The sequence below is a fragment of the Crinia signifera genome, chromosome 1 (genome assembly GCF_055691185.1).
Source record: "Crinia signifera chromosome 1, ASM5569118v1, whole genome shotgun sequence".
NCBI lineage: Eukaryota > Metazoa > Chordata > Amphibia > Anura > Myobatrachidae > Crinia > Crinia signifera.
The window spans coordinates 253553610-253697788 of NC_139217.1; the positions used below are offsets into that span (position 1 = coordinate 253553610).

The 144179-nt window shown below is 43.5% G+C and overlaps 3 protein-coding genes across 10 annotated transcripts in view; 1 reads left to right on the plus strand and 2 right to left on the minus strand.

Moving 5' to 3' along the window:
* Nucleotides 1-252: 252 nt before the first annotated feature.
* Nucleotides 253-68469, minus strand: GATAD2A (GATA zinc finger domain containing 2A). 5 transcript variants are annotated; one of them, XM_083180235.1, is made up of 11 exons: nt 68033-68469; nt 23729-23985; nt 11337-11463; nt 11006-11161; nt 10296-10412; nt 9131-9319; nt 7775-8042; nt 5433-5722; nt 5096-5279; nt 3398-3466; nt 253-2370 (listed from the first exon to the last, which is right to left on the minus strand). In XM_083180235.1, the coding sequence occupies exons 2-11, from the start codon at nt 23974-23976 to the stop codon at nt 2243-2245; spliced, it is 1776 nt and encodes a 591-aa protein (XP_083036361.1). In that variant the 5' UTR covers nt 23977-23985; nt 68033-68469; the 3' UTR covers nt 253-2242. The 5 variants fall into 5 exon arrangements, with proteins under 5 accessions (XP_083036361.1, XP_083036351.1, XP_083036355.1 ...); XM_083180225.1 differs by lacking the exon at nt 68033-68469 and adding an exon at nt 57655-57899; XM_083180229.1 differs by lacking the exon at nt 68033-68469 and adding an exon at nt 57655-57898 and having other exon boundaries at nt 11021-11161.
* Nucleotides 68470-68472: 3 nt separating this feature from the next.
* LOC146073062 (uncharacterized) lies at nt 68473-80736 on the plus strand. Of its 3 annotated transcripts, XM_083180255.1 has the most exons (3): nt 68473-68799; nt 72812-72949; nt 77495-80736. In XM_083180255.1, the coding sequence occupies exons 1-3, from the start codon at nt 68751-68753 to the stop codon at nt 77680-77682; spliced, it is 375 nt and encodes a 124-aa protein (XP_083036381.1). In that variant the 5' UTR covers nt 68473-68750; the 3' UTR covers nt 77683-80736. The 3 variants fall into 3 exon arrangements, with proteins under 3 accessions (XP_083036381.1, XP_083036368.1, XP_083036374.1); XM_083180242.1 differs by having other exon boundaries at nt 68577-72949; XM_083180248.1 differs by lacking the exon at nt 77495-80736 and having other exon boundaries at nt 68668-68799; nt 72812-74001.
* A 35641-nt stretch (nt 80737-116377) lies between these two features.
* MAU2 (MAU2 sister chromatid cohesion factor) overlaps nt 116378-144179 on the minus strand; it is a 52246-nt gene continuing 24444 nt past the window's right edge. For both annotated transcript variants that reach the window (XM_083180273.1, XM_083180266.1), the window contains 5 exons: nt 143472-143549; nt 121659-121770; nt 120194-120284; nt 119208-119335; nt 116378-117610 (listed from right to left, as the gene is read on the minus strand). In XM_083180273.1, coding sequence (XP_083036399.1) covers nt 117536-117610; nt 119208-119335; nt 120194-120284; nt 121659-121770; nt 143472-143549 — 484 coding nt within the window. In that variant the 3' untranslated portion in view covers nt 116378-117535. The remainder of the gene's footprint in view (nt 117611-119207; nt 119336-120193; nt 120285-121658; nt 121771-143471; nt 143550-144179) is intronic.

Consider the following 144179-nt stretch of genomic DNA (forward strand, 5'->3'; position numbering starts at 1 on the left):
TTCTATTTCAAATATACTAGAGAAACCGGCACTTGGAAGTCAATCAGGTGCCGTACTTGTAAACATTGGATGATCGCAAAATGCTCAAAAGTAAACAAAAATGCTAAACTACCTTTAATTTCAAATGAAGCATCTGCTGCTGTATTACTTAAACTCCCAATACTACAAAATAACAGCTAGTGAGTTAAGCAAATTAAAGTCACCAATAGCCGACTTATCGTCCTAAACAAAAAAAAAACCTCACAAAGAACATAGTTGGCTTAGTTATTTATTAATATTATTCAGAAATACGGTTCTGGCCAGTGTGATTAAATAGAAACAGCTAGTTCTCTATTAGTGATGGGGCACCTCCTATTGCACGCATTCTGGCAGGCACGCGCAAACACACACTATGCTTATCCCACAGAGTCAAAATATTTGCACCTCTAAAATCAAGTGTTTGAAGAAAAAAAAATTGCAAAAAAAACATTCTGGTAAAGTGTGTTCTTGATAGAGGAGATGGTAGCCATGCTGAAACACTGAAAATGAAACAGGATTATGACCATAAGTACTATACTATCAATGATCAAAAGGAAGCTCTCCTCTGGATAACGTAATGTATTGCTAAAAGACAATGGTACAGCAGTAGGCATAAATATCAGTACAGACAAGGGAATAAAAAATATCTGGTGACCTGTGCATATGGTGGGGTTTGGGACACAGTAATAAGGTACCCAGAAATTGTAGGTCATGTGACATACAGAATATTGCCTAAATAGGCTTCAACACCTGAGTGCCTTATTGCTAAATATGGGAAATCTGAGGTTTCTTAAGGAAAATTTGATGAAGACCATGACTGCTTTCAGCCATAAAGGAAAGGAAATAAAAATTCATCCTTCAGCTTAAAACAAACCTCCATTTTGGAATGGAAAAAATAGATATATATTTATAATATTCTCTCAGCCGGCTAAGTTATCATACACACAGATAGTCAAGTTTAAATTCTAAGGTTTTCCTTTTTGTACAGAGAAATTCTCCCTTCCCACCCAAAAGGTAAGACAGACCAAAAAAAAAAAAAACACCCCACACTAATCCCTAAGCAAACTGCATATATCAAAAAGTTAGTTAACATTTATGTCCACAAAACAGAAAGTGGATAAAACAAACATTTGCTTCCCCCCAGAGGACATAAGGATTTAAACGATCATCATTTTTCTGCCAAATCAATGCTTCCAATGGCATTTTCAAGAGCATGATTTACACTGAAAATAAAGGGTCATCCGTTAATTATGAGGGTGCGGTGGACAGACGAAGAGTGTATGACTGTCCCCATTAAGCTTTGCTTTTTATTGTTGCAACAATATTTGCACAGTCAGTAGAGTGGACTAAGGGAAGCCACTGACATAGCCTGAAAAAATAATAATGGAATATTGCAGCATTTTATCTAAACAGGAGGTGTAGTCAGACCTCACCTTAGCTTCCATGTCCTTTGCCCCTTCAGAAGCTTGTGTCCAGTGAAAAATAAAACTGGATTAAATAGCAAAAGGCTGTACAGAAAAAGCCTTTGTCAGATAATAAAATCCAAGTGAATGGACCACCCACAGCAGGGAACTTTGTGGGCATAAACTTTTATTTTGTCATAGATCTATTTAAATATAACTATATTTGTTGCATTTAACAAATGAATTTGTTCTGACTGGATATGTTCTGCTCCAGAAATCAGAAGTGGACCTGATAAATTCAACCATGCGAAAAAACCAATCCGCTCCCTCCTCCTTTAAAACAAGAAAAAAAAAATAATAATAATAATTATATATATATAATAATCCAGTTACACTTTCAAATCCCACGATGGCAAATTCGGTGATGCCTCTGTAAAAGTTGGAACAGGGAAGATACTATTGTTTTTTAGTTAAATTAGACCTGAAGCCAGAAAGTAGTATGAATTTGGTGCATGGCAAAGGGTAGTACACTGATTCATCTCATCTGCCAGTCTACACCAAGATCTGAAGAGACAAAAAAAATATATATATATGTTCTTTCCTCAGCACTCCTCTTTCTGGACAAAAAGCACACCCAACACCTCATCTGCAGGTTGCTACCAAGCTTCGCATGTGGAAACGTGTTGGGAGAGGATAACTCTTCCAAACATGATGGGAGGAAAAGGACAATGTGGGGAAAAAGAAAAAGTCCTTTCTTGCTTTTTTGATGTTCTTGAACTGTTATTTGTCTTTAGGTCTGTCACTATCGAAGGATGCATTCATTATTTCCACGTAGAGGATTGGGTGATTGAGCGGGAAGGAATCATATCTAGGAGGTATTCCCGTTGGCGGTCCACAGATGCAGTTTTATGCACAGCTAGGCCAGGGTTCACGAAAGCTAATGTCCCTCCTGGAAAGAGAACACACACACAAAAAAAGAAAAACCACATGAGTAGTGTTGAATTGCAATATTTGCACAAAATGAAACCTGTGTTCCAGAGCAACAAGTAGTGCCGTTTCATCAGTATACATACGGATGACCAGCGGTGGTGATACTAACAGTATTCAAATGCCGGTATCCCGAAAGAATGTCGAGAGGTCAGGTAAGTAAGCATAATTACCTTACTCCCCCCAATGTCCCCTATCCTTAATCACCGTACCCTGCCACTTAAACTTCCTCCAACCCGTTGACAGCCCAAAAGTCATAATATTCGACGTTGTGGCTTCACATTCCAAATCCCAACCTTGCTGTATTGCCAGCCAACTGCCATTTAGGTAGCACAGTTTTCACATGTGGTCATGTCTAAGGGCATTGCTGCATGTGAAAGTGCATTCAAATTTGTATTAAAAAATATAATTGTTTAACTATAAATAAACATTGACTATATGTTTATCATCACTAAATAAGTGAAGGAAGTTTTTGGAGCAGATTGAAACTGTAAAATGATTAGTTCTGCAATTTTAAGTTTGAGGTGCCTAGATGGGAATTTGGATTTTAATGATACTTTTTACACATTTTCGTTAAAATCCAACGGATACAATATACTATATATTCCATTAAATGGTCCATATTTCGGATAGATCAGTAATTTTCATAAAAATGTTGCCATAAATACCACTTCCAATTGCGTTTGGACTTTAATTCAAAAGGAACGACCAGGTTATTTGTGCAATATGAAAGGGCTATAAGACACATACATTTAGGTTTCTGACCAACAAGCAAGAGGGTGTTGACATTTGCAGCACAGATAATTATAAACAACTCAGCAGTGCATGTTGATTCCCAGAAGAAGAAAACAAATCATAACTAATGGATCACCAATTACACCTGTTTTAGACTATACAATTTTAAAACCATTATTCTACCAAACACTTAAATGCTGCACGATATGTTCAGGCAACTTTGTTGCAGCAACAGAGTTACCAGTTTTGCTTACCCCTGTGCATCTCCACCGATTGTTTCTTTGATTGTTGTGTCGCTATGACTCTTTGACTAGCAGTTTGCCCTATAGAAAACAATTATACCCATTTGATTCAATTAAATAATGCAATGGCCCAGAATTTTTATAAAATATATATATATATATATCATGTAATGCAGCAGTTTAAGCTATTTCTTTATGGGACAGACAAATGGCAGAATTCAGGAGCCCATATTTTAAGCACTATTTAAGATGTGTATCTATTGACCAATAACAGAAACTGCTAAACTTTGGGTACCAGAAACTCACTTTTTTTTTGGTGCACAGATTTTGCTCCTGATATTGGTTGTGCCCTTAGATAATTCTGGAAACAATAATACATAACTGCCAATACCAAATTCAATACTATTTCCTTAAATAAAACCTATATCTAGATGTAGTCATCAACAACAGCAAATTAATTCATTCCTCCCCAGTAATTAGACTAGGCCGTCCAGCTGTTGTGTAACTACACATCCCGGCATGCCTGGTTACAGTTTTGCAATGTGGCCATGCTACGATTGATGCGGGGCATGCTGGGATGAGTTATTCCACAACAGCTGGAGGGCCAAAGGTTCCCCATCCCTGAATTAGACGTTGGTTATAATCCTTTCAGACATGTGAACCGGCAATTACCCGGGATTTTGAGTGCCGGGTCATTTTACCGGGTGCAGTCTGACCCCCTTTCACCCATAGCAGCAAATTACTGGGTTAAAAAGGGTCAACACTGTAATTTGCTGAAAACACGAGTAATTTGTGTTGTGTGTGAAAGGATCTACCCGGATGACAAATCCCAGGTCATTAACCCGGCTTTAAGACCCAGGATGACCCTTTCACACTACACAAACTACCTGTTAGAACTGCTTCACCCAGTAATATCTGAAAGGGGTATAATAACATTACTATTTTAAAGATGGGAACTGCTAAAGAACTAGCATGAGATTGCCTCACTGTGATCCTCTCAAATAGGAGAGTCATCTTGCAGCTACATCTACACCATGGGGTACTGCGCTTTTTGGTCATATACCAGGGCAAGACATAACAAAATCGGACATAGAACTCTCTGGATGTGGATTGCTCTAATAAGGTCACATCATGGCTAGGTGCGCATCATATATATCTTGATTATAAAACAGTTTCATTTAAACCTTAAAGAGGACTGAAAATGTATTTAATTCTACTTCATTTTCTTTGTATTTGTAAATTTTCAACTATGGAGTAAAATCATAAACAGCATCTGACTTGTGGTGCTAGTAAATTGCCTTGCAGAGCTCTCCATTTTGCATAAAGCCTATGGTTTCACTTTTTTCGCCTGCCCATACTGTAGGGTGAAAGCCCTCTCAATAGAGGTGTGGACTACTGGCAAGGAAAGGGTGCCATAAGTATGACATCATTGGGCAGAACACCAAGTAAATGCTAAATCCCCTTAAAAAGCAGATTATCCTTGAGTTTGCTCAGAGTTATAATTAAAGCAACACTATTATGGTTTTTAAAATCAGTTTATGCAGGTGTAAGATCCACACTGACTCCTAGCTATGCAGGCTACATTCATTTCTAAATGAGTGAATTTGGGGTATCATATCTGTACTGGAAAAGTTTTTTTCCCCTAAATATTTATGGGTATTTATTACGGATAGGCAAACTGTAACCAAAAGCCTCTCCATGTTTTTTCACCTGCATTAATTGGGCTTTTCTTCCAGTTTCCAGGTGCCAAATTAATTTTGTTCAAAGGACGCTCTCCGGGTTTCACCGATCTATTGGCAATGGTGGCTGCACCGGGCAGCTTGGTCGAAGATGGGAACGTATGCAGAACGCCTCGCGTTGTCCCTGACAATCCACGGGATATAGGCGTGGGGCTCTGCTCTCAGCAAAAAAAAAAAAAGTGGAAAAATTGTTAATTGTCAAGACTAAACAACCCAACGCTCCCCTTACATCGGCGCCCAACAGTCACAGTTTACATGAACATCAATGTTGTACCAACTACCCATAACATGAGAAGCCAGCAACTCACCTGTTTCAGAGAATGGTGCTGCACAGGATGCTCTGCCTTAATCTGTGCAGGGGAAGAACTTTGCTGCAGTATCCTCTGCTCAATTTCCTGCTCCTGCTGCAAAGCTTTCACAAAGGCAGCTTTCAGTCGGTTAGTGTGCTCCGCTTTCAGGGTCTTCTTCTGATTAGAGGTCATGCACACATCACACATGATGGTCCCATTCTTCTCATGCCTCCAGCGGCTGGTGAAGTCGGTCTTGCATTGGGCACAACTATAAGGCTCATTAGAAGAGGGTGGCGGCACAGTTTTACCTGTAGGGTGAAGGTTGCATAACAATATTGACACTTGCATTTGTTAGGTCTTTAAGAATGACAGTTGTAATGCTGAAAACATTGTATAGACCAGGAAAGAAAAAAAAAAAAAAAAAACCCCAGCCCCACAAAATAACATATTACACATTGGATGTACTCCTTTTTTTTTTTTTTTTCAAGTTATTTCTTATAAAAGGAGATCAGGGTATAACCAAGGAATTCTATATGGCACACCATGACTCACAGGGTGCATGTCGTGATTAAACAAATCATAATTTCTTAATGAAAATGAATGATTGGCGTACCCGTACTCACAATAGCAAAGCAAATGTAAAAGTAAATGCAGCAACTTCAACTGGGCTGATTAGTTGCCACTGCAGTCAAAGACAAGGTCAGCAATCCGGATTGACCTTGCAAATAGACTGCTGGTGGGCTTACCTTTCTCCCAACAGTGCTTGTGTACATAAGACTGTACCTCTCCTCGGGTCAATGTGTTTTGCTATAAAAACACTTCCTCAGGGCTGAGGAGTGGTGCTTAGTGGATGCAGTATATGTAGGCAAAGGGCTCCCCGTAAGGTCACTTCCGGTTGCCGTGACCCAAAGTGCTGTTTTCCATTAAAGAAAACAAAATTTTCCTCTTTTTCCATTTTGTGATGTTGTCATTGGTTGGATGGCCAACCAACGACAGTAGAACGATATCGTGAACGAACACACTATTTCTAGTCTCATGCGATCGAATGTGCACCTTGTGAGGTATAGCAGTACGATGTACAGTCCCGAAGGTCAAGGGTTTGCACCACTGATCATACATGTTGCAAACATGTCCGCATTGATAGTGATGGTAAGTGTTTTATAGCACACATGATCACTCGGTTGATCATACAACCTGAATACGATCCGCGTCGTATTCAGGTCATTCTAATATATGGCCAGCTGCAGACCCTGATCTCCTTTACAGGAACCAATTTACTATAGATTCTACTACACATTGGGTGTACTTTTTTTTTTTTTCTGGGCTTCTCATAGGAGAAGGAACCAGGATTTGAACACTGCCCACCACATTTAATAGATTTAAAAAAAAAAAAAAATCATCATCCTGGTCACCAGGAGCCAAAAGTTACACAACACCCTCAATTTTTGTATACCATTTGGGGTCCACATAGGGTAGACCCCCAGTGTGGTACCACAGGCAGATACTCCATTTAAAACACATTATATATATATATATATATATATATACATATACATACACACACATATATACACACACACACACATATACATACATACATACAATGCTAAAGCATAGATCAGGGCTGGGCAATTGCGGCCCTCCAGATGTTGATGGACTACACATCCCAGCATGCCTTGCATCAGTTTCAGCATGGCCACATAGCAAAACTAATGCAAAGCATCCTGGGATGTGTAGTTCATCAACATCTGGAGGGCCGCAATTGCCCAGCCCTGGCATAGATCATAAAAAGGTGTTGTGGGCACCCACTGGTGTTTCTTCCCACATGTGTGCACATTCTTTAGTACAGGGACTAAAGTTCTTGTCAGGGTTGTCAAACATATGAGGCTGTAAACTGAAATGTGTATCCCTGCTGCATGTGCACCTGAACAGAGCAGGAATTGGGGGCGGGGGCATCGCAATCTCAAAGAACTGGACTGTCTGCTGCTGCCCAGTGTGCAATGCAACATGGATATTTATAAGCAAAACAATGGACAGTTGTTTTTAATATAAAGGCACTAAATACTTAAAATATAATGTACAAGCTCTTAATCATAAACATTTAGAGATATTTAGAGATATATATATATATATATATATATATATATATATATATATATATATATATATATATATATATATATATATATATATATATATATATATATATATATATATATATATATATATATATATATATATATATAGATATATATATATTCTCAAATGGAAATGTATTCTCATTGACATAATTCACCAATATGATAAAAGCAATGGTTTCCGCCTTTGTTGTATAATCCCCTCTACACATTTAGGTTTACCTTGCGTCTCCAGCAAGTTCTGTACCACCTCCTCTAGTCCTACCAGATAGATGAACTCATTATTGGCTGCACTTGGAAGGAAGTTGAGCTCTGGGGCAGGTGGTTTGGGGGGAGGAATCTCCAGCAAGGTCTTTTCCAACTGCTTGCGTAGAGCAAGCTTGGCAGCAGCTTGTCGGCTAGCAGGGGAGTCGTTCACATTAGTGCTTGACGAGATGCTTGTGGTACTGCCTGTGGTTCCAGCTGAACTCTTCAATGAAGTTGGGGATGCCTAAGAAAAGTTCAAAAGATATGTGAATATCAAGTGACATCACAATTAAATGCAAAACATGTACTCGCAAGAAGCGTAAAAATGCACAACACAATGTGACCCATCCCTTATTAGCAGAAACATCATGTTTTGAGTGGCAGTTTAAAAAATAAATAAAAAAGGTACAAAATAAATTTACTAGGTGCCCTGCTCAAATTTATTTTTAATGAAGCCTAACTTTCATGAAATACTGATACATAATTACTGTGGAAACTCCCATGATGTGAAGTATTGCACACACAAAAAAAAAATAAAAAAAGTTTGCATAGAACCTGAAGGGCTTGTTTTTGAAAAACATCACATACTTGGGGGATAGTGAGTCAATTGTTGGGCAGGACACTAAAAAACAAAACCACAGAGTAGGTTTTTGGTATTTAATTGCAGGACTGGGAGATGGAACACAATGATAGAAACCAAGTATTTTCTCGCACCTAAAGTGCATGCCAGATTTTTGCTAAAATAATTTCAGAACCCCCCCCCCCCCCCGGGTAGCATGAAAGTCGTCTCTATTTCCCAGCAGTCATTGCACCTCACAGTACAGTAGCTATGCAGTGTTTTTTTTTTTTTTATAATGGGGTTATACTTGAGGGGAGGAGCAGCGTTAGTATAAACATGGAACTGCGTTAAATAAATAAATAAATAAAAGAGCCATTAGCCTAATTAGAAGGACTGCTTATTTAGAGTCATTGACAGGACATTGGCATTTCTGTCAAATTCCAAAAGGAAAAACAGCTAGATGGTCCACTCCAGAAGCACAGCAGACCGACTGGACAGCTCCTCTTCCTGGTATTCTGCCGCCTGGCATGCACAGACACAGGGGCATAGTGCATTGCAGCATTTATTGTTCTGTGCAATTAGGCCGGTTCAGATTTTTTTTGTGCATATGCAACAAAACACCCTTTTCGCAGCAGTCATTTGGGGGGGGGGTCAACTACTTGAATGTAGGTGGTCTTTAATTTTTTATTTATTTAAATGGAGCATAATAAAAAAGATGGTACACAACATGTAGAATTAAATGGTGAAAAGGAATAAGTAAAATTTGCCCCAACCTGTGGTATGTTGACCAGCAAACTTGTGTTTGCCACATTGGCCACACGTATCAACCCCTGCTGGATGATCCTCTGACCTTGCATCTGCACAGTGGGCACGGATGCACGAGGTGCTAGAAGTAAAGGAGGCGGACCAGTGCTTGGGTGCTGCCTGATATTGTGCATCTGTTGAGGAGAGACAGAAATGGGCTGTGGGAGGGAGGGAGGGACAAGGAAGAGGCAATGGGAGATGAGTGTGAAAAACTCTAAAAAGGAGCAGCAGCAGAAATAGAAAAATAAAAAATACAAACAAACGGACTTCTATAACCCTAATGGCCTAAACGTAAAGTTAGCAGTTCAACTTAAGTGAATACGCCTTTGCAAATTAAACCCCAAACCAGATTTATGCATTAAAATAGCTTTCTGTTATTGTGTATTTTGTGCACTTACAGCTAAAAGATACTAGGTGTGCTGGTTCTACAAAACCATTTTTTGGTACTTATGTAGTAACTGGGCTGCCGATTTTGAAATCGGGTCCATCGCATCGCATCGCACCCGACCAAATCGCATGCGATGCGATGCGATGGACCCGATTTTTCCATAGGATTCAATGTTAAAATGGACTGAGTCCATTTTAACATGGAATTCAATGGGAAAAAGGGGTCCTTTTCATACCCCTACTATCCAAGTGGGCATGGAGTTGGATATAAACCTGTGGCGAGCGTAGCGAGCCACCGAGCCCGAAGCGTGGCGAGCGTAGCGAGCCCCGCGAGGGGACACAGAATACCGTCCCCTCGCGGGGCTCGCTTCGCTCGCCACGCTTCGGGCTCGGTGGCTCGCTACGCTCGCCACAGGTTTATATCCAACTCCATGCCCACTTGGATAGTAGGGGTATGAAAAGGACCCCTTTTTCCCATTGAATTCCATGTTAAAATGGACTCAGTCCATTTTAACATTGAATCCTATGGAAAAATCGGGTCATCGCATCGCATCGCATCGTATGCGATGCGATATCGCATCGCATCGCATCTGATTGTATGCCTTAACTTAAGGCATACAATCAAAAAATCGGCAGCCCAGATACTACATAAGTACCCATTTTTTTTTTTTAATCTACTTGAAAGTAATTACAGTACATTACTAGCTACAAAAATAATAAAACAGACAAACAATATTAGATGCTCACCTGTGCTCCTCTCACAAGAGGTGGCATAACTATTTGTGTAGTTTGCTTGGCCGGTGTCTGTTGACCACCTCGTACCAATGGAGGAGGGATAACCGCGCCAGATATACGTGACGTTACCTGTGAATAAAAGGACGCAACATTAAAAAGTGATCACAATTATAAAACAAACAAAAACAGCGGTCTTCATCATTACCGCAACTATTGTTGTAATAAGCCATACCAAGTAAGCAGCTACTCTGAGCTGGCAAATGAGTGTACTCAGTCAGTATCAAATAAAATTAATTTTGCAAAGCTGCAAGCGGAAGACTGCTTAGCTGAAATAAATCGTGAATGACAGACATGGTGGCCAGCAGATGAGGGGAACGGTTCATTTTTCAATGTATCCACTTTCCACTGACTATCCTCATGCCAATGGTACCGTACACACCAATGGCAGATCACTAAATCGTATTTCAGCCATATAATAGCCTCGCACTCACCTATCAGCAACTACAATGTTATTCCACTTGATCATGTTTTTAAAACTCTTAAGAGGTTAAGCTCATTGTGACAGGTCCATCTTTACTCATTTATTTCAACATGGGGATCACATTTTACAGAGCTACATAAAACATATAAATACCATACCACTATTGATGCATAGTTTTTATTATTTATAGTCAAATTTGCTGTGCTACATAAAACACTGGAAAAACAAAACCCAAACATACAATGTCACCACTAACTTTCTGTGGGGCAGTTTCCTTCTGGATTTGGCTCTGGCGGAGCTTTTTAAGTAGCACCAGTTTAGCTTCTTCTAACCGTAACTCTTCTTTTAGTTGCTTGATCATTCGCTCTCGCTCTTCAGGGCTGCTTTTCTGCATTAGCTGTGAATAAATAACATGAAACAAAGCCAATGAGGCCAGGAGATCTGCAGGTGAAGAAAGAAGGCTTAGGAGTGCTTACTGTACCCATTTTTTCTTAAAAATAGACCCAACTCCTGAACATACATTGAAAACCCAATTAGGAAGCGCTGGAGGAGAAAAGAGGCCTGGTACTCACCAAAAAAGTTTCAGAATTTGGTTCCTTTGGTTGCCTGCTTAAACCATTCATCCGTGGACTGGAAGGCTCGTTATCAGATAAAACAATGACATCTGGGGAAGGAACCCTCTTCTCTCTCTTTATTTCACTGAGCCAACAAGAAATTGAAAAAATTAAATTAACATTTAACAGCTCAATCACTGCTTATTCTGTTTAGTGTAAGCTAGACGATTGGTCACAAGTTCCACCTGCCAGCTGATTAGCATCACTGTGCATTATATTGATCCTTGTGTTTCTGGGAGAGTTTGGGCCTGTCAGCGATGCCCTGAGCGAAGCAAGTTGTGCAGCATAATACACATTCTGAACACACTGCCTGACAACTTTTGTAAACTCACTTTTAGACCAGCACACTGTTACGATCTTCCGTTGTTTAGCCGAGGCAGTGATTGAGATGCAATATGGTCAGAAAATGTAAATACAACTAGAATTGTGCAATGTAATGGTATCACACAATCTCAAGGGTATTATGAACTCACAAACTGCAGTAGATATGAGTGTTGTAAACTTAGCTGAAACCAGCATTAAAAATGTTGAGGTTGCACCACCCTACTGCTCATGTTGACTAAAAAGGTTTACCAGCAGTAAAAATGTTAAACAGGTGGAACAAAAAATTATATAGTTTGCTGTATTTACCTTTTTTTTTGTATATTGGAATCACCCGCACTGAAAATCCCCCAAAGACCTTCCACCTGCTGTATCCTCTCTTCTCTGTATGCTAAATAGATAAGCCTGTCAATCATTTGGTGGGAGTATCCAAAACCTTCAGAGCCGCAAGCTACAGCCATTCCGAGCATCTGATTAAGAGGGGCAGACGGGGCACCTTGCTTGGCTCTGAATTAACCTCTAAGTGGCTAGATCAGCTATTCGCTGAAGGATACTTTTTACTGTTGACTGCATAAATTCCCACCAATTAGAATATTGGAAAAAAATAAAAAAATAAAAACACATAGTCTTGCCCATATGAGAGAGCTTTTGCAATCAACTCTTAGTAAGGCCCCCTATGTGTATTGCAGGTGGGGCAGATGTAACATGTGCAGAAAGTGTGTTCGAGTTGGGTGAGGCATGGTCAAACAAATCGAAATTGCAGTGTAAACATAAAGAAAACAGTATTTACAGTGCTCACAAACAATGTAACTCACTCAAATCTAACTCTCTGCACATGTTACATCTGCCCCACCTGCAGTGCACATGATTTTGCCCATTTGAATAAAGATTTTTGCATGTGTGATGAACTCTATATCAGGCACCATATTTAAACTATACAACAACATGCCCGATGCTACTGTAGGTCACTCATGGCACAAAAAGGCCCATGATGAGCATGTCCCTCACAGCTTATACAAGGAATGATTGGGGGACAGTGCCAAACAGTTACCATTTTTGGTCCTATCATACTGAAAGGAATGCCTGACATTTTATAGACTAAACACAAAACCACCGCTACTTTTCCCACAAGCAAGCCATGTCTTGGTGTATTTCTACTCTGATTGTCTTAAAATGCAATAATCAAATCACTGATCAGGATTATTAACAATGACAAAAAAACAAAACACCACATTCTCACTATCTGTACAACAAGCTCAAATTGGGAGGTTTAAACAAGGTGTGCATTAAGTTTCAGAAGCACACTCCTCTTGTTATTTTTTTTTTTTTTTTTTTAGAAGTGACCACCACTCTCTCCCCCCCCCCCCCCCCCCCCCCTTAAACTAAACTAAAGAGGAGTCTATGAAGAGTTGCATTCATGCAAAAGACCTGGTGAAGCAACTGGACCAGTATAAAAGCAGGTATGCCTTCTACATGCTAAAAGGTCTCCACTGCAACTTTAGGGCACTCCAAACGTATGCGCCACATCTAGGGAACACAAAGATATTACAGTGGACGACCAAACTCAGAATGTCCACCCCTTTCGTGGATTTGCAGGCAGATGCATTGTCAGGATGGAGAAGAGTACCATGAGCACAATTTCATGGAAATGGCTTCCAGCAGTTGTGGCAGGCACTGGTTAGCATACCGGTCCTCGGTGACCATGCACTGCTTCACAAGTGTTATGGTAGCCACATAACCAGTCTTGGCCACAATTTATTCATGTTGTAACTTCTTCGGTGCTGCACAGTCAACTGGGGCCCACTGGGACGACTAGTACCCAAACTGGGAAATAATCAGTGGTGGATTTGTGGATCTACAGACTCATTTGGGCAACTGCCACCAAAACTTGCTAGCATGTTGCAGCACCAAGTCACCAGCACATCAATCTGCTCTTTAGCCAGCTGATGGAAACTTTGAATAAAAAAAACCTTGCTCAGGCCAAGATTCTTGTGGCTATCAAGCAGTTAGATCCCAAAAAACTGTCCTTTAACTGGGTCACAGTCACTCTGGCATAGACTACAACTATAGCCTACATGGCAGCAATGTTGTACCAGTGGTCTCTGGTAATATCCATAATGAGTTTGTGTAGGAAGTGAACATGTCCACTTCTGTGTGTAGTGCCACTTATATACATTTCTGTGAATCAACATTCACAAGAATGAGTCAGTTCACAACCATACATATTGTGTTTACTCGACCTATGCACTGCTCATCCAGAAATCTACTACACACTAACCACATGCATACATAGTGAAAATGTAAAAAAAAAATGATTTTTCAACATCAAAAAACAAACACGGACAGTACCAAATCAAACATACAGAGGGGGATCTCATGATGCTTTTTATTTTTTTTTAAATGGCTGCAAGAGCTTATAAATACCACTAGATGGCAGACAAACCTTAGACATGTGTTAATTTCCAAATGACCAGAACAAAAAGTGTTTAGAATTGTATATGGTTTCTAAAGACCCACACACACTAGCAGATCCCAGCCAAAAATCAACCCACGACAGGAGGGGTGGTTAATGATGTGCAGAAATCACGCATAGTTAATATTTTGATTGCACACACAAGACAATGAGGGGTATTCAATGCCGCAGCGAGCGGCCGGCGAGGGGGTTAAACAGCGAGGATTGCTGAAAACCAGCGATCCTCGCTGTTTAACCCCCGCGCCGGCCGCTCGCTCTATTCAACGTTGTGTGGAAATCCTTGCCGTCACAGGATGGCGAGAATTCCCCAAAACAGCGAGACCCGCGGCTGCTGCAGAAAACTCACAGTTTTTAGCCGCGGGTCTCACTGATTCTGGAGCCGCATCTGCCAATTCCCCCTCGCTCAAAAAACTGATCGAGGGGGAATTGGCGGATGCGGAGGCTGTGTTGAATGCTGTCAGGGTGAGTGGTGACAGCGAGCAGCAAGCCCTGCTCGCTGTCACCACTCTCAAACAGCATTGAATACCTGCCAATATTATAAGATCTCACTCAGATGGCCCTTTGAGCCATATCTTAAGTGTTTATGGGGCCATTTTGTTAATTGTATCAAATTTACAGTAAGCATATTAAATAAAGTCGCTTTGAAGTTAATCTGCACAAAACACAGAAAGAAAAAAAACTGGTGATAGAGGATAAATAAAAACCCACATACACAATACTATTACTGGATAACATCTCTAGCAGACAAACAATTGAAACTATATACAGTACTGGCCACTGAAAGGTCAATGCAGTTTTAAGTTTGTACATTTAGACCTGGGATATAATGTAGTTCTTTAAGTATAGTCTACGACCATAAAAAGGTATTAACCCCTTCACGACATTTGACGTATATATACGTCATGGCCGGGAAGTACTTCCCGACACATGACGTATATATACGTCATGACTTTAAACTGTCACTGCGTCTAGAGACGCAGTGACAGAGGGACGATGTCTGCTGTCCCTGACAGCAGACATGTCCCTGCATGCCCAGGGGGGGCTGCGATGCCGCCCCCCCGTCGGCGATCGCTGTGATTGGCTGTTCAGTGTGAACAGCCATTCACAGCGTTTTCCTGTGTTACCAGCGAATCAGACGCTCGGTAACACAGGTGTCAATCACCGCCGGGCGTCAGGGGGCATGAGGGGGTCATCGGTGACGATGACACCTCACCCCACCCTCACCCCACCTGCCCCCAAGGCTGTGATTGGTCCGTGGGACCCACGGACCAATCACAGCCAAGGTGCGACATTTAAACTAACGGTGACTGCGCTGCAGACGCCATTCCGGTCTGGAGTAGCGTGCAGAGCGGTCACCGTGCCTATCTGCCGTGATACTGACCTGATCCTTGCTAATACTTACCTGATCCTTGCAAATACCTTACCTGATCACTTGATCACTGCTTGTAGCGTGCTGGACGCTTCCTGGATCTGACTTCTTGGGACTTCCTGCTGCTGCTGCAGTGTGATAGAGAGATAGAGAGAGAGATAGAGAGAGATAGAGAGATAGTGACAGAGAGAGCTATATTTTGTGTCTGCTACCCCCCTTTTTGGTTTTTTTTTATATATAAATAACTGTCAGTGCTGCTGCTGCAGTGTCATAGAGTGATAGATAGTGATAGATAGTGAGAGATAGAGAGATAGTGACAGAGAGTGATAGAGAGTGTATATTTTGTGTCTGCTACCCCCCCTTTTTGGGGGTGCAGGGTCAGTGCTGCTGCTGCAGTGTCATAGAGTGATAGATAGTGATAGTGAGAGATAGAGAGATAGAGAGAGATAGTGACAGAGAGTGATAGAGAGTGTATATTTTGTGTCTGCTACCCCCCCTTTTTGGGGGTGCAGGATTTTTTTTTATACATATAACTGTCAGTGCTGCTGCTGCAGTGTCCTAGAGTGATAGATAGTGATAGATAGTGACAGAGAGTGATAGAGAGTGTATATTTTGTGTCTGCTACCCCCGCCTTTTGTGCTGATCACTATATCTGAGGTGATCAGCAACTTTTTGGGGGCGCAGAGGTTTTTTTTTTTTATATATATACCTGTCAGTTGCTGCCAGTTGCACTGTCAGTTGCACCAAAGGTTGTGCACCTGCTGCCCCTCACTGGTAATCAGTGTCGCATCACTGATCACCTTTTTTTTTTTTGTGGGTGCTGTGTGGTCTTTTTTTAATTTTTTTTTTTTTTACACACACTGTGATTTTGTGGGTGTCCTGTGGCCACTGTGCGCTGATCAGTGACGTACATCACTGATCAGCTTTTTCGGCACAGGGTTGATCTATTTTTTTTTTTTTTTTGATCAAATTCCTGTTGCCTTTGAGCGCTGTTCAGTGACGGACGTTACTGACCAACATCTGTGCTCAATTTTTGGCGCAGGACCTTTTTTTTTTGTTTTTTTAACCCCTTCAATTTTTTTTTTTTTTAACCCCTTCAATTTTTTTTTTTCTGCACTACATACACACTACACACTACATACCCCCCGGGTTGAAATAAAGTTTGTACCCCCCCCCCCTACACTATACACGTGTTGAAACATTTCACTACCAGTAACACAAAAATAAAAATGGCATCCCAAATGTCATCCCAAATGTCATCCCAGTCATCCAGAAGAATGTATTCAGTGGAGGAGGCATATGCCATGCTTGCCTCTGATTCTGACACAGCCAGTGAGGCAAGCGGGGAATTTGAAGGATTCGTCTTAAGCTCCTCTTCCTCCTCTGGTGATGAGGGACCCCCTCAAAGACGCCCCCGTAGAGCAGCTGAGACCCCCCCCCCCCCCAATAATTGATCTCGTATGGACCCCACCACCAGACAATTTTGAGCCCCAGGTTCCTGAGTTTTTGGCCATGCCAGGAATCCAATTTGATTCCACAGGTCTCAGAGAAATTGACTTTTTCAAATTATTTTTCTCTGATGATTTTATAAATTTAATGGTGGACCAAACTAATTTATATGCCCAGCAGTTTATTGCTCAAAACCCCACGTCATCATTTGCTAGGTGGACCCCTGTAGATGCAGTAGAGATGATGACGTTTTGGGGTCTGGTGTTACATATGGGCATAGTAAAAAAGCCACAAATTAGGCAATATTGGAGTACAGATGTTCTGTACAGCACCCCATTTTACCGTATGGCCATGACTCGGACTCGTTTTGAGACAATCCATAAATTTATACATTACACCGATAATGCACAGTGCCCACCCAGAGATGATCCCACCTTTGACAGGCTATTCAAAGTCAGGCCGGTCATTGATCATTTCAGTGCCAAATTTGCAGAGCTATACATCCCTGATAAATGTATTAGTATCGACGAGTCCCTTATACATTTTAAAGGAAGGGTTAAATTCCGCCAGTACCTTCCCAGTAAGAGGGCAAGGTATGGCATAAAAATGTATAAGCTGTGTGAAAGCACCACAGGGTACACCCACAAGTTTAGGGTATATGAAGGGAAGGATTCAAGAATTGAACCGCCAGAATGCCCCCCCTCCCTCGTAGGTGTTAGTGGAAAAATTGTCTGGGATTTAATGCACCCCTTCCTGGATAAGGGTTATCACCTCTATGTGGATAACTTTTACACTAGCATCCCCCTGTTTAAGGCCCTTGGTTCAAGAGGTACAGCAGCTTGCGGTACTGTGCGCAAGAACCAAAGAGGCCTCCCCAAAACGCACATTGCCCAAGTACTAAGAAGGGGTGAAAGCAGGGGAATATGCACCGAAAATATGTTGTTGGTCAAATATAAGGACAAGAGGGATGTCCTTATACTGACAACAATTCATGGAGACAGTACCACCTCCATCCCTGTACGAGGTACCAGTACCCACACCTCAAAACCAAATTGTATCCTAGATTACAATAAGTACATGGGCGGAGTGGATCTTTCAGATCAGGTACTGAAGCCGTACAGTGCCCTGCGGAAAACAAATATCTGGTATAAGAAGCTGGCCGTGTATATCATCCAGATGGCACTGTATAACGCTTACGTGCTATTCCGTTCTACCGGCCAGAGGGGGACATTTATGCACTTTCAAGAGGAAGTCATAAAGGGCCTAATATTTGGGAACCAGCAGGCAGAGGGCCCCAGTACTTCTAGTACTGGCCCCCGTATTGTACCAGGGCAGCATTTTCCCAACGAAATCCCCTCCACTGCAAGAAAGGGCAGGACACAAAAAAGGTGCAAAGTTTGCTATAAAAAGGGAATAAGAAAGGAAACTATTTTCCACTGTGAAACTTGCCCCGACAAACCCGGCCTATGTATAAAGGAGTGTTTCAAAATATACCACACATCTATGGATTATTAGGTTCATCATTTCACCGTGCTTCGGGGGTCTTGCTAATGCCACATAGCACCCACCATTCATTCCACCAGAATCTGAGCTGCAAAATCCAAAAATCACTCCTTCCCTTCTGAGTCCTGCCATGCACCCAACTGGTATTTTTTGGTCACATGTGAGGCATTGCCATACTCTGGAGAAATGGGGGCACAGATTTTGGGGTGCTTTGTCTCCTTCATTCCTTGTGAAAATGACAAATTTTGAGCCAGAACTGCATTTTTGTGTAAAAAAATGTAATTTTTCATTTTCACTGCCCAGTTGTATCAAAATTGGTGAAACCCCTGGGGGTTTGAAATGTACACTATACCCCTAGATGAATTCCCTGAGGGGTGTAGTTTGCAAAATGGGGTCACTTGTGGGGGGGTTCCACTGTATTGGTAATGCAACATAGCACCCACCATTCATTCCACCAAAATCTGTGCTCCAAAATCCAAAAATCACTCCTTCCCTTCTGAGTCCTGCCATGCACCGAACTGGTATTTTTGGTCACATGTGAGGCATTGCCGTACTCTGGAGAAATGGGGGCACAGATTTTGGGGTGCTTTGTCTCCTTCATTCCTTGTGAAAATGAAAAATTTTGAGCCAGAACCGAAAAAAATGTAATTTTTCATTTTCACAGCCCAGTTGTACCACAATTGGTGAAACCCCTGGGGGTTTGAAATGTACACTATACCCCTAGATGAATTCCCTGAGGGGTGTACTTTGCAAAATGGGGTGACTTGTGGGGGGGTTCCACTGTATTGGTGCTTTGGGAGTCTTGCTAATGCAACATAGCACCCACCATTCATTCCACCAAAATCTGTGCTGCAAAATCCAAAAATCACTCCTTCCCTTCTGAGTCCTGCCATGCGCCCAACTGGTATTTTTTGGTCACATGTGAGGCATTGCCGTACTCGGGAGAAATTGGGGCACAGACTTTGGGGTGCTTTGTCTCCTTCATTCCTTGTGAAAATGAAAAATCTTGAGCCAGAAGTGCACGTTTGTGTAAAAAAAATGTAATTTTTCATTTTCACAGCCCAGTTGTAACAAAATTGGTGAAACCCCTGGGGGTTTGAAATGTACACTATACCCCTAGATGAATTCCCTGAGGGGTGTAGATTGCAAAATGGGGTGACTTGTGGGGGAGGTTCCTAACTTTTAGCACTTATGGTGCCTAGAAACCTACATGGTGCCTAAAAAAAAATCTCATAAAAAGGAGGCTCCAAAATCAAGTAGGTGCTCCTTCTATTATGAAGCCTGTGGTTTGGTCAACGTGCACACTAGGGCCACATATAGGATATTTTTGAAAACAAAAGAATTGGGGGAATCAATTTTTAGTCACATTTCTCTAGTAAAATCTACTGTATTCGTTAGAAAAATGTATTAAAATTGAAACTGCAAAAAAAAAGAAATTTTGAAATTTCACCTACACTTTGTTTTAATTCCTGTGAAACACCTAAAGGGTTAACAAACTTCCAAAATGCTGTTTTGAATACTGTGAGGGGTGCAGTTTTTGAAATGGCATCATTTATGGGGGTGTCTCACATACAAGTCCCTCAAAGTCACATCAGAACTGAACTGGTCCCTAAAAAAATCAGTGTTTGAAATTTTCTTGAAAATTTGAGAATTTGCTATTCATATTGTAAGCCTCCTAGTGTCCAAAAAAATTAAAAGGAAGTTGAAATAATGATGGAAACATAAAGTAGACATATGGTCTATGTTAGTTATTAACTATTTTGAGTGGTATGATTATTTGTCTCACAAGCAGATAATTTAACATTTTGCAAATTGCTAAATTTTCCATTTTTTCACGATATTTTGGTATTTTTCACAAAAAAACACAGACTGTATCGACCCAAATTTACCACTAACTTGAAGTACAATGTGTCACGAGAAAACAATCTCAAAATCACTGGGATAAGTAAAAGCAAAAAAAAGTTATCACCACTTAAGTGGTGTCAGATTTGAAAAAAAGGGCTCTGTCATGAAGGCACAAACTGGCTCTGTCATGAAGGGGTTAAAAAAAAAACAAAAAAAAAACAAAAAAAAAAGGTCAGTTTGGGCAAAATGCTACTTAAGGCAGGGCTCGACAAATACCGGTCGCCAGGTCGCCACGGCGACCAGATTCTGCTTCCTGGCGACCAGATTTTTTGCAGGGAGGGAGGAAGCAGAATCTGGTCGTCAGCAGCCCGACCACCCGTCTTCCCCTCCTTTCAGGCCAGCGGCAGCGTGGTCCCCGACCCCCGCCCAGCCTGTCAGGCGCAGGCTGGTATATTCTAAATTAAGTGCAGCGGCACCTATCAGGGAGGTTCTGCTTACCGCCAGCAGCTCCGTCCCTGCCTCTGCCCGGCTGCAGGAGATCTGTGACCGCCCCCCCTGTGCCCGGCTGCAGGAGTTCCGTCCCCCTTCCGACCAGCTGCGGGAGATCCATGGACATCCCCCTCCGCCCTGGCTGCTGAAGCTCCGTCCCCCTTCCACGTGTTTGCAGCCTGCAGGAGCTCCGTGACAGCCCCCCCCCCCATGTGAGCTCCGCGACATAACTCACTCCCCTCCGCCCAGCCACGGGAGCCCAGTCCCCCCTTTGCCCAGCCACTACAGGAGGCATCATGGATGTGTCACTACTGGGGGGAATTGGGGATGTGGCACTGTGGAGGGGCATTACCTGGGGCATGTGTGTGGCAAGGAAAGGTAAGGGTGCTTTGTGTCTTATTAGGAGGACTAAATGAGTTTTCACCAGCTGTACCTGCCTGTTATCATTTGAACCTTGAAACCCTATTTAGTGGGTGCTATGGTGTGTGGCATGGTGTAATGGGCATTTGTGTGGCTTAATGTGTAATGGGCATGGCGGTGTTTGGTAGAATGTGTAATGGGCATTACGGTATGTTGCATAACGTGTAATGGGCATTATGGCATGTGGAATAACATGTAATGGGTGTGTGGCATGTGTAATAGGCATTGCGTTGTAAATTTTTTCCACACCTTCGGCGTGCACTGTCCCTATTTTTAGTTTGTCTGGCTCCTACACATTCATCCTGGCTCCCAGATTTTAAAAACATTTGTCAAGCCCTGACTTAAGGGTTAGTCATAGTTATGTTTTACTGCACCTCATTGGCCATTGCTATTAGTGGGGGGCTATTCAGCTGTTCTATTGGCACTGGGCAAACAGTATGCCTAAATGGATGCGGTCATCTATTAGAATTAACTTAGGTCTACAGTCATTAGGTCGACCCCACTAGGTCGACTGGCAGGAAGGTCGACCTGACTTAAGGTCGACATGGGCCAAGGTCGACATGGGCCAAGGTCGACATGGGCCAAGGTCGACATGACTTAAGGTCGAATTTGCATAAAGGTCGACATGAGGAAGGTCGACTGGTCGTAAGGTCGACATGGGTTTTTCACTGTTTTTTGAGCCGACATGTGCCGACAGGCGGTATTTCATGCCCTACCATCCACTAGGGCGTGGTGGGAGAATAAAATAGTGTGCCCGAAGCATTGCGAGCGAAGCGAGCGATGCGAGGGTCCGATTCTCATTGCCAACTGTGTCCATGTCGACTGTGTCGACATTCGGATAAAAAAAAAACAGTGAAAAACCCATGTCGACCTTATGACCAGTCGACCTTCCTCATGTCAACCTTTATGCAAATTCGACCTTAAGTCATGTCGACCTTGGCCCATGTCGACCTTAAGTCAGGTCGACCTTCCTGCCAGTCGACCTAGTGGGGTCGACCTAATGACTGTAGACCTAAATGCAGTCTGACGAATGATCCCATTCCGCCTAAATAAAGCTGATAAAAGCTCTACTACAGCATAGACCAGCGGTTCTCAAACTGTGGTTCCTGACCCCCAAGAGGGTCCCAACCTTCTCAGTATGGGGTTGCAACTATTCAAAAATCTGTTGAATTGTTTATTTTAGACTCTTCCCATCATGTTATGCCTCCACAATGCTGCCATGCAGGTGCTCTCTGATGACTACACATGTTATGTGATCTTCTGCAGTAACTTTCTGGGGTCCCGTAATTATTTTTATTGTCTGATGGGGTCCCAGAGCAAAATAGTTTGAGGACCCCTGGCATAGACTCATGGTGCCCACACACGCACCGATTTCAGTGCTATGCGTTTTTGGCTGTACAATGGTTCTTTACAATTTTTCTGCCAGAATTAAGCATGACCCGATGTGATGGTTATTTTGCTGTCTGCGATGCGATGCTGTGCGATTTAAGCACATTTTTTCACTGGCTTTTTCTGACCTTTATTTTGTTCGAGTTCACATGTTTCAAACCTGCAATAAAGTTGTTGATACCAATTTGTATGTAATTATTTCCAAAAAAAAAACAAAAAACCCATCGTATAGCATCGGCTCGTATGCCTGTATAATGCTGAGCCCGATGCTATGCGATAATGTCCTAAAAAGTACCTGCTGCACATACTTTTTGGGACATCTAAAATCGGCCCCCGGGAACGCGCATAGCACAGCATCGCGTCGCACACGCCGCGCTAATACAACACGATAATCGTACGCGCGATGCGTTTTGTACTTTAAAAGTACAAAACGCATTCTTAAATCGATGCATGTGTGGGCTGCATCACTTGCCCGATGCAATTAAGGAGTGTCCAGCTGTAACAGGGAATCCCTGCAACTAAAGGGCATCTAAATGGTGCAAAAAAGGAACTGCTCCATTATACGGCCCTTGGTGATAGATAGATTTGAGACAATAGCCTATTTCACGTGTAGAAGCTGAGACTTTCCCCATTTTGTTGACCATCATGACTGTCATCCTTTTAGTGTTACTACAAGTCTTAGGCCAAAGTAACAGACATTAAAAAGTGGACAAGAAACCACCCACACAAGGACGATTTCTGAATATGTGTCAAGTAAAAACCAACAGAAATGAATGTTGAGGCATGTCTGAGGCACTGTAATCATGCAAAAGTTACTACGCCTGTGTACAAAATATATGAAGGCACTTTTATTTATTATTTCTCACTTTTTTCAAGTATAATCCAGTAAATAAGTGAGACAAAGTTAACTAATTACATATACAACTCCATAAACAGAAATATACAAGTACTTTTTTGTGAGCCATATAAAATGATGCCACCTCACCAGTCTCCCACCACTTTGTCCACACCCAGATCTGAAACAAGAATTTCCACTACTTTCCTTTTTGACGTGTGGATACAAACAATGATTGCCACACATTTATTACTCACTTTTTTGATGTGCTCATATCCATTGGTTCATCTCCAGTTGGTACCTCCACTTTGATGGTTGCTTTCACCTCCTCACCGCCCTTCAGAAGACCAGGCACTTTCCCTGTCCCAGGCTCATCCTTTATGAGGTGTTCTCCATCTAACAGCTCTTTCTCCAGTTTCAACTTTTTATTGTCTATATCATTCGGCGTCACGTCTCGCTCAAGTGCCCTTTTTTGGCTTCGTGTCCGACATGCTTCATCTGCCATAGTGCTGTCCTAATATATAGAAGAGACATACAAATATTTAGTTTTATAACTCATACCATTCATAAACAGCAAAAATACAGATTTCAATTAAGATAAGAAAAGGTGTACACTTATATGGCTGGTCCCTATGTGCATTTCCTAACATTCTGGTAAATGGAGCAGCAACATGTAAAATAAATAAGTGGTTATAGACTGCAACCACAGTATGCTTTGGGAAAATAGGTGAAATAAATTCATACTAAGGATGAGTCCACACTAGGTTACATTTTTAATGGTTTTGCCAATTCAGATGGGTCGGAACATGAAAATAGAATATATATATATATATATATATATATATATATATATATATATATATATATATATATATATATATATATATATATATATATATATATATATATGTATCCTTTATGTTACTATGTACTCTCCATTGTCAGATACATCCTGTGTCATCTCTACATGCATTATGACTGGACATCGCTAGACCAGGTAATACTGGGGAATGCAGTATGGCTCCTGCTATAACAAAGTATGTATGTACTTGCCAATGACTGATCCCCCCAACATAAGAGATTTAAGGTCCGTACAAAAAAAGTCTTGACAAAATAGAGACAGATTCCCAATTGGTAATACGGTCCTAGAAAATGGGTAGTTAGAAACTGAATGGTTGGTACTAATCTCTCCAAGATTTTTAGTAAAGTTTCCACAAACTCTGAGGAAAGCAGAAATATGAAAAAAAAAAAAAAATGTTTGTAGCTCTAATAACTTAGTTTCAGGAGTTGGTTCTCAAACATTCAACAAAATCTATCTTTGAAGCCATCATATTCACTTACGTAAGTAACGGAGGCTAATTATCGGAATATGATCAGGTCAGGCAGATATGGGGAATTAAAAGCCTGTACGCTACAGGCTATGCTATTCAATAAAGTGTGCTAATGGGTGCGAATGCCATATGCACCCATTATTTCTGCTTGCACCCTCCGAATGAGGAGAGTAGAATATCGTTCTACCCTTTAGTTTTTAGGGCAGCCAAAAACGCAGCACGCCTGGTGGTTCGCACATGTTAAGTTAATTTATTCCTCTAAACGAGGGGTGGCCAAACCGGTCCTCAAGGTCTACAGTGCATGTTTTCCAGGCAACCTGTGGATCTATAGTAGGAATGAATGCAGCAGGTTTAAAAATGTGACAGCTAGTAATGACAACAGCTGTGCTCCAGCTAGGTAACTTGGAAAACATGGACCGTTGGTAGATCTAGAGGACCGGTTTGGCCAACCCTGCTCTAAACCCACTACAGTTGGGTATAACAAACGGTACTTGTTTCCTAGCACGGCGCCCGCGATTTTGATTGTATTGATCGGGTCGGAAAAATTGCGTCGATCGCATGCCAACCAAATCGCATGCGATGAACGAGATTTTTTCATTGGAATCAATGTAAAATGGTCCCTGAGACCCCATTTTACATTGATTTTAATGTAAAAAGCCCCAAAACCCCCCATTTTCATGGCTACCCCCCCCCCTCCTGATGGGTGAAATGGCCCTCCATTGTTAACGCCACCCCACTATTGACTCCAACCTGAAGCATGGCGAGCGCAGCGAGCCCGCGAGGGGTAGCGGTACGCGTCATCCGACCTTTTCATACCCCCATTATCCACGTCGGAAGTGAAGTTGATTTTATAAAGTGTGGCGAGCGCAGCGAGCCTCGCGAGGGGACGCGCATAACTTCACAGGTATACGCGTCTCCTCGCGGAGCTCTTCGGGCTCGGTGGCTCGCCACACTTTATAAAATCACCTCCACGCCGACATGGATAGTGGGGGTATGAAAAGGTCGGAGGACGCGGGCTCGCTGCGTTTGCCACGCTTCAGGTTGGCGTCAATAGTGGGGTGGCGTTAACAATGGGGGGGCATTAACCCTATACAATGAGAAATGGGCCATATTGGCCCATTTCCCATTGTTCCCTATGTAAAATCGTGTTGATCGCCATTATAATGGCCCACAACCGACGCGATTTTAACTTTAAAAATTATTTAACATTATTCTCTATGGGAAAATCGCATTGATTGTGTCGGTCGCATCACGGCCCATTATAATGGCCGCGATTTTCTCTTTTGCCGGCAAATAAACTGGCGATTGACAGAAAATCGGGTCCATCGCATGCCTTAAGTACCTTAAACTTAAGGCATGCGATCAACCCGACGGGCGCCGTGCTAGGAAACAAGTAATGGGCTTCCCAATAAATCAAGATCAGCAGCACAAACAATTTAATATCACTTAACACAGATAGGAGCTGCAGGAAAAAAGGTGGAATTGGAATAATAATAATAAAATATATATATATATATATATAACTAAACAAAAGAAGTGCACAAATGCAAATAAAAAAATCCAAATGTAGGGCTTTGAGTACCTCACTGCAATCAAGAGTAATTAACCTCCATTACCACAAAGGGTAATGAAGTTATGTAGCCCATACACTGAGATATTGAATGCAATCTTTAAATTTCGAACACATCTGTTCGATAAATCGAATGGCTGTACGGACTTTTTAGGGACCATGCGATGCGCAGGCCCACCGGTCGAATGTCGCCTTGATATAGACAGTATGTGCTGCACATAGTATCTACCAAATTGCAGTACAGATTGCATGAGGGAACGCTTTCAGCATCGTCTGGTTTGGGGAGAGGGGGCAGGAGGGACCATTGGCTGCATCCATCTGGGTAGTGTAGCTCTATGAAGGAGTGGCGGGGGTCAGTGGTGGCAGCAGAATTTGAAGAAAAAAAACGGTTTAACACTGGGCGGCCCTCTGATTGGCTGAGCTCAGCCAGAGGGCCACCCAGTGTTTTATTTTATTTTTTTCAAATCCGTCCACCGCACTGACCCTCGCTAGCGCTCCTTCACAGATCTAGATGTGTCATCCCAAAGATGGCATGCGACATCGGGTGCTGAAATGGGGCATTTTTGCACCATAAAATGCGATGGACATAACACTATGATATTGCATCCGATCGCATAAGTGTATGGGCAGCATTACACTACTGTATGTATGTATGTATGTATGTATGTATGTATGTATGTATGTAAAACAAATGCAATCTACCAAATTTATGAATTCACTTTCCATCCCAGGGCCCATACAGAGGATAGATGTGTTGTGAATCAGGAATTAAGAACGCATACGTGGGAATATTCACAGTAAGCAATTTTCAAAAATGGTCTGGATAGCTGTAAAAAAATAAAGTCCCTATTGTAGTATAGACTATAAATTAGCAGTTCGGTATTTGCCATTTTGGGGGTAGCGTAAAATAGAGAGGAAGGTGATCCTGCACAACGGGTGGTTAGATAAGAATTCTTCTATTAAGAACTGGTAGTGATCTAAAGAAGGCATCCTATATATTAATAGATGGTGCTCCTAAAAAAAACGCACGCACACACACACACACACTTCAATATATGTGCGTATATTTTCAGGCTAAGGAATGAATGATTATTTTCTATCCTATGTAACTTTAAATCGGAAATTTCCCTAAGGATTTTATTTGGTCTTCTGTACATTAACACAATTAGAATTTCTTATAGCAATACATTTGATATATCAGTGTTCTAACCCTCTTAAACATACATCTAGGCCACATATCTACCTTTGTCTTCAGCACTAACTGGGCTTTATATGCCTCATTCCAGCACAGACTTTGCTTTAATACAGTTCATAAAAGGGGACGGCAGACCCAGGTGGTATGCCGTTGTGACATCAAGTCCCCACGTGACCTCTTCATTTTCCCAGGATGCTACTGGAGACACAAAAGCACTTTCTGGAAAACCAGCCTGAACTGGTTCCAGACAACAAGAGCTGCGAGTGGCGTTAACCCTTTACAGTGACATGGACACCCGCCTTCCCCTTCACACACCCCCCCCCCCCCCCCCTACAAGGCTGGCCTGCTGCTTCTGGCATTCCTGTACAGAGTCCAAGAGAGCATCACTCTTAAAGGGACAGAATACCTTATTGATGGCAGTCTCTTCTGATTAGAGAATGAAGCAATTAAAACAAGTGATGACTTCACCGTTTACTGCTCGTATTGTAAAAAACTTGGAAGTAAACCATTACCATACTAGCGTAGCAAGCACAATATGGATACATGTAAGGGGGAGTGCAGAGCACAGAATGCTGCACAGCAACATTTTGGGTTTCCTCAATAAAACAAAGTGACCACGTTGCCACCACCTACTCCAAACTACTCCCCTTCTATGTGCCATGGTACACTTTCTGCAAGATATCACTTAACTACCGAAACCGCACACAGGATCAGAAGCCAACTTCAGGGGTGTACACACGGGGAGATTTTGACTAATGGACAATTTTGACTAAGCAATTTTGGGAGAGATTTTGGCTAGATGCATTGGAGATTTTGACTAAGCGATTTTGTCTAATAGTGTGTACACATAGTAAGATATGGCTTCCGATGTTCCCGATATAGTGAACATCAGAAACCATATCGCATGCAAATTGCATGCTTTTTTAGGGCAATGCGCTGCCAATGTGCGCTCCCGTGTGAGCGCAAATCGGCAGCCAGATAAGAGAGGACAGGCAAGACTATACAGTGCATATCTGCACTTTATAGTCTAAATTGTGCCCCTCTGGCATGCCGTGAGAACACACCTTAAGCAATGATAGTCTATAACAGGGCTGGGCAACACAGGCCCTCCAGATGTTAATGAACTACACATCCCAGGATGCTTTGCATTAGTTTTGCTATGTGCTATGCTGAAACTGATGCAAGGCATGCTGGGATGTGTAGTTCATCAACATCTGGAGGGCCAGTGTTGCCCAGCCCTGGTCTATGATCTAGTCAAAATTGCCTTGCCTGCAAAGTCAATCTATGCTAAGCAATTTCTGCTAGACAATATTGACTAAGCAGGAGAAAAATAGGGAGATTTTGGCTAACCTTCTAGGAGATTTTAACTATCTAGTCAAAATCTTCTGTTAAAAGTTCTCAGTGTGTACACCCCTATAGACTGTGCAGGCAAGGCAATTTTGACTAGATCATAGACTATCATTACTTAAGACAAAATTGCTTAGTCAAAATTGCTTAGTCACAATTGCCCATTAGTCAATATCTCACCATGTGTACAGGGCTTTAAGGACAGACAATATATGTGGCCTTGATCGACTTTTACAAGAGGAAACTTCACTGTCCTAGCTAAACAAGGGGCAAATATTATCACCACATAATCTACTGGACATCTGCGTGGTCATTTAGAAATAAATATAAAAAAATGTATTGACTTAAGGACATCGCACATGCAGAAGTCAAGTTGATAAAAAGTCAATTCTAAAAGTCAGATTCTCTGCTGTAGTATCATACCCTCACTGGGAGGTTTAGGACTACAGCAATGAAGAAGTTAACCATGGATCATATGACTGTTAGGGGTGTGGCATGGATTGCTAATACAGCTCTTCTATATATAGGTAAAAGGTGAATAAAAGGCTGCCATGAGTTTACCACCATACACTATATTGATATTCTATCAATACATAGATGTGGGCATCGGATTCCATAGTATCACCAAGTTCTGAGTACGGTGCTGGTTCTTACAGGATTGGTCAGATATTACAAGGTATGCCCACTGCATATTCCACATATCCCTTTACATTGAAGGATTTAATTCTCATACAAGACTTCTAGCAGCAGTCAATGGGTTACCACTAGGTCAGTGACCTGAACAGCTTGCCCTTAATTCCCTGTAATACAGCACACTTCCCAATGTGTCTTTAACCCTCCTACTCAGCTTTCATTGCAATAATCTCTTACATATTGAATCATTGTAACAATTCTGTAGAAATGTATTCCGTCTCTGCACAATATCCCGGCACCCAATGAATAGGCAATGTGGTGCGGTGCACTTTCACTATCAATAGCATAGACCAGTGGTTCCCAAACTTTTTTGAAACACAGCACCCTGGAGTATCAGGTTTTCTTTCACGGAATCCCTAGCATTAAAGTTTGATTTAGAAAAAAAAATATTAAATTAAGAAAATGATGTTTATATGTCACTCTTACGTCCAATTATGTGGGAAGGGACAAGATTCACTTCTGTTCTTCCACATAGTTTATGATTTTCAGCTACCAGCGCTGGTTTTGCCTATTACAATGACGAAAAATAATCTGATTTGGTCTTGGTCCACCAACCTGGGGCACCCCTGCAAGGGTCCCGAGGCACCCCAGGGTGCCACGGCAGACAGTTTGTGAACCACTGGCATAGACTCCATACAGTACATTGTGGCTAAGGATAAGCCGTGTGAAGTTCAGGAAATAATAATACATAATTTACACTTAGAAAAGGTTAATTATTTTTATCCCCTTTCCTTTATTTACTATATAAAACCTGCTAAAAATAGAAATGCAACAAACCTAAAATAATGCAAATACAGACAGCAGCAGAAAAAGGAAAACTCTACACAGTACACTGGAAGTAAAAAGGAATTTGCAGTGTGAAGCCAGCAGCGGGAGCAGTGAGACGAAAAGGGACGTAGTAAACACACCAGCTCCTGAGGATCGGCCAGCTTACAGCTGTCTGACAGAGAACAATGGGTTAAGCTCTGCCATTTTGGTGTCATTCACTGATATGTCCATTAACAATGTTACAGAGTAAAATGGAAGTCGTTAACCCTTCCCCTGCAGCAATCAGTGGGAGAAGGAAGTGTGCTGCTTTACTTTAAAAGTTCCTGCATATTTCACACCTAGAAAGAAATCTTGCATTTTAAAAGGCCTCCCAAAAAAAAAAAAAAAAAAAGCTTGATTGAGACATTAAGATTTAGTTACAGTCAAAAGTACAATATGTGACTTCTGCCTTAAAACTGTACTTAAGCATACTACTGTAGTCACTGCATGAAGGACAAAGTGAAAAGGCAACACCCCCCCCCCCCCCCTTTCAAAAATAGACCAATAATAAACAAAAAATTCCTTATGTTTTTCAGAGTCTATGATTAAGGATTTTTTAATATATAATTTATAGCAATACCAGTCACTGCCTGGCTTGTCCATCCCGCTGATCACCGCCTGCTTTTGCTCAGCACCTGCTGTCCGTCCTACTGCTCCTCACCACCCGCTGCAGCTCCCCGTTTACATGTGATAAATTGCATGCAATTTATCACACGTAAAAAATGGCAGTAAGTACCAAATCGTATGTGAGCCTCCTGGGTGGCTCACAGGCGAATTGGGTCCGACTTGTCTTTAGGACAAGTCGGCCTAATGTAAGGGGGGGCCTTCACAAGCCAGGCTTGGAGCCAAGTCTAAAATCATGGGTGCAGCCTGGCTTGCTGATGTAAAAGTGGTATTTAGTACTATATATGGATGTTAAATGTAGGAGGACACCTTTGTTTTGAAAGCTCCTAAAAACAGGCTTTCAACACTTCAGTAACTGCACTCATTATGGCGGTACATAGCTAAGCCTTTGAGTGCCAAGTGAATTTATCAAAATAGGTGTGAAAATTGGCAAGCAAACATTTTTATTCATCGGAATGATCTGTAATGCTTACTTCATATAGAAAAAAAAAAATTATATATATTTTTTTTACATATGTTTTGTTTAATTTATGTAACAAATATGAGTGACTTTTAGTGGATATTTTGTGCACCTCATAAGGCCCCCATACTACATTAAGCTGTGTACACACGGGGGAGATCTATTGCTCAGTGTCCCCTTTTCATCAGCGACCAGAGATGGTCGCTGATGAAAAGGAACCTCAGCTGGCGGTGCCGCAGAGGTAATCAGCGATTAGAATGGGGCAGAAAACGGGAGCGTGCACCCGGCGATTTATCGCCGGGGCACACTCCCATCACTGGCAATATGGTCGTCAGCGACCATATTTCCAGCCCCCATCGCCCCCATGTGCACACAGCATTCGTCCGACTTTTCCTTAAGGATAAGTCGGACCTGATTGTCCTGGCAGCTCCACAGGAGGGGTCACACGCGATTAGGCACTTCATGTGCCAAGTTTTGCATGTGTTGAAACGCATGCGATCACATGCAACTCCAGGGGTGCAGGATGCGGAGGGAGTATGGGGGCAGTGGTAGATGGTAGAGGGAGGGGTTGCCCGCGACCAGAGTGCTGGGCGGAGGGAGCAGGCAGGGAGGTGGAGGGAACCAATGAGCGCCAGCGGGTGCACTTAAAGAAAAAAATAAAGAAGAAATGCCCATACAAATGAATGGGGCAGCCAAATCGGTGGCTTGCCATTTATTTGTATGGGCTTTTTTTGGGGGGGGCCGGACCGAGCGCTGGCCAGGTGAGTGTCTACATGTGTGATTTGGGACGATTTCATGCCCAAATCTGCTGAATCGAGTGAAATCTTGCCAAATTCGCACAGATTATGGAGGCCTTTAGAGAGGTTGGCACTCAAAGGGTTATCCCTTAATTATTTTTGTTCTATGCTATGCCTGAGCAGGAGTATATGAAATTTATGAAATGTGTCTCAATATTGTAAGCTTATGAGCAGGGCCCTCCTACCTTTCTGTTTGTTTCTACCCAGTTTTATCACTGTTTCTGTACTTTTTTGGCACATATCATGCTCATTATGGTCAGGTATAGCTGCCTAAAATGGACCAAATGAATGGGCAGAACGTGAACTGTCCCGTTTGAGAGACAGGTGCCGTACAGTTTCCAGACAGTCGGGATCCCGACAGTCACTACCCTGACATTCGGGGTCCCAACGGCCACCGGCTATTCTCCCTCGTGGGGGTCCACCTCCCCCACGAGGTAGAATAGAATAGGCAACCAGCGTAGCGAGCCACCTTGCATGGTGAGCCCGCAAGGGGCTTTGTTGCGCTCGCCCCACGGTCTGAGTCCGGCCAGTCGTGATCCAGAAGTTATGACTGTCGGGATCCTGACTGTCGGGACCATATACCACACCCGTTTGAGAAGTTAGCGCATCTGACAGCAGAAACAACTGAATACCAAGGGTTTACACGCACGGGCTGAAAAAAAGTTATTTGAATACCGCAATGTAAATACCAAACGGAAGACCAAAATCGTTACTATTCTCACTATGTCCAGCATGGATTCCTGCGGTACCCTTCTTGTTAATACACTTCTAGAAAGAACATTAATACATAAAACATTACACTAACGCTAGACTCTACTAGTTCCAACATTGCTCCACTGCACTTTACAGAGTCCAAAATAAAATATTTCAATATAGATCATTTAGAGGATACAGGTACAACTTCTCCCCCACCAGAAACATACATCCTCTAGGATACATACCTATAGAATAGGGGACCTACCTTTTATGTGGACCTCTTTCAGAGTAACAAACCCATGTATTTTGATCATACTCCAACTACAAACCATATGCATGGACATCATATTGTTAAATTCCTCAGATTTAGAAGAATAGAAACCAAAACTGATAATTGGAGTGCTGCTGTTAGTGAACATCACTTCTAGCAACACATTAGGGGGCTAAGTCAGTGGTTCTCAAACCACTAGGCACCCTAGAGAATCAGATTTTTTTCACAGCACCCAAAGACCAAAAAAGTTTCTTATTGACAAATTAAAAAATGAAGTACTTTCTGCTATTTAATTCTTAGATTCAATTATGTGGTGAGGGACAGGATTTGCTTCCGTTTGTCAACAAAAATTATGTTTGCACGCCACAAACTCTGGTGTTTCCCATTACTTTGACCATAAATAATCTGAGTTGCCTCTGGATCTACAAGGAACTCCCTGCAAGTGTCTTGAAGCACACCAGGTGCCACGACAAAGTTTTTTGTAAACCACTGGGCTAAAGTAAGGGATCCTTTATAGAAGAGCAGCAGTAGCTAGCTCAGTGATGGCTAACCTTGACACTCCAGCTGTTGTTGAGCTATACATCTCAGCATGCCTTGCTACAGTTTTACTATTTGGCTATGCTAAAACTGATGCAGGGCATGCTGGGATGTGTAGTTCAACAACAGCTGTAGTGTCAAAGTTAGTCATCACTGAGCTAGATGCTGCATTATAGGCAGAGAGCAGAAAATTGCTAGAGCAGAGGTACAAAATGCGATCCTGGTTTTACCTATACCCATGCTTGGCTACAAAATGACTTATTTGGTACCTTTGATTTATCCATTTGTGCGAAGCCATGGATACACTTCAAAACTTTGACAGTTGTGATAAGTCAAATACCATGCTTGGGAATCTCTGTGCTAGAGCTTTTGGGGTATATTCAAGAGGTCAAAACTGCCATCTTGCTGAAAAGACAGCAGTTTTAGACATGAATACATCGGAAGGGGTTCAGACCTATTCAATCATAGCTTTTTTTTTTTTTCGGCATGTCAAAATGTTTTGACATGCCGAAAAGCAGGTGGATTGACAGAAGAGCCGCTAATTCATCTGCTTTTGACGGAAACACAGCCCAAACTGAAAGGTTTGGGCTGTGTTTCCGTCACTCAATCCGGCATAACAAGATGCCGGATTGAGGCAGGGAGGACGGCACCGTGCGAGCAGCAGCAGCAGCTTACACAGCGCTGTCCTCCTGTATGCTGCACCCTCACACCGACTCCCGTACATACCCACTGCTGAGCCGGGTGAGAGCAACTCACCCGGCTCCCTCCCGCCTTCTCCCGCTTCCGTGCTTACCCAGTCCGAGCGCTGGCCGGGTGAGTGTCAATCATCGGCCAAATCTGACATCTGGATTTGGCCGCTGAATTAAATAATGGATGCCGGATCCATTCCGGCAAAAGGATGTCGGAATGGATCAGGCATCAATTGAATATACTCGTTTGACTCAGGAGTAACTAGACTTTTGACCCGTAATGAGGTGTCCAAAAATAGGGGGATGGTCTCACAGCAAGGTGTGTGTACTGTTGGAAGGGCTACAGACATTTCCTTTTTTATTTAGGGGTAAAAAAAATTAAATAAATGAATTCTTAAGGTGCCCACACACCAGAAAGATCTGTGATCATAGATGTGCGCATAAATTAGCCTTGAAATATTTGGTCTGTCCTGGACAAAAGATTTCAGGCAAGCGCACCTCTTTAAAATACTTTTCTCTTAACCCCTTCCCGACATTGCCTTTTATGGTAATTTTTTTTTTTTTTCCTCCTTGCGTTCAAATAAGCGTAACTTTTTTAATTTTCCGGCTATATAGACACATGAGGGCTTCTTTTTGCGGGACAAGTTGTACTTTTTAATGGTACCATTTACTATACCGTATAATATTCTGGGGAATCAGGAAATAATTCAATGTGGGGTAAAAAGAAAAAAAAAACGCAATTCCACAATTTTGCGCTGGTTACGGTTTTTTTGGAGTTCATAGTTCGTTTAAAATGATGGGTTATCTTTATTCTATGGGTCGTTACGATTCCGGTGATACCAAACTTATATAGTTTTCGTTACATTTTACCACTAAAAAAAAAAAAAATAGAAAATGTTACGGTTTTTCGAATTTGCGTCGCATCGCCATGTTCTGCGGCTTATAACTTTTTTATTTTTCCACCTACGGACCTGGGTGAGGGCTCATTTTTTGCGGGCTGAAGTGTACTTTTTAATTAATACCATTATGGGATATGGGCGACTTTCTGATCTCTTTTAGCTATTTTTTTTTGGGTAGGCGATGCGACCAAAAAACGTAGTTTTGGCGTTGGGGATTATTTTCCATTTACGCCTTTAACCGTGCGGGATAACTAATGTTATATTTTAATAGATCGGACTTTTAGGAACGCGGCGATACCAAATATGTTTATTTTTTATTTATTTTTATTTGGGAAATGGGGAAAGGGGGGTGATTTGAACTTTTAATATTTTTTTATTTATTTATTTTTTTTAAACTTTATTTTTTTTTTTTTTCTTTTACTACAAGGCCCCCTAGTGTACTTGACCACTAGGGGGCGCGATCGCCTGTACTAGGTTCAGCCATAGAGCTCTATGGCTGAACGTAGTGATTTTATGCACTTCCTATTACATCCTGCCTCAGGCAGGATATGATAGGTATGCAGACACGGCCAGCACAGGGGTCTACATTAGACCCCTGGCTACCATGGCAACCGATCGGCACCCTCCGATCTCGCTGCGGGGGGCCCCGATCGGCGCCGGAGGGGGGCGCCCCCCCTCCGATCAGCTATTTAAGCACTGCGGTCGCTTTGCCCGCGGTGCTTAAAGGGTTAAACGGCCACGATCGGCGAACTCGCCGCTCGTGGCCGTGAGAGCAGGGACCTGGCTGTAATATACAGCCATTACCTGCTCTCTTTCAAGCCAGCTCACTCCGTGAGCTGGCTTGATTCCCCCTCAACCGACATATGACGTAAATGTACGTCATATGTCGGGAAGGGGTTAAGATCCCATGTGTATTCCTATGGATCTTTTGTTAAATCTTCTGATCTTTTCTGCAGCATTTAAGATCATAAGATTCCGCAAAAGATCCACGAGAGCGCGCATCGGACCAATATCAGCCGATTTTTGACTGACTATCGGTAAACATCGAACAATCTGCAAAAAAAATAAAAAATCGGTCTGGTGTGTGGGCACCTTAAGACACATTCGAGGAAAGGTGGCACTCTGGGCCCTGTACATCCAGAAGGCACGATTACTGTGATATAGAGCCTCAATATGAGGACATATATCAGAATGTAATCCCATATGATACAAGCACTGCAGTGGCTGGCACACAGAAGGCCAAAAGTGTTATTAAAGCATTTAGTGACCAATTGTCACTTTCAATTTACTTTAAAAAAAAAATGTATTGAGTAGACTTAAGGTGCCCATACACATTACAATTATTGTATACAAGATCGCATTTCATCGAATCTCCGTTTTGGGATGAGATCAGATGAGAGGAGATCTAGTACAAAAAGTATGTGCTGCACATACTTTTTGTACTAGATCGCATCGCAAAACCAGGATTCGATGAGATGCGATATTGTATACAATAATTGTAATGTGTATGGGCACCTTAAGATTTGAATGGCAACTCATCACAATACTATGTCCATTTAAATTAGAATACTGTGAACATTTTCAGTAGAGGCTAGTGTACCAAAATATTTAATTAGAACAAGTTGCAATGATTTGGTAGGCTGACGGACAGGGTCCCGACAGTCATTAACCCGACGTCGGGATCCCGATTGTTAAAACACTGACGGCTGGGTTCCCGACGGCCGTCGGCTATTTTCCCTCGTGGGGGTCCACGACCCCCATAGAGGGAGAATAGAATAGGTGTCGAGCGTAGCTCGCCACCGTGCCCGCAGCGTGGCGAGCCCGCAGGGGGCTTTGTTGCGCTGGCCACGCGAACTGAGACCAGGACGTCGGGATAAGGACGTCGGGATAAGGACGTCGGGATAAGGACGTCGGGATAAGGACGTCGGGATAAGGACGTCGGGATAAGGACGTCGGGATAAGGACGTCGGGATAAGGACTGTCGGTGAATCATACCACACCCGATTTGGTGTACAGCCTCTAATGCTTATTTCTCTACTTGAGAGAAATGAGTCTATCCCAGCATCATCACTGTGATGCACTAAAATGCGGTACACAAACTCTGTCGACAGGCACCAAAAAAGTGAAACCTTGTGTCGCCCTCTTGTGCATTGACCATGTCGAAGTATGGTATGTTGGCCATTTTCAGGTATCGACCTAGTCACTGTCGGCCCACTATACCAGGCCTGGCCAACCTGTGGCTCTCCAGATGTTGTGAAACTACAAATCCCATCATGCCTTGCCACAGTTTTGCTATAAGGGAGTGTTAAAACTGTGGCAAGGCATTATGGGATTTGTAGTTTCACAACATCTGGAGAGCCACAGGTTGGCTATACTGCCACTACTTTTTTTGCATGACCCCCCCCATTTGGCTTGGAGATTAGAGGAGGCATGGGATGTCCTGACTGCAAAAAATTATTAAGAGTGTAAGAAAATACCCAAGTACAAATACACTGTATACTTATTATCTACAGTATTTCCCACATGCATTATTAGCACCTTAGGTCCCACCTTAAGCACACTGAAATGGCACATTTTTAAACAATCTTTTTCTCTCCTTTCAAGGATCACATTTTGAAGGGAGCATAAAATGCACTTGACCATGTACAACACACAGCAGTTATGAGGAAGTGATCACAAACAGAGGTATACATTACTCCAGTGACCAGGTTGTGCTGGGGGAAGGGCAAAGGAGATTAGGTGCATCATTAAGATTCTACAGGAATAAAAGCTTACATCTACCCTGTTTTAATCACACAGATGGACCCAACACCAATTCTAAAAGACTATCTCAGGTTACAGGTCTGCTTCAATGGACAGAAGAGAGGGGGGAAAAAACCCATTGGGAGCAGATGTCCCTGTATCACAGCAAGGAACAATAACATCGGTCATGTGACACAAGAGGGACAATTCAGCTCTGGTCTGAACTACCCAGGAGCTAACTCAATTGATCTGGTTGGTCAGCCACAAAGATTACTCACCCATTTCTGCTTACACCCTCCTCCATCATCAAGTAGGGCTTTGAGGCTGAGTGTGAGCGCCAGGTACACCTTAACTGCAGCACACCCAGCACTGAGCATGGGAGAAACTGCTTAACACAGAAACTGGCATTCGGGTGAGAATGTTCTTCGGAACAAGTGTGGAAAGGTTTTGTGCAATTCAGAGAATTTGCTACTATCTAAATTACGGCAGCCGGTCCAACAACCTGGTCGGGCCCGATGCGCATGGGACCAAACAGCATGTCAGGGAGAGCCGATTTGGTCCGATTTAACAGGCCAATCGGCCGAAATCGGACCAAATCGCCTCAGTGTATGGGCACCTTTAGCCTTTTTATTATATAGGACTCAACACAGGAAAAAAAAATATACTGCATTTGGTGGAATCTGTGCTTAGCCATGATCTATTATGCCATGCATCACTAGGTCCATCAACACACACAACCTTTTAGTCTTTACATGCAAAACACTATACAAAAGCACCGAATAATGTGAACAAAGAACAAGACTGGATCCAGTACTTTATACCACCTAGAGACAAAACGAGACTGTAGGGAAATAAACAAGAAAGAAAAGACCAAAATGACGGAAGCGATTTGATGCTTCAGATACCATCTTTGCACTACTCACATGTATCACATATGCAACGTTACTTTCTTTTGTTTTCAATGCTTTGAAAAGTGTTTTTTTTCTTTTAATAAAAGCCTGAGGGTTGAGTCCACAACAGCATCAATGACTATGGGGTTGAATTAACATGACTGAATAGTGCCGGGATGTCGCTCCCACAGCTATTCTAAATCAGCTCGCCACTAATTTGGACTAGTGGATTTCTGCTTGCACCTCTCCTGGGGTGTGAGCCGAAATCCAACAAAACTAGGGCAGCGATGCGGTTTTAAGTCTAAGCGTAGCACAAATCGCATCATCGTGGGGAAATTAAGTGCTGGTACTTGCGACTTAAAATCCCCGAGTTCCGGCATTCTACAATTTGGCAATGCACTAAATTGAATAGCTCAGGAAGCTCCCTCCGACCTCTATTCACTGTGCATCATATTGAATAGACCCCTATGAAGCATCATGGATGGTGTAATGGTTAGCATAACTGCCTCACAGCACTGAGGTCATGGGTTCAATACTCACCATGTATACAACACTCTGTAAAGTGCTGCATAAACTGTAAGAAACTGTTAATAAATAATGAAGCCACTTCTATCCCAAGACTGAAAAAAAAATAAAAAAGCATAGCAGGACCCCACTGTAAAGCTTCAGCTAAATAAGGTTTTTATGAATGTAACTTTCTGCAAACAAATATCTCATTACAGAAAAGATTACTTGTCATCTGACCTGGCCCCTGAGCATCGCAAGAGCTTTCAGTCAAGCAAATGTGAGATAAGCCGTTACCACTCGGCATACCCCAGGTATGATAGCCATGGCTCTTTATATGAAAACATTGCATAAAGGTTGTGTTAGCTACCTTACGGCATATTGTGATTTCCTTGAAAAAAGTGCCAATACCTTTTGCTATGTTACTGCCCCTTTATCTGAGTGATTGAGTCAATGAGTAGGAAACGAGGAAAGTGAAAAGCATACAAGTGTTTTGAAAATATTTTTCTGGCTATAAAATAGCAGCCATTTTTGTGTAAGGAAAACACTAGCTTAATTTAGCCCGATTTTGACAGATCAGGGTGAGAAATTGGACGAAATTGGGCCAAACGCATGTGTTTTAGATCTACTCTAATGCGGACAAGTGTGCATAAGATCAGAGCCCTAAGTTCTGACATAGGATCTGTTAGCCTCAGGAAGCACTTGCTGTGATAGCATGCTATATACTGCATGCTATCCTGATTCTTGGGAAGGATCCAGGTGGCTCAAGGAGGATTGGCTGGATCTACACTGCTGGGAGAAATTGCAGCAGTGTATAGCCAACTTTACAGTGACAGGCTTGGAAGTCAATGAAACCATAATTATTTATTTTGTTTCCTATATATTGCAGCAAATTCAGTTGTGCTCTACAATAGTATGAACATTTGGAGAAAATGTAGATCTGTTCAGCAGGTCAACAATGAAAAAAAAAAGGTGAAGTTTAAAGCCAAGTGTAATTTATGCAAGGTCAACATTTAACAGGGGTTAAATCAATTGCGATGGGTCTCCATTTTCAATTGTTGCTCTGTTTAGACGACTGTAGTTGAGGGTCACATTTCTCTATAGGTGCAAAATCCATTATCTGGGCAACCCAAGGATGGTTTGGGCAACCTAATCACTTAGCGTTTAGCCCGCTTGGACATCAATACTAATAGCACACAACAAAGAACCTATTAAATTGCTCATCAGAGGCCTAGTCATATAGACAAATAGTGGGTAGTGTGCAAACAATTCACTGGCCACCTTAAAAAAAAAAATTAGTTGTCAATAAGACAAATAGACCCAGATGGGAATATTGCTTGTGATGTGGGATTTCTTGATCTAGAAAGCCCACAGATTGTGCAATGCATAAAAAGTTGTGCAATATTGTTCCCGCTAGACTTCTTTCACAGGGTGCTGCGCCCTGCCCCTTTGAAAGGCGCCGAATTCCGCCCTGCCCAGCTTGCCATCCTGCACAGAAAATATCTCTGACAAAATAAGGTCTGTGGGTCTTTGGGAGGCAGGTGGTACCTGGGCAGCAGGGTCCGGGCACGGGGTGGCCTGCTTCGTATAGACAATCTTGGCAGGGTCACACAAGAAAAGAAAGTATTGCTGGGTGCACTAAGACGTCCTTTTTTGATAATTCTAAAATATTAGCAAAATCATTAATAGTTATAACTTTTTTTATTAGCAATATCATTAAAAGTTATATTTTATAATTGTCAAAAAAGGACGTCTTAGTGCACCCAGCAATACTTTCTTTTCTTGTGTGGTTGTGTAGTTCATTCAAAGTTAAGGGTAGCACCTCCATGAGCAAATACTATCAAAGGGTATCAATCCCATAAGAACAAAAATGAATAAGGGGCCCATTTATCATACTATATTTGCGGCTAAATGTATCAAAGGTGGACCGCAGCAGGGATCTGCGATCCCTGCAGCGCCACTGGCTGCATCCCCCATAGGTTTCTATGGGGGATGCGAAGCTGCCCGATGTATTAACATCGGGCAGCACGGCATTCTGATATGGCGATAGCCCATTGTAGCCTATGGCTACACTTCGCACTGCCCGAGCAGGTCAGATAGGTCGGCGGGGGGTCAGCGTATAACCGCGCATGCGCTGACCTCCCGGCTTCCGGGTTAGGGCTTCGCAGGGACGGGCTCCTATCGGAGGCCTGTCCCTGCTGCCCTTAAAAATTATACATTGCCCCGATATGATTGCATTTTACAATGCGATCATGGGCGGTAATATTCCATATGGGAACTAGTTCAGTTCCCATCCAGCGCTGGGAACCTCAAGTCCACCCACCTTCTTGAAGTCCCAAAGTCAGTGTACCCTGGCACAAACCCCCTGATACCATTGGTGGGAAGGGACGCTGTTAGGCGGTGGCCACACAAACCAGAGGCCTCTCCTCCAGCTCTGTTAGGATCCGTCCCCCCTCCAAGCTCCAGTTGCCTCCCGTGTCCAGCTCTGGCCATGTTCCCCCTTCACCCCCTCCAGCAGCATTGGCGGATTGATCACTGCCGGCATCAACTGCTCCGGCGGTGCTGTGAAAGGCTATTACAGCTGCACAAGCCCCGCGTGTCTTCCCGTCCGCCGTATAAAGGGCTCTGTACTGTTCAGCACTGTAGGTGCTGATGCACCAGCTGCAGAAGGACCTATTCAAAGTGCTCTAACGCTATAGCAGGCAAGAGAGCCCTGATGATCCTGGCCAAAAGTGCGGAGGAGATGATGCACACTGATGTGATAAGAGCAGTGAGTATATAAAGTTGGTTAGGTGTTATTGCTGGCAGGCCATGCTTTGTAATGTGGGTGTAGGGAGCTCTACCATGCGGATTAGGCAGGGGCAGAACACCCAGTGATGTTACATGGATGTCTTGTATCTCTATTGTTGCATTGCTTTTTAATGGGGGCTACTGCTAATATGAAAATGAGTGAGATGATATTGTGGTCATTTGTGGAGACAGGGAGAACCTGCGCGGAAGAGGAACCCGGCAGAAGGTACAATACACATTCAAAGCATCACTATGCTTTCAAACCCCTGCTTAACCTTCTGCCCCCCTCCTCTCGCCATGTGTGCCCCTACCCACGTGTTCCTCTGTCCCTGCCATGTGTGCCTCTGCGTGCCCCTACCAATGTATACCTCTGTCCCTGCCCATCTGAGTCCATATCCATGTGTGCCTCTGTCCCAGCCCATATGTGCCTCTGTTTCTCCCCATCCGTGCCCCTGTCCCTGTGTGCCCATGCATTCCTCTCTACCGGTGTCCCCAAATTTTGGCTCAATATGTGTATGTAAAGTTTGGCTCAACCATGTGGCAAAACGTGAACTTATTTCTTAATCTGGGTGGCATTGACATGAATTTTGGTTCAATCCGGGTGGCATGACGTGAATTCTGACTCAATATGTTGTATAATGTGCACTTTTCCTCTTTCAGTGTGGCATGATGTGAATTCTGTCTCAGTCTGGGTACCAGGATGTGAATTTTGGCTCAGTCCGGGTACTAAGAAGGGGATTTTTGTCTCCGTTTGGGTATCAGGATGTGAATTTTGGCATAAAGGTGCCTCTTTTTGCAAGGGATGGGCAGTCCCTCACATCGCAAAGCACAAAAAGTATGTGCTGCACATACTTTTTGAACTAGATTGCATCTAGTTCAAAACGCATGCTGCTTTAGAACATTGCATACATTTTTAACTAGATGTGATCTAGTTCGAAATGCATGGAGCACATCACTCCATGTATGGGCACCTTAACATGAATTTTGGCTGATTCAGTGTGGCATAATGTTTATGGGGCAAGTAAAAGGGGGTCTACTATTGTGTTGCACTACACTCAAGGACACGTCCCATTGTAGGTGACCACGCCCCCTTAAAATTAAAATGTGCCTTCCTGACTGAAAAATGTGCCCTCACGATTGAAAAATGTGCCCTCCCCGTGGTCAACACCCGGCCCTAAAAAAAAAAAAATTCTAGAGTGAACACTAGTGCAATATTCAGAATTGCCAAGCTACATAAGTAGAAGTACTGCTATATTAAAGTATGCGTGGCGAGCGCAGCGAGCCCGCAAGGGGCGGCGGTACGCATCCTCCGACCTTTTCATACCCCCACTATCCACGTCGGCTTGCAGTTGATTTTATATAGTGTGGCGAGCGCAGAGAGCCACCGAGCCCCGCGAGGTGACGCGTAATACCTGTGAAGTAATGCGCGTTCGCACGCCACGCTTCGGGCACTATATAAAATCAACTCCATGCCGACGTGGATAGTGGGGCTATGAAAAGTTCGGAGGACAGGTACCGCCGCCCCTCACTTCCCTTGCCACGCTTCGGGTTGGCGTGGATCGTGGGGTGGCATTAACAATGGGGGGGCATTTGACCCATCAGGGTTGGGAAACAATAAAAATTGGGGTCTGGTGGCCATTTAACATTGGAGCCAATGTAAAATCGAGTCTCAGGGACCATTTTACATTGATTCCAATGTAAAACTTGCGTTGATCGCATCGCATGCAATCAACACGATTTCGGGGGGTCCCGATGGACACCATTTTTATCACTGGTGCCGTGCTAGGAAACAAGTACCCTTCCAATAATAAAAAAAAAAAAAAAAAAAACCCACACTATCAGAATCAAGAGCCAAAGCAAAATTGTCTGGCTAAAGACATGGATTTGCAAACCTCTTTACATAAGTGTAAGTGCTTCATTCACTGATCCAACTGTCTAGAGACATGAACTATTTGCAATCAGCTGCAATACATCATTAGAATAAAATAATGCCATATGTTTAAAGCCTATAGCACTCCATGGTGTAGTGTGAACAAAATGAATGGAAAGGTATTTAACCTGTTCCATGTTGAAAAGATAACAAAGGAAATGCAAAGTGAAAAGCTCATGTGATCTTTACAGTGTTCAAGCATCCCAGCATCCTTTGCCCTCACACAGACCAGGCCCAGCATGTCCAGGAAGTGACAGTGCAGACAGACAGGCCAGGGTGGGTGTGGGGGATGGGTAGAAGGGGGTGGGGTGCAAAATGCACCCAGCAGCAGCTGGAGTAAGGGGGGGGGGGGGGGAGGAGGAAGTTCGTGGAAGGTTGACAAGCGACACAAGGAGTGCACAGCTACGCAGCAATAAGTAGAATGAACGTGGACCAGGGAGCAAAAGGGTTAAACACCCACACCCTCCCCCTGATCTGTCTTAATAGGTCTTCCCAGGAAAATAATGATACTGCTAGTGGCAAACTATTACATCAGCTATGGACTCATAATGCAAAAGAGTTAACTTTAAATGAATCCGTAAATTTGCAATCCTTTTCTACATCACTGTACAATCATGCCTTAACAAGATCTATTTTAGTAAGCAAAAAATGCAAAGCATCCAAAATGCAGCTTCACGCTAATATAAAACAGCAATATACAACTTGAAATGAGCCACTGATGATCCAATTCCGATATATCATACATGCTGCACGTAAGATTGACAAGATCCAATGCAGAGGAACACGCTTTGCATCGGATGTCAAACTCCTCCGATTTGGCCTGATTTAATCGGATATATCAGCCTGATCAGTCATAATTGGATAAAATGGAGTCTGCGCATGGGGGCCTTATAACATAATAGGGGAGAAAAAGGATGTACAGCCATGTAAATTCTGAAAAAGTTTTTTTTCTATACTTTTAATGAACCAAAAGCTCATGACTATGCAAAACTTTGCATTGTACAATAAGTTTCAAACACAAATATGTCAAAGGACAGGATGTACCAACTAGCGGCGGTACATGCCGCCACCCATCTCGCCGATACCCATCGCATATGTACCTACATATGTGATGAGCAATGCAAAGAATAGCTCTCATGAGAAGAGCTGCCCTTCATGATTCGTGCCACTGCCAGGACTACAGGTCTGTGATCCGGGGGTTCCTCTGCACAAGCGCAGAGACACGTGCGCCATGAGGCATGCTGGGAGGGGTGCGTTTTAGATCCCTTCTATGGGGTTATATCAGCTGGCGTAACCCTCCACAGCAATGCGCCGCCGGGAGGTGCTTTAGTTAATTTAGATATGTGGTTTTTAGCCACTTTTTTCTTTAGTACATCCTACCAAAAGACTTTTTAAATGTACCCTCGTTCTAAATAACTAAAAATTGAGAACAGGAAAAGCTATGGGACGATGAGGTGACATTTATACCTTGGAACAAGCCTTGAGATTATTTACAAACACTTTGGTGATGACATCTTCCCAGGGCACCGAATATGCATCTTCCTCGAGATGCTTGGCTGGGCCACATTAGTGGCAAAAAAAAAAAAAATAATAATAAAAAAAAAAAAAAAAAGCTTTATACTATTTATATACCACTTTTACACCAAAACTGCCGGGTCGCACCTGGATGACATTCCCCGGCATTATGCCGGGTGGGCAACCTCAGTGAAGTCAGGCCCTGAAACCAGCGCTTGGAGATTACATTATATCCAAGCGCCGGGAAACCCACCAACTGACACGCCCGCAACGCAGACCGACACGCTGGGGGCAAGCCCAGCACCCAGGAAAGTTGCTGGGCTATCCCCAGCCTCTGACCCATGAGGTGAATGGATGCTGCACACAGGCGTATAGTACCGCAGAAAGCAGCATAGGCTATACGCAGCCCCTGCCCAACCTCCAGACTGACCACAGGACGCTGCGGTCCGGAGGTTGGGGCTCCCTTAGTCGGAAAACCCGGGTTACACATTTACACAGCCCCTGAAGCCGGGGAAGCCCTGTGTCTGACCCTGAACATTTGCCGGGTTGGAGAGCAGGACCCGGGTTTTTTTTTTTTTTTTTACAAACCTTTTACACTAAGCTATATAGTCAAAAATAGAATAGAAAATGATTAAGAACTGCACAGTGTACACAGCATAAGATTTTCTGGTACTCTTTACCTAGAAAGGCGCCCACGATTTTGATCGTGGGCATAGTTAGTAAAAAAAAAAAAAAAAAAATTGATGCCCGCGCATAGGGAACAATGTTAAATGTCCCAATTGACCCGATTTTCCATAGGAAACTATGTTAAATGGCCCACAGAGGCCAAATAGGCACCCTGAAGTGTGAAATGGTCCCCACAATTGTTAACGCCACCCCACGATCAACGTGAACCCGAAGCGTGGCGAGCGCAGCGAGCCCGCGAGGGGCGGCGGTACGCGTCCTACGACCTTTTCATTCCCCCACTATCCACATCGGCGTGGAGTTGAGAATAGAAAGTGTGGCGAGCGCAGCGAGCCCGAAGCGTATACCTGTGAAGGTGTCCGCGTCCCCTCGCGCTTCGGTGGCTCGCTGCGCTTGCCACACTTTCTATTCTCAACTCCACGCCGACGTGGATAGTGGGGGTATGAAAAGGTCGTAGGACGCGTACCGCTGCGCTCGCCACGCTTCGGATTGACGTTGATCGTGGGGTGGCGTTAACAACTGTGGGGGCCATTTCACACTTCAGGGTGCTTATTTGGCCTCTGTGGGCCATTTAACATTGTTTCCTATGGAAAAATCGGGTCAATTGAGACATTGAACAGGAAAATCGGGTCAATTGGGACATTTAACATTGTTCCCTATGGGAAATCGCGGGCATCGTGTCAGTCGCATCGCATGCGATTTTTTAGTGCATGCGATGCCCGCCCTTCTAGGTAAGGAGTACCGATTTTCTTTCCAAACTGAGAAAGTAGAGGTGCTATTATATGCAAGATAAATTGGCTGTAATAAACCTATGTAAGCTTCAACACAGGAAATAAACCACTGGAGAGGAATACAAAAATTAACCACTTTAGTGTGACCATAATGTTGTGAGACAAAGCAGTACTCCCGACGACACAAAGCATCAGTGTTGCATGTAGAAAAGATTGTATAAGCCTGTAAATGCCATTGTCAACAGTAAACGGAGGGCTCACCATTTCAGTGCGTATTATGAAAACTTGCAGAAATAAGGAATAATACATGTCCAAATATAAATTGCAGTGTCATTATAATCACCTTATTTTGTGTCACCATCAGATGTGTGCTGTTATGAGAACACTTTAGACACTTCTAATATCGAAATAATTTACAGCAGGCAAAATAGTTAATCCCTTTTGTATTAATGTAATACAAAAAATACCCTATGCCACTAAACCTATACCAAGGGGAAAACATTACAGGAGTCTATTAGTAAAAAAAGGGTTGGGGGGGGGGGGGGGGGAATTGTTTTGCATTAGCGTTTTAATGAAAAGAAAAAACGTAATCCAGTTTGTTATAATATTGTTAACCATTGCACTCCAGTGTCCACACCAGAAATATTTTCTAGCCGGGTGGCATCAAGAAGTAGCCGGGTGGAGGTCTTTGTTATAAAGGGACAGATGTACGAACCAGCGTTAAGTGCAGAAATGCACTTAATGCTGGTTAACTAGTGCACTAGTGACAGCCCGCCGAGTTCTGCTCGGTGGGCTGTCCCCTGTAATCCCCCCAATGATTAGAGGCCGGGGTGATGTATTAACTCAGGGCTAGCATTGTCCTACCCGCCACTGCAGGGACAATGCTAGCCCTGCTTCTGGCTCGGGCTGAGCTGGAGATCTTGCGGTTTAAACGAGATCTTGCGCATGCCCAGACAGCCGGAGGGGAGGAAAGCGTATGCGCAGGATTCCGGAGGAGCCGACAAGGAGAGCCGTTAACGCTGGGCATAACGGCTCTCCTTATCGGCTTGCTGGGGGTTATTACATTAGCCAGTAATGGATGCCCGCTTCTCCGCATTATGCAAGAGAAGCAGGACCCGTTATTTGAGAAGCGCTAGGTTAGTGCATCTGCCCCATTGTGTTTAAATCCTGACCTTTAGGATTTATATACTTTTAGATGCCAAAATACAGCAAAATGTGTCTGTCAAGTATACAAATACTACACAGTTTACTTTGTAATATATATTTCTGTAGTTTTTTCGGTACTTGTTTCCTAGCACGGCGCCCATCGTATACCATAAGGTATACGATGGTAAGCGATGCGACTCGATGTTGTACATCGTATGCCATACAATGCAATAGTATACGATTTTTTATTGTACAAGTACCCCGATGGGTCCTTACAATGTGAAATGCCCCCCCACTATCAACGCAAACCCGAAGCATGGCGAGCGCAGCGAACACGTGAGGGGCGGCTGTACGCGTCCTCTGACCTTTTCATACCCCCACTATCCACGTTGGCGTGGAGTTTATTTTAGATTCTAGGGGATGCGGAATACATGTAAAGTAAGTGTGTGTGTGTGTGTTTTACTGCATTGGTTCAGCTTACTTAAAGAACACAAGGGACAAGAGTGTGGAAAACTAGGGTTTCCCCTAAAATAAGCTTTCAATTTTTTTTTATTTTTTTTAAGATGTCACGGTGTTGTGCCTATAGTAACATTTTTATATTTTTTGTTTGATTTTTTGTTTAAACCCCAAGTAGCAGTATCAATAAATGTTTTATCATTTTCCAAAGAGAGGATAGTCTGAACTACCACAATGTAAGTTATATGGAATGAACGCAAAACATTCAACAACCTGGCCAGACAATTATGCCTTCCAAAAAACAAACAAAAAAAAAAAAAAAACACCTCATTCTTGCAACCTAAACCCTGTTAAAGCCCTCATTTACTTTCAAGGAATGATCATCCATAACACATTATGTAATAATCAGACCTGCCCAAACTTAACAGTCAAAACAATGGGGTCAATTCTACGCAAATAGATGTGAATAGCGTTAAGAGGGTGCTCCCAAGGCAATTCTAATCAGATCGCTGCTACCGCCGACTAGTGGTTTCTGCTCTTACCCTCCCAATAAAACTAGGGAGGCAAGGCTGTTTATTGCCCTAGCATGGCACAAACATAGACACTGCAGGGCACTTTAGTCAGAAAATGCTGGTACTCACAACCTACATGTACCAGCATTTTCCAACTTGGCATGGTGCGGATTAGAATAGCGCCAGGCAATCCCTCGAAGAGCTATACGCATAGTTTTGAATGGCATCGAACCCATTAATAGCATATTACCAACTAATTCCCACACTGGTCACCTATAAACAAGGCAAAACAAACTACAGTAGCCAGGAGAGAATCCTATATAACAATAAATAACTAGTGCTGATCCTTACCTCTATGGGAGTACTCAAGTGTTTTGCACACTGGTGGCCACTAGATAATAACAATAAAAGCAATTGAAGTGTTGCACCACTCGGCTGTGCATAGCTGCTGGCGCGGATATTACTGTTATTAGAAATCAGGCTCCAGTTCCATTATTTACTTATGATTTGTCATTCTGATGTGCTGGGAACTAAGAAGAGGGCAATTCAATTGTTTTGTGAACCTAAATACAGGTTGAGTATCACTTATCCGAAATGCTCGGGACCACGAGCAATCCGGATAAGAGAATTCTCCGGTTTTTAGAATAATTTTTTTAGGCATACTCACCTGTCTCCTGGTGGTGCCCAGTGGCCCCTCGTTGTCCACAGCAGGCCTTCAGCACCAATCCCTGGAGTCTCCAGTGGTCCCAGGAGTGCTTTGCGCAAGTTCCCAGGCCAGCCGGTGATGTCTGTGGCGCATGCGTGCTCTCGTGCAAAGCGCTCCTGGGACCACTGGAGACGTGCCGTGGATGCCGGGGGACTTGGCAAGTATAAAATAAAAATATATATTTTTTAATTGGTACAAAAAAAATAATCACTTTTTGGAATAATTCGAATATGGGATACCCAACCTGTACCCATCTAAAGTGACGGGAGTTAAGGAGGCATAATTCATATGTCTTAACCGTGCCCAGCCAGGATTTCGCTGTGTAAAAACAGAAAAACCTGACTAAAGTGCTTGGTGCAATATGAAAGGGTAAGTGCCCAAACAGAGCAACAATTGAACTGATCTGTCGACCGCCACTGTGGAAGACAATTAAAATCCCACCCTTAAGTCCCATACACACTAGACAACTTATTGTTAACAATATAAATAATGATATTAACAATAAATACAGCCCAGTGTATATGCAAAATCATTAATTATGCGCACTCCTGCAGGTCGTTAACAAGATATTCTGGCATCTGTACATGCAGGTCAATGTTGACTATAACAACAACTTCATGATTCAAGGTGACGTCACTGAATTATATCATTCAGTAGGTATGCCCTACATCAGGGGTGTCAAACTCAAATTCATCGGGGGCCGCATCAGCAGTTTGGTCACCCTCAAAGGGCCGGTTGTATCTGTAGGTCCCCCTGTATAATTATAATGCCATGACACCACAGGCTGCTCCTCCTGTATAATAATAATGCCATGACACCACAGACTGCTCCCCCTGTATAATATAATAAAAGTAATGCCATGACACAAATGATTATACAGGAGGAGCAGCCTGTGGTGTCATGGCATTATTATTATTATACACGGGGACACCTCAGGAAACAGCAGATATATTTTTTTTTTATATTGTGAGTGTGATCCTCATTCTCACTTACTGTTTCTCCATCTGTCCTGCAGCTGCTGCGGCTTCCAGCTTTTCTTCACTGCTTGCTGTGGCCACACTGTCCCCGACTCCCGGTCCAGCTTCCCTGACTGCTCCTACTTCTCTACAGACGCATGGGCGGGCGGAGTCATCGTCATGACGTCCCCACCCAGTGTCTGTCACTGCCGGGCATCAGAGGGAACAGCCGGCCGGGCCCTCCTCCACGTAGCCGTGGAGGCCGGCGGCCATGTTTCTGTAGCCGCATACATATGTGCCTACAGGAACATGGCCGCCGACAGTGGAGGAACAGGTAAGGCGGGAGCGGACGTGGACGTGGCCTGCAGCACTCCTGCTTTAGACACACTGCCCCTGCGTGCTATCTCCTCGAGCGGGCCACATGACGAGGTCTGGCGGGCCGGATTTGGCCCGCGGGCCTTGTGTTTGACACCCGTGCCCTACATTGTTTGTCCAGGAGCACCGCAATCGCATAGTTTGCGCACAGCACATTGCCATAGGACTCAAAGCTTAGGTGGTTCATTAACAAAATCTTGCTGGCTCGTGTATTCTAAATTGTTCAAATCAATCTTTGCCTACAACTATTTCTACATAACTAGTACTGTACTTAAAACACTTTATTGCACACTTTATTGTAACACAATAAACATTGGAAATAGAACTCCTATATCAGTTGTCGGTACTTATGTAGTATCTGGGCGCCCGATTTTTAGATTGTATGCCTTAACTTAAGGCATACAATCAGTGCAATGCGATATCGCATGCGACCATATCGCATGCGATGCCCCGATTTTCCCATAGGATTCAATGTTAAAATGGACTGAGTCCATTTTAACATGGAATTCAATGGGAAAAAGGGGTCCTTTTTTCATACCCCTACTATCCAAGTGGGCATGGAGTTGGATATAAACCTGTGGCGAGCGTAGCGAGCCACCGAGCCCGAAGCGTGGCGAGCCCCGCGAGGGGACGGAATTCTGTGTCCGCTCACCACGCTTCGGGCTCGGTGGCTCGCCACTGGTTTATATCCAACTCCATGCCCACTTGGATAGTGGGGCAAGGAACAGGACCCCTTTTTCCCATTGAATTCTATGTTAAAATGGACTCAGACCATTTTAACATTGAATCCTATGGAAAAATCGGGTCCATCGCATCGCATCCGATTTGGTCGCATGCGATGTGCCCGATCCGACCCGATTTCTAAATCGGGCGCCCAGATACTACATAAGTACCCAGTTATCTCTAAAAAAGTATTCTATTAACTAGAGAATAAGTCTACTCTTTTCTCACTTTACTAAGTATGCATACTTGGGCCAGATTTATATACCGAACCCAATCTTAAGGTGCGTACACACATACAGATTTTTCTGTCTGATCTATCTGGTAGGAACAGAAACCTGGAAATGTATGGGAGCAAATGACAATCAAAAAATTCCACCCAAATGCAGGCAAACAGAAAACAATATAGGCTTTGATAAATTTGTTAGACCAGAAGGATTTAGACAATTTGTCTGACTTCAATCGTTTGGGAACAATTTTTTGATTGTCAGTTGCTCCCATACATTTCCAGGTTTTTGTGTCCCCCCCCCCAGATAGATCAGACAGAAAAACCTGTACGTGTGTACGCACCTATAGAGCAACGGATATTCTTCTTAGTGCCGATTACGCACATTAAGGTCGGGTTTAGCCGCAAATAGCTGACAGGCGTGCCGGGAAACACTGTTTTGCATGCTTAAATGGGTGATTTAGAAGCTTTCAGCTGGCCATGAGGAAGGCATTGTGGCTTTAACAATAAAGTTCTATTCATATTTTAGGGGTTTTATAATGAACACAGGTCTAATCAGTATACATGGAAGAATGCCTATTGTTGCGCTGAAAGGTTTGTCACTAGGATCAAGGCAACAAAGTTGGCTCAATTTGCCATAGCACTAGCCTACTGGGCTTCTGGGATGGGCATAGCTGAACTGAATAAAATAAAAATCTTGCCCTCAAAGTGTGCAAAATAAAACATTTCAGAACAAAACGTTTCTATGTACTCTTTTACTCCAATTACATTGAAAGCTTTCTTACCAAATATACTTGTGAAGAGCAAAATATTAAAATAAAAATGCATTATCAGACTATCTTCATTAGAATGCCCCATTAACAAGCAGCCTTCTTCAGTGAGAAACCAGTCTTCCCTTAATATGTTTTAATACCCTAACTAAAGCATTGCTGATTGATACACCTATCTTGTACTGGAGAGGATCCTATGACTACACCACCTGTTTCCTGAAGTATTCCTTTCTCACATCACCCACACGTCTTATGCGCAAGCTGCAGAATGGTGATCACATTATTTAACAGTTCACTATGCTTTTCATTGCATTCTACTGAAAGAAATAATAAAAAAAAAAATTGTAGAGCAGGTTCTAAATCCCAGTTGACAGATTGTCATAGTGACCAAACAGAAAAAAAAAAAAACTTGTGTGCTCTAGTACCCAGAATGTGTCACCCATTTACATTGAGCCTTCATCTCCGTACAAGGTAACCTGTACTTAAGTGCAATGGACAGAATCAATTGTAATCTGTGCCCAGAATGTACAACTTGCACTAAGAGCATTTCAGAACACTGCGCCCAAACCTTGTTTCAGTGTGCCATGTGCATCTCTTGTAGAATTCTACAACCAAAGAAACCAAAATAGTTTCTGTACAGTATCAACTGATTTAGCACACATTGCCATAAAGACTAGAACACATATAAGGCCAGATGAACTAAGCTACATAAATATCAAACTTTAAAAAAGTCTTTAAGCCCTGTACACTCTAGGCCAGATGTCAGCAACCCGCAGCTCTTTCAGCTGTCTGCGGCGGCTCGCTCCCTCCTAGGGGGCTACAAGTCCAGCAGTCTAGGGGTTCCCTCCTCCATTTAATGACCGTGAGCTGCAGTCACATACTGAGCAAAGCTTTGGTCATGCAGGGATCCCATAGTAGGAGGAGTCCTGTATTACCAAGCATGCTTATGAATTCACAGACACAGCAGCAGGATCCGGGTAGGGAGGAAGACAAAAGTAAGGAAAGCAGGGTAGCTGGGAACATATATGGGTCAGAAACAACAACTATAGATCTGTTTATTGTATTGGAAAGTACACCTGCCGGCACACTATGAGCTTCAAATCATTTTTTTTTTGGTTTGTTTAAAACCTTTTTTGTTGCATGCAGAAATAAAAAAATTAAATACAAAAATTATCTGTAGAAGGTGATTTCAGAAATGCAACGCAATTTCTACATAGCATAACGACAAACATTTTTTTTTAGTTGTCAAGTGTTTTGTGGCTCCTGAAGTTTTATTTTCTGGGGGAAACCAGTACAAATGCCTCTTCGTTTAAGGTTGCCTACCTCTGCTCTATCGTTTACAATATCGCCTAGTGAGTACACTCCATGTCGTTAATGATGCACTCCCCCGCATATCGTTAATGACCCCTCCAGCCCTTGTGAACAACTGTCATGCAGCAGCAGCCCCCCTGCAAAATAGCTTTCTTTGTACCAACTATTATTCGTATAATGAACTCGCAGAGCTATTTTGGATGAAAATTTATAGATAGCTGTCTAGGGGGGGGGAATTCAATGCACAGTGATGCTGAGCTGCACAGACATCACAGGCTTGCCCCTCACCCCTCAGGGGTGTGAGAAAAACCCTTATAATGCTGGCAGGATAAATTCCAAAACGACAGTGTAAGTATTGGAAAGTGAATCCCCACCCCCATATTGGGATAAGCATGGACAAAACCATAGGTTTTTGCTACATTTATGGCAGACTGGTAGCAATCTTTTTTGCTTTCATTTGGAGCCTCACATTTGACATTTCTCCAAACTGAGTCATTTATTTGGCTCCTAAATTGAAAAAAAAATATATAAAACGTACTAGATTTTAAGTGGCTAGTTTAATGGAAACTACATAGTACTGTTGAAATTTTATGGTAAACACCGCTACAAACTAGTTTACGACAAACAATGTTTCAAAAAATGATAAAACTATACATATATAACCTCTAATATCCCTTTCACACAGAAAAGCAAGTTACCTAGTAAAACCTTTCTACCTGTTAATAAATAAATAAAATTGAATTAACATTTATTTATATAGCGCACACATATTCCACAGCGCTTTATAGAGATTATTAGACATACACTTTAGTCCCTGCCCCAGTGGAGCTTACAATCTATATTCTCTACCACATGTACACGTACACACACACATTCTAGGGTTAATTTTGTTGGAAGCCAATTAACCTACCAGTATATTTTTTGGATTGTGGGAGGAAACTGGAGTACCCCGAGTAAACCCACGCAAAACACGGAGAGAATATACAAACTCTGCATGTGTATCATCACGGCGCCCTTTACGTCAGAATCAGTGTAGTCTTCCCATGGCCAGCGTAGTCAGCGTCGCTTATTACATTGTGTGGGAACCATTGACCATTTTAACCTACCTGACATGACTGGTCTAATCCGCATCAGCTCGCTACGTTTTATAAAAACTACTCCACGCCGACGTGGATAGTGGGGGTATGAACAGGTCGGGAGGATGCACATCGCATCCACTTGCCATGCTTCAGACTGGCGTGGATAGTGGGGGTTTGAAATGGAGGCATTTGCCAGAATGTAACATGGAGCACTGGCAAATGTGTCCTTTATTGTGCATGAGACGCACACACTACTGAACCCTGTCTGTCTCCCTGAAGCGGACACGGGCAGGTTTGCCGTACCCTGCTGCAAGAATTACTGCCTCGTGCAGATGGAGCGCCTCTCCGCCGGCGTTTGCCAGTGCAGGGGATCTGGTGGTTACCGGCTTTACAGGGCAGCTCGCAGGGACAGTAAGGTGACTACGCTGCCTGACAGGGACACTACTACTCTAGGCAGCCGTTGGGTGCCGTGATAATACACAAGTACCCTCCACACAGTTAGAGCCATGTTGGAATTGAACTCCTGACCTCAGCACTGTGACACTAACCATTACACCATCCGTGCTGCCAAATGTGGGTCCTTTAAGGGCCATTCTGTCTGAAAGTGGTATAACAGGAAAATATCTCTTTTACATCACAAACCTGGGTCGTATCTGGGATTTTGAACACGTGTCCAGTGTTGGACTTTTTCACACAACCTGGGTTGCCTGTTATACACACTTTAACCCCTATTATTCACTATGGTGCTATTACGCGGCATCTAGACCTGGCAATAACCTATTTATTTTTGCAATGTGAAAGGGGTATCTGACTGATTAAACAGCATGTTTCAAAACACACCACTGTCTAAAATGTGAATGGATACAACTCGACAATTATGTCAAAATAATTTTTGGTTAATTTAAAGGTGATCGGATTTAAAATGACCTTACTTTAGGAACTAAATAAAGATGTAAGAATACTGATGGGATTAAAAGTTAAGGCAGTGGCACCTAGTTATTGGTGGAATTACCTTAGCAGATTGCTTAGGGAGCAGTTGCCACCTTGAAACAATCATGCCATAGGGAGCAGTTGCCACCTTGAAACAATCATGCCATAGGAGAGGATGTTAAAATAATAATAATATATATACACACATACATACACACACACACACACACACACACACACACACATACAGATACACATACATTAGGAATCGTTTTCTGTACACTGACACTAAGTCCTAGCCAACATCTCTCGAGGGCAAAGGAGAGTGAGAGACATAAGGAAGGTGCAGGCTGCAGCTCCCCTTGGGCCTGATGCACCTTACACAGCAGGAAGGACAGAAGAGGGAAAAAATAAAGGAGGAGGGACTTTTATTATGACAGTGAGCCCAATCTGCAAACAGGGTTAACAGGCGGGGGTGGGGAGATTTTTTACCCTTCCGCCGTTTATAGCGCCAGAGTGACCACCACGTTCGTTACCTACACCTTTCACACCCCGGGTAGCAGTGGCCAGTGAGACCATTACCCACAAGCAACATTAGGTGCGGGGTGTTACCTGCCCCATTCCAGGACCGAGACGGCCGGCAGTGTCAGATGATGCAACGTTGGTGTCCCCCCGCATATATACTGGTGGAGGGGAGAAGGCGCACCCTGCAGACCTGCCCCGAGGGGAGACACCAGGAACATATTACACCTCCTGCTCCGGTATAAAGACAGAACTTCTACACACTGAGAAACAGCAGAGAGCAGAGTGAGCGGAACTCTCCCGGGATATCTTCCACACCTCCCCCCGGGGTATCTGCTCCCCAAGCACCACCCGACACTTCTATTAACCCTTTCTATGAGACGGGATCTCATCCATCAGCGAAACCTCAGACTTTACAAAAGAGAAAAAAAAAAAGGAGGGGAGACGGGTACATGCGAGCACCCCCTTTTCGCACTGAGGTGCACCCCATAGCGTGACGGGAGAACCCCAGCAGTTACGGATACTCAAGTATCCAGCTTCAACAAACCCTGCCGGGAGGGGGGACGGGGGTACCCCACATGCGATGGAAAAGGGAACAGGGGGCTTAATAAGTAATTAGGGGCAAATTAATCTTCGCCACCCCCTCCCCCACATACAAGGAGGAGCATCTGACTCATTAAATAGAATAATACAACTTTCTGATCTAATCCCGAACAGCCGCACACACCATAAACTTCCCCTCTATTCCCGTGTCTCCCACTTACAGTATTACCAGGGCGGCGGGCTGGGCCTGGTCGGGATGAGGCCTCTCTCGCCGGGTCCCTAAACACACGGATCCCCGGTAGTCCTGGCCTCTGCTCACGTTGCCAAATAATGCGCCTCTTACACATGGAGGCTCCAGCCGCCTCCTGGCGCGCATGCGCAGCCGGCCCTTTAATCCCCTGTCCCCGAAACAGGGCGAGGGGAGCGGGGCGCCCGACAGGGAGCAGCAGCAGCGGCGGCTGTGCGTGTCACTGTGCGAGTAAGGGTGCCCGGGATAACATGCGGGAAAGGCAGAGATTGCAGGAGAAGGCTCACTCCACCCACCGGAACATGGCCATACAGGACTAAAACCCGGGAGATGGACTGTATAGCGTACATGTCTCCCACACACGTAGCAGACAGGGCAAGGTAACATTCAGTATCAGTGAGCAGCGAGGTGCAGCCTGATGTACAGTGGTAAAACAGTGGAATAATTAGCACGGCATGACTGGGTGACACCTGCCACACAAAAAGCAATATTAAGTTTCGTATACAATATTATGGATATGGACAAGATAATAACAAGGCTAAGGCCCCCCAAAAAAGATCACATTGTATAATGTGTATGCATTAAATGCACACTCCCATACATGCAGCTCAATTTGAGGATATGGTCCATGACAGCATAATGGACGTGGCCACTGACATACATACAGATAGTGTTGGCTAATTGGAAAATTGCACAGTGTGTGCTACACTATGGGGTAGGGATGGCCATGGACCATCGATGATTCAAAGTAATCGATGGTTCATGGCCAATGTCAAATACTTTTGCCATCGATGGGGGAGAACCAGATGGTTTCCCTCCATCGATGGAACAGCAAAACGATGTTTTGCTTTTTTTTTCCTCTCAAAGTGTCGGGACACGGAGCATAGCCCCGCCCCTGAAAGCCACGCCCCCTGTGTTTTGATTGGTATTTGGACCAATCAAACACACTGGATGACCATCAATATGTAAGAATATTGATGGTCATCCATTGCATAGTTAAGCACTATTGATGGCCAGTTGCAGAATTGCCATCGATGGCAACCATCAATGGCAACGATGGCCATCCCTACTATGGGGTGCAAGTCATCCCAGCAGCACTTAACGTCAGCTGAGCCCTATGGGGCAGCAAATCCTTGTGTTAAATTGGGTGCATGTAAACACCTGAAGGGTGAGAATTCAGTTGCCATTGCCAGTGTTAACACACTGCAAACAATGGCAAATCACACAATAGGATTGACCCTGGTATCTTTTGACAAAAGGAAATAGTCAAAGATCTTTTATTGTATAATATGCACCGGGTAGCCACAGGGAGTATTACTGGGTATACACCACAATGATGCAGATCGTGAGCAGGTAATAAGATGACCGTGCAACCCGCTCACGATCTGGTGGAGCCTACGACCCACTCAAGAACTGTATGCGATCTGATCGCGACCCGCACACTTGAATGGCTGTTTTTTTTCAGATCCTACCTGCTGCAGGGTGGATCTGAGAAACGACCTAACGACAGGCGGGGCCGCGCCTCGAATCGGATCTGAAATAGCCCAAAACCCACCCAATTTACATTCAATCGGTCGAGATTGTATCTAAATTGGGTCATTTTGAGCCAAATCGTTCTAGTGTGTACCCCACATAAGATATATTTTCCTATGAGATGGAATAGTCATCTGCAAAATTGTACCTAATGAGTTTTACCCTCTTTCTTGTGGTTACATTTGTTTTAGTGAATATTTTATTGTTGTCAGGTCAAGTTTAGAGTCACACTTATGCAAAAATGGTTTATCACAAAGCCAGGGAATCTGGAAATTGGGAGGGGTTGTCAGATTAAGTTCTACATTTATTTTATTTTTTTAAATTCTCCCCTCCTAAACTTTCTGCTCATACACACAGTGTAGATTTTTTTAGTTTAAATTACTATTGATGTATCCCTCACACCATGCAAAGAGGATCTATATGTCAGATAAAAAAAAAAAGGCATGTATAGATGCATACATTCCCCCCCCCCCCCCCCCCCCCCCCCCCCGATTTAATGATTCTACAATCGGCCAATAAGCACCCATACATTGACATTTTACAGTGAACATTTTAATAGACAAAGTCTACAAATCTTAACGTTTAATCATGAATTCATTGAAAAAGTTTTTTCTTAATGACATTAATGTGTGTTCGTCCTGTTATGTCATTAAGAAAAAAACTTTATTAATGAATTCATGATTAAACGTTAAGTTTTAAATTCAAAGCGTGCCTCCAAAAAAGAGAGTACTTTCTCTTGTTGCTCTCAGGGGAGCACCTCCACAACATTTATTAGTGCAGAGGCACCTGATATATCAAAATAGTGGATCATCACATATATCACACATATATTGTACTTTAAACTATATGGCAGGTATTCAATGCTGTTTGCGAGTGGTGACAGCGAGCAGGGCTTCCTGCTCACTGTCACCACTCACCCTGACAGCATTCAACACAGCCTCCGCATCCGCCAATTCCCCCTCGCTCCGTTTTTTGAGCGAGGGGGAATTGGCGGATGCGGCTCCAGAAGCAGAGAGACCCACGGCTAAAAACTGCGAGTTTATTGCAGCAGCCGCGGGACTCGTTTTGGGGAATTCTCGCCGTCCTGTGACGCCGAGGATTTCCACACAACGTTGAATAGAGCGAGCGGCCGGCGCGGTGGTTAAACAGCGAGGATCGCTGGTTTTCAGCAATCATCGCTGTTTAACCCCCTCGCCGGCCGCTCGCTGCGGCATTGAATCCCCCTCAATGTGGTACTAGTGCACAGGTTATCAAGTCCCAATACCCCTTTCCCCATGTTGAAAAAAGTCTACAAATCATCTGATGGTTACCATTAATTACCAGTCTACAGCCCCAATAGGTCTATAAAATCTAATAAATTGGAAAACATGATTTAAAGCACATGCCCAGGCAGTAGAAAGCTTGGCGGGCCCCAGGTAATTTGAATGGGGCATGGTGTAATCATGATAGCAGTGGCCATGCACCTTTAGAATAAAATACAGAGAAACAAAGTAGAACTTTAACTCCCTGGCTACAATGCAGCATGTGCAGGGTTGAGAAGAGCCACTGTGGCATGGTAACGGAGGCACAGATAATTAGTGCCCCCTCTTTCAGCACCACTGACCATGCCCGAAGCATGGCGAGCAAAGAGCCATGCAAAGGGACATGCTACACTAATTGGGGGGGGGGGGGGAACATGTGCTCAGGTGTTGACATTGACATTAAAAAGTGTGAAAAACTGGTATTGACCTACTGCCTGTGTTGACCTTTGAGCCATACCCCTAACGGATCCGATATGATTTCCCGGCGGTCGGAATCCCGACACTGGAATCCCGACCGCCAAAATCCCGACAAGGGGGGGACATGGATCGCCCCCCCTTGCGGGCTCGCTGCGCTCGCCACGCAGCGGGCCCGGTGCCTCGCTACGCTCGGCACGCTATTTTATTCTCCCTCTATGGGTGTCGTGGACACCCACGGAGGGAGAAAGTTTCGGGATTTCGGCGGTCGGGATTCCAGTGTCGGGATTCCGACCGCCGGGATCCCGACCGCCGGGAAATTAACCGCATCCCCCCCTAACAGAGCTGAAGAGCCAATTTAGCTGTTATGGTCACTAATTTCATCAGGTATTCCCTCACCCAGTGGCCAGTTTGTCATCCCCTCCTTCAAGAAACCCCAGAGCATTTCCCCAAAGCCAACAACTGCTGGTAGAACAGGAGTTGAAGGATACAGGATATTGTTTGCATGATTAAGTTATTTCCAGTCCTAGGTGACAATTAGTAAGACCAGGAGATGTGTGATCCAGAAGCCTAAAAAGGTGTTCCCCAAAGCAAGAGGAACAGTCAAGTCAATAGTTTTACTCTGAAAACTGCACCAGTCACCTGCTCCAAGTTAGGAAAGGAAGATCCATGATTTAAAATACATCCCAAACATGGGTGGAAGTGTGGGAATAAGAATACATTTTAAATAGTTATGCAGCTTAACCCATTGAGCGCCGAGTGAATTTGTCAGAATAGTGGTGAAAATGTACAAACTTTTTCATCATAATGACCTGTAAGGTTTACCCTATATAGGAAATATAATCTTTTGCTACACAACCATTTTTGTTTGAATTTATATAACAAATGTCAGAGACTTTGCCATTTTTAGCAGATATTTTGTCACCTCACAGATGTTGGAAACAAAAGGTGAATAAATGACCATTTAACCATGGTAAAAGGCAGTGACATATTCTAATAAACCTCTTATGAAAATAATACTCTGATAAGGAAACTTATATAGGACAAAGATATCATGTCTTTTGAGTTCATTCTCGCACCCTACATCTTTCAAAACCTGTGCAGTACCTCTTCCCTGCCTGGGGTGTCGCTCTCTGCTGTGGTGCTTCTAGCACATGTTTGGTCTGCATTGATAATCTCTGCAGAGAAGATTTAATCTTTTACTGCCCCATTGGGGCTTACAGTCACAAATATCTACCTATTCAAAAGAAGACAGAGCAGGATGTAATGAAGTCTGAGTTGTGTGGACGTGTAATATGACGGCAAAAATAAGTTTTTGCCCCTTAAAAAAAAAAACCTCCAGGTGTGGCCGGCATCCCACACGTCCACTAAACTTGTACTTCAATTAAATGTTATTGTATAGATCAGGGCTGGGCAATTGCGGCCCTCCATATGTTGATGAACTACACATCCCAGCATGCCTTGCATTAGTTTCAGCATGGCCACATAGCAAAATTAATGCAAAGCATCCTGGGATGTGTAGTTCATCCACATCTGGAGGGCCGCAATTGCCCAGCCCTGGTATAGATAGTAAGTAAACTGCTGGCGAAAACCCATGCAAACTATGGGGGGGGACACACATGCAAGCACACCAATAGACATGATGCAGACACCTTTTAGGTACGGATACCAACCCCCTCCCTACCTGCAGCTTAGCCCTCCCCACTTAATGCCTAACCCACAGCCTAGTCCTATGCATGCCTTCTCAGTCCCTAACCCACCATCCAATCCTCCCGCAGCCCAACCCTTATCCTACCCGGCATACTTATGAGCAGGATCATTGTGAGAGGTTGCGATCAGTGTCTGCCTTCTGACCAGTGTCAGGATTCTAGCATCAGTATCCCAGGTACTGGGACCGTTATATATGTTAACTGGATCCCAAACTACAAAAGTAGTAAAATGGAACACAAGGCAGAGGTGTTTGGGAGTTAGAGGGATTTCCGGATGATAGGTCACCAATGTCTAGGTCACCAATGTCTAGATCAGGGCTCGACAAACCCTGGTCGCCACGGCGACCAGAATTTTCTGTCTGGCTACTAGATTTTGTGCTGCAGTCTGCTGAGGAGGGAGATGGGACGCAGCGGCGTGTCCCAACTGTTGCCTGCCTAAGCCAGCTCCACCTCAGCAGAAATTTCGAAGAGCTCCCCCCACCCCGCACCCGCGGTCAAGTGGCTTCCCTGCTCCCGGGATTCGGCCGCAAGACTGGACATTGCGGCCGCATGAGGTAAGCTCCTTGCCGCTTCCTGCCTTCCTGCACCTGCAGGAGATCCCCTGCTCTACCAGGCGGTGGGGGTGGAAGATGTCCGGCTGTCATATAGAGCGGTGCTCTGCTATTTCCTGCAGCTACTGCAGCTGTGTGTTGTTACGAGTAGGGATCTCCTGCACATCGCTGCTGGCTCCAGGTGTCTACCTAGGTGAAGGTCAGGTTCTACGTGTAACGCCCACCGCTGATATGTTACAGACCACTGCTGCTCGGGCATTTTTTATTTTATTTTTTTATTACAAAATTTTTTTTTTTTTTTGCTTTTGGCAATGTCCTAATTTAGTTAATGACCAGGAATTATGTTACTAAACATTGTTGCTAAAGCTCTGCAGTATGTCTCTGTTTGGTGGCCCTCCATTTTAAGTCCACCTCTGCTTGCAGAGCCGGCCCTAGGCATAGGCAATTGCTAGGTCATTTGCCATGCCTAGGGACCGCGTGCTATGTAACGTGACTATGGGGTCACCCCGTGCTGTGTAATGTGACTATGGGCAAAACTTATTTTGAATAGCAGCAGATGCAGTTGTTGCTTTGGAGCTTGATAAGACCTCCCTAGGGCCTATTCAGTCTTTTTTCAGCATTTCACAAACTTTGAGCCTTGTTTTCTGCTGTTATCATATCTATCATTAGAAAAACTGAAGTGTTTTAAATTGAAGAATATTTTCTAGTAGTTCTATTTCCATATAGACTGTAATTTTTCCAGATGGCCCTCCTGTTTCATACGGCTTTAAGTTTAAAGTACACCTTGTCCAAGTTTTCAATTATTTTTATTTTTGGGGTGTGATTTACTTTGTCTGGCTCCTAAATTTTAGAAAAAATTTGTCAAGCCCTGGTCTAGATACATATGCAAAAGATCAACACCATCCACGTTGACACTGATTGGGAACAGTAAAGTGTGGCCAAAAGCATGCTGAGTGAGACAAGCCACGTGAGGTTACTTTATTTAGGGTTCTACATGCTCAGGCGTCAACTTTGACAACAACAAAAAAGGTGAAAAAAACTCATGTTGACCAATTAATATTAGTGCAGTTAATGCAGAGGTAATGCTGTGTACACACGGGGGCGATAGGGGCTGAAATCGCTGGGAACATGGTCGCTGAGCGACCATATTGCCAGTGATCGGAGTGTGCACCAGCGATAAATCGCCGGGTGCGCGCTCCCGTTTTCAGCCCCTGAATGGTCGCTGGTCGGAGGAGCATGCTCCTCCGACCAGCGACATCCCCTGCCTCTTCTCCTGGCAGTGTTTAAATTTTTATCTGCGACCATCTCTGGTCGCAGATGAAAACAGGACACTGGGCAATATGATTGCTGAGCAATATATTGCCAGCGATCATATTGTCCCGTGTGTACGCACCTTAAGAAATGCTACTCATTCGATGGACTGCGACCATGAAATGATCTCTCCAGCACTCGCAGATCTAAAGCACTTCTGTGGTGTCTCAGATCTCTGAGCACCCTGTGCAAGAAGTGGGGGAGCAGCTGACATCAGCTGCCCACCCATGTCATTACCATAGGAACTCCCAGCGATTTCATGGAAATGCCTATGAAACGGTGTTCATTCCCATGGGTTGAGCCCCCTGCCCTCACTGCTAGGTGCGAGCGGGACGACGAACATGCAGTTAGTCGTGCCCACTCGCACAAAGCATCTGCACATGCGCATAACTGCGCAGACGCTAAAAATTTAACTAGAATAACCCCCTTAGCGTGAATCCTTCTGTAGCACTCCCCGCTGTAATGCAGTCCTTTAATCTCCAAAAGTAGCACTGGTGTCTATCCAGCGCTACCAAAATTGTATGTGGACTTACCGACAAGCACTTAAAAGATGTGTAACTATCCACCAATCTCTGACTGGTTTAGCCCCAGTTATGGGAAGGGGGGGGTGGGGGCAGCTTTTTTAGCCTTATAATACCTCTTTTACACCAAAATCCCTGGTCGGACCCTGGTCTTTGAACACGGGAGTTTCCAGGGTTGAACCCAGCTTCATACCCCGCACTGTGACCCAGGTCTGCACCGTTTACACTGAACCTGGGTCAGCCCTGCTTTTCCCTATGGATGACATTAAAAATGTCCATTTTAGGACTGAAACTGCCATTCAACCTTCCCTCAATGATTTAAAATGAAAAGACATGACTAGTTAGCATTGGAAAAGGTTTTTTTTTTTATTTTGTAAAATATTTTTCAGAAATTTTTATTCACACATAGCGGTATAAAAGTGCAGCATCACCCATGTGGTCTCCCCAGCCCTTTCCCCTGCAGCAGCAGACCGAACCTCCCATGTGCTCTCCCCAGCCCTTTCCCCAGCAGCAGCATACCGAATCTCCCATGTGCTCTCCCCAGCCCCCCCCCCCCCCAAAAATGAATATGATACTGCATCCAATTATTCAATTATGATTTCTGTGTGCACTGCCCATCTCCTTCCCGGCTGCTGTCCTTTGCCACTGCGGTGCACTGTGGAAAGGCATCCAGCACTTCTGGTATCCTTTCGGCACTACCCGGATGTCCCAAACTGGTCAGGACCTGGGTAAGTGACCAGTGTTACTGGACCTGGGTTGGCCCCTTTCACATCAACGCTGACCTGGGTTATGCCTTGGTGTAAAAGGGGTATTAGTGGTGCACATGCTTGTGAGAAGCAGAAATTTTCCCAGAATTGTGCTTCTGTTTTTTTTTGGGCAGCACGCACAATACTTTGCATAGGTTTAGTATAAACTAAGTGTAGTTGCCCACTTCAAGACAACTGAATTTGCCTTTTTTTGTCAATGACAACATTTCGAGTACAGAAATTGTGGCTGCATGAAAATGTATAGGTATACAGATAGAGAATGAAATGACATACCGACAGTCGAAACTCAGGATTGAATACCCCCTAAGTCTAATTTGACAGGAAAAAAAAATGTACTTCTAGGAACTGTAAAAACAGGTCTACAAAGAATTTGCTGTAGAATTCTCTGAGGATGGTTTTCTAAAAAAGTTTACTACCAGAACATTTTGATGAAGACTATGAGCAAGGGGCCTAATTCAGAGATGAAGGCAAACATAGTTAATGTTTGTTGATTTGCGCAGGTTCTGTTACACACACATAAGCCACTGTATCAAAGACATGCTGCGGACCTCTGGGGTTGGGGAAGGGACAGCGAGTGTTTGCATAGAACAGAGGTGTGTGTGCAGGTTTTTGGATGTGCAGAAAACAGTGGTTGCAACTTTAAATGCTGCAAAACACACTGAGATGCTATTAAGAAGCCTTGACCTATTAATTTCCACATGTATTTAACCTAGAAAAAAACTCCTGTTTTAGAATACAGATTAGGAAAAATAGGTCCATTGTTTTCTTATGGACTATTTACACATGCATTTTGGAGTTATAGGCTACTATAAAGGAGCATTGGGCATTAATGAAAATTTTACTTATTGACACGTTTAGCATGCAACTTCTAACACATCAACTATTAACATTGAAGCACAGATGTGCATTAAACATTATAGTGCATGAATATTGCTAAAGGACTTTAAGGATTCCCCAAAATAAGAGGAAAAAAGTCACAACCTCAATATAAAACTCTGGGGCTATGGAGAGCTAGGTTGTAGCGGAAGCACTGTATGGCTCTCAGTCTCTGCCTCCCAGCTGGCAGGGAACATCCTCTGTGACTATTTGTGCAGAAGCCACCTAGCTGTTCAATAAGCACATTAACCCTTCTGACAGACGTCACGGACTGCAGCCATTTTGAGAGTGCCCAGCAGTGCCAGACATCATTTAACATCTCTGCTGCCAGTTAGTGATCCACAACATTTAGCTTTCAATGTAAAATTCTTGCACATTCCTGACATAAGAATCTTCTGACAACTGCACATTACACTACATACTGAACACAAACTTATGAAGCAGTGTATATAAACGGCATGATTACATGGCTACGTCAGAGTGCCTTCTGCCTCCCCCCTCCCCCTCTCAGTGTAAGGCTTTGGGATGTCTATGAAGCAGGCAGGTCTAAGAAGAAAAATAAACAACAAAAAAAACTTTGTATATCAACTGTGTGAAGTTCCAGCTCTGCAGTATGGAAAAAGTGACTCTACAAGCAAAAACTAGGTACTTTGAGACCAGTAGTTTAGGACTAGGGGCAACTGCCAAACAAGTGGACACAATGGGCTGAGGGGGGCGGGAGCTCCCCAGCAAAACTGAGCCCACATGAAAGGATCTATGAACACAACAATGATACCTTCAATTACAAAAAGGTACCACACCCACAATGGACTGGTGACTATAGAGGAGGGGCCAAGGGGAGAGGTGAGCTCAGCCATTGAAGGACACCATTAAGGATGATTTAATACGTTGCCGGGCATAAGGGTCACACTGAGAGCTGCTATGAATGAGGGAGATCACTGAGGGCCAGGGGAGGTAGGAGGAGAACCACTCCACAGGAGGTCAGCGGCCTACCCTACTAATACTATTAGAGTGCAAGCTCTGCACCACACGGCTACGGTTGTACAAAGTAGTATGAAAGGAATGTGAGTGACCGCGCACTACAGGGACAAGCTGGGTGGCGGGGCAGGCAGCCCGGGGGGCACTCCGCACGGTGCGGACACTGCTGCTGCTTTGTGAGGCTCAGCCATTACTCCTCCTCCTCCTGCAGTCCAGACACTTCACTACTCACACAACGGGAAGTTATCGGTGACCGGGCTTATCCAGACACGGAGGTACAGGAGCCAAAAACTTAACTGGCGCACACACTCCCACTAGCAGCTCTCTATTTATATAAACACACACATTACATATATATTTACACGCGGACTATAACCACTACCGAACCCCGGTCCTCACCTCGGCGGGGGGATCTGGCTCCTCCCCCGAGTCCGGCCACAAGGAGGACTCCGTGCTGGCGTCCGGGTGGGAGGCTGTCGCCAGGGTCACAGCAGCTCTAGACTCCGACACAGGCTGAGCGGGAGGCCGGGACGTAACTTCGCGATGTGGGCAGAGAGCGGCCTCCGACCGTACCGAAATTACCGCTTTAAAGCCGGCTTCGCGGTTGCTAGGCAGATTACAGCGCCGGCGCCACGCTTCCGTGTAGCTGCTCCGTGACGGACAAGTGAGGCGACCAACCAGTACACGCTCCGACTAGTCGCCGCCGCTATGGAGCTAGGACAATAAGACCTGGAGAGCACTTGGGCGGAGCGTGCTAGACCGGCGCAGGGCGTCGGGTGGGGTAGGGGGGGGAAACGTGAGGACGCTCAGCATCTCTTTGACAACAGTGGGGCGTCGCGGCCCGCCCCCAGTCGGCTCTCCAGGCCGTCGCTGCGGCACCATGTATGGGGCGGGGCTCCCGCTTTGCCCGCGCTTCCAATGAAAAAAATCCCAGCGTTCTGCTGTAGTCCAATAAGAAATAAGAGCGGGCGGAGACTCTGAGCTGTGCACCGGGGAGTGGGCGGGCGAGGCTGGTGTCACAGGATGACGCTGCTCACGCCTCGTGGTGACGTCAGGCCGGAGTTGGCGCTGATGCTAGACAGGGCTTCTTAAAGTGGCAAACAAGGGGTGTCCCATAATGCATCACGATTCCCGACACCCTGACCCTAGCTGTCTGCTGAGTTGGGGTAACGTTCTGTTCTGAGTGAGGGCTCATATGTGTTGCTTGCTCAGACGTGGGGTTGTGCTAGCACGGGAGCGTACGCAGCAAAGGTTAAGGGTTACCGGTCATGAAGCTATTGAGAAATGCCTAACGCTGTGATTGATTTAGTGCCCTGGGGCTGGCACGCGCTGGTTTTTTTATTTTAGCAGGTAGGAACCTTTCATTCCTAATCCCAGATTTAACAAGAGGGGGTGATGTACTAATTTTGAATAGTGATAAAAAATGGTGAACCACCAGCCAATCAGCTCCTACCTGCCATGCCACAGGCTTGGTTTGAAAATGACTGTTATGAGCTGATTGGTGGTTCATCGCTCTCCATTTTATCACTTTTCATGCCTTAAGTACATCTGTCCATACTGGGATTAGGAATGGTCATCAAAATGCCATGGTTTGAAACCACCAGTGTTTTTTTTTTATTTCATGTTAGGGGTTTTATAATTTGAAGTGATGTTTGCTGCCATCAAATGGTAAACTTTCAATGGTGTTCCAGTGCTTGCAGAGATTCAAATCAAATTTTGTTTTTCTAGCAAATTTTTGATTCAATGGTTAGCTACCTCTTATACCCCTTTTAGACATACTACCCGGGATTTTGGGCAGGTTTACCCGGGATTTTCAACCCAGGTCACTCCCGGGATTTTAGTAACAGACCCCCTTTCACACTACACCTCTAATCCGGGAAAAACCCGGGTATACCCCTTTCACACATAAGCCAGGCTTTTCAAGCATTTCAGTGTTTCATCATTAAAATGGGACACGCCCCAGCAGCAAAAAAAAAGCAACATCACATGTTTAAAACTGAAAAACCCGGGTAAACCCATTCAGACATGTGGAAGTCTAGGTACACACACGCCATTTTGTGATAGTATGGCCGCCATTTTGGTTCGCAGAGTTGCGCAAATAAAGTTTCCATACCCGAGTATGTGTGACAATGTGGACCAGAAGAGTAGACATACTATCACACATAAATTCATAATAACACACTTACACGAAAGGAAATATAGTTAAAAGGTTTAGAACGCCACACATAGCTTAGTTAGCCCTGCACACATCTGTCTGTATCGTGTTTAGTATCGTTCCGCTCAGCTCATCATGCGAAGTATTCCGGTCATTGCGAATATTTCGCAATGTACACTGTCCGATAGTTATGGACATAATCCATATTCCAGAGACAGTTTCTGTTGTAAGTAGTTAACAAAGGAAACTAGCTCAAACCGGTTCTTATCCTTGCTGACGCCGAAACCACCAAACAAAGGACTCTTAAAGTTCCCTCCCCTGCACCTGGTCAGACCAGGTACAGCGTCTAACCTCCAATCACAGTGGACCGGACATATGATCTCTGGCCAATGAGAATGGCCTTTTGACCTCCCCCTTCTGACCCTATAAGATATGCGACCCAGAGCAGCCAGGGTCTCTTCGGCACAACTACTTTCCCTGGACCTTCCTACCGGACTATCGCTCATTCCTGAACGATAGTGAGCTCTGACCGGACTGCTTTTCACATACTAGATGACCACGGTAAACGGTTGCATTTTCACGGTATTTATTCTTAAAGTATTGTTGGCTGATTGTGTTTTGTATTTGTATTCTTTCCCCTTAGCAGAGTTTGTTTAGTATTCATTGTTATTGTATTGTATCACTTGTTATACCTGTTTATTCTTATTTCTGTAACCCCCTTTTGTCCATTAGGGACTTTAATACAATCTTTTTACGGAGTTCTAACCTCCTTACTTCTATTCAGTGGTCGTGTCTAGTTATTCGCATAATAGCGATAAGGTACATTAAGGACTCTGTCCTTACATTGCGGACTCTGTCCTTTAAGGTATATTCGCACAATTGGAGACAAAGTCCTGCGAAAGGATCTCTTATTAAGGTATCGGTTCTTGGTGTATAACATACAATAGACTGTACGCTGCGCTACGTTTTGTTCGCACGCAGTTAGGTATAAAGGGTACGTTGGTTGCGGACTTATTACGTAACCAACGCTTTTCACTTATCGTCACTCTGGTTATATTTTAATCACCATTAACAATTGGGGTGCTCGCCCGGTCGTTTCACAGTCCGGAACTCAGTACCAGGCGTGCGACTCGACCTATACCAGCAAAAGGGTGGAAGTATTTATTTGTTTCCATTGCTGGATAGGCCGAGTCCGCGGCGGTGCGGGGTTCGGGAAGTGCTAGCGCTGAACCCGGAGTACAATAAGTGAAAGCCACATGTTTTAAAGCATATCATACCTAAGTGTTTAGTAAACTGTACTTCTGCCTGCCACAAGTAGTTTAACGGGGTATAGTGTCTTGGGCTGCTTGTTTATTATAGTATATGTACCACGTGCGATAAGGTTCGCACACGTGGAATCTGTGTTTATTATAGTACATAGAGGATCCCCTCTGTGCAAAACTATAATTGTTTATTGTTAGCTACCGCAAAAACAGGGACTCCGCCACGTGGCGACAAGTCCTGGGCCTCTTGCAGTAACGTAAAGTGTCTATTGTGTATTACGCAAGGTGCGCGCGCACGTGCCCACATCGGGAAAGTTTCGCATCTTTGTACGTGGTTTACGGATTAAGTGCGGGATTTATTTCGCATCTTGATACGTAACTCTCGGACAGAGTTAAGGGATTTATTCCACATTTAGGCGCAATTACTGCGTATAGCGAAACCCGAGCGCAACCTTGCAAATACACTATAGAACACGTGGGTGGCCGATTCATCGGCGGCCTGTGAACAAGCGCACGTACACACGTGGCTGTTCATTGGTACTGCACACGCAGCACACATAGGAAGAAGTGAACAGTATTTAAACCACTAGCTTTATTTAAACAGTATAGTAATATACTGCGAATGAAGCGGTGATTTAAGAAAAGAAAATAAGGTTTTCTTTTTGTTCATTTTCTCATAAGCAAGCAACTCAAGCATTATTTTAATAGATTCCTATAGCTTATTATAAGGGATTTATACCTGCATAAGAATCTAGTGAAAAGCTACCGGCCTGGGAAAAATTTTCTGTACAGAAATATTTCAAAAATAAGCATAAGACCTAGGTGTAAATAGCGCCCAGTGTGAAAAAGAACTGAGGCGGACGGGTGTGGGACGGACACAACCCAAGCGCAGTGTAATAGGACAGGTCCAGTTAGGACAGGGTGTACGTGCCGACGTACACATAGGAACTGCCCCTTCAGTGGAATTAATTCCGCTAGGAGGGTACAAGAAGATATATCGGAACGCACTTGTTTCCGATTAGCTACTTTAGAAATCCGATTTTTGGGGGTATAGGAAAACAAGTTTGTTATACCCTGGAAAAATTGTGCCGCATCAAGCAAGTTGGCTAGAAGTTCGCTGCTAGTTGAGAGCTTGGTGATTGAGTATAATACCTCGTATCCTTCGCACCTGCTTGACTGTGGGATGTTCTAGGAAGCTGTAGAAGTGAGTGTTTGGGGAGCTCTCAGATAAGTAATAACCCACCGATATCTATTAAGCTGTGAACGTTTATTCCTGTAACTATGGGTAATAACGGGTCACGCTGTGATAACGTGCAAGATAGGGAGGAAGCAAGCCGGCCAAGAGGATCGGCTGCTTTTATTATGTGCAGGAAGCACGGTGAACTCGCAGTTGTTTACCAAAATAAATGGAGAAAAATGACACAAGGCAGCAAGTTAGAATTTCCCAGTGTTGGTAGCTTCGATCCAGAAATCTTATCGGCAGTAAAAGATGAAATATGCCTACTCTCCAGTCGTAAGGAGAGAGTGAAGCATATAAATATTCTTAAATTGTGGCAGAAGGAAGGACAGGAACAATGGGGAGCCAGAGGTCTGGCAATACCTGATGCAATCAGCCACAATAAAAATGCAAATGCAACCGCTGCCACACTAGAATCAGCTCCCCCACCCCCATATGTGCCGAAGGGGTTAATGTCTCATAAGAAAGACCTAAGTAATAATGTACCTGTTACTAACTTGTACCCTGTTTTATCCCCTTACAAGGAAACCCGAGAGGAAAACGAGCAGCTGTTGGCACTGGCCATGCAATTAATATGATTGAGGGAAAAGCTCAACCCGCTGTTGAGGCCCCAGCACAGGAGGAGGAGACGGCTGATGCCAACAGCATAGTATTGGACTCAGGTAATGATGCACCACACAGCACAGACACAAATGACTCCCAAGCAGGTCCCAGTAATGCGAATGTGGTACAAACATACCCTGTACGCACACTGGAGGTTCCCTATGGTAAGGCAGACAGAGAGGGTGTGATACCTACCAGAAAGATGACCATGCTAAACCCATGGACACGGTTAGAGCTGCGGTCCATCATTACAGATTTCCCTGATCCTAGGAAAGATCTGGCAGTGTGCCGGAAATTTGTAAGGGATCTAGGAAACTCTGATGAGCCCACCAACAAGGATTGGAGAATCATGTTGAGGGCCTGTCTCCCCACTCACATTGACATCCCGAAATTCATTCAGGATAGTGGATTGAAAGTGGACAAGGAGATAAATGATGAGATCAACCAGGAGAATATACGCCTGATTAACTTACAGTTGGGAGTATATTTTCCTGCGGCAGTAGAATATAGCAAGATTTTCACCATCAAACAGAAAGATGGCGAAACTGCTGCTGATTATTTTACAAAAGCCTTACTGGAGGTATCAAAGTACACTGGTGTCTCCGAGCCTAAGGACGACCCCCACCTGAGGGAGATGATTGTCTCTGTGCTGGTGGAAGGGCTTAGGGAAAACCTGAGAGCCAGAGTCCAAACCTCTTTCCCAAATTGGCGTGGAATGACAGTGGATGCCCTACGGGAATCTGCTGTGGACCACGACCGCAACATTAAGAAGCACAGGGAACTGCAAACTGACAAACTGATGATGGTTAGCATCCAAGCCCTTACTAATGCCCCAAACAAAGCTGCATACCAACAACGAAACACCAGGGAAACAGGTAGAAAGCCAATTATCTGTTACAACTGCAATAAGGAGGGACACATTGCAGCTCAGTGTAGGTTCGGAAACCACAGGAGTTATCAGACACATAAGCGAGAATGGGAATCTCACAAAGGTGAGACACGGAGATACCCAGCACCTAGACAATGGGAGGAGACAGACAGGTCACGCAACATGCCTCCTCCCCATCTGATGGCTGACACTGTGCTAAGGGCAACCCAGGTCAGACCATAGGAAACAGGTCATACCTGTATCCTACAGCCAGTTAGACTAACACAACACCTTGGAGAGGAACCTCAGGTGAAGGTTGATATAGCTGGAGTAAGACAAACCTTTTTGGTTGATACAGGGGCGGCCAGATCTGTTCTCAACACTCCTCTTCACTTGGGTTTCACTAACCAATCAGTAGCGGCAATTGGGGTAACAGGAAAAATACAACATTACCCACTGACAAAACCAGCGGAGGTTACAATCGGGCCTCTGCATACCAAACACTCTTTTCTGTTGGCTGCAGCGGCCCCGACTAACCTCCTGGGTAGAGATTTACTATGCAAAATGGGATGTGTCATCTATTGCACCCCCGATGGGGTATTTCTGGACACTCCTAGAAATCTTACACAAGAAGTGCAAGATATGCTGGATAGTCCTCAGAGGCTAATGTTGTGTTCCACTGTTGTAGAATCAAATCCATCTAGGGTAGCTGAAATTACAGCACAAATACCGAGTTCCCTTTGGACTAAAGATGGACAGGATGCTGGGCTGATGGCAAATGTAGCTCCAGTAGAAATCCGCTTAAAAGAAGGCAGGATAGCCCCAAAAATACCGCAATACCCTTTAAAACCTGAAGTTGAGCTAGGAATATTTCCAGTGATCCAACGATTGCTCCAACAGGAAATCCTAGTTAGAACTTCCAGCACGGCCAATAGTCCCATCTTTCCTGTGAAAAAGAGCGGGGGGAGGGGCTACAGACTAGTGCAGGATTTGAGAGGGGTAAACAAGGTAGTCGAGAGCCAATTCCCCGTAGTGCCAAACCCAGCTGTCATCCTCATGCAAATCCCACCCCACTGTACACATTTCACAGTCATTGATTTGTGTTCAGCATTCTTCTCCGTCCCTTTGCATCCTGACAGCCAGTATCTGTTCGCCTTTACTTACAGAGGAGTACAGTATACCTGGACAAGACTCCCCCAGGGGTTCATAGACAGCCCCAGCATCTTCTCCCAGGCCTTGCATGATTGTTTGCAATCCTTTCAACCCATGAGGGGTTCGATACTGATACAATATGTGGATGACTTATTGTTGTGTTCTGAATCACTGGAGTCATCAGTGGATGACACTAGACAGCTACTGATGCATCTCTCAGAAACAGGACATAAAGTATCAAAGGATAAGCTGCAATTATGCCAGACCAGGGTTAAATATCTGGGCCACTGTCTTACCCAAGGGCTGAGACACCTCACCGACGACAGAATCCAAGCGATTCAGAACATGGTACTGCCACAGACCCAACATCAGATCCGTACGTTCCTAGGCATGTGTGGATACTGTCGCAATTGGATCCCAGGATTCTCTATTCTGGCATTACCACTGCAAGAGATGGTTTCCTCAACTAAGCCTGATCGGGTCTCTCATACTGAGGAATCTGAGCTGGCTTTCGAGGAACTAAAGGTGAGCCTAACCAAGGCCCCAGCACTGGGAATGCCAGATTATGGGAAACCCTTTGAACTGTACGGAACTGAATCAGGTGGGTGTGCGGCAGGAGTGCTTGTACAAAAACATGGTGATGCCAACCGACCAATAGCGTACTACAGTGGCCAGCTGGACACAGTAGCACGCTCACTCCCAACTTGCTTACGAAGTGTGGCTGCAATAGCACAACTAGTAAGTAAGAGTGAGGACGTAGTGCTGGGACACGATTTAACTGTTCATGCTCCCCATGCTGTCTCTGCTCTCCTAAATTCTGCCCAAACACGTCATGTGTCCTCAGCACGGTTCACTAAGTGGGAACTGGCGCTGATGGCCCCAGTAAATATTACCATCAAAAGATGCAACACATTAAACCCAGCCACATTTCTTCCTCATGTGCCCTCCAAGGCACAAAGGGTGGAGGGTGATGGAAATGTTGCTGAATATGGTAAAGCAGAGTTTAGTGAGAGTGAGGACAAACATGATTGCATGACCTACCTGAATCAGACCTTCACAGCACGTCCTGACATAAGCGACAGCCCATTAAGTGAGGTAGACATAACCTTATTCACAGATGGTAGCTGTCATAGACAGACGGAGACGGGAGAGCTTTGCACAGGCTACGCGGTAGTAGATGGAGAAGGTATTGTGGAAGCTGAACCCTTAGGACCACCTCACTCAGCGCAAGTAGCGGAACTGGTGGCACTGACCAGAGCATGTGAACTGGCTAAAGGGAAATCAGTGAACATATATACCGACTCCAGATATGCTTTCGGAGTAGTCCATGATTTTGGAGCCCTATGGCGCCTCCGAAATTTCATGACGGCGGCTGGCACACCAGTGGCGCATGCGACGTACATTAGGAGACTTCTGGGAGCTATCCAGCTTCCAGACAGAGTGGCTGTTATCAAGTGCAAAGCTCACACATCAGAGAAAGACCCGGTGTCACTTGGTAACAGCCGCGCTGATGAGGCAGCGAAAAGGGCCGCATGCCCTGTAAATATTTTTACCCATCCCACCAACCTTTGTACACTGAACATGGTATCCACATCCAAACTGATAGACATGCAGAATTTGTGTTCCCCACAGGAAAGAGCAGTATGGAAGTCGAAGGGATGTGGCCAAGAGTCCACCGGACTTTGGAGTGATGGACACGGGAAACCAGTGGCCCCCAGAGCATACCTTCCTAGTCTAGCCGAGGCGGCCCATGGGCTGACACATCTTGGGAAGGAAGGTATGTGCAAGCTGGTAAAGGCCTACTGGTGTGCACCAGGGTTCGCTTCTCAAGCAGGTAGAGTGGCAATGTCATGCCTCACCTGTTTGAGGAAGAACGTTGGAAAAGCCATCCCAACAGAGCCATCCCACATCCCTCCTACAGAAGGCCCTTTCCAGGTAATACAAATCGACTTCATACAGTTACCACCCTGTAGAAATTTGAAATATGTATTGGTTTGTGTTGACATGTTTTCCAGCTGGGTGGAGGCTTTCCCCGCTGCCTCCAACACTGCTACCTTTACAGCAAAGAAAATATGTCAGGAGTTTGTCTGTAGATATGGTATCCCAAAGGTCATTGAGAGTGACAGAGGCACTCATTTCACAGGAGAGGTCTTCCAAATCATGTGTAAACTCCTGGGGATTAATAGTAAACTTCATACTCCATATCGTCCCCAGGCGAGCGCCAAAGTTGAGAGAATGAATGGTACTATTAAGAACAAATTGGGTAAAGTTATGGCTGAAACAGGGTTGTTATGGCCAGAGGCACTGCCTATTGTGTTGTATAGCATTAGGACCACTCCCAGGACTCCGCTCAACCTGTCCCCCTTCGAGATACTGTTTGGTCGGCAGCCACACATCATGATAGACCCACAGGATGATCTAAAATGTAATAATGAGCTAACTGTACAGTATATCCTAAAGCTAAACAAACAGCTAAGGAAGCAACAAAAGCAGCTGAATTTACTGAACCCTGATATGCCTACCGAGAATTGTCATAATCTTAAACCAGGAGACTTTGTTATGATCCGAAATTTCTTACGCTCAGGTTGTTTGATAGACCGTTGGGAAGGACCGTACCAAGTTTTGTTGACCAGCACTACATCAATAAAAGTCGCAGAGAGAGAGACTTGGATACATTCGTCCCACTGCAAGAAAGCCAGTAACCCAGAATCCCAGTGTGCAGAGAGCGAGAGAGAAGAAGTGTCGCTAGAAGCATTGTTTCGGGAACACTGAGAAGCAGCCAAGGTCGAGCAACCTGAGCGAACAAAGGTCTAAGAAGCAGAGCAAAATACAAGTCCCCTGGTAGAGATGATGGAAGGACTCCAAGCAAAAGGTTCACAGTTATGCACATATGTCTTTGTTTTCTTTCTGTGTTCTTCTCTTCATCCTAAAATACTCGGTGGCTGCCACATTCTAGAGCGATCGGAGCGGAATCCTGACAGTGTAATAATGGACCCAGATATGGGTGAGGTAGAATCCCTAAACCAGCTTGACACTTTACCCATGACAGGAGAAGGTAAAAGGTATGAGGAAAACGTAGTTCAAGGGCTATGTGATGATTTATTGTCTGGTGAGTACTGTGTCTGTAGATATTGTCAACCTAAAATGGAAGAAGGATGCATCCAGCGATGTCAGTCGACCAGTAAGGCAACTACCGGCCAACATCCTTTGAGTGATTACCACTCATTAGTGGGTAAGGTTTTAAACCAAACAGAATGCTGGGTGTGTTCTCAAGTATTACATAAAAGGAGTAGTGTAGGCCTAGTCCCATACCCGCTTAGTATTTCAGAGATAAGCGTATTAAATAAGGGGAGGCCATTGGATAAGAGATACCTGTATACCAGGTCCCCTAGTCTTAGATTACACCCATACCAAGTGGATAAATCCCTGGTATGTATGAACTTCTCAAGTTCCAGAACAATTGGTACTTGGGAAGTGACATGGCAAAACCAGACAATAACTTACTCCCAGCGTCCAGATGGAGAGCCCATAGATAAAGAATTATTATTAAAAATCCGAACCAGTGGAAGACACTATAAATATGTTTACACGGTGAAGAAAAGTAAAATGATGGCCGGCAGAGTATCAGCCGGCTACTGTAATATGACCCTACAGCCAGAAACATGTGAGGAACGAGTCAGGGAGCAGGGGACGGGGATGTTCTTATGGATAATGTGTGACAAGATAATGAAATACTCTGTCCCTTATTTTCTCCCTGACGATGTTTATTATATTTGTGGTAGAAGGGCGTACAAATGGCTCTCCATGAACTACGTTGGTATTTGTTATCTAGGCAGAGTGTTACCGGAAGTGATGACCCTCACACACGATGAGATGATGAACGTACACAGAGGTATTTCTCCTCCTTACACTCATACCCATTATGACCAAATCCATAAAAGGGATTTAACAATAAGAAAAGAACCCCTAGCTTCTGAAATGATACACGAGTCGTTCGGTATCCAATTCCTCATTGCATTAGATATCACCCATACCGCCCGAGGAGTTATCAATTTTAAATACATACAAGCATTAGCCAGCTTGGTAGATAACATCACTGAGATTTATGATGACACCTTTAGATACACTGGGAAGGAGTTGCAAGCGTATAAAAGAGAGCTAGTCCAACATCGAATGGTGTTGAACTATCTGACAGCCATGACAGGAGGATATTGTGTCACCCTCTCTACACAGTTTGGGGTGAAATGCTGTACATATATCACCAACAATACTGAAGACCCAGAAGAAATCATCGATCACCGGATGGATGAGATTCTTCAGCTTAAATGGGAATTTAGAAGGGAACATAATATCAGCCTGGCAGAAATAGGTAACAAAGTTAGCGAATGGACCTCCTGGTTGAATCCAATGCACTGGTTCTCTGGTTTAGGAGAATGGGCGCAGGGGATCATAGCTAGCATAGGAAAACTCCTTCTCTGCATCGGTGGTGCCATCATAGTCTTTGTGCTATTGTTCAAATGTTTAAAGGTGGTGACCCGGGGAAAGGCAAAACGTACCGAAATCATGAGTGTAAGAACGAGGGATACAGAGGAAGACCAGGGTTTGGTATATGACCCAAAAATCGAAACCACCTCCCTTTAAAGAAACCATATTTGTGAACGTGTATATGTTGTAACCACCCCTGTTTTTATTTTTATCCCAAAATTGTACATTATCCTTCGTGACCCTGAGTAGATTGTTCGATAAATGCGGCCCATCGTTTATCCATGATCCTGGATCGGCCGAGAGCAGATGGTTTACTCCCCTTATATGTTTATTTCATGGATCCCAATTTCTTTGTTAGGATTATGAATTTCTGTTTTGTCGTGTGAAATATTTTGTAATGTAACAGTTTTATATTTACTGTTAAAGGGTGGACTGTGGAAGTCTAGGTACACACACGCCATTTTGTGATAGTATGGCCGCCATTTTGGTTCGCAGAGTTGCGCAAATAAAGTTTCCATACCCGAGTATGTGTGACAATGTGGACCAGAAGAGTAGACATACTATCACACATAAATTCATAATAACACACTTACACGAAAGGAAATATAGTTAAAAGGTTTAGAACGCCACACATAGCTTAGTTAGCCCTGCACACATCTGTCTGTATCGTGTTTAGTATCGTTCCGCTCAGCTCATCATGCGAAGTATTCCGGTCATTGCGAATATTTCGCAATGTACACTGTCCGATAGTTATGGACATAATCCATATTCCAGAGACAGTTTCTGTTGTAAGTAGTTAACAAAGGAAACTAGCTCAAACCGGTTCTTATCCTTGCTGACGCCGAAACCACCAAACAAAGGACTCTTAAAGTTCCCTCCCCTGCACCTGGTCAGACCAGGTACAGCGTCTAACCTCCAATCACAGTGGACCGGACATATGATCTCTGGCCAATGAGAATGGCCTTTTGACCTCCCCCTTCTGACCCTATAAGATATGCGACCCAGAGCAGCCAGGGTCTCTTCGGCACAACTACTTTCCCTGGACCTTCCTACCGGACTATCGCTCATTCCTGAACGATAGTGAGCTCTGACCGGACTGCTTTTCACATACTAGATGACCACGGTAAACGGTTGCATTTTCACGGTATTTATTCTTAAAGTATTGTTGGCTGATTGTGTTTTGTATTTGTATTCTTTCCCCTTAGCAGAGTTTGTTTAGTATTCATTGTTATTGTATTGTATCACTTGTTATACCTGTTTATTCTTATTTCTGTAACCCCCTTTTGTCCATTAGGGACTTTAATACAATCTTTTTACGGAGTTCTAACCTCCTTACTTCTATTCAGTGGTCGTGTCTAGTTATTCGCATAATAGCGATAAGGTACATTAAGGACTCTGTCCTTACATTGCGGACTCTGTCCTTTAAGGTATATTCGCACAATTGGAGACAAAGTCCTGCGAAAGGATCTCTTATTAAGGTATCGGTTCTTGGTGTATAACATACAATAGACTGTACGCTGCGCTGCGCTACGTTTTGTTCGCACGCAGTTAGGTATAAAGGGTACGTTGGTTGCGGACTTATTACGTAACCAACGCTTTTCACTTATTGTCACTCTGGTTATATTTTAATCACCATTAACAGACATAAGCCGGGTATTATACCCGGGAGTTAAATACCGGGAAAAACCCTGGTCAATTGCAGGTGCTCAGTATCCGGGAGTGAAATCCCGGGTATACCCTTTCAGACATACGCTAGTCCCGGGTTTGGGCGCGTTCATGTGAAAAAACCCGGGATTTTCGCGTATGTCTGAAAGGGGTATAAGTAATCCACAGCTTTTTACAGAGAGAATATTTTGGAACATTCACATCAGTCCCTGGCCCAGTGGAGCTTACAATAGTCTCTTCCACATTTAAGCACAGACATTGTATGGTTAATTTTTGTTGGGAGCCAATTAACAGGATATTGAAAAGTTTGATGGCGGAAGCCCAGCCAGAATTTGATGGTGAGCTTCCGATATCCAGCCCTAATCTCTCTGAGCAACCTTACATATGTGTGCACGTTCAGCGGGAAGTGGGCGGGCAGCTGACATACAGTGATGTTAGCTGCCTGTCCGTCATGCCTGCATTAACATGAGAACACCCATGAAACGCTGGGCGTTCCCATATGCTAATGGGGCTGCCTGGCACCCCACGCCGCAGGGTGCGTGCACCCGGTCTTTTCGCCATGGGTGCATGCACCCTGCGTATGCACATGTGCAGAAATGCGCACAGCGCAACAATCGGTCCCCGTGGGAACACAGGCAGCAGTGAACAGACCTGAATAAGGTCCTATAAATAAAGACATAAAATAAATACTTTAAGCAGGTGGGTGGAAATAAATAGAAAATAGAGGAATAGGTAAGTAATATAAGCATATGGTTAATTTAATTAAAACAATAGTTACGTGTCCGTGGAGATCACTATAGCAACACAGTGAACATAAAGAAATGGACAATGTTATAAAAATGTGTTGAGACTTGACAATTTCAATATATGTTGATTAGTTGTGTATACATATGTTTTAATAAGAAAATATTTAAATAAAGATGGAATAAAAAAAAAATGTGCCTGTGCACTTAAAACGTGGCGTCAGACATTATCATAGAAGTGTCTAGTCTATAGACTTGAGACTGCAGGTAAGAATATACTTTAAATGTGCCCTTATACGCTTATACGATTTGGGTTGTTTTTGCCTGATCACGGCATATCGGGTTGAGAAATCGGCCCAAATCTGATGTTTGACATCCCATCCGACCCTATGCACGGTCCAGGGTGCATCGGGTCAGACTCAACAGATTGAACCTGCTACAGTTTCAATCTGTAAGATCGGACCCATCAGCAGCACATCGCAGGTGTTTTTTAGCACCTACAATGTGTTCAGTCCGATTAGTAGGTGTGGGTCACCTTTGGCACACACCTTTGTGAAGGGGTGGGCAGCCGCGGGGTCCGGGCTGCGCTCAACCAATCCGCTGCTGACTGGCTGAGAGAGAGAGCACTCAACTGCACCTACACACCCCGGGCGCTCAGCACAGCCCGGACCTCGCCGTTGCCCAGGTTTGTTTTTTGTTATTATTGTCCTGCCCCCGCATCACCCATGTATTTACAAAGGATAAATCGCGTGCAATATATGCCATGTAAAAAAATGGCAGATCGAGTGCCGAATCATTAGTGAGCTCTGCAATGGAGCAGGTTTGTTCCAGGGGTCCTGGCCGGTGTAAAAGGGGTAGGGGTTCTCACTCGGGTTGCCGGTCTTCAGTGCGTGCTGTCAGCCCAGGTATCCACAGAGGCGACGAGCACAGATGACAGGACTGGCGGCGTATATATAGAGATGACGCAGTTCTCTTTTTATAATTTTTTTTACACAGAGAAGCATACATTCGTGCAGGCTTCAGCAAAATATGCATGGAAAATTAGGAATATTGTCCAGTCCTATTTTCTGCTAAATTACTGGCCGAATTAAGCAGTTTGAATGTTAGTAAATTAACACACAACCATAGAACTCATAGTCATATATGGCCAAGTTCTGTCTATGGTGTATTCATTTGTACGTACACCAGAATTCGGCTAAATCTGACTAGTTTGGCTGATAGTAAATTAGCCGATGCTAATTTACCAGTCATATTTTACATTGAATGGGAATGAATACATGCATTCGTACATATTCTTTCTTAGTAAATTTACCCCTACATCTGTTTTTGCATTGTTGTAATTACTATTAGTTTCTGATCCATATCCATGGCATTGGTGTCTATGAGCTGAAAGTTCATGTTCTGTCAGTATTATTACACTTGTATCCTTACTTCTGATTCTCTGGGAGCTTATAGTGGCTAGGATGTACAGTATATCATCAGTTAGTATACGCCCTGCAGTGTTATACTTGCACAGTATGTTATTCCCGATCCTCCTTTCTAGTCTAATTCCATTTTCTGACCGGTGCATTACTACTTCAGATTTATTGAGTGGTCTCCTGCATATCCTGTGAGCCCTTACTTTTTGGAGGCTAAGGCCAGGCGGCACCTCAAGTACCGGTGTGCCATCTGCACTGAAGTAACAAGAGCAGTTGTTATTGGTGAAGGCCCTCCATTAGACTGGCTCTAGGGACTAACTTGATTTCATGCAGGAGTTCCCTAACATTTATTATTAACCAATAATGTGGATTTGGTATCAAATACTGAAGTAATCGAACATCTGAGAAACAGTGACCACAACATGGTTACACTGGAAATTAGTTTTTGTAAACTGCTATATAAGTGACCATCTTAAAATACTTTATTTTAGGAAAGCTAACAGAATTGTTTAGGGAATAGATAAAATAAATTGAGTGTGATCTTTTATTTGAGGGGTAAGATGTAGAGGAAATGTGGGAAACCTTCAAAACACAGTAGATACATTAGGGAATTTATCCCTACGGAATATAAGGGTAATACCAGCAGGACAAACCCTTTATGGCTGAACAAGAAAGAAAGGGAAACAATAAAAAGAGAGCTTTTAAATTATATAAGGCAAACATGGACGAGAAGGTATTCACAAAGTACAAAGAGTTAAATAACATTTTTAAAAAGGAAATGAAGGCAGCTTAAAGGGAAACCAAAAAGTGAATAACCATTTAACATATGTGTTAACGATATAGTGGTCGGAATATTAAGCAGGATATCCATCTTTGCGGATGACACAAAACTGAAGTGTGATTAGAATGTTCAAGGAAGTCTCCATGTTAAAGAGAGATTTAAATAAACTAGACAAATAGGTGGATAAATGGAAAAGGAGGTTCAATATTGATAAATGTAAGGCTATGCATCTTGGGAGACTTAATGAGGGTGTGGTTTATAATCTAAAAAGATTAGAATTGGGCAAATCAGTATTGGAAAATGACCTCGGAGTCCAAATTGACAATAAACTGGGGTGCTTAGTGTCAGAAACCGTGGTGCGCGTTCGCATTGGCGCATGTGTCACATTCCTTACCCGCTCGCTGGTGTGTCTTGCGGCGCAGGTCCCTGTCCTGTGCCATCCCCGGGTACTCTCCATGGCAGGATCTGAGTGGCATTACCCTGAACTATTGCCAGCGTCCCACGCTGGTTCCTGGGCTGGGCACATACCACATGGGCGCCGCCATGACACCTGCAATCACATGACTCTGTTGTCCAATGATTTCCCTATGACCCAAGTACTTCCTGGACTTAATTGCTGCTGCGGCTTGCCATTTACAGCCCAGCAGGGGGAGATATAGCTGAGGCCTCTGGCCCATTACCCCTGCCTTGAACAACCTGTCTGATTTCTGTGTGTATCCAGTCCTCAGCGTTCCAGGTCTTGGTTACCCTGTGCAGGGATATGGTCATATTGTCTACAGCTGGGGTAGCCAACCCTAGTCCTCGAGAGCTACCAACAGTGCATGTTTTGCAGGTCTCCTCACAGAATCACAAGTGAGCTAATAAGCTCCATCTGTGGATCTTTTAAAATGTGTCAGTGATTAATGAGTGCAGCAGCTAGGTTGTCTGGAAAATGTGCACTGTTGGTAGCTCTCGAGGGCTAGGGTTGGTGACCACTGGTCTACAAGCATTAGGTCTACACCACTAGGTCGACCTGCATTTAGGTTGACTGGGTTATTAGGTCGACAGGGTCATTAGGTAGACTTTTATAAGGTCGACATGGTGTAATTTCACTGTTTTATGAGTCGGCATGTGCCGATAGGCGGTATTTCATGCCCTACCATCCACTAGGGCGTGGCATGGCGAGCCATGCGAGTGGACGCGGTGCTTAATTGACTGTGTCGACGCTTGAATAAATTAAAAAAAAAATAATAACGTCGACTTTTTCACTGTCGACCTAATGACCCTGTCGACCTAACCCATGTCAATCTTCTGTCAGGTCGACCTAAATGCAAGTCGACCTAATGGTGTAGACCTAAATGCAGTCTGACGAATGATCCCATTCCCCTGTGCAAAACCCTGAACAACCTGCTTCTGTCATCTGCTGCTGATATTAAAGCTCCCTGGCTCACCTCACCTGCCAGGTTACCTTCCTCGCTGTCTACCATCACCAGCTCCCAAGGGAATAGGATAGAGCACTCCAGCATCTTCCAGCGGAATGGGATCATTCGTCAGACTGCATTTAGGTCTAAAGTCATTAGGTCGACCCCACTAGGTCGACTGGCAGGAAGGTCGACCTGACTTAAGGTCGACATGGTCCAAGGTCGACATGACTTAAGGTCGAATTTGCATAAAGGTCGACATGAGGAAGGTCGACTGTTTATAAGGTCGACATGGGTTTTTCACTGTTTTTTTATCCAAATGTCGACACAGTCGACATGGACACAGTTGGCAATGAGAATCGGACCCTCGCATCGCTCGCTTCGCTCGCAATGCTTCGGGCACGGTGCCTCGCTGCGCTCGGCACACTATTTTATTCTCCCACCACGCCCTAGTGGATGGTAGGGCATGAAATACCGCCTGTCGGCACATGTCGGCTCAAAAAACAGTGAAAAACCCATGTCGACCTTATGACCAGTCGACCTTCCTCATGTCGACCTTTATGCAAATTCGACCTTAAGTCATGTCGACCTTGGACCATGTTGACCTTAAGTCAGGTCGACCTTCCTGCCAGTCGACCTAGTGGGGTCGACCTAATGACTGTAGACCTAAATGCAGTCTGACGGATGACCGCATCCCCTTCCAGCAGAGTTTGCTGTTGCCCTTAAAGGGCCAAACCACCTTTTGACTCCCAAGTCAACACAGGCGTTAACTCTACAGTTTCCTGTCGACTCCCAAGACGTCAACAAGCTCCTGTCGACTCCCAGGTCATCAATACCCCTCCGGCTCCCATGCTGTCTACAGTACCGTGTTGATTCCCAGGTCATTAACATTACCTCCGGCTCCCAGACAGTCTACAGCAGTGGTTCTCAACCAGGGGCTGGCTGGCAACTTTTAGCCTGGGGGGCAAGTCCAGAGCACTGGCCCATAAGTAACAGCGCATCGTTAAATGGAGTTTTTTTGTTTAAAAAATATGTATTATTAAAAAAAGATTAGGCCTGGAGTTGAATATACCGTAGATACTTGAGTGAGCTCAGCTGTCACTTGCAGCACAACAGCCACACACAAGCAAGTTTCACTGACTATGATACGGCCGCCTATGCACAGCAGCACGGCCGTATCCATTTGCTTTGTACAGATGTAGCGCCGCTCATCCAGCGCCGGGGCTCGCCAGACCACCCCCATTGGTGAGCGGCGCTACATCTGACATGCGCGTGGGGGACGGGAACCCTGCCTGTCTCCGCTTCAGGGAGACGGTCAGGGTTAGGAGGTGGGAGAATGCGGCGGGGACCGGCGACGGGGACCCGGGGGAGCCCGACCCTCCCCAAAAAATTACATATTGCCGTTCGTGGGTGGAGAATAATTCAGTACGAGGGCAGAGCTAAGATCACGACCCGTGATCAGTCAAAAAAAAAAAAAAAACTTAAAACATTTGCCCCTTCAGAGGTGAGGTGGGTGGCAGCTGGGGGTTGGGAAAAAACCCCACTCCCCCTATATAATAACAGTAGGACACCAAAGGCTGCTCTTCCTCTATAATAATACCAGGGCACCACAAGCTGCTCCATCTGCATAAAAAGAACAGGACAGCACAGGCTGCTCCCCCTGCATAAAAAAAGAAAAGGACAGTACAAGCTGTTCCCCCTGTATCAAAAGAATAGGACACCCCAAGCTGCTTCTCCTGTATAAAAAGAATAGGACACCACAGGCTGCTCCCCCCTGTATAATAATAACAGGACACCACAGTCTGCTACCCCCTGTATAATAATAACAGGACACCACAGGCTGCTCCCCCTGTATAATAATAATAACAACAGGTCACCACAGGCTGCCCCTCCTGTATAATAATAGCAGGACACCAATCTCACCTCAAATTTTACCAGTCTCCAGGTCTGTGCTGCATTGCTATGGCTCCTGCCTCTCTGCCCCGCCGGCTCTTCCTCCATGTCAGGTCAGACCAGATGCATGGGTAGGCGCTGGCGGCATCATGTTACCCACGCAGCGTCAGTCACTGCGAGGAGGCTCTCCCCTAATTACCCCTGACATGTCCTCAAGCAGGAGGACGGCGGCCATGTTCTGGTAGCCGCGGCCATGTATTGAAGGCCGCGGCCGGCGCCGTTTATAGAAAGGGGGGGTGAAAAATATGCTGGAGCAGGAGCTCAGCTGGACCACCGGGCGGCCCGCAGAAGTATGTGATAGAGCGGCCCGGGGGGCACATGGCACCCTGCCCCCCGGCCCAGCCCGCCCCTGTAATCTCAACCTTTTCCAGCCTACCACCCCCTTAGGGGGCACTGGACAAGTGGCCATTAACCAAACTACCTTACTATATTTCGTAAACCCCCCCCCTCCCGGCTCACAAGGTGGGATGTTTTTGTTAGCTGACATGTCAAAAGTGAGCGCATAGCCTGTTTAATTCTAACCACTATTTTCATAACTTAGACCTAATGTGGTCAGAATTTCAAATTGTATTCACAGGAGACAACCTTTAATTTTCAACCTCTTTAAAACATATAAATAAGTAAAAGAGTAGAATAGTAATTCCTAATCACGAATAATCACAGTATAATTGTCAAGAGGGTAAAATATTTGTAACTTTTTACCAAATACAATTATGTACTTTGTACCTACAATACGTATAGCATTGGTATTGTTAATTGCTGCCTTGAACTTGATGAGTGGACGCAATATTTTCAATATCTGTTTTCATCTTGGTTAGTCGCACACAGTATACACACCCAGGCAGTATACATGCACACACAATATGCATACACACAGTATACATGCACACTGCATATGTACATACAGATGGGGCCGGTTTTATCTTTGCTGGCGAACCGCCAGCAACACGGCGCTCCATCTGACTGAGACGCACGTGCGTCCACGCACGCGCGTCTCAGTATCCGGGCGGCGAGGCAGACGCAATACTGTCCGCCTTCCGCTCGAGGGGGCTGGGGGGGACCCGAGGCACTGCGGGGGGGGGGGTGCGGTCGCCCGATGCGTCCCCTTCCGGCATACAGATGGCGGGGCAGGGGATGGCGATGCCATCGCCATCACCTGCAAAGATGAATCCCGCTACATCTGTACCATTAACATGAAACTGAGCAGGACACTCCGCCACCCCACACACACACCTCTTCACTGTACACATGTTATTCAAACAATTCACACAAACTGCTGCTGTAATAGTGACATCATGTAACTCCACTTACAGTACTTGCCTTCCTTCACCCCCTGAAAATATGTAACACCCACCAGGCTGCTGCAGAGTCACTGGGAATGCTGGTGACAACCACTGCGTCTCCCAGCTCTGTAACTGTTTCAAAGCCCCATGTTGTTTGACTTCTGATCTGCCTGAGAGGAGCTAGGTGATGATGATGCTGCTGCTCCACCTACAGGCAGGCAACAGCCACACAGCCAGCTTCTTCTCAGCAGCCATGTAAGGAGGAAGAAACCCTGCCTAAGCTATCCAAAGGATCCACTTCCCTCTTAAAGTCCCATAAAACGTCCACCGCCCCCTCACGCTTTACTGCCCCCATGGAAATCAAGAATGCCCACCAGGGGGCACTACCCCCTAAGTTGAGAACCACTTGTCTACAAAACTGTGACTCCCAGGTAGTCAACGCTTTCTCCGGCTTCCAGGCCGTCAACACTCCGTGCCGGTTATCAAGCCACTGCTATCTCTCTGCCCTTCCAAACCAGCGCAGACAAGTTATCCAGTTCCAAGCTCACTGCCACTAGTCACCGTCCACCTCACGTGACTGGCCAGTTAGCTGTGGGGGAATTCAGGTCAGAGTCCAAACGTCCTTGCGGGGGGGGGGTCCCTGGTGAAAACAGTCGGTGGTGTTAGACTCCACGCCTCTGACCACAGTCTCGTCAACTCCCCCCACCTAGCTGTGCCCGCAGTGCCAGTGATACTTCTATGAACTGTCCCTACTTAAAGCATCCAGTGTTCCAGATCCCAGCATCCATCACAGGGCCACTGCTGCCACAGCCAGGAACACCAGAGACCCGAGCCCTGATGCTTAGGGCCTTATTCTAGTTAACTCTTTTTGACAAAATCCTTCTTAGATGGACAAAACCATGTGCACTGCAGGTGGGGCATATGTAGGGTAAATACTGGCTGCTTTATTTCTACACTGCAATATATATATATATATATATATGTATATATATATTGCAGTGTAGAAATAAAGCAGCCAGTATTTACCCTGCACAGAAACAAAATAACTCACCCAAATCTAATTCTCTCTGCACATTTTACAGCTGCCCCCCTGCAGTGCACATGGCTTTGTCCATCTAAGAAGGATTTTGTCAGAGAGTGAACTAGAATAAGGCCCTTAGTGTCATAGTGCAGCCACTAAGGCAGGATACTAGCCTGTATAATAAGGTGGACAATGGACGACAATGTAATTATGCCACTCTATAGGGCACTGGTTAGACTCGTCTGGAATTTGGAGGGCAATGTTGTGCCCTAAATTACAGAAAGGACTCTAGATAATGGCAACCAAGCTAATAAAAGGAATGGAGTCCTTAAGCCAGGCATGTCCAAACTATGGCCCCCCAGCTGTTGTGAAACTACAAGTCCCATCATGCCTTGCCACAGTTTTGCTATTAGGCATACCTCCCAACTGTCACGATTACAGCGGGACAGTCACGATTTTCGGGTCCTGTCCCGCTGCGGGGGGTGGCAGTTGGGAGACCCCCCAATCTAATAGAATAGACACTGTGCGCATAGCGTCTATTCTCGTATGAAAATGAGGTTGCGGCTAATTAGCATATGCCGCACCCTCATTTGCATACACTCTACCCCCTTTTCGCCGCACGAGTGTCCCTATTTCCCCAACACAGAAGTTGGGAGGTATGTATTAGGGAATGCTAAAACTATGGCAAGGCATTCTGGGATGTGTAGTTTCACAACAGCTGGGGGGCCACAGTTTGGACATGCCTGCCTTAAACTATGAGGAAAGATTAGCCAAATTAGGAATGTTTACATTGGAAAAGAGGGATTTAAGAAGAGACATGCATAACATGTACAAATAGATCAGGGGCAATATAATGAAACTATATGGCTCTTTCCTTGCTTTAAAGTCAGACTGACACGTAGGCAAGTGCTCAGATTAGACAAGAGAAGATTCCGTACCTATGTTACTATACAGTTTATAAAAATACCAATGTTCAGGGTTGTTACTAGGTTCTTCTACTGCTTTCCAGATTCCTGCACTTGCCCAAATAATCTGAAGTATGGACTTTATTTGGAAACACACTCTAGAAATCCTGTGTTAGCAACTCTATCCCCTTGGTCTCTGCAACCTTTTCTGTCAACCACCTTGCAATTTTCCTGGCTGCAGCAGGGTTATTACCTCATCTTGTTGGTGGTGCCAGGCCCCTCCAGCATTATGCATTCCATCCCCAACTCTCATCCTGCTCCTCATTCAGGATGCTAAGGAGGTCCACACTGCACTGGCCAGAAGGTAGCTGTAAGGTGAACAAGCAGGAACTGCAACTCAAGTTCCTGTGGTGGTGGACAGCAGTGGTCCAGTTTTGGGCTTACAGAACAAAAAAAGAGGTAACTTCTCACAGTACTGTCCTAGCTGCTATCTACCCATACCTCCCCCTACACCCACTACTGCCTGCATCTAACCCCCTTCTTGCCCCAATATTATTCCAGAAATATCTACCCTTGCCCTCCCTCTGGCAAAGCAATATCAGTGGCTTTGGATTGCAGGGATAGCTCACACCAGGGCATGCAGAAACTTCAAATGTGGCTCTGGCCACTAGCCAATCAAAGCTTGTGGACCTCCAACAAGGCCATGCCCCATTGCAGAGGCAAGACCTTATTTTTGGAATGATTAGGGCATATACACACTATGTTTAACATTTCAATGGGGGGGTACATTTCTAATTATTCACTCTGAATGCCAAATTTCCTACGAACATCCCTGTTTTTTTGGTTTAAAAAAAAAAAGAAAATGCAACATTGAATGGGGAGGCGGTGCCAGAAACTAGTTACGCCATTGCCTATCTCCCTACCCCAGCACTGCACAAAGTTATGCCTGCCACTATCCAACTTCTTGCCCCCAGTACTGCCCCATCTGCTATCTACACTTGCCCCCTCCATACCACCAGCACTGCCTGACCCTAACCTCAGCCGTACCAATGGTTACTGTGCCAGTTGCTATCTACCCTTTTTCCTCCCTACCCCAGCTGCTGCAAATCCTTATCACCATCTATAACAAATGCTACCTGCTCACAACGCTACCCATAATGCTGCCTGCCATTTTTCCCTCCCCCTACTCATTTTGTCCCCTGTCCTGTATTTTGGGAACCAGGACTGGCCCTTGAGCCTGGTGCTGGCTTTAGAAATTAATCGGGAACTCCTACAGGGTTGAATCTGTGAATTTCTAAAACCAGGACCAGGCTCTTTGAGCCCAGGGCTGGTAATTGCCGGGCGGTTGGACCAGTTTTTTTTATTCATTATTTATTCTATTTTTTACACACTGAAGTCTGCACGGATCTGACTGATCCAGGCAGGCTTCTGCCAAATACGCCTGGAAAATCTACGGCTGGTTAGTAAATTAGGAATCTCCATTCTTTCAATCGTATGCATTCGTATTTTTAAAATACTGGAATATGATTTTGAATGACTGTATATTGGCCATAGTAAATTCCAACAATATGAATGTACAGCCAGAAATAGCTATGAATAGGCGTATTCGTAGCCATTTGTGCTATTTAAATTTCCATGCCACCCACATGCTTCGGGGTGGCGTGGATAGTGAGGGGGTTTTAGGAACACATTCACACCAGCCATACATTACACATCTGACTTCGTAATGAGGGCATGTGTTAACGGTTAACTGTAAATTTACATAGTAATGATTATTCAATGAAAGACAAAGAATTAATGAAATATATAGATGATAATCAATAAAAATAACAATAATAAACATAATGAAAGAACCAAAAAATAAGTCACTGTGAAGCCACTGAATTCGCCTTCACAGGAGGGTCAGAGTGTACAAAATACGGCCAAAGGGATTGTCAGCGCCCAAACTCTTCCTCCACATGAATTCCTGGAGGTACGACTTCAAGTGTTGTCTGGAGATTCCGCTGTGCCATTTGTTTATCCATTTGCAGGCCCCCCACAGCCGCTCTATGTTTTGGGTGTGTACCTCTGAGTCTGGGTCGCCAAAATTGTATCTATGATTGACCCTGGCATGTTCATAACCTGCCTGCTGTAGTTGATCTGAATTGTATGCCCTCCAGCAATCGGATTAAATGACAGACCCGGGAGCCACATGTAAATTGTTTGCAGCCATCAGCGTAGTGGCATCTCTCCTTTCCACTGCAGTTAGAAAGCAGGCGCCTGTCTCCCTGCAGATACCGCCGAACACCCATTGCTGAGGCAGCATCCTGCCAACATGGTATTTTCTCTTGACGAAGAGGCTCTCGTCAACCTCCACCACCATGCCAGGGCCACAAATTTGCCTCTGCAGCTGGGACAGCAAATCCATGGCACATGCCTCCCTCATCATACTGTTGTACTGCACAGTTGTTTTTAATCGACATCTGCAGCTCCCTTTCGCAGTACAGTACACTGGTCATCTCCTTTGCCCAGGAGTAGATAAAGCAGACCAGGGTCACGAAGGGTAACCAGGAACTAGTGGTCTGCTGGAAGACTGACTTTTCTCCTGCATGACTACGTGCTCTCCTTCATGGACAGATGCATTAGATGGCCGTTCATGCAATTCTGCGTAACTGGCAGCAGCTGGTGTCGCTGGAAAAAACAGCACAGCATTCTACTCATAAATAGGCAAGGTGAACATTGTCAGTTGTTCACCTGCCACCTCTGTCACATTCTGGGCACTGACTGAAGCAGCCATCTCTGTCAGCTAATCACCTCAGAATGATTCTGACAGTGACCGGGAACACTTACACAAGTTTTGACTGACTACGCTATTTCAGTAGCTTAAGCTTATTCAGAAAGCATAGCTACGGTAACTGACAAACGTCCATCCATATAAACTACTAAGATCGCATTGCATGGATCGCACGGCACTAAAACAGGACATGCAATGCGATTTCCTTGCACAAGCATACGTATGTAAATTGGAGCGCCCGGCTACTACACCTATGATATATTGCATGCAGTGTGTTGCATAAGTCTCTTGACTGGCATTTCACTGGGCACTCCCACCCACACAGTGACAGCAGAAACATCTGCATCAGTTTTAATATGGTATGTGGATTTTGCTTGGATTTATCGTCTTGCATGTGGGTGCACACTGTCCACCAATGTATTTATATTGTCCATTATAGTGTCCCCCAATATATATCCCTACTGTGAACCGTGGCCACCAATGTTTACCCCTCATTCTCCAAAACTGTACCCCAATTGTATATCATTAATTTGTGGGCCCAAAGTGTATCTTACCCGCTAATGCTCATCTATTTTCCCTACCACTGTACCATTAATTTCTGTGTAATAATAACACATCTTTAAAAAAAAGTTTTATTTTAAAACCATTTTTCTTACCATAAATAGATGGTAGAATGTGCAAAAAAGTATTAAGAGGATGCTGCGATTATGTACCATATACATCTTTTGCAGCAACAAATTTTTTATTTTATTTATATAACATGTGAGCGATGTGGCATTTTTAGATGATATTTTGCACATCTCTCACGGATGTTGACACTCAAAGGGTTAAGGCAGGTATGACTAAAATATTATTAGTCAAAGTAGAATATTCAATTTCTTAGAATGGGAATTTTGATACCAGCAATCAAAAGTTAACTTAAGCATTTATTTGACTGTATTTTAAATTGTGTCTACATTTCTAATTTACAACATGCTATAATCTTGCAGTAAGATGTGGCAACGTTTGGCTACATCTAGTGGTTGTGGGACCAACATCACTATTTACATGTACATACTTGTAGCTGTAATATACATTTAAAAACATTTTTTTAATTAGTTACACTTTTTTTTAAAAATGGACAGAAATAGGAAGATTACTAGGTACAATTTCTGTCAATCAGATGTCAGCGTTAGATCTCACTGAAGTAATTGGGTTGATGCTGACAAATGACAATGATGATTGGGTAAAGAAGTCAATGCCAGGCATTAATATCAAATGAACTGATGTTTAACCATTTCAAACAGGTACATGACAAAACTTAAAATCTACTTTACTTGTACTTTGAAACATCCCCATTCGCAGACACTGAAACAGTTACCACATACAGAATAGACTGAAAATAAATCTTGTAGCTACAGAGGGGAGATGCCTATGGGTGCCAGATGACTGGCCGACAGTCAGGATTTTGACGGTAAAAACTCTGACATCAGAATCCTGACTGTTTAAATGCCCGACCGTTGGAATCCCGACTGATAGGGGCTATTGTCCCTTGTGGGGTACCACGACCCCCATAGAGTGGAGATTAGAATCTGTGGCAAGTGAAGCGAGCCACCGAGCCTGCAAGGTGCTTCTTTGCGCTCGCCCCTGTCAGAGCACCGGCAGTCGGGATATTAACCGTCAGTATCCCAATTGTCGGACTGCCATACCACACCCGATTTATATAGCCTACTAAAGAGTAGATAAGTGGAATAGTGGAGGTGTTACCTCTAGCAACCATGGGCCAGATGTAATCGCTTTCGAGTACCTCTGCTGTGCGGGATGCTGGATTAATTTAGATGATCTTTTAATCATTTACAAGGCATGGTTTTGCTTTGTAAATTATTGCCCATTTAAAAAAAAAAAAAAACTACCATATGGCCGCTGAACTCGAACGTTAATTTATCTGTCCCCTAGTGTTCATTTTAGCACCCTGTATCTAAACCGTGGAGAGGACATATTTTAATTGCAAAGGGCTTAATTTTAGGATTGATGTATCGTTACAGTAGCAATACATTACATGTATAATTTTTGCATTAAAATTTATAAGTAGGAGGTTCCTTACTTGCTGAGAATGGCTATACTGCCAGATCTCAGTTCAGCAAGGTCCCCGGCGCTGTATACAGGTCCCCGGCCATACTAATACACATAAATTCATATCCCACACCTACACAAAATAAAATAGTTAAATATAGGTTTAGTTAGCAGCACATAGTTTAACCCAGTGGTTCCCAAACTGTGTGCCGTGGCTCCCTGGGGTGCCTCAAGACACTTGTAGGGGTGCCCCGGGTTGGTGGTCAAGTACCAATTCAAATTATTTATGGTTAATTATTTATGGGCAAAACCAGTGCTGGTGGCTGCCAATCATAAAATGTGTATAAACAGAAGGAAAACCTGCCCTTTACCACATAACTGACCCTAGGAATAGCATATAAACCCAATCTACTTAATGTTATATTTTTTCTGTTTTATTTTTATTTTTTGGGGCCTAGGGGTGCTGCGAAAAAAATTCTGATACTCTAGGGTGCCGTAATTCAAAAAAGATTGGGAACCTCTGGTTTAACCAATAAATACACAACCGTTTCTGTACATGTTTCATATCTTTTTTTTATTTTTATTTTTTTATATGTTTTATTGAACCTCACAAGTCATAATTGATACATACAATGAAGCTAATATAAAGGTATCATGGCCCTTATTCTGATCGGTGCGGATATTCCCGAATTCTTACGGTGCGGCCCGCACGCCACGGTGTTCTGCCGTGTGCGGCCATCGTCCGTAGAAACGCCCACGTGTCCTCCGCATTCGGACGGACTCACTCTTTAAAAACAGGGCGTGTTTACGGACGACATACAAACCATGCGTGTGCGGGAGAAACACTCCGATTCTGCACGGTATTACAGAGTATTACAGAGTATGCACGGGAATACCGCATCCGAACGGGAGCCAAGCGGTGCTACCGCACGTAAGCGGTGTATTTACGCCAAAAAACCCACTATTATGTCTATTCTGCAATACATCACATGACCCACTTATTCAATTACCTATCCTCATACAAAAATGCATATTTGGAATTGGAATCAATTAGATGCCAATATATCCTTACAAGCATGCCTAACACATGCATTGCACACATTAACCCTTACAGCAATTGAAGCAGCAATGGTTTCAATTAAAGCACTGACAAGCGTCCTATTAGTGAGTAATGAGTAAAGGAGTCGATTCTATTGGGTTCAGGTGTTAATGCTTGTAGTCATTAGGCGGTCCGTTCGCCTACCGCAGGAACGAGTGGTGTCCGCAAAGCAATAGTAGCCTTTTGGACACCGCACATTTCTATCGGTTTTGGTCGCGTGCATTCGGAGTGCTATCCGAATGTACGCCCCCCAACATAAGTGTACTCCCCCGTGTCCGCCCATGTTTCCTCCCAGTTTTTCCCACTTTGAAACTACGCCCATGTGTCATTCCGCATGACGCCCATAATACGCCCATATTTCCCGACTGATTGCGGTGAACAGTTTTGTACGGGATTTGCCCGAACAGGTACGGAGTCAAGGCGTGGCACATGCGCGTTGCGTTCTCCACGCATGCGCAGACGCCGTAAAGACGCGATCCGAAAGTATGCGGAAAAGTACGCGTCAATCAGAATAAGGGCCCAAGTGAGGAACAATTCACCATTTTCAAATTTTCCAAAACATATATGAACAGAGGAAGGAACATAATCTGGTAACTCTTTTAGTAATTCAATGTTGGACATAATATTGGTGTAAGGATACATATGGCGTGTGTGAAGCCAGTGGTGTCACCAATTATTGAAAGGGGGCGCTACCAAAAACAATCAACAATTGCAAATATAATCATAAAAAAAAAAAAAATATATAAAATACAATAAAACCAAAGAACAACAACATCAACTGTCCGCTTCCAACTCCAAGCCAACAACCCATCCATGGATCGATCTGGCCGTCCAGCAGGAAAGAAGAAGGAGAGAGGGAGGGGGATATGTGAGCGAGGAAGAGAGCAAGTAAGAGAGTAGCATGGGCCTAGTAGTTAGATAACTATGGGGGTTCTGTTCTGAAGAAGCTGAAGATTATACCATGAGGTGGACTGGAAGCAGGTCTGGATGGCCTCCTTGGTCCTGGGGGGCAAGGTCTGAATGTATTTGTCCCACACTTGGAACAGGGCCGAAGTCATGGATTCTTTATGAAGAGATTCCTCCAGCCAGTCCATGGTAAATAGGAAAAGTAATCGAGAGGTTGCCATCTCCAATGTGGGGGCAGTGTCATGTATCCACTGTTGTAGAACAGCCTTCCTACCCACCGCTGATAAAAGAGTACAATAAGTTTTTTGGCATGTTTGGGGACATCAGTTTGGTCTGCAACATATCCGAATAAAGCCCAAGAGTCACTACAGTGAAAGGTCAGTTTCAATGAGGAGACAGCATAATTATGCAGGGTGTTCCAGAAGGTTTGAATATGGGGGCAAGACCATAAGCAGTGAAATATGTCTGCCTCATGTGAGTGACATTTTGGGCAGTCAGAGGAATCAGCAGTACCCATCAGGTGGCAACGTTTAGGGGAAAAGTATGCCCTATGGAGGATCTTGTAGGACATTTCTTGATAACAGCTAGCAGGGATGAGCTTCAGATTTAAAAGGAATGTGGATAAAATGGTGTCAGGGTCAAGGTTTGTGAAGTCCATTTGTGGAGACTCGAAAGGTCCGAATCAGGATCCAATTCAGGGCGTATTCGTGCATATAATGTAGATATGGTATGTGTACGGGTGCGGATGACAGAATCAAGAGGGTTTGTAATGTCTTGAGGTGTTAGTTTGGGCAGTATGGATCTTAAATAGTGAATTGCTTGGGTGTAAGCAAATTTATGTTGAGGAGCCAAATGAAAGCGTGACATGGCTTCATCGAAAGTTAGTGGTTCGTGTGAAGTATTTAGTAAGTGGCGTAGGGATAAAAATGCCTAAAGAGCGCCAAGAAATGAAAGGAGACATGGCTTTGCCGTTCTGAAATTCTAGGTTGCCAACTAATGGGAGAGACAGGGAGTGATAACATTTTAAATGTAGAGATTTCCTAGCACGTCGCCATGCGTAAACAGTGGAAGAGAGGAGGAGGTTGTCGTATTGGTTGGATTTTAATTGGGAGGGTTTAGCATGTAGAATAAAGCTAAGAGAAAGGGGGTAGCAAAGCTGGGAATCTAGAGATACATCTGTAAAGGTGTTGGAGTCAATAATCCAATCTACTGCAAAGCGAAGAATACAGGCTAGGTTATAATACTTAATGTTAGGCAAGTTGACACCACCTCTTTGGGCGGTCTGCATTAATTTATAAAGACTAATCCTAGGTTTTTTAGAGTTCCAAATAAATTTAGAGATCATGGCATTAAGTGCTGACAGATCAGATTTGGTAAGCAAAATTGGGGTCATTTGTAAAGTATCTAAGAGCTTGGGGAAGCTAGCCATTTTGAAGAGATTACAGCGCCCTAGAAAGTTAAGAGGCAGGTTTTGCCAGAGAGCAAGTTCCTGTTTTATTTTTTGAATAACGGGAGTGATGTTACAGGTGTATAGGTTATGGGGATGCGGGGGAAGAATAATGCCTAGAAAAGTAATGTGAGAGGGAGCCCATTTAAAGGGAAAAGGAGCGGACCATCCTGCCCGAGCCTGGCCAAATATGGCCAGAGCTTCGGATTTTTGAAAATTAATTGAAAATCCAGCAAAAGAGGAAAATCTATTAATTGTATCAATTAGAAAAGGGACGGAATATTTGGGATTGGATAGAAAGAGGAGAACATCATCTGCAAAAGCCACTGTACGTAACTCCCTAGTGCCTATAGAAATACCTTGTAAGTGAGGTGACAATGAAATATAGCGGAGGAGCAGTTCAAGTGCTAAATTAAAAAGTAAGGGAGATAGGGGGCATCCCTGACGGGTCCCTCTTTCAAGGGGAAAGAAGGGGAGGTGACGTTGTTGACTGTTACTTTAGCTATGGGGTTGGTGTACAGGGATTTAATAAGAGCTCGAAAAGACTCACCAAATAGTTGACTAGCCAGAACTCTATGGAGATGAGGCCAAGCAATCTGGTCAAAAGCCTTTTCGGCATCTAAATTCAATAGAATATTGTCATGGATTTGGTGGAGACGAGTATAGGAGATTGCGGCAATAGCTGCACGGATGCCCATCACAGATTGTCTCCCTTTAACCCCTTCACGACATTGCCTTTTAAGGTAATTTTTTTTTTTTTTTTCCTCCTTGTGTTCAAATAAGCGTAACTTTTTTAATTTTCCGGCTATATAGACACGAGGGCTTTTTTTTTGCGGGACAAGTTGTACTTTCTAATGGTACCATTTACTATACCGTATAATATTCTGGGGAATCAGGAAATAATTCAATGTGGGGTAAAAAAAAAAAAAAAACGCAATTCCACAATTTTGCGCTGGTTACGGTTTTTTTGGAGTTCATAGTTCGTTTAAAATGATGGGTTATCTTTATTCTATGGGTCGTTACGATTCCGGTGATACCAAACTTATATAGTTTTCGTTACATTTTACCACTAAAAAAAAAAATAGAAAATGTTACGGTTTTTCGAATTTGCGTCGCGTCGCCATGTTCTGCGGCTTATAACTTTTTTATTTTTCCACCTACGGACCTGGGTGAGGGCTCATTTTTTGCGGGCTGAAGTGTACTTTTTAATTAATACCATTATGGGATATGGGCGACTTTCTGATCTCTTTTAGCTATTTTTTTTTGGGTAGGCGATGCGACCAAAAAGCGTAGTTTTGGCGTTGGGGATTATTTTCCGTTTACGCCTTTAACCGTGCGGGATAACTAATGTTATATTTTAATAGATCGGACTTTTAGGAACGCGGCGATACCAAATATGTTTATTTTTTTTATTATTTATTTATTTTTATTTGGGAAATGGGGAAAGGGGGGTGATTTGAACTTTTAATATTTTATTATTTTTTTTTTATTTTTAAACTTTATTTTTTTTTTTTTTTTACTTTTACTACAAGGCCCCCTAGTGTACTTGACCACTAGGGGGCGCGATCGCCTGTACTAGGTTCAGCCATAGAGCTCTATGGCTGAACGTAGTGATTTTTTTCACTTCCTATTACATCCTGCCTGAGGCAGGATGTAATAGGTATGAATACACGGACAGCACAGGGGTCTACATTAGACCCCTGGCTACCATGGCAACCGATCGGCACCCTCCGATCGCGCTGCGGGGGGCCCCGATCGGCGCCGGAGGGGGGCGCCCCCCCTCCGATCAGCTATTTAAGCACTGCGGGCGCTTTGCCCGCGGTGCTTAAAGGGTTAAACGGCCGCGATCGGCGAACTCGCCGCTCGTGGCCGTGAGAGCAGGGACATGGCTGTAATATACAGCCATTACCTGCTCTCTATCAAGCCAGCTCACTCCGTGAGCTGGCTTGATTCACCCCCAACCGACATATGACGTATATATACGTCATATGTCGTGAAGGGGTTAACAAAGCCCAACTGGGTAGGCGAGATCAAACGTGGTAGACACTTCTGCAGGCGATTAGCCATTAATTTCTTTAGGATTTTAAAGTCTTGGTTTAGAAGGGATATAGGGCGATATGAGACGACAAGGGAGGGGTCTTTTTTGGGTTTCGGGATGACTATAATTTTGGCTTCATTGAAATTATGTGGTAGGGTTTTTGAGGTCAGAATATGATTAAAAAGGAGGGTCAAAGTCGGGGAGATTTCAAGGCAAAGTAGCTTGTAGAACTCAGCACTAAAGCCATCTGGGACTGGACTTTTGCCATTAGGGAGGGATTTAATGGTGGTACGTATTTCCTCCTCTGTGATAGGGCTGTCTAACGTGTCACTTTCCTCCTGTGAGAGTGTAAGTAGATTAGAGGCATTTAAAAAAGCTTCACTTTCAGCTATATTGTCTTGGCCTACTGAATACAAAGATTTATAGAAATCCATAAATTCTGCACAAATGGCGTTGGGATCAGTGAAAAGTGTTCCTGATTGTTTGATCGTGTGGACCCACGTGCGGGAGCATGATCCTTTGATCAGGTTGGCCAGAAGCTTGCCAGATTTGTTTCCAAATCTATGTAGCTTATTTTTAAAATGGTTATGACTGTTCTGGGCGTGTTCTGTAAGAAAGGTGTCGTAAAGCAGTTTAGAGGATAGATACGCCTCCTTAGTAGCAGGAGTGTCAGAGTGTTTATAAGTTCTGTAAGCCTCGGTAAGAGTCTTACTTAGGTCTTTCAATCGGAGTGTAAACCGTTTACGAGTAGAGCATACGTAGGACATAATGTGTCCCCTAAGTACTGCTTTCGAAGCATTCCAAAACAGTGGGGGATCATTAACATGAGTTGTATTATCAGTAGTGTAGTTAAGCCATGAATGTTTAAGATGCAATAGAAAATCATTAGAGTGAAAAAGATGGGTCGGAAAACGCCAACATTTGGTGAAGGATTGGGGAAGGGACAATCTAATAGATAGCAAGATAGGGGCATGGTCAGAGATGATGATGTCATGAATAGAGGTATGTGTCACCTTGGAAAGGAGATGGTCTGAGATAAATAAGTAGTCTATGCAAGAGTGTGTCGAGTGGGGGTGAGAGAAGAATGAATAATCTCTTTGTAGGGGATGAAAGATACGCCAAGGGTCGGTCAAGGAGAGCTGAGAGCATAAAGGTGAAAGAAGATTAGAAAGTGCTAGAGGCTGGCGTGAACTCACCCCTGATCTGTCCATGGATGGGTCGATGACTGCATTAAAGTCTACTCCAAGGATGAGGTTGGTATGTTCCCCTGAAAGCAATTTCTGTAGGACTAAGGAAAAAAAGGATTCATTAGGGTTTGTGGGAGCATAAACATTGAACAAAGTATATGTAATGTTATCAATGAGTACATCTAGCAGGATAAATCTACCATCGGGGTCTATAGACTTCCTGATTATAGAATATTGTAGATTTTTGTTAAATAAAATAGCCACGCCTCTAGTTTTGTTGGTGACTGAAGCAGAGATGCATTCGCCTAGCCATGGGGCCCTAAGTGTAGGTTGTGAGCCATCAACCCAGTGGGTCTCCTGTAAAAAAAACAATGTGTGGGGACATACGTTGTAAATGTGTGAGGACTTTGCGACGTTTGACTGGGTGATTTAGGCCCTCTACATTCCAGGAGATAACATTAAACGAGAGAAGAGGGGCATCTCTCCCAGGGGATATGGGTGAAGGAGTATGGTCAGTTATGCTAACCAACTCCTGTGAGCAGGATCATATAGTATGATGTACATGATAAGGGAAACCCCCCTCCGTCCCAGCGAGCGAAGGGGGGGTATCCCACAGAGGGAATGGGCTGGAGGTCAGAGCGGACAAAAACAAAAAACAACCTATAAACTAACAGAGAGAACATTAGTAATAAAACATATAGAGACCTAACGGTCGCCTAACTAATAATCAACGTACAGATAAATGTGAATGAGGTGGCAACAGGTATAATTGACAACACCTACATTAGGTTCCAGCAAAAGGGGAGAAAACCTTATGAAAGAGGAAGGGGCATAGTTCAAGTGTCAGGGATAGAGAAATGGACTTTTGCATCTTCTGGGGTGTCAAAGAAGCGTGGCTTTCCATCCTCAAACACCCGAAGACGAGCTGGGTATATTAGGGAGAATTTAATGCTGGAGTCAATGAGATGTTTGCAGACCGGTGTAAATTCTTTTCGCTTGGCGGCCACCAAAGCGGAAAAGTCCTGGAATACGAGTAGGCGTTCTCCATTGTAGGAGATTTGAGCAGTTTTGCGGTAGTGATCCAAAACTTAAATTTTGTCTGCGTAATTGAGGATCCTCATTATAACAGGACGTGGCCGTCCCCCACGGTTGGGCCTATCCGGTCCGATGCGGTGCGCTCTTTCTATGGCGGGAGGGATCCCTTTGAGATCGAGTGCTAGCTGCTCAGGAACCCAAGTTGATAGGAGGTGTAGGAGTTCAGGACCCTTCACTGATTCAGGAATACCCACCACCCTCAGGTTATTGCGATGGCTCCTGTTTTCCAGGTCGTCTATTTTCTCCTGGAGGGCTGCAATGTCTCTAGATTGGGTGTCGACAGTGCGTTGGCTCGCAGTTTGGTCATCCACCAAAGACGAGACCCTCTGTTCAACCTCGTCTAGATGCTGGGAATGGTGGGTCAGTTGAGGGAGAGTGGAGTCAATGGCCTCTTTGAGCCCAGACAGTTTCTCATCCAATAAAGGGGCCAAGCACTGCCGCAATGTCGGCCGGCTTCATTTTGGGTTGCTTGGGTTTGGTAGTGGATTTACGTTTTTTTTTTAGAAATAGATCTGGTGGAGGAACGGTCAGAATCCGTGGAGTGTCCACAAGTGGTAACCTCGGAGGGGGCCAAAGCAGGGTCCGCAGAGGACATTTGAAACGGTATCAAAAACTTTTTCATATACGGAGAGATTACTGAGGTAGAGGGAGTGGATGAAAGAGCGCAGTCGGGGTGGTATAAAGGCTATCCGTGTGGAGTTAAAATTGCATGGTGTTTATGGAGATGGTCACATTATTGAGTAAGACGAAGTGAGGTCAGGTCAGGTCAGGCCCATTGGGGTTTGAGAAGCAGGGCCAGGTTACATTGTCCAGTCCTTCTGCGTATTATATTCAAAACATGAAGGTGTAGAGGCCGAGATCAGTCATATTGAAAAAAAAAATAAATAAATAAGATAAACGGTTAATACACAGCGTTTTCTCTCAATAGGGGAGACAGGTGGATCAGATGAGCTGCGTATATCAAGTGGGGGGCAGCCGCAGAAAGGGGTGTCGTAAGGGACCTGAGGTGTCTGGTATCAGGTTATAGCAAGGGATTCCACGTCACCCAACAGTGGCAGAACCCCAGCAGCAGGTAGTATAGCGATTAGCAGAGTCTGAGTATGGGGGAATATATCAGGCACCGCAGGGAGTGGGGCCCAGGCCTCCCCAGTGAACAAGCCCTCGCCTGCCTAAGAAGACACGGAGCCCCACAAACAGGGACACATATATTGCCACTGGGTACCTTAATGGAGGGACAGTCAGCCAGGTGTGGAGGCAGTGGATGGTTAATCCTGGTGGCCAGAGAAGTCCAGGTCCCAAGGTGCGGTGCAGCCCCTCTCCTGAAGCCAGAATAATGTTGGTGGGGTGAGGTGCAGGCCAGGGCTCGCTGTGCTGGAGAGATGGCCAGGCGGGCAGGCGCCACTGGAGCCCCCCCGCGGGTGCCTGTTGCCGCGGGTGCTGCCGAAATCGAGTCCTCGGCCTTCCCCCCGGAGCCTGGATGGCAGCAGGAACGCAGCAGGAGCAAGGCCGGGGGTGGTGGTTGGAGGACCGCCGCTCACACTGTGCAGCGGGGGTTGATAGGAGCCTCCGGAGCGCATCCGTGCGCAGCCGCCGCTGCCGCAACTGCACCCGAAATCTAGTCCCCGGCTTCGCCCGGCGTGCTAGGCCACAACCTGCAGGAGGGCCGGGAAGCTCTCCCCGGCTCCGCGGTAAGCACTGCCCGGGTTGATAGGAAGGCAGCCGCGGGGTGACTGGTCAGGGGTGCGGGGGATAGGGGTTTTATGTGGGCGATTTGGGAGCTGGGGGAAAACGCTGCCCTCCAGGATGGCTGCCAAGCCACGCCCCATGTTTCATATCTTTATGTTCTTTGTCATATGCGCAGCATTCCGGTCGTAACGAAAAGTTTGCAAGTCCTAATGCCTAATAATTACGGATAAAATCCATAATCTATGTACTTTTGCCATGTGAACTGAGGAAGACAAAGGATCAAGTTGTAACCAGTTTTTGTGTTTGATTTACGACCCCCTATGACGATGCCAGCTAACAAAGGACACAGAAGTACATTCCTTCTGCACCAATACACTTGCATCCCTTTGCTCCAATCCACGAGAACCTGACTTTTAAACCCCTGACCAATGGAAACTACCTTTGACCTCTCTTTGTGTGGACACTATAAAAGTAGCGATCCCTGGGCTGGATCGGTCTCTTCACTTCTTTCCCCACTCCATCCCGACCGGACTAAGTTTTATTAGAACCTAGTGAGCTTGATAAGAATATATATATATATATATATATATATATATATATATATATATATATATATATATATATATATATATATATTGTGTGTATCATATGTATTTGATATATGCTTGCTAGAAATTGGTTGTTTGCTATATGCAACTTCTCCACTCTACTGGGTTGGTACACCTCCCTCTTGGTTTGCTCTCATTTTTACTCACAAGATATAAATCCATATCCTCACAAACAATATATGCCAGTGGTTTCCAAACGGTGTGCCGTGGCACCCTGGTGTGCCTTGGAAGACATGCTGGCATGCCTTGGATTGGTGGTCCAGGACCAATTCAAGTTATTTATGTTCAATATAATAGTCTAAATAGTCAAATTGGGGACAGACAGAAGGGAATCCTATCCATTACCACATAACTGATCCTAAGGATGAGATATAAACAATTTATTTAAACTTAAGATTTGTTTCCGACTTTCTTAATTATAAAACTTTGGCCTAGGGGTGCCGCAAAAAAAATTCTGGTGCTACAGGGTGCCGTGATTCAAAAAGTTTGACATATGCTATAAATGATGACCTATAGTTTATGTTTATGAGATTTTGTTACAATGCAGGCTCTGGTTATGGCAAATACAAATTTTAGCATGCATCTTCAATGGACGCCATACCGATTAGAACCTCTTAATCCATGGATACATGTCAAAAAAAGTTTGATTTTATTTCCATCATTTACACTTTCAAAATAACAGAAAACAAAAAATGGCATCTGCAAAAGTTTGGCCACCCTGCAAGTATCACAGCTTCTAAATGCTTTTTGTAACCAGCCAAGAGTCTTTCAATTCTTGTTTGAGGCATCTTCGCCCATTCTTCCTTACAAAAGTCTTCCAGTTCTTTGAGATTCCTGGGCTGTCTGTGACGCACTGCTCTTTTAAGGTCTATCCATAGGTTTTCAATTATGTTGAGATCAGGATATTGTGAAGGCCATGGCAAAACATTCAGTTTACGCCTCTTAATGTAATCCACCGTGGATTTTTAGGTGTGTTTAGGATAATTATCCATTTGTAGAAGCCAGCCTCTTTAATTTCAGCATTTTCACAGATGGCATCAAGTTAGAGTCGAAAATTTACTGGAATCGTATTGAATCCATTTTTCCTTCTGCTCGTGAAATGTTCCGAGCCACTGGCTGCAATACAACCCCAAAGCATGATTGATCCACCCCCATGCTTAACAGTTGGACAGAGGTTGTTTTCATTCAATTCTGCGCCCTTCCTTCTCCAAACGTACCTTTGCCCATTCCAGGCAAAAAAGTTCAAATTTCAACCTCATCGGTCAACATAACTTGATTCCAAAATGCATCAGGCTTGTCTATATGTTTATTTGCAAACTTCAAACTCTGATTTTTGTGGTGAGGACGTAGAAGTTCTGTTGACTCTTCCATCAAGACCATATTTGTACAAGTATCTCTTTATAGTGGAATAGTGTACCACAACTCCAGTGTCTGACTGCACGATCCCTCCAGGAAGATCTGGCAAACGTGGATTTTGACTTGCTTTTCTCACAATCCTGCGAGCTGTTCTGTCCGATATTTTTCTTGGTCTTCCAGATCTTGCCTTAACTTCCACTGTTCCTGATGACTGCCATTTCTTAATTACATTCCAAACAGAGGATATGGGCATCTGATAACACTTTGCTATCATCTTCTAGCCTTCTCCTGCTTTGCGAGCATCAACTATTCTCAGTTTCAGTGTTCTACACAACTGCTTAGAGGAACCCATGGTGTTGATTGTTGGGGCAAGGTCAGATGAGTCTGGGCTTTTAAAACCCTTGAGATTGACATCACCTGATCTTTCCACACAATGATTAAGAATAATCCATGACATGCTATAAACTCTGCAGGGTGCTCAAACTTTTGCAGACACCATTTGTTTTCTGTTATTTTGAAAGTGTAAATGATGGAAATAAAATAAAACTTTTTTTTGACATATAGTCACCGAAGAAACATCTATTGGCATACCAATAGATGCATACCTTTCTACCTTTCTCCCACAGATGCAATCATATACAATTTGCTGCCTTACCAGTTTTCGAAGCATTTGCTTTGAGCAGGCTTACTATTCTGCAATGTGTGCATAAATTCTTCACATGCTTTATGCCGCCGATTAGAAGTGTAAACTGCACAGCATACTTTTCACATTTGGAAGAGTACTATCTGTTTCCAATCATAGAGGTTTTACTTTGTTTTGGAGTCTTGATTCATGAGCAGTTTGTATTTCAACACACACAGAAACAAATAGAATATGCATAATAATTCACTGGTATTATTTGACTTTTTTTCCAATGCTTTGTCACTTTGCATTAAAGTGAGAAACACTTCTTGGCCTTATCAAGCTAGATGTAAGAACTTCGACCAGGCAAATGGTGGCTTGAAAGGCACCTCTATAGCAGACATCTTTGCAATCACTAGGCTGATCAGGTTAAGCATTCCATTTCAGCCAAGTAGTGTGTACCTAGCTTGACCCAATACACACTGTGGTAGAAATAGCAGAATGTATACGGTGGATAGGGATGTCGGCAGCTAACATTCAACACATAAGATGCACCCCCCTCCCGATCAGACATCTGCATCTAACATAGCATACCAGGTAATGTTCCTGCATACACACATCTATATAATTGTTTGGCCTATCTGATGATATTGGGTGAGACCTTGTACTGTTGGGGGATGCTATATAATATCTGCTGTTGGTTTGTCAATCCCAAACTTGGGGGTGCACATTTTCATTAAGTAGTGTTTATACACATTGTTTTCACTGTAGAGCAGTTGTTCCCAACCCTGGTCCTCAAGTACCGCTTATAGTTCACGTTTTCCAAGTCTCTGCAAGACCACTGTGTATTATCAGCAGTCACATTTAAATATAAAAAAAAAACACTGTTGGGGATACTTGAGGACCAGGGTTGGGAACCACAGCTCTAGAGGATTCTCAACCACAGCCCTCAAGGCATACAAGTCCAGGTTTTAGCGATATCCATGTCTGAACACAGACGGCCTGATCAAAATAACTGAGGCATTCATTAACTCATACCGAGGCAGTTCGCCAAGTAATATTATCAATAAAGTGGCCGTTAGTGGTGTTAATAAATAATCATGTATTGTTAGTAAATGATTTGTTGGGTTCCTTAATAGGCCCAGCTGATGACGCGTCCAGCGTCTGTGAAAGGTCTATAATACTGGTATCTCTTGTGTTATCAAATAAAGATTTTTAGACCAGGTACAGAAAACTTAATCACAGAAATACCCGTTGATGAACAGGCTTGCAGGTGATCAAGCCCACGTGGTGAAACGCGTTCTGCTGCCGCTGACCAGGCTGCAGTGGGTCCCCGATCATCGGGACACTGACAGCCCTGATTCCGTTCCAGCCTCCCGTTGTCCGGTCAGGTATCCTCCCCTTCCCCTCTGCTTTCCTAGGGTGCGATTGACACGCTGGCAGCACATCTCTGGTCCTGCTCTACTGCGGTATCAGGACAGATCTAACACTGCTTACAGCGTCTGTCCACGCACACCGTCTCCTGTTTTTTTCTGCCACAGTGTGCTGGCCTCATCCCCAATACCTCCCGTCCGCTCTTAGATGACGGGCTGGTGGTGATTGATCCCTGCAAACAACACTGTTTCTTTTCTTTTCGCTCTTTTTTCTCTAAATACTCTGCCTTTAAATTTTCTATTTTGGACTATATTTTCATTCCAAACACGTATTGGATGTATAGATATATTCCTAATCATTGCTGCAGCTCCAATCAGCACACACTATGCAATAGTTGGTTAGAACTTTTTGACTGATATCACAATTAGCCTACATCGTGCTGCCTGGCTTCATAAGCAGTTCCTATTTTAGGAACCCCACGATTGGAGATTTTTGGGGACACATCTAGCCCCGGTGTTTATTTGTACGATTGCTACCAAACTGACTACACACATTGGTGTGTCAACAGGGTGATTACACCCTGTTACTTAGCTGCTATTAATAACGTCATCAATCATTTTTGCTGTAATGAAAAAGACTACATAGCTGGATATTAGGTTGGATTGCCTGCCTTACTGGTGTATTTTTTGCCGACCCAAACCATACATATTGGTGTCGACAGATTGACGTTACTCTGCCAATTGATATTTATTTCTATTATTATTATTCAGCTCTGTGCCTGTTTTATTTTTATCAGCAGATTAATGCAGCAAGAGATTGGTCTCTGAAGGTGTTTAAATATCGCAGCCCAAATACCCACACTTATTTCTCCCTTACTTTGCAAAAAAATTTTCATGATATTTTCTCTCTCTATCTTTCCGTGAAGGTGAGACTTTCTGGTGGCGCATTTCCTCCCTGCAATGCCTAGGTATCAGGGCGGACCTAACACCACTTACAGAAGTGTCCTCTTTTCATTGGCTTCTTTTCTATCAGTGTATCAACCTCTTCTCTCACCCTCTGTCCGCTCCTATTTGTGAAGACATTGGGCAGCAGAAAGAGTTTAATCTAATTCACTGTACTTCTATTTCCCTTAAGGATACCCAATATACCTCCGACGCTAGCATTTATATTAATACCATCTCTTACCATCAACGGGTATTTCTGTGATTAAGTTTCTGTACCTGGTCTAAAAATCTTTATTTGATAACACAAGAGATACCAGTATTATAGACCTTTCACAGACGCTGGACGCGTCATCAGCTGGGCCTATTAAGGAACCCAACAAATCATTTACTAACAATACATGATTATTTATTAACACCACTAACAGCCACTTTATTGATAATATTACTTGGCGAACTGCCTCGGTATCAACTAAAATACATTGTAAAATTTCAGTGGCCTGTCTTTGTCTTTTTTACCCACTCAACTTTTTATGGTAAATGATGCATTTATGTAATTATAGAGTTGACATTTTTTAGAAATATTTGGAAATAAAAGCTAAGTTTTACCTCACTCATGTAACATTATCATCATCTACTTAAAAGTGTGCCTCCAAAAAGGAATCCTTTCTGTGAACGGTGGCCCTCTATGGACCACTGTTTCCCTTTTTTCTAAGTATACTAGTACTTGATTCCTGGGGGCACCTCCAACATCAAATATTTTCTGTATGTGTACGGACATAATAGTGTATAAGTTGGTTTAATGACTACTATATAACCTAATTCTTGTCCTGTGCAGGATACTACTCCTATTTGCTAACTGCATTCATTAACTCACCTCATCTCAAGCATAGATATTCTTCAATCCCAGGACTGTTAGTTTACCTTAAGCACTGTGTTGGGAAATTTTAACCTACTAAAAAGTAAGGTATTACATTGGCAATTAAATGCACCAGATAAGTCATTACCCAGAGTCATGACATTGCATTGTCAAAGACAATAATGCACATGCTCCAGAATACAGTCAATATCACATTTAGAAGAAGGAAAAAAATACTCTTTATAACATGCAAAACAGATTGTTTAATCTTTTTATTCACTTGTTTATAACAGATTAACTGGATATCCCAGTTAGAAGGCTTCATTTAAAACTATAAGAAAAAGGAACACAAAAAAACATTAAGTGAGGTAATTTTCCATACAAAAACTTAAACAGAAGGATAAGATCAAATTGAGCAGTTACAATAACTATATTATAAAAAATAAGTCTCCCTCTATAAATAGCGAATTTATATACAATTGTGAACCATATTTATATATATATTTACATAAAAAAATGTTACAGATTTTTAAAATATATGCTGCTCCTGTGTTGCATTCACCCACCTAACAGGATATGTATATATACACACACAATATATACATACACACACACACACACACACACACACACACACACACACACACACACACACACACAAACTAGCATGGGAGAGTTGTGACAGAACTGTCTGGACAGTAGGGCTTGCCAATCTCTGCAAAGTCTGACTGAGGAAAGCAAGATTTACATCATGAGCGAGTGTTGGGTTTGCAGACAGAACCTCGATGCTGAATACCAGGCACATTTTCTTTGTTTTTAAATTATAGCAATTAGGGCAAACCTTCAAAGGCAAGCTCATAGTTATCATTAACTAGATATAAATTATTTATTACGTACCGCAAAAGATCAGCATTATAAAGCAAGAAATGTAACACGAACCACATAATGCTAGCATCTTTAAACTGTACTAGCAAAAAAACTATTACGTAAATACACATTTGGAGTACCTTGACACCTTTGACAAAACTGTACTCATGTCACAACTGAATAGTTTCTAAAATTCACCTTTTACATGTATGAGATTCTGCACATGGTTCTAAACAGTTTGTAGTGTAATGGAAAGATAAAACTTAATAAAAACAGAAAAGCTCCATTGTGTGAAATGTAGTGTTCCTTTAAGGGTAAATGTACATGGGTGGCCAGCTTGTGGTGCCCTGCTGTCTTGGCAGGTTGGGTATGAAGCAGTCCACACTGTTAAGCTGCTGATAGTGGCAACAGTGGCAAAATCTTGACAGATCCCTACCCAACTCCTGCCCGCCCTCACTACCAGCACAGTCTTGCCCTAACCAATGCCTGTCTGACTGCATACCTGCTCATGCAGTTTCAAATAACATCCTCAAGGGTGCCCTTTAGGTCATGCTTTATAGGAATTGTTTAAGTTTAAACTTAAATAACTGTACTGGCTTATTGATGCCAATTGCTTTGGGAATTTCTCAGAGTGCAAATTGTTCTGTATGTGTCTGAAGAAAAAAAAAAACATTCAAAACAAACACATCAAACATTTAGAAATGTAGAAACTAAACCCATTTACTTCTACACAAATATAAAGGGCAATAGCGTTACTAACCATTTCATGACAAAAATTATAAATATTCAAACACTATGCTGGCAATTAAAGGAAAGCAGTCATCTCTATATTAAAGGTTAAGCAAGACAACACATATTGGTAAAATACTGTAGTCATGTTTTATTCCAATAGGTTTAAATATATATAAAAAAATAGATAACAGGTAGGGAGTAAAACTGGAAATGTGATTCAAGTGACTCAGTGGTAATTAAGAAAACTTCTTCCTTAAACAAAAATTAACCCCCAAAAATGTGGCACTATTTTGTTGTAGCTATCCTATTGTTGTGCCCCAAAAAGAACCCCACTGTGTGTGAAAATACACAGGGTCCATGAACAGCTGCAGACCTATGTATTTCGCATGAGGTGGCTAGACTACATAGAACAATTGCTCTAAATTTTCAGAGATGATGACATACTTACCTCAGATAGATTATCCTCCTCTCCTATGTAAGCCTTTCCCTCCCTAGCAATAGGAGCTGGTGAATTGAAGTGCTTCCTGGCTAGCAATGCATATGCATGTTGGCGATGGGACGGACCTTGGAGAACTATTAAATAGAGGTCAATAGGATACCTTGAGAGAGATTTTTTTAGTGCACAGGTTCTCAAAGTCGGTCCTCGGGACCCCACACAGTGCATGTTTTGCCTCTCTCCTTACAGAATTAAGTGAAATAATTAGCTCCACCAGTGGATCTTTTAAAATGTGCCAGTGAGTAATGAGTGCACCTGTCGGGTGACCTGGAAAATGTGAACCGAGTGGGGGTCCTGAGGACAGAATTTGAGAACCACTGATTTAGTATGATATGGTCTCAAAATGTGTAAACATTTAGACATTGACCACAAACATTCATCTTGTTGACGCTGAATTGTCAACATGGTTAGAATGTCAAAATGTACCTAGTGGTCTAATGGTGACTTACCTGGTGTTGTGGCTCCTGTAGTGTCTTCCAGGTCTGTCAGTAAATAAATTTGTTGGATCCATGGTGCTTTTGGCAGTGAATATATCCCGAACCTCCAGCCCTCTACCTAGTGCCTAACACTCTGCTGCCAGCCCATGCAGAATTTAGACATGTGGACCTTCTGCAGATGCCAATGTTTAAAGAAAACATTTCAATATCAACATAACTAAATTCCAGTAATTATGACTACATCCTAGATTTAGAAAGTATGCACCTAGGCAGCATTTCTATCAAGTCTGCCCCATGTCAGACATGCCCTGTGAGTGCTGGTCCAACTTGGGACAGACTTCCACCTGTGAATGTAGCAGTTAACGGACACAAAATGGGATACAAACGTAAAAGATACACAGTATTAGACAAAACAGTCAGGCATCTACAATACGGTTACCATCAGCTGCTCTCTAAAGCAGCGGTTCTCAAACTGCGGGTCCCGACTTCTCAGCATGGGGTCACGACTCCATATTGCTGACCATCAGGCTGATTATCTCAGTCAGTGATTCAAGGGAGTCTGAAAAATCTGTTGAATTGTCTGTTATTTTGGACTCCTCCCATCATTTTGTGCCTCCACAATGCTGCCATGTATGTGCTGTCTGCTGACTACACATGTGATGTGATGACCTTCTGCAGTAACTTGCTGGGGTCCTGTCATTATTTTTTATTGTCTGATGGGGTCCCAGAGCAAAATAGTTTGAGGACCCCTGCTCTAAAGTAAAATGCTGCAATCCTCCACAAATTATACTAAAATAGTCAGAATCTTTAAATCTTCTTTAAATAAAACAAGTCCATGCACTGGAAAACATCATCACCAACTATGAAGAAAGCATGTCACAGCAAATCCATACTCAGACATGTTAATGGTTTTCTTTAATATCAATGAAGATTGGGTGCCAGAAGGTGCAACAACAAATCAACATCACCACAAATAGGTTCTAGAAATTTAGCAGGAAAGTCCCAGAAGAAAGAGGCGTGATAAAAATTATTTCATCTTCCTTCAGGAAAATGCAACAGCCCAGACTGCAGTGCTAGGCCAACCTCAGTACCCACACCTAGCTAGTACTGTGGCTTCTTTCTTTTCTCTAAAGTCAAATTTGTACTTCAGGGAACCCTTTATGCATCAATAAAGAAAATAATCTGAGCTGTTGAGACAGCTGAGCTACAGCATGGGTTTGACCAATAGAAAAAGTGTGTGGATGCAGCAGGTTAACGGCGTTAAATGTACTTGATAAGACTGGTTTATGTCTATTTATATTACTTTATATTTTGATCATCATCCAACAAAAGATTGCAGACACTTTTTCCAACAGTCAGAAAATCTGCACTTTTCAACCTATTCAATCCAAGTGCTGCTTTTTTGATTAACTGAAAAATCAGCGGTCAGAAAACATGCAAATCCATGAATTACTCGCTGAGCTGCATTTTAGTTGAAAATGTGTCAGTTTCTCCATATTCTGCGGATGCAGATTTGACTTTAAACAAAGTCAAACCTGCATTGGCGGAAAAACCATAAAAAAATGGCAGCATTGAATAGGTATGTCCGGAGTTTATCTAGAACAGTGATTTTCAACCTGGGGAACTCATACCCCCCCTGGGTGTACACTGCAGACCGGTTGAGGGTACTTAAATAATAACATTGGTAATGGTGGAAGAAGAAGTAGTCTCCCGTTGGCGGAAGGAGTTTCAATTAGTCATGTAGACGAACCACGTTGCATCACTCCCGGTTCTTCCTGCAGCGTCTCCTCAGGCTTTTTCCCAACTAGCAATACACATTTTTCCCTCAGCCATTAACTATCACTGGCCCCGCGCTGACACAAGTGGAGGAAACAGTCAATAAATGCTACAGACATTAGCGGGAACCCCCGGAGACTGTACAGTCAGCAGAAAGACACAGAGGATCCCGATTCCTGACCCTGCACTACTCCTCTGCTAATCCTTAATATTAGTATCTGCATAAGGAAAAGCATAGCGCTTACTTCTACTACACTCATAAGTTCTGTTGATATTTCAAATTGAGAGAAGGCGGTACTCGTAAATGAAAAGCCTAATCAAGGTGTACAGTAGAGAAAAAAGGTTGCGAACTGCTGCGCTAGAACATTAAACATCACATTTTGTGAGACCTATGTGTTTTCACCCAATGCAGCCAACTATTCACTTTTTGTGATCTTGCTTCACGTGAACTGCCTGAGACAGGAAAGGCTTCTCCGGGCTAATTCGATAGCCCCGGTTTGAGTCTATTACCCGTGATTTGCCCGAAGTGTCTGGAAAAAAAAAAAGCCTCCTTCTGACATTGCGAGTTCCTGTGCTGCATTCAAAGACATAGCACCAGATCACCATCAGCAGCCTATGCTTACTCATGTACACTTACTTACACACTAGCCGCCAAAATGTTTATTAGTTCACCTTCTCCCAATTTCCATTAACCCAAAATACCTCAAGCCCATTTTTGGATACCTCTTATTTGCTACACAGAAAGATATAATCACATTCCTATTCTTTACAACAACAAAAAAAGGTATAATGTGCATGGGTATTAGGAGGGTACTGCATAAAGAACTACAGACACCAATGTTGGAATGTGACCTTTGAAAAAATTAAGCTTAGGATGAAGATGAGAAATCTTCAGCAGTGAGGGTTAAAAGTTCTCTTCTTAGTTCCCTCAGTCTATGGTTACTTGGCTACAGGATATTATTGTTAGAGGTCAGTTCAATTAGGTGCAAGCTGCCGTTTTGTCATCAAAATTCACATTGCAAATTAATTTTGCAATCCAACTACTACATTTTTATTTTCAGTCACTGAGGGTAAGAGATGGTAGAGAAAATCTTGATTTAAGGTTACCACAAACAGGCATTTCATTTTGTATTGGAAGAATTCGAGAGTGCACATTTGTGTTAATGTATGCAATTATATGAAAACAAAGTCGCAAGTTATTAGATTGACCCCTTAGTATTTTAGTTTTTATGATCGCAGTGACTGACCATGACAGCTGGCTAAATGCCAGAGTAATCATTGTCTCTTCTGCGAGTGGGAACAATATTTTCTTCAAATGCTACTATAGTCATGATTGGCATGTAACATGGCATTCAATGGCAACATTTTTTTTTTTTTAGAAAAGCAAATATTGTTGTCTGTAGAGACTTTAACTGTACACACCCTCAAATCCCTGCAACAAAATAGAGGCACTGTTCACAACTCTGAAAAATAGTTTGAGCTTTAATATCTATTGAGCAAAGAACCATAACTTTTTAAATAAAAAAAAAACAAAAAAAAAACAACTTATAAACCATTGGCAACACTTCTGCTGCCAATTAATATACAGATAGGGGAATTTAAAGAAAGGTGGGGGAGGGGAAAGTGATTTTTAATTTCTAACCTTGTGACACACAAGAGTACTTGCCTGAGTGATACAACATCGATGTACATATGTGGCAATTTTAAGGATAGTTGCTATTCTGGCGGTTGCGAGCATGGAAACCATGATAATAATTTACAATTACTTAATAGTATAGAGAACATAGGGGCATCAGAAGTTCACAAGTCATCATGTGACAATACTTACAGGTATATGTATGAAAAAAAAGTTTAAAATAATTCCTGATAGTTTTTATTAAAAAAAAAACAGGCCTTAATCAGTTTAACTTGCCCAATGTCCTTTACTCTTTAAGTTACTCATGATTTAATGGCTAATCCTTTGGCAGCCTGTTTGCTCTAGCAAAACTGCTGTGTGATGCTTGCTACAAAACTATTATCAAATATCAAAACCATTCCCCTGAAAATATAATTTATCCAAAAGGGAGAATGAAAGAGGGAACGAATAACCCCCTACCCCAACAAAACAATATTTTTGTGCACAGAAAAGTTTAAAACATTGATAAACTTAAGTTTTTCATATATATATATATTTATGGATATAAAATCTAAAAAAATGCCCTTCTCTGTTAAATCTATTCAGTAGAGGGAAACAAAGTTGAAGGCAGTTATTAAATATAGCACAAAAATCAGTTCCAAAATAATTTTAACCCCCTTATCGTGCTGTAGGGAAGGTATGACCTTAGCCACGCACCATGCACTTGCCGGGGGAGCCAGTATCAGACAGGAGTGTCAGAATTTTGCAGCATGTAGGTCAGTCTCCAAAATATGGAGTCTCTGAAAGGAGGACCTTCGAAATTGATTTTCTGTTCTGCGTATTGTTTGCATGTCTGGAACATGGTCCCTTCATCTGTAGAATTGATATGAACTGCATTGTGCATTCCATTGCAGTCGCAGACCCTCCGCAGTTCTGGTTGGAGAGGAGGATCCTGTTCAGCAAGCGCTGGATGAGTCTATTAGGTTTTAAACAAGAGCTTAGTCTTCACAAAAGGCTAGCCAAGCTGGTGGTGGGTCCGTTCTGAGCTTGAAACTGTACAGGTGGCGACCCATCTGTCCACTGCAAAAGGAACACACAAGGTTAATGAAGGTGTGAAAGTGCATAAATAAACACCCATCACCAATTATTATTATTATTATTTTTTTTATAAATCACTTCACCCACTAATGAGGTTCCTACATATACTGTACACTCAAAAAAAGAACAATGGAGATATACAGAATAAACCAGTGAGTTTCAAACCTGGCCTCATACCTCACAACCCCTGTTGGAAAAAAAAATCCCATGACAGGTTGTAAATATGTTACTACAGGTGCAGAGACTAGGCATTTATCAGTTAAAACCCAACAATCCATTACTATATTGCATGAAAATAAAAATCTGCTGCTTTTGGATTGAGGTGAAAGAAAACACAGGCAAAATATATTTTGCTGTACTGTATAGGAAAAATCAGAATAGTTCTGTTAAACTTAAAATTTTGAAAATCTGATTATATTAGGTTTCTGTCCGACATTCCTAATACATCTCTGCTCATTAATACAGTGACCCCATTATATGCATCCAGCACATGATGGTCCCTCCTGTCCCAGGACTTTCTGGATTAAACTGTGCATATGTCTTCAGCCTAAACATCAAAAAGAAGTAGGATAGCCAAAGGGGTATATATTCAATGCCAGGGGCGAGTGGTGACAGCGAGCAGTACTGGCTGCTCGCTGTCACCGCTTGGTCAGTATTCAACTGACCCTCCGCATACGGCGATTCCCCCTTGCTCTGTTTTTGGAGCTAGGGGGAATCGGAATCCTCCCTGTCCTGTGTCAGCGAGGATTTCTCCGGAACCTAAAATAGGGTGAGCGGAAGGCGAGGGGGTTGAAGAGCAAGGATCGCTGGATTTCTGCAATCCCCGCTGTTTAACCCCCTCGCTGGCTGCATTGAATACGGGCCAAAGTCTGCAAGACAATTAACTATTTCCTCATTTACCCCAGGACCCTTAATTGGCCAAACAATCGTTCTGTGTTGAACTTTTTTTTTTTTAAATAAATGTTTTTGAAACACGGGCAGATTTTTTAAGCTTGGTGAAGTGATAAAATAAATAAATAAATATATATATAAAATTTTTTATCGGGTGTAGTATAGGGGTCCGATAGTCAGGATCCCGACAGTCATTATCCCGACTGGCCGGACCCAGACAGCATGGTGAGCGCAACTAAGCCCCTTGCGGGCACGGTGGCTCGCTATGCGAGCCACCTACTCTATTCTCCCTCTATGGGGGTCGTGGACCCCCACGAGGGAAAATAGCTGATGGCCTGTTTTGACAGTCGGGATACCGACGTTGGGTGAATGCCTGTCTGTCGGGACCCGTCCGGCACCCTTTTTTATCACCGGCCAATCAGCTCCTACCTGTGAAGTTACAGGCTTGGTTTGAAAACTGACAGGTAGGAGCTGATTGGCCAGTGATAAAAAAAAAAAAACATTTTATCACTTCACCAAGCTTAATAAATCTACCCCACATTTTCTAGTCCTACTGCAACCTGAACAACCCAGACTGCCTTGTTACCTTTTTGTCTTTGGGCAGACCCAAATAGTCTCGATATACAAAAGTTAGTTTACATTATACTTCTAAGTTCTTTATGAATGACTGGATAATATCAACACTAACCGTTGTGAGATTGTGTTCAGGAAGACTGCAGGCCTCTATGTGATCTTGTAGCAGCTGCTGGGAGAAATTTTGATGCATCTGTGCTGCCTCGTGGGCATCAATTGTATTTCCACATGCTTTATTTAAATCTGTATAGCAAAAATAAAACAAAAAATCCAATATCACAAGAGATACTGTAATGACAAAATGGAGTGATACAAATGTATAGAAAGTAATTATATACACGAAGTAGAGGTAGAAGCATTTATGGACTTAATAAGAGTAATGGTGCCCATACACGCTGTGATAGCAGTGTGCGTTCCGCTGCACATACTTTTTGTACTGATTTCGGATTGCATCGCACGCAAATTGCATGCAAAACGCATGCCATGCGAAGCAATCTAGCCCATAACGCATGCGATTCTCGCAGTGTGTATGGGCACCTTAACTCTTTCTTTGGTAGCCTTCTACGTTTCAGTTTATTTACAAAGCTGTCATCCGGAATAAGTTGTAGTACCCAATATAATAATATAAGTTGGGCAAACAACTGCCACATAATGTTACCATTTAAGCTGCTTTACAAACTGTATAGTGTTTTAGGCGAGCTGCATGGATTTTTTTATTTTTTAAAGTGTTTATAATACATAGTTTTGTATACTGCAAATGTGAATTTATGTCCACTATACAGGATTAACAATAATTCAATTTATGCTAATTATTTGAAGGGCTCTGTATTTCTACTTGTGTTATTTCCTTCCATGTCTTTAGCACTTGTGCCATTTTTGAATACCAATACTGTGGCCTAGTGTTCTAAACAGATAAAAATAAAAATAAAGTTATATTTAAAAATATTAAAAGTTTAAAAAGACAAGTGTGTTGTAAAGCCATCCTTCGAGCCATTCGGGAATAGAGTGTTTACAAACTGACTAGACTAATAAAAGCCTCTAGCATTATTATGGTGTCAGATAAAGTGCACTATTATCAAGGAAATGCAGACAGGAACTTACCTCGAAGTAGAGCAGAGGACCACAGCTGTACAGACATATCTGGGATCTTGCTGGCCAGCTGCATGGCTGGGACAACCATATTGTTGCTCTCCTGATGACACATTAGATTTATTGTGATTTATTACAATACAAGGTATCTGAGCTTAAAGGAAGTCCTAGAAACTGATTAGGCATACATGTCACAAAAATAAAGCAGAGGCCTACTAAAACCTATACAAATGAGATATATTGCATGCGCTGTAGGTAAATGCTGTAAAAAAAAAATCTTTGTCCTCAGCATCTGTAACCATCTCCTAAAGTGTTCTAAATCTAATTAAGATTCTAGGAAATTGTTCTTGTGTGGGGCAGGGAGGTTAAAGGACACAGAATAAACACAGTACCAGCAGCTACCAGAAAAAATTTCCAAGAAAATATTCAAAAACACAACGAATTTCCATAAACTGCTTAAAAGCGCAGCTGCCCATTGATGCATAACTGCTATGTATTTTTGATAGCTGTAGAACAGTCATGCAACTTAAAGGCAATGTACTGCAATGGTGGGGGGGGGGGGGGGGGGGGGGCGGGGGGCGGTACGGTTAGAACACTGAAGAGAGAAAAAAAAGATAAAAGCACTAAACAATTAGCTTCAGTAATTTTCCAAATAACTTCCAAAATGGTGGTTAGAAGGGGATTGGTTACAACTTTGTTTCTCTTCACAAGGTTTGGTACATCCCCTCTACAGTATATCAGTTGCTAAAACTTCGCCGCAGGGTTTTGAAGACATCCATACTCGAGCACAAGTAACCTGAGCCCCATACACACTAGGACGAGTCTTGAAAAGATATCGCTCAGAAGGGACCTTGTAAAACATTTAGTGTGTATGCTCAATATCGTTAAGGACACCCACCCCCTCTCCCTTCACATGTGAAAGCAGTTCGATCTGACAATATCCTCAATGACAGCATGCACAGCTAGTTAAACTATATCGTTTAGTGTGAATGCGCTATATTACTTGCCCTGTTAACAATATCGGAGGTGCCGCCAATAGCCCAGTGTGTACATGTGATTAATCAGTAGCTCAAACTATTTCAACTTAACCATCTGGACATGTATATCCTTAAAACCTGGACTGTAAACAGCAGAAGACAAGCATTCGGTAGAATGTTCAATACCTTTACATAACCCGTTTAAGCCCCGTACACACGGTGAGATTCCTTTTCTATTAAAATCGCAATCAAATTTACCCATTCCATTTTGCCTATATAGAAGAGATCTGTACTATATAGTCTTGCCTGCCAGTCTTATTTTGCTATTCCATATAAACTGAACGGGAAGAGAATCAGGATTGAATCCGGTTGAAAATTGTTCGATTTAGATTTGATTTTCACTATAAAGTCAAAATCGAATAGAAAGTGACCCTGCATTGCACCGTGTGTATGGGGCATTAGGAGAAAGTGGAACAATTTATAATACATTGCATACGTACCCTGTGATTTCCTAGTACATAGAAGATGTGGCCAAGAAGCACTAATGAACACGCCGTTAGTCGGTTCAAATCCTCAGCGTTAGACATCTTTAACGTTTCACGAAGAAAACGTCTGTAAAGAAAAGAAAGGGTTGGAAGATTAAATGGCACGCTGATGAAGCTACAGTCATCATAAAATACCACTTTATCCTGAGCATGAGCATCACAATTTTCACAGCACTCATTGGACTTTTTTCCTTGGTGTTTGTCAGGAATACATATAATACCCCTTTTTGACCAACTCAATTACCAGAGTTATTGCCTGTTAACCCAATGAAAATACTGAACCTGGAGAGAGCTATTGCAGAATGCAGAACGAACAGGCCTCCTAATGCCCACGTGGAAATATATGCTAAAATTGTTAAATTGAAAGTAGACTCTTCTGCACTCATTAATACTATGACATGGTGGGTGTGGTATAGGGTTCAGACAGTCGGGAACTCGGATTCAGCATGGCGAGCGCAACAAATCCCCTTGCGGGCTGGCTGCGCTCGCCACGCTGCGGGCACGTGGGGGTCGTGGACCCCCACGAGGGAGAATAGCCGGTGGTCATCGGGAACCCGTCTGTCGGTGTTTTAACAGTCGGGATACCGACGTCGGGTAAATGACTGTCGGGATCCTGTCCGGCACCCGACTTGGTCAGTCTTATTCCAGTGTGGGCACCAGAAAACATTAAGTGGACCATCAACATGACCCCGACACCCCCCCCCCCCCCCTCTCCTTTCATACATGAAAACTTCCCTCTCTTGCCCTGGCCTCTAACACAGAGAAGGTGTTATACTGCATCTCCTAGCCACCAAGACTTGGTGTGCTTGTGTAATACTCTTTAAGGTAATTTCTGCATGGGATATTGATCTTGTATCATTGCAGTTAGTAACAGTGGTTTGTCCTCATCTGCATTTTGTGCTAATTATAGGATTCATCACCATAACTATTCACAGAAACACAGACACACCACTTTATGGGGTCAATCCTATTAGATGCAGATGATTCGCAAGTGCGAATCATCACGGTACCAGGCGCACTTTATGGCAGACAGAATTTGACTAAAAGCAATCACACCTCCATAGGGTTGCAAGCAAATTTGTAAGTGTATTCGGCACAGCGAAGGGTGCGAAAGCTATTAATTTGGGTGCAGCTGCCAGCGTATAAATGCATTGGAACTGCACCTTGCACCCTTCGAAGCTAATAGCATTCCCCTATGTCAGAAGGGAAAGGTCCAGGACTACAATTGTATGTCCTTAAGAATCCTTGCAACGCACAAGTCTAGATATCCCAAATTGTAATCAATATTACATGGATTGCTAAATGAATTTTTTCGTATTCAGTACTAGTATCTTTTAGAAGTGCAAACTCTTCCGCCATCTGCTAGTGCTGAAAGCTGCTCTGCAACAGTCAATAATGGGGCAGATGTATTAAACCTGGTGAAGAGATAAACTGAAGATAAAGTAGAAGGAGATAATGTTCCAGCCAATCAACTCCCATCTGTCATATTTCAAAACACAGCTGATTGGCCAAAGAGTTAACACCTTCCACTTTATTTCCAGTTATCTCTCCGTCAGACTTAATAAATCTGCCCCAGTGTCCCACTCCCTTACCATAGAGTTTCCTCAGGTCTACCACCCAACCTCATTTGGCCCCACTGGTGGGTGGCATTAGATATATGAAAAACATAAAACGTAACCATGGCGAAGGGAATTATCTGATCTAATTTTTCAGTTCCCATAGCAAACACAGACCTTTGTGGTAATTAGCATCCATTCCAACATCTGTAAGGTAAGTCAACGTGTAATGGGGAAATTCATCAAAGCTTCTAAAAAACAAGTAGAGCAGTTGCCCATAGCAACCAACCAAATCTTACCTATCATTGATCAATAGAACCATCAAATGCTAGCTAGAATCTGATTGGTCGCTCACTTGTCCTCTTTAGAATGTTTAATGAATTGTCTATTTACACACAGACTCATTGGACATGATGGAAGAGATGCCCCTTAGTGTTTCTACACATTTGGTGGATTTAAGAAAAGCATTTGAAGAAATCTTAAATGGTTTTGCAGTTAAGATACAAACTTTTTTTTTGTTTCAAAAACAATAGTACAACACAACACAAAAAAGTATAACAGATGCATTGATTAGCACTATAAGTAAATAACACAATTATTACCATGCACATTAGAATAGATTGTACAGATGTTGTTGTACTGATCGTACTATAGAAGAGCAATGTTAAGAGTAACAGTGTTACAAGAGACTGACAAGGACACCCAGAATGCACAACTCAAGGGGACTAAAGTCTGGAGTGGGAAGATTAATAGCATACTGTACCTAGATGATTGCTTAACCCCTTCCCGACATTTGACGTATATATACGTCATGGCCGGGAAGTACTTCCCGACACATGACGTATATATACGTCATGACTTCAAACTGTCACTGCGTCTAGAGACGCAGTGACAGAGGGACGATGTCTGCTGTCCCTGACAGCAGACATGTCCCTGCATGCCCAGGGGGGGCTGCGATGCCGCCCCCCCGTCGGCGATCGCTGTGATTGGCTGTTCAGTGTGAACAGCCATTCACAGCGTTTTCTGTGTCACCGGCGAATAACGTTCGCCGGTGACACGGGATCGGAGGTGATTGGTGCTGTAAAGTACAGCACCAATCACCGCGGGGTGTAAGGGTGACACTGGTGTCACCCCACCTCACCCCGCCCGCCCCCAAAGGCCGTGATTGGTTCGTCGGACCGACGGACCAATCACAGCCATGAAGGGGGGTTTAAACTAACGGTGACTGCACTGCAGACGCCATTCCGGTCTGGAATTGCGTGCAGTGCGGTCACCGTGCCCAGCTGCCGCCATTTACTGACCAGAACCTTGCTAAATACTTACCTGATCACTGCCTGGATCTTGCTTCTTCTTGTGACATCCTGTGCTGTGTTGTGCTGCTGCGAGTTATTAGATAGAGAGATAGAGAGAGAGAGAGATAGAGAGAGATAGAGAGGCCTAGTGACAGAGAGTGCTATATTTTGTGCTGCTGCAGTGTAATAGAGTTATAGATAGAGAGATAGAGAGAGATAGAGAGAGATAGATAGAGAGAGATAGTGACAGATTGTGCTATATATTTTTTATATAACTGACTGCTGCCCCCCCTTTTGTGCTGATCAGTATAAATTAACTGATCAGCAACTTTTTGGGGGCGCAGGTTTTTTTTATATATATATATATATATATATATATATATATATATATATATATATATATATATATATATATATATATATATATACCTGTCAGTGCTGCTGCTGCAGTGTCATAGAGTGATAGATAGTGAGAGATAGAGAGATAGTGACAGAGAGTGATAGAGAGTGCTAAATTTTGTGTCTGCTGCCCCCCTTTTGTGCACCCCCAGCAACTTTTTGGGGGTGCAGGGGTTATTTTTCATATATATAACTGTCAGTGCTGCTGCTGCAGTGTCATAGAGTGATAGATAGTGAGAGATAGAGAGAGATAGTGACAGAGAGTGATAGAGAGTGCTACATTTTGTGTCTGCTGCCCCCGCCTTTTGTGCTGATCACTATATCTGAGGTGATCAGCAACTTTTTGGGGGTGCAGAGGTTTTTTTTTTTTTATATATACCTGCCAGTTGCACTGTCAGTTGCACCAAAGGTTGTGCACCTGCTGCCCCTCACTGGTAATCAGTGTTGCATCACTGATCACCTTTTTTTTTTTTGTGGGTGCTGTGGGGTCTTTTTTTAACACACACTGTGATTTTGTGGGTGTCCTGTGGCCACTGTGCGCTGATCAGTGACGTACATCACTGATCATCTTTTTCGGCACAGGGTTGATCTATTTTTTTTTTATCAAATTCCTGTTGCCTTTGAGCGCTGTTCAGTGACGGATGTTACTGACCAACATCTGTGCTCAATTTTTGGCGCAGGACCTTTTTTTTTTTTTTTTTTAACCCCTTCCATTATTTTTTTTTAACCCCTTCAATTTTTTTTTTTTTTAACCCCTTCAATTTTTTTTTTTTTTTGTATAAAGTATTTTTTTTTTCTGCACTACATACACACTACACACTACATACCCCCCGGGTTGAAATAAAGTTTGTACCCCCCCCTACACTATACACGTGTTGAAACATTTCACTACCAGTAACACAAAAATAAAAATGGCATCCCAAATGTCATCCCAAATGTCATCCCAGTCATCCAGAAGAATGTATTCAGCGGAGGAGGCATATGCCATGCTTGCCTCTGACTCTGACACAGCCAGTGATGCAAGCGGGGAATTTGAAGGATTCGTCTTAAGCTCCTCTTCCTCCTCTGGTGATGAGGGACCCCCTCAAAGACGCCCCCGTAGAGCAGCTGAGACCCACCCCCCAATAATTGATCTCGTATGGACCCCACCACCAGACAATTTTGAGCCCCAGGTTCCTGAGTTTTTGGCCATGCCAGGAATCCAATTTGATTCCACAGGTCTCAGAGAAATTGACTTTTTCAAATTATTTTTCTCTGATGATTTTATAAATTTAATGGTGGACCAAACTAATTTATATGCCCAGCAGTTTATTGCTCAAAACCCCACGTCATCATTTGCTAGGTGGACCCCTGTAGATGCAGTAGAGATGATGACGTTTTGGGGTCTGGTGTTTCATATGGGCATAGTAAAAAAGCCAGAAATTAGGCAATATTGGAGTACAGATGTTCTGTACAGCACCCCATTTTACCGTATGGCCATGCCCCGGGCTCGATTTGAGACGATCCTTAAATTTTTGCATTACAACGATAATGCACAGTGCCCACCCAGAGATGATCCCACCTTTGACCGGCTATTCAAAGTCAGGCCGGTCATTGATCATTTCAGTGCCAAATTTGAAGAGATGTACATCCCAGATAAATTCATTTGCATAGACGAGTCCCTTATACATTTTAAAGGAAGGGTTAAATTCCGCCAGTACCTTCCCAGTAAGAGGGCAAGGTATGGCATAAAAATGTATAAGCTGTGTGAAAGCACCTCAGGGTACACTCACAGGTTTAGGGTATATGAAGGGAAGGATTCAAGAATTGAACCGCCAGAATGCCCCCCCTCCCTCGTAGGTGTTAGTGGAAAAATTGTCTGGGATTTAGTGCACCCCTTCCTGGATAAAGGTTATCACCTCTATGTGGATAACTTTTACACTAGCATCCCCCTGTTTAAGGCCCTTGGTTCAAGAGGTACAGCAGCTTGCGGTACTGTGCGCAAGAACCAAAGAGGCCTCCCAAAAACGCACATTGCCCAAGTAATGAGAAGGGGTGAAAGCAGGGGAATATGCACCGAAAATATGTTGTTGGTCAAATATAAGGACAAGAGGGATGTCCTTATACTGACAACAATTCACGGAGACAGTACCACCTCCGTCCCTGTACGAGGTACCAGTACCCACACCTCAAAACCTAATTGTATCCTGGATTACAATAGGTACATGGGCGGAGTGGATCTTTCAGATCAGGTACTGAAGCCGTACAGTGCCCTGCGGAAAACAAAAATCTGGTACAAGATGCTGGCCGTGTATATCATCCAGATGGCACTGTATAACGTTTACGTGCTATTCCGTTCTACCGGCCAGAGGGGGACATTTATGCACTTTCAAGAGGAAGTCATAAAGGGCCTAGTATTTGGGAACAAGCAGGCAGAGGGCCCCAGTACTTCTAGTACTGGCCCCCGTATTGTACCAGGGCAGCATTTTCCGAACGAAATCCCCTCCACTGCAAGAAAGGGCAGGACACAAAAAAGGTGCAAAGTTTGCTATAAAAAGGGAATAAGAAAGGAAACTATTTTCCACTGTGAAACTTGCCCCGACAAACCCGGCCTATGTATAAAGGAGTGTTTTAAAATATACCACACATCTATGGATTATTAGGTTCATCATTTCACCGTGCTTCGGGGGTCTTGCTAATGCCACATAGCACCCACCAACATTCCACCAGAATCTGAGCTGCAAAAACCAAAAATCACTCCTTCCCTTCTGAGTCCTGCCATGCACCCAACTGGTATTTTTTGGTCACATATGAGGCATTGCCATACTCGGGAGAAATTGGGGCACAGATTTTGGGGTGGTTTTTCTCCTTCATACCTTCTGAAAATGAAAAATTTTGAGCCAGAACTGCATTTTTGTGTAAAAAAATGTAATTTTTCATTTTCACTGCCCAGTTGTACCACAATTGGTGAAACCCCTGGGGGTTTGAAATGTACACTATACCCCTAGATGAATTCCCTGAGGGGTGTAGTTTGCAAAATGGGGTCACTTGTGGGGGGTTCCACTGTATTGGTGCTTTGGGGGTCTTGCTAATGCGACATAGCACCCACCAACATTCCACCAGAATTTGTGCTGCAAAATCCAAATATCACTCCTTCCCTTCTGAGTCCTGCCACTTTTTGGTCACACATGAGGCATTGCCGTACTCGGGAGAAATTGGGGCACAGATTTTGGGGTGCTTTTTCTCCTTCATACCTTCTGAAAATGAAAAATTTTGAGCCAGAACTGCATTTTTGTGTAAAAAAATTTAATTTTTCATTTTCACTGCCCAGTTGTATCAAAATTGGTGAAACCCCTGGGGGTTTGAAATGTACACTATACCCCTAGATGAATTCCCTGAGGGGTGTAGTTTGCAAAATGGGGTCACTTGTGGGGGGGTTCCACTGTATTGGTGCTTTGGGGGTCTTGCTAATGCGACATAGCACCCACCAACATTCCACCACCAAAAATCACTCCTTCCCTTCTGAGTCCTGCCATGCACCCAAATGGTATTTTTTGGTCACATGTGAGGCATTGCCGTACTCGGGAGAAATTGGGGCACAGATTTTGGGGTGCTTTTTCTCCTTCATACCTTCTGAAAATGAAAAATTTTGAGCCAGAACTGCATTTTTGTGTAAAAAATTTAATTTTTAATTTTCACTGCCCAGTTGTACCACAATTGGTGAAACCCCTGGGGGTTTGAAATGTACACTATACCCCTAGATGAATTCCCTGAGGGGTGTAGTTTGCAAAATGGGGTCACTTGTGGGGGGGGGGGTTCCTAAATTTTAGCATCTTATGGTGCCTAGAAACCTACATGGTGCCTAAAAAATAATCTCATAAAAAGGAGGCTCCAAAATCAAGTAGGTGCTCCTTCTATTATGAAGCCTGTGGTTTGGTCAACGTGCACACTAGGGCCACATATAGGATATTTATGAAAACAAAAGAATTGGGGGAATCAATTTTTAGTCACATTTCTCTAGTAAAATCTACTGTGTTCCTTAGAAAAATGTATTAAAATTGAAAATCTGCTAAAAAAATGAAATTTTGAAATTTAACCTACACTTTGTTTTTTTTTCAAACATTTTTCTTTATTGAAGCATGAAATAAGTTACATCCGGAATATAATTGCATTCCCATTGTGTGAATCACAAAATGTAGCATAGTAGATTTATGCACAAAGAGAAATAAACAATTTTGCAGCATACACTTTGCAGCAGTGTCTTTCATTATAAACGATCAGTACTACATGCAGTATAAAAGGGACAGTAGAAGATTCATCTGGACCCGCGCCTATACCCAGCCCGGTCCCAACTAGTGGTGCGTATCATGCGCAGCAAGTGATATTGGGGGATCCCGAATACACACTCGTGTTTCATACCACAAAGTATTCCTGAAACACTTCCAAATCTGCTCCTTCAGGGACTCTGACAGGGTTTCTATGTAGCTTTCCCACGTATCAAAAAATTTCTCTGTAAATTTTTCTTTTTGTAACGAAGCCTCGAGCCACTCCATTCTAAAAATATAAAACAATTTATCCATAAACAGTGAGAATGGAGGGGCTGTTGGCTGTATCCATAGTTGAAGGATGCATTTTTTTGCAGCCGCGGATACAATTATTAGTAACTTTCTGACCCCTAGTGCTATGCGAGTCTGTTCCGGCGTTATACCAAATATTGCCCACTCAGATGTCAGGGGTAGGCAATTTACTAGATGTTGGTTGACAAATCTCCAAACCTGGATCCAAAACCGTCTTATTATTGGGCAGTCCCACAAGCAATGAAATATGTCCGCCCTTTGGGAGCCACATCTAGGGCAGGAGGGGCTCGCTAGCATTCCCATAAGGTATCGACGATGTGGTGATAAGTATGTTTTATGAAGTACATTTAAAAATAGTTCCTACACTTTGTTTTAATTCCTGTGAAACACCTAAAGGGTTAACAAACTTCCAAAATGCTGTTTTGAATACTGTGAGGGGTGCAGTTTTTGAAATGGTATCATTTATGGGGGTGTCTCACATACAAGTCCCTCAAAGTCACATCAGAACTGAACTGGTCCCTAAAAAAATCAGTGTTTGAAATTTTCTTGAAAATTTGAGAATTTGCTATTCATATTGTAAGCCTCCTAGTGTCCAAAAAAATTAAAAGGAAGTTGAAATAATGATGGAAACATAAAGTAGACATATGGTCTATGTTAGTTATTAACTATTTTGAGTGGTATGATTATTTGTCTCACAAGCAGAAAATTTAACATTTTGCAAATTGCTAAATTTTCCATTTTTTTACGACATTTTGGTATTTTTCACAAAAAAACACAGACTGTATCGACCCAAATTTACCACTAATTTGAAGTACAATGTGTCACGAAAAAACAATCTCAAAATCACTGGGATAAGTAAAAGCAAAAAAAAGTTATCCCCACTTAAGTGATACATGTCAGATTTGAAAAAAAGGGCTCTGTCAGGAACGCAAAAACTGGCTCTGTCAGGAAGGGGTTAAAGAACCAGACTGTCAAATGTAAGGGGACAGTTCCGCTTAAGATATATAAAGCTTAAGATACATAAACCGTTCAGGTGAGACAATAACATTAATCAAAGCCACCCCCATGAGGGAAAAGAGTTGAGGGATTGCACCATGCAGAAACCAAAACACAAGCACGAGGAACTTGCAAAGGGTATACAAACTCCAATGCCTTGTACACATTTAATAACTTGAGGGACCAGAAAAAAATGTGAAAAACTAGCAGAGGCACCTGCACACTTGGGACAGGAATCAAAGTATAATTCCCCAAACTATCCAGTATACCTTACATAAAATAAATAAGTGGAATAAGCGGATATCCAGCATATGCCACACTGGTACAAAGAGAACCAAACAGGAAACTCCAATCTTTGTCAAGATACAAAAGTCCATATCCCAGTGAGAGCTGCACAGACCATTAGCATAAAGATAAAAAAGGAATATGCATGAAAAGTAGACTTTAGAGAGGATGTGGACTAGAAATTGAATCGGAGACTTAAAACATCATCTTTCAGCTACAGTACATTGCAAAAGTATTCACCCCTCCTTGGCTTTTTAACTATGTGTTACATTACAAACTGTAATTTGATTTTTTTTTTTTATCTGATTTTTCGCAGATGGATCTAAACAAAATAGTTGAAGTGCAATGAGAAAAATATTTATATAAAAAAAATAATCTAAAAAATGGTATGTGCATATGTATTCACCCCCTTTGCTATGAAGGGGGTGAAAACATTTGGTCTACAGCAGGGGTGGCCAACCAATCAGAGCCAAAAATAAATGTTCTGGCAAGACAAAGAGCCGATACCATTCAAAAATGGGCATGGTCTACCTCCCAGAAGGCCACACCCCATTTTTAAATGGGTTGTGGCGAGATAGAGCGATCACATACTGTTAATTTAGCCCAGTGGGGCTCAGGATGGCACCAAATGAAGTTATCTGCAGTGCATATAAATATTGTACATCAAGTGTGTGTATATATGCTCACCAAAGACCCAGTGCGGGCCAACTACACATACTCACACTGCCGCGGCAGCGAAGGGAGCACTCAGTTGTAATGTAATCAATCCAACAGGAATCTTTTGCAACGTTTCGATTTATTTACAAATAGTCATCAGGCATAAAGAAAAATAAAACAATGCTCACTGTATAACTATCTATATATTGGCATTATATACATAACAGTACATACCTGTTTAATTTAGCCCAGGAGGGCTCAGGATGGCAGGCGGAGCAGGAGGCTGAGGTGGGGAAAGAGCAAGAGAGCTCAAAACGGCATACGGCTATGCACTCTGCAGTGTCTAAAATGATGCCGGCCGGGACGCTGCCTCCTAGAGCAACTGCGCATGCACTGGGTCACCCCAGCCTCGTTACGCTGTACACGCAGGAGGCTCACATCAAAGGGAGGGACAGCTGTCTAGCCGGCACCGCTGAGAGGCACATGAAAGGGAGGGAGCCGCACATGAGAGAGGGAAGAGCTGCATGCGTAGTTCTAAAACCTTTTTGGGAAAGGGTGATACAAACCTTGATTAAAACAGGTAAACCTGGGTCTGTGTTAAATTCTAAAAGATGTATATTAAGCATTTGTGTGGGTAGCACTTTAAATGAATTTGATAAAGCATATGTATTTAATTTATGCGCACTGGCTAAGTTGCTAATAGCCAGGACATGGATGTTTAAGGATGGGGCAGAGTTTGCGGCCTGGATAAATATGATTAACTGCATGGTTTTACACAAGAAATATATTTTTATAGGTAGAAACTATATATCCACTTATACAAAGATAGAGTACAGATGGCTAGATTCTGGCTATATGATACCTGGTGCTATCACTAGTTAAGTATATAATAACAGTAAAATGTATAATTTTTATATCACATGTTAAGCATTTAACGCACACATAATATCATAGGTTTTTTTTCTCTATTGTTTGTTCTTTTTGTAGTCACAGTAATTTATGTAAGGTAATTCTTTAAGGCACTGTAAAAGAGCACTAAATAAGAAAAGTGACACAGACCAATTGTAAAGGTAAACTTTTAAAAGCGAATGAAATAGCTATCCGAGTAATACAGTATATGGGCAAGCAGGTTAACGCACGTGGTCCAAATGTTACAAAATGCATATAATATAGCGGGCATACCTTATATACCCTAATATGGTGGAGAAAAATGACTGAACAAAAATAAAATAAAAAAAAAAGATACGAGCTAGGATGGATCTTACGATAGATGTATATAGCAGGTTATCTATGAAGGGTGTGCCCATGCAAAATGCCCCCCCATTTACCCCTCATGTGCAGGATTTAGCAATTTGTAGGACTGGCGCTTCACTCTTCATTTGTGACAATGGGGCAGATGTATTAGGCCTTAACAAGAGATAAATGCAAGGTTGATAAAGAGATAACTGTCCAGCCAATCAGCTCCTTACTGACTTTTTTCAAACAGCCTGTAATATGACAGTTAGCAGGTGATTGGCTGGATGTTTATCTCTCTTTATCATCCTTGCATTTATCTCTTGTTAAGGCTTAATACATCTGCCCCCATGGCCCTTATTGAGATCTGATCGCAGTACAAATTTGTTCTCAAAATGTGCAAAACCATGCTGCACTGCAGGTGCGGCAGATGTAACATGTGCAGTGAGTTACATTTGGGTGGGGTGTGTAACTTAAAACAAATCTATATTGCAGTGTAAAGATAATGCAGCCAGTATTTACCCTGCGCAGAAACAAAACAACTCACACAAATCTAACTCTCTCTATACATGTTACATCTGCCCCACCTGCAGTGCACATGGTTTTGCCTATTTTGAGAACAAATTTGTACTGCAATCAGATCTGAATAAGGACCCATGTTTTAGTGCATTGCATGCAACTCTGAGGTTAGGTTACCTCCAACACAAACAGTAAGGTGCTGTACAGTAGGTCTTTAAATTGCTAGGTGTTTGTTTTATCAACGTCTACCATTGTAAAGCGCAACGGAATCTGCTGCTCTATATAAGAAACTGTAAATAAATAAATAAGGTGGGACAATAGATGTACATGTAATTCCCAATGAAGTATGAATATTTTGCAGAAAGGCTATTTTGTGACATCATGACAAGGACACTTCATAGTTTGTCTTCTGGAACGATATTACTTTGTTGCCTGGGCAAGTTCATGATCAAACATCACGAGAATGAAACAAAGGAAATTGAGTGATATTTTAAGTAACATTTTTAAGAACAAAAACAGCAGTAGTGAAGTGTGCCTTTTAACTAAAGATTTGAACATGGCTACACTGTCTATGCCTAAACTGGCGTTAATCATTACTGCATGTTCACGTGTGAATGGATGGATGACTTGCAGAACTAGACATCTCCCTATTTGCTATGCGTTGCAGGTTCTGAGACACACAAGGGGACGGTACCAAGGGACTGTGGTGCATAGCTAACCTAGTACTTATATGGAAGAAAGGTAGCAAAACTAACTCAGAACATATAGACGGGTCAGCCTTGCATCGATTGCGGGAAAAATTAGGAGAAGGTGATAAGTAAAGCTCAGCATGGGTTCGTCAAAAATAGATCATGTCACACTAAATGCAATTAGCATCTATGAGGAAGTCCGTAGGGGTCTAGACTTAGGGAAATCAGTTGATTTAACACTTCCTGATTTCGCTAAAGTTTTTGACACGGTGCTTTATAAAAGGTTATTAATAAAATTATGTAATTTAGGGTTAGGAGATAGTTTTTAATCAAATTACAAATTGTGATTGCACAATCAGGAACAGAGTGGTGGTAAATGGCATACATTTCAGCTGGGGTAAGGTCCAAAGTGGAGTCCAATATTGGGAACCACTTTGTTTAATATATTCATTTATTATATAGGAAATGACATAGTGAGTAAAATTGCAATATTTGCAAAATTGAGTAAGGCAATTAACACAGGAGAGGAAGTGGGTACACTACAAAGTGACTTTATTAAACTGGAAAGGTGGGAAATGAAGTTTAATGTTGATAAATGTAAAGTAATTTATTATGGGAACAAAAATGAACAAGTTACTTATACCCTAAATGGATTTATTATAGGGAATTCTGCTGTAGAGAAGGACTTGGGGGTCATCATAGATGAAAAATCGGGTAATAGTGCACACTGCCAAAGTGCAGCAGCAAAAGCAAACCGGACACTGGCATGCATTAAAATGGGAATGGAATCAAGGGATGTCAATGTGATAGTGACTCTTTACAAGGCATTGGTGAGACCACACTTGGAATACTAGCAGGGTTCGCAAATACTCGGTATACCGCGTTTTTTTACCCACTTTTGATGTGCAGGGACTCATTTTTTTTAAATGGCTGCGTCCCCTGGGACGCGCTCCTCCCTGTATGGCATGCGCAGTATTCTTGCATATTCTCTGTGCAGGGATACTAGTCACAGTGGTGTGATGCGGTGCGCGGGCTAGACCATATAGCCGAACAGTGAGGCCAGGGCGGAGTCAGTGCAGCACGTGAGAGGAGAGTGAGACCTTCTGCTCTTCTATCTGCCGCGGAGGACACCACCCAACCCGGCTGGGAAGCAGACAGACCGTGTGGATGATACAGCTGCCAGACACCTTGCTGCCACCGTGACCGCCCGTCGCTGCCAGAAGGAAACAGCTGCCGCCGGGGAGGACATCTCGACGGATGCTAAATGCATTACACCCGCCTGCTCCAGATCGGGATCATATGTAAGTGCATTGCTGGGGGAGAGGAGTGGCACTGTGGGACTCTAGTGAGGTGCAGGCTGAGGTGTGCAGCATGGCGGGAGAGAGGCGCAGGTGGGAGATAACTAACTAACTATGAGCTCTTCACAGCTGACAATATGTGAGTCAGCAGTGCAGCCGCCTCACCTCATATTGTCATCGAAGGTGACTAGTAGCAGTCACAGCGGCACCTCATGATTTACATAATTTGTACTGCATGAATAAATTTCTGCTCCAATGCTACTAACTAATCCCGCCCCCTGACCTGCCGCCGCTGTGCTCTCTGCCATTATTACTCTAACAGCAGAGAGCACAGCGGCGGCAGGTCAGGGGGCGGGATTAGTTAGTAGCATCGGAGCAGAAATTTATTCATGCAGAACAAATTATGTAATACATGAGGTGCCGCTGTGACTGTGCTACTAGTCACCTTCGATGACAATATGAGGTGAGGCGGCTGCACTGCTGACTCACATATTGTCAGTTGTGAAGAGCTCATTGACAGCGGGCCAGCAGTGAACAAGTGTGCCCCCCTCCCCTCACACCCACCGAACAGTGACCCTGCTGCCAGTACGGAATAGAGTGTAAGCTTGCAGCAGGGCCCTCTAACCTCCAAGTCTGTCTGTCGTTACCCAGTTTGTTTTATCTCTGTCTACCATTGTAAAGGCGCAACGGAATCTGCTGCACTATATAAGAAACTGTAAATTAAAAAATAAATGTAGGACTCACTGTGATGGAACTGAGTAACTTATAACAAAATATTTTGTTTAATGACGCTGATTAATCTGACTGAATTCCATTATTATTGTTCAATTCAATCTAGCACCTTGCTCCGTCCTGGCTCAAACCAACAATGCGCTAGAGAAACCAGAGCAAAGAGCGACAACTGACTGAGTCAGGAAAGAGGAACTGCATGTCTTGTGTAACAGGTGCAGGCTGCTAGAATGAATTAAAACACAATCTAAATGTTTTAATATTTTTTTATACGTTATATTTTGGGTCTGCGTGTGCCGTGAAAAAATCTGAGGTACTCTTTACTTATCACGGCGCCCATCGCGGGCATTGAATGCACTAAAAAATCTGGTGCGACCGACACGATGCCCGCGATTTCCCATAGGGAACAATGTTAAATGTCTCAATTGACCCGATTTTCCTGTTCAATGCCTCAATTGACCCGATTTTTCTATAGGAAACCATGTTAAATGGCCCACAGAGGCCAAATAGGCACCCTAAAGTGTGAAATGGCCCCCCCAATTGTTAACGCCACCCCACGATCAACGTGAACCCGAACCGTACGCGTCCTATGACCTTTTCATACCCCCACTATCCACGTCGGCGTGGAGTTGAGAATAGAATAGTGTGGCGAGCGCAGCGAGCCACCGAGCCCGAAGCGTGGCGAGCCCTGCGGATACCTGTGAAGCCCTCGAAGGGACGCGTTTACCTGTGAAGGTATCCACGCCCCCTCGCGGGGCTCGCTACGCTTCGGGCTCGGTGGCTCGCTGCGCTCGCCACACTATTCTATTCTCAACTCCACGCCGACGTGGATAGTGGGGGTATGAAAAGGTCGTAGGATGCGTACCGCCGCCGCTCGCCACGCTTCGGGTTGACGTTGATCGTGGGGTGGCGTTAACAATTGTGGGGGCCATTTCACACTTCAGGGTGGCTAATTGGCCTCTGTGGGCCATTTAACATTGTTTCCTATGGAAAAATCGGGTCAAATGAGGCATTGAACATGAAAATCGGGTCAATTGAGACATTTAACATTGTTCCCTATGGGAAATCGTGGGCATCGCGTCGCACCCGATTTTTAGTGCATTCAATGGCCGCAATGCCCGAGATTTTTTTACCTGCGATGCCCACGATCAAAATCGTGGGCGCCGTGCTAGGTAAAGAGTACCAAATCTGATAGTCTAGGGCAGTGTTTCTCAACCTCGGTCCTCAAGGACCCCCAACAGTTCACGTTTTCCATGTCTCCACACAAAGTAGCAAGTGAAGCAATTAGCTCCACCTGTGGATCTTTTTAAATGTGCCATTAAGTAATGAGTGCACCTGCAAAGTGACCCCCCAAATTTTAGATGTGAAGGGTCCCCGGGACCCACTTTTTTGGCTGGTTTTCGCGAACACTGATACTAGTGTTCAGTTCTGGGCACTGCACCTTAAAAAAGGACATAAATTAATTGGAACAGGTACAGAGAAGGGTGACTATGCTAGTAAAAGGTCTCAAAATTACTAGAATACAAAGATAGGTTAACCAGGCTGAATAGGTTTTTAATGGAGAAAGAGAGGTTGAGAGGTGATATGATTAGTATGTTCAAATACAGGATTGGGAATCATAGGAACTGGGAGATGATTTGTTCACTAACAGGCCTATACTTAGGACACGCGGGCATGTACTGAGGTTCAAGGAAAATACATTCTGTACTGAATTAAGAAGATTCTGTACCATTAGAACAGTAAAATTCTGGAACTCATTGCAGCAAATGTTAATGAATTTGAACTCGATGGCACTACTCATGTTGTAGATGGCACGCTAGAACCCACAAAGGAAATGCAAGTGGGAGCTATTTGAAAACACATATCCTGCTGTATGTTTAAACATGGCCTCTAAACTAGTATTCTGTCAACTGTCATCATTCAATACTAAAGTGATTTAGGTTAGCACACAGTGCCACACACATGCTATCCACCAGGGATGTGTGCTGAGCGATCTGTGCTAACTCAGTGTTCTTGATGCACATGCGGGCGATCTATCTATCTAGATTGTGGTTGCATGTGCTCAAGATCTGGCCCGGCGATGGTGACACATGGGACTGTGCATCGCCATTGCCATGGGCGTTACACACCGAGTGATCCGTGCTTGATTTATAAAAGATGTACACAGATCACTTAGAAAACAGCACAAAATAGCCCTGTGTGTATGCCCCCTAAGGTTTGGCTGTAATTGAGCAACATACATACATTAGCAGAGATCGGATTCTTGGCATTCATACCCAGAGGGAGTTGTAACAAATTTTGGAGAGAGGTAAAGCTGAGAAGTTGCCTAAATCAGTCATCAACTTCTAATTCCTTTATCTAGCACAGTATATGAAACAGACGCTGATAGGTTGTTTGCGCAAAATTGAGGCAATGGCTGTACTCATTGGACTTTGATGCATCAAAAATAAAATAAAAAAAGACTACCGAGTCATCTCTCTTCCCTGAATCTTTTATAAAAAAAAAATTCTTTTATAGTTTTACCTAAAAGTATACATGGTGTCCTTTTTTTATATTTATCGGTCATGCACATATCTGTAATTTCTACACTTGTCAAATGAATCCATATTTTTTCTTTAAAATATATTTTATCCATGTCGTTGTTTATACACCCACATTCACTGTTCGTTGTTGGAGCTTTATTTCACAGTAATTGTGTGACACCATTGGTCGCTGAAATCCTACATACTAATACTATGTATTTAGGGTATTGCCGATGCCCTATAAAAAGGATTCATTCATTCATTCATATGTTGGTATATTCTCTATACAGTTAGCAAGATGGCTGCTTCTGTTTATAGATCATGTCCGGGCTGAGACGAGACCTCTCCATATGTAGAAGCAGTGACTACATGATATAAGAAAGTACTTTAATAGAATATTTATTCTATAGCCATGTGCTCAACACATGCTGGCATTATCCATGCAATACTGAAAATGTACTTTCCACTTTGTTATTATTTGTATAATAATTGTGTTTTTTGATACCAATGATTATATTGTTAAATGAAGGCAACACAGTATGTCCATAATGACTAAAGTACAACAAATAATAAAATAGTTATCATTTTCATAAATCCTGGACAATGTTTTAAAGATTTTTTTTTATTGCAACATATATGTATAAATATTGCTCCATATTTATGGTCTGGTACACCTTAACACTTTTTTGAATCACGGCACCCTTGAGCATCAAAACTATTTCATGACACCCCTAGGCCGAATGTTAATTATTGATAAAGTCAGACAAAATTATTACATTAAGTTATCATTTACAGCACTGGTTTCACCTGTGATATTGATCATAAATAATTTTAATTGGTCCTGGGCCACAACTCAGGGCACCCCTGCAAGTGTCCTGAGGCACCCCAGGGTGCCACGGCACAGTTTGGGAACCACTGCTTTAACAAATTATATACTTATCAATAAAATAAATGCAAAAATACTAATCATACTTGTTTTCAAGGACAATGTTTAAACACTATGAGCGAGATTTACTTAACCTTCAAAAGCGATAAAATTGAGTGATAAACCACCAACTAGTACCCCTTTCCCACTGCAGGCTTTACACGTGTAAATGCCGTTTTTTTAGCCTTTTTAAACGGCTAGAGCTGCAGTGGGAAAGCTCCAGGTTGCTTTACACGGGTAACAAATACCGGTTTTTGTTACCCGTGTAAAAAGCAGTGTTTTTACCGTGTTATAGCCGTTTTTTCGGCAGTGGGAAAGGGGTAGCCCTTTACCCGTTAAAAAAAAAAACGGCATGGGGTCCCCCCCCCACTGCCGAAACCAGCACCAGGCTGAAGGAGCCGGGGCTGGTAATAAAAAATCAGGAAACCCGACAAATAGGGGTTCCCTGATTTTTTACAACCAGCCCCAGGCTCCAGGTCCGGGGCTGGTTCCCAAAATACGGGGGACAAAATGACTAGGGGTCCCCCGTATTTTAAGAACCAGCCCCAGGCACAACCAGCCAGCAGGGTAATGCCACAGCCGGGGGACACTTATGATATAAGTTCCCGCGGCCAAAGCATTAACCCTACCGACCAGTCAGCCTGGCCAGGGGCCCTGGGGGAGTGGGGACCCCCCCAATAAAGGGGTCCCCCCCCTCCAGGACTTACCTGACCAGGCTGAAGCCTGGTGCTGTCCCCGGTGACCCTGGAGCGGTGGTCACCGGGCTGATGGTATTGTGTAAAAAATAGAATAAAAACCATTGTCTTTTACTGGTGAACTATGAGTCCCAGCAAGCCTCCCCCGCAAGCTGGGACTTGGAGAACCACAAGTCCCAGCCTGCGGGGCATTAAAGGGCCCGCTGGGTCTTGTAGTGCCACAGTAAAAGAAAGAGTTAAATAAACACACTGACACACGTGAAAAATAAAAGTTTAATACATACATAACACATACATACTGATACTTACCTATCTTGAGCCCGTAGGTAGCCCTGGTCCTGATGTCCTGGTCCGTGTCGGCGTCTGTATCCAGTCGGCATCCCTGTCGGCGACGGCGTCGGCGGTCCGGAGTCCGAAGAAATCCATTTGGGAAGCTGTGGAAGGAAATCCTACTCACCTGTCCCAGCGCGACGTAGTCCAGGTAAGGTCTTTGCAAAAAAAACAAACCGACACCCGAACCAGACCGGACTGACGGAGACACACGTGTGTTTGTTTACATCGTGCGGCTCCGCCTCCCGAATGCCGCTATTGGCCGCCTTGCGGCCTAGCGGCTCCTGATTGGCCGCTAGGCCGCAAGGCGGCCAATAGCGGCATTCGGGGGCGGAGCCGCACGATGTAAACACACCGTGCGTCTCTCAGCTGTGTCCGCTTGGTTCGGGTGTTCGGTTTGTTTTTTTTGCAAAGACCTTACCTGGACTACGTCGCGCTGGGACAGGTGAGTAGGATTTCCTTCCACAGCTTCCCAAATGGATTTCTTCGGACTCCGGACCGCCGACGCCGTCGCCGACAGGGATGCCGACTGGATACAGACGCCGACACGGACCAGGACATCAGGACCAGGGCTACCTACGGGCTCAAGATAGGTAAGTATCAGTATGTATGTGTTATGTATGTATTAAACTTTTATTTTTCACGTGTGTCAGTGTGTTTATTTAACTCTTTCTTTTACTGTGGCACTACAAGACCCAGCGGGCCCTTTAATGCCCCGCAGGCTGGGACTTGTGGTTCTCCAAGTCCCAGCTTGCGGGGGAGGCTTGCTGGGACTCATAGTTCACCAGTAAAAGACAATGGTTTTTATTCTATTTTTTACACAATACCATCAGCCCGGTGACCACCGCTCCAGGGTCACCGGGGACAGCACCAGGCTTCAGCCTGGTCAGGTAAGTCCTGGAGGGGGGGGACCCCTTTATTGGGGGGGTCCCCACTCCCCCAGGCCAGGCTGACTGGTCGGTAGGGTTAATGCTTTGGCCGCGGGAACTTATATCATAAGTGTCCCCCGGCTGTGGCATTACCCTGCTGGCTGGTTGTGCCTGGGGCTGGTTCTTAAAATACGGGGGACCCCTAGTCATTTTGTCCCCCGTATTTTGGGAACCAGCCCCGGACCTGGAGCCTGGGGCTGGTTGTAAAAAATCAGGGAACCCCTATTTGTCGGGTTTCCTGATTTTTTATTACCAGCCCCGGCTCTTTCAGCCTGGTGCTGGTTACGGCAGTGGGGGGGACCCCACGCCGTTTTTTTTTTTTAAATTCTCCCCCCCCCCTATCTTTACACTGCTTAAACGGGTTTTTAAACGGGTAAGTGTGAATGTGACAAAAACAGCTTTTAAACGGTAATTTACCGTTTAAAAGCTGCAGTGGGAAAGAGTCTTATGGCTCTTACCCGTTTAAAGACCCGTTTAAAAAAAACGGGTCTTTACCCGTGTAGGCAGTGGGAAAGCAGCATTATCCGCTCCTACCTGCCATTTTTCAAACCCAACCTGTGACATGGAAGTTGGGAGCTCATTGGCTGGTGGTTTATCACTCCCCATTTTATCAAATTTCAAGCTAAGTACATCTGACCCTATATACAGTATTAGTAAGCTTGTATTAGTCCGTATATGAGGCTTTTGACACAACAGGTGTAAAACAGTTCATCCTTGTGAGTTACACAATTGCAAATGTTACTTTTACTCACTTTGTCTTATTTTTTTTTTTTAAGTTTGTTTTGACAATAATAAAAACATTCATATTAGTGTGCCGAGCACAGCAGTACGGATTCGGTATGAAATCCCGATGGTCACAATCCCGAATGGGTCAGAATACCGACAAGGACAAAATCCCAACATTTGAAATCCCGACATGGTCAAAATACCGACATATAGAATGTACAGGTGAAACAGTCAACATTACTTTTCGTCGAAAAGGTCGACATTGGTTTTTTCACAGTTTTTTTACCTGAATGTTGACACAGTTGGAAGTGAACCGCAGCCCCTCAACGCTCGCAATGCTTTGGGCACGGTGCCTCGCTGCGCTCGGCACACTATTTTATTCTCCCACCCCGCCCTAGTGGATGGTAGGGCATGAACTACCGCCTTTCAGTACATGTCGGGTCAAAAAACAGTGAAAAACCCATGTCGACGGAAAGTCATGTTGACTGTTTCACCTGTACATTCTATAGGTCAGGATTTTGACTGCATCCCCAGCAGTACATTGATACCTCCCCCATTTAACATCAATCTGAGCTTGTGTACTACTTTGACCAGTGATAGTTACTAATTAAAATGTGCACAGAATGGATAAAAACCCCACCAAACACAACGTAAGCTGCACCTAGATACGACATCAAAGCCCAAACAATGTCTTTTGTGAAAATTTACTCAGCACCATCTCACTCAGGCGCTTCTCGGTTCCCCAGCGATACTGGCTTTCAGCTGAAAGAGGACTCCTAAAACTATGCATGATGCTGAGGGTACATAGCACTGAACCTTTTCCTTTATGGAGCTAGACATATTGGCATAACTATGCAGTAAATTACAATATGTAATGTATGCAAAAGTAAAAACTACAGAATGGAGCACAAAAAAAAACCATGGCAAAATTTATGACACTGAAGCTGGCCAAACATTTGCAGATCAATTGCCAAATTTGGTTGGCTAATCGGAACAAAAACCTGATAATATTGGAATGACTGTTTTTTGGCAGTTTTCCAGCATTTCAAAGCAAATGTCAACTATCATTTGCAGTCATCGCTTACCAGGTTTTTGTACCAAACAGCCAGATTGGACAATAAATCTGTAGATGTATGGCCAGCTTAAGGCTGGAATTACATTCTGACCCAGCCAAATCGGCGAGCCAACAGACATGCTGTATAATTGCACGATATCACACAAAAGTGTTTGCGGACCCATAGGACAGCAAGCACTTTGGTGCAAATCTAGCATTCAGCCGGCTGAAGGATGTGAGATGGGGTGCCGTTTTTGTAATTTAGACACCAAGGCAACAGCAATTCACACTTTTCCAGCATTTGAGAGATATATCTATCTATCTATACATACATACATATACATACACACAGATGCTGTAATAGTGCTAATTACTTACTTTGCTTCATTGTATCTGCCTTGAAAGAAAGAGAAAAGTCCACGTATATAGAAGGCAGCAGCACGAAGACAATGTGAGCTAAGAAAGAAAACACAATTAGGACGGTGATTGGCTACCTTAATCTGTATTTCATAGCAAACAATCATTTCACAACTGATATATATGTCCTTTGCAACACAATTTTATATATTCAAAATATATCAATTTTAACTTACACTGAAGCTTTCAAGATGTAGTCATGCCATGCGGTCTCTCTACCTATCTATATCTATCTATCAACATACACACACACACACACACACACACACACGTTGACAAGAGAATGACCTCTTGTCTTGATAAAAATGTACTAGCTGCAGTGAAACATTGACCAATATGTGGTCTACCCTCTGTCATATACAATTTACATCATTGCAAAGACCAGTTTTGAGGGAAAGCACTCCAAATTGAGTCCTGCTTGCTACGGTGCCCGTCCAACCGGCTGTCACCCGCCCTGTATCCAGGGAGAATAATGGCCCGCACCCATGTAGACTTAATAAGTAAAACTCCGTTGCACAAATATGTGATCAAACTTTTTTGATACTGCATCACATATTTTACTTATTAAGTCTCCGAGGGTGCATACATACATACATACATACATATATACACACACACACATAGAGATAGATATAGAGAGAGCGAGAATTTCAAAACATACACACAAAA

Bases quoted from the DNA above. Each gene is read 5' to 3' on its own strand.
- GATAD2A (XM_083180225.1), bottom strand. From the start codon at position 57,801: ATGCGCGCCAGGAGGCGGCTGGAGCCTCCATGTGTAAGAGGCGCATTA. The intron at 8,043-9,130 runs GTTGGGGCAAAT...AACTTTTCTTAG, and splicing joins TGCTGGTCAACATACCACAG to GCATCCCCAACTTCATTGAA. The intron at 5,280-5,432 runs GTGAGTTGCTGG...TGCTGAGAGCAG, and splicing joins AGCACCATTCTCTGAAACAG to AGCCCCACGCCTATATCCCG.
- LOC146073062 (XM_083180242.1), top strand. From the start codon at position 77,758: ATGATGGAAGGACTCCAAGCAAAAGGTTCACAGTTATGCACATATGTC.